The 129504-nt window shown below is 42.2% G+C and overlaps 5 protein-coding genes and 3 long non-coding RNA genes across 9 annotated transcripts; 5 read left to right on the top strand and 3 right to left on the bottom strand.

The window, feature by feature from the left end:
• Window positions 1–12961: 12961 nt before the first annotated feature.
• LOC136104378 (dual specificity protein phosphatase 13B-like) lies at window positions 12962–37478 on the bottom strand. The gene is made up of 4 exons (XM_065843300.2): window positions 37082–37478; window positions 22416–22607; window positions 21524–21744; window positions 12962–13464 (listed from the first exon to the last, which is right to left on the bottom strand). The coding sequence occupies exons 2-4, from the start codon at window positions 22604–22606 to the stop codon at window positions 13250–13252; spliced, it is 627 nt and encodes a 208-aa protein (XP_065699372.1). The 5' UTR covers window position 22607; window positions 37082–37478; the 3' UTR covers window positions 12962–13249.
• LOC139828550 (uncharacterized) lies at window positions 13225–22672 on the top strand. Its single transcript, XR_011740282.1, has 4 exons — window positions 13225–14771; window positions 15662–15756; window positions 16954–17028; window positions 18474–22672. It is a non-coding gene; the product is annotated as an uncharacterized lncRNA (long non-coding RNA).
• A 660-nt stretch (window positions 37479–38138) lies between the features above and the next one.
• On the top strand, window positions 38139–53277 carry LOC139828549 (uncharacterized). Its single transcript, XR_011740281.1, has 6 exons — window positions 38139–38292; window positions 40042–40302; window positions 44746–44865; window positions 47087–47148; window positions 47952–48030; window positions 52812–53277. It is a non-coding gene; the product is annotated as an uncharacterized lncRNA (long non-coding RNA).
• Window positions 40045–50568, bottom strand: DUSP13B (dual specificity phosphatase 13B). Its single transcript, XM_065843303.2, has 4 exons — window positions 50010–50568; window positions 42741–42948; window positions 41418–41638; window positions 40045–40278 (listed from the first exon to the last, which is right to left on the bottom strand). Exons 2-4 carry the CDS (start codon window positions 42917–42919, stop codon window positions 40052–40054), a joined length of 627 nt encoding a protein of 208 aa, XP_065699375.2. The 5' UTR covers window positions 42920–42948; window positions 50010–50568; the 3' UTR covers window positions 40045–40051.
• Window positions 53278–54917: 1640 nt separating the features above from the next.
• On the top strand, window positions 54918–62175 carry LOC139828548 (uncharacterized). The gene is made up of 3 exons (XR_011740280.1): window positions 54918–55137; window positions 59277–59405; window positions 61905–62175. It is a non-coding gene; the product is annotated as an uncharacterized lncRNA (long non-coding RNA).
• Window positions 62176–65996: 3821 nt separating this feature from the next.
• On the bottom strand, window positions 65997–68177 carry DUSP13A (dual specificity phosphatase 13A). Its single transcript, XM_065843493.2, has 3 exons — window positions 67951–68177; window positions 67443–67660; window positions 65997–66330 (listed from the first exon to the last, which is right to left on the bottom strand). The coding sequence occupies exons 1-3, from the start codon at window positions 68109–68111 to the stop codon at window positions 66131–66133; spliced, it is 579 nt and encodes a 192-aa protein (XP_065699565.1). The 5' UTR covers window positions 68112–68177; the 3' UTR covers window positions 65997–66130.
• A 7604-nt stretch (window positions 68178–75781) lies between these two features.
• Window positions 75782–93462, top strand: SAMD8 (sterile alpha motif domain containing 8). The gene is made up of 6 exons (XM_065843524.2): window positions 75782–75914; window positions 82689–83295; window positions 85087–85182; window positions 85901–86018; window positions 86796–86946; window positions 87908–93462. Exons 2-6 carry the CDS (start codon window positions 82718–82720, stop codon window positions 88210–88212), a joined length of 1248 nt encoding a protein of 415 aa, XP_065699596.1. The 5' UTR covers window positions 75782–75914; window positions 82689–82717; the 3' UTR covers window positions 88213–93462.
• A 14083-nt stretch (window positions 93463–107545) lies between these two features.
• On the top strand, window positions 107546–121189 carry VDAC2 (voltage dependent anion channel 2). 2 transcript variants are annotated; one of them, XM_065844061.2, is made up of 9 exons: window positions 107546–107819; window positions 111719–111790; window positions 112805–112854; window positions 115140–115292; window positions 115378–115430; window positions 115881–116108; window positions 117317–117467; window positions 118452–118509; window positions 119286–121189. In XM_065844061.2, exons 1-9 carry the CDS (start codon window positions 107561–107563, stop codon window positions 119375–119377), a joined length of 1116 nt encoding a protein of 371 aa, XP_065700133.1. In that variant the 5' UTR covers window positions 107546–107560; the 3' UTR covers window positions 119378–121189. The 2 variants fall into 2 exon arrangements, with proteins under 2 accessions (XP_065700133.1, XP_065700132.1); XM_065844060.2 differs by having other exon boundaries at window positions 107686–107824; window positions 119286–120364.
• The last annotated feature ends 8315 nt before the right edge of the window (window positions 121190–129504 follow it).

Genomic DNA, 129504 nt, shown 5'->3' with positions numbered 1-129504 from the left:
TGCAATGAAAACAGCATTGCCAAAATGCAGGGTGTGTTTGTCCCTAACATACCACAATATCACACACAGAATTGCACTTAAACTCTCTTGATGACAAGTTGGGAAACTGCCACAGTCTATTTCTACTCTAATTATTGTTCGTTGGGTTAAGAATGTTTTTTTTTCTTTTCCTTCTCTATATCCTTAATAACATGTTGCTGCAGAGATTCCAGAAATGTGTGGTCCAAGCTATTTCCTAAGCATAACATGTTTTTAAAAATAAACAAAAATAACAAGATACTTGGTATGTAACTCTGATCAGAAAGTTTTGTCCAGACATGCTGAGAACAGGTTTCAGGTCAGAGAAATCTCATGGTATACTGAGTGCCAAATCAAGGCTTAAATATAGCTGAGAGCCAGGGATTGGATTGATGTTTGCTGTCTTCTTGGTACAGGTTTCTGGCTCGCTAGCAGTGCAGATGGAGAAACACTGGAGCTGCTGTGCTGGTTTCATTAGTCCAGTGTCTGTACCACTGAGCATGGTCAGCAACAAACACCTTACAGGAAAGTACATGAAATCTGTGCTCCCCACTTACTGAACAGAGTTTCTGCCCCACAGAAAACCTGTCTAATCTCCCCACTCCACATCCTTACATAAAGCTTGGCTGGAAGCCTGAAGCATGAAGTTTTACAGCTTTTTCGAAACAATTTCTTTTCTTACAGTGTAAATTGTCTCTCGTGGTGGTTTTTCTTATTTCTGTGACTCTCTGATATTCTCTTTAACTCTTCTGTGTTCTCTTCCTCCAAGTGTTCTGATAATGAGTTCAACAGACTAAATAAAGATAATAACTATAACTTATAACATTAACTGGTTTGAAATATATCCCCCTTTCATTTTTCCTGAGCCAGCTTGGGGAAAGTTTGTCTGACCACTTTTCAGGTGCAGCTGTACTGCTGTACTCAGAACATCTGGTCCTGTGGTACCATTTGGCTACAACTGACCTTCCATCCTCCTAGAAGTAATCAAGTATACTTCATGTCATAAAACCCCACAACAGCAAAACAATGCTTTGTAATCCACTAGGAATGCTCCACACCACCTCAGGGCAAGTGCCTTTTAATGGCTTTTTGCTCTGAGTTTGATCAGGTTCCAGACTCTTTTAAGCTGTTGGAAACAAGGTACTCCATTTTAGGCAAAACGCAAAAGCCAGACTGAGTAGTTCTGTGAAGCAGAAATAGTTATTATACTATGAGAGATAGCAAGACTGCCTGAATAGATGGCATTCCAGTGCAGTTGTTTATGGGTCTTAGCTGGTGTTGGCCCACAAAATGCATACTTAGAAAAGAAATCGGGGAAAGCTAACACATGCCTGGGGGCTTTGAAGTTGTTATTATCATCCACGTGCATAAGAACGGGAGATCCTCTCTAGTCCAGCAAGTACTGAGAAGTGAATGAGTTTGGCTGGCACGTACATCAAAGGTCTTCACTTGTAATTTGCTTAAGAGATTAAAAATTAAATATGAGGGAATTATTGAGGAAGAGCAAGCTGCTGGGTTTTTTTTTTTTCCCTCTTGCAGAAGGAAAGAACAATTGAGCATCTATTCTGGCTGAAAGTGATTACTGAAAAGCTTTCTGACAACCTTGAGCAAAACAGCAGTTGCATCTTAGTTTCACTGACATGAAATAAGCATTTGATTTACCGGGACCCAGTTGGACCTGTCCAGTGCCAAGGAGTATCTTTGAGAAGAAAACAAACTTGATAAAGTTCTTTCTTTATAGAACCACAATCTCTAAAGCAACGCATTGCCAGACCATGAAATATGCTCTGCATTTTAGCTTAGAGAAATGGTTTGCCTCAGAAATGAACTAACAAAACCTGGTGACAAAGACTTGAAGCTTGCCACTGTTCCCTTTCCTTTCAAACATGATTTTTACTGAGGTTCTTTAAGAGACTGAATAATCACTAGGAAGGAGACAGTGTTGTCAGGTCATTAAGCCTTGGTTGGACTGGGAGATATGATGGCTTGATTAAAAACTGTGATCTCTGGGACAAAACTGACTGCAAATGCTTTTAAGATGGAAGGAGGAGAGAAGTGGGCTCCTGGAGCAGGTTCTAATAGGAACACAATGTGGAAACCCCTTATTTTAGGGTTTTGAGGAAAAATAGTGGTGAATTTTTGAAAAGGATCCAGAGATGTAGGCAGAGATCTAGATCATGTAAATCTCCCCATGCCATGTCCCTTGCTGTTGCCAAGCCAGAGATTTTGTGGAATGACTTCTGAATCAAGATCAGATACCTCAAAACAAAGCCTGGCCTTTTTTGGAGCTGACACAGGGAACTGGTGGATGTTAGTCAACAACCTGTATGATGCAAAATGGGACTGCAGATAATTTCCATGTCCACTTTGTAATATTTGCTGACTTAATATCCAGCATGTGCTTTGTCCCTTTTTCTCCTCGTCATCACACAACTCTTATTGAGAGTTCTTGATCCACATCATCTCATTTAAGTTGCAATTTTACCTCCCCTTTTTATGTTCCAGAGTGGGTAGTCCTAAAAAAATTTCTGGCTGTAACTTCATTGTACGTAGAGCAGATTATCACCAGTCCAGCTCCTTTATTGTTTCAGACATGCTGTGAACTGTGGGGTTGTCGTATCCAGGGACAGGAGTTGGACTGGATGATCCTTGTGGGTCCCTTCCAACTCAGGACATTCTATGATTCTATATCACTGAGGCACAAGACAGCAGAGTAACAAATGAGCATGTATTTCCCAGTCAGAATTAATCAACCACATTTATGAGCATTGCTACTCTTGGTTTTTATGCAGTGTTAGAATAGTTTCTTCTTGTGAAATCAGTCTGTCTCTCCCACCCTTATCAACTCATCCCTATAAACACTAGCACTGAGGTTTTTAAGGAAAACTTTAATGTTGACCCATTGCTTTTCCATTAAGACTCCAAAGCATCCACATTTCTCCAAGAATCCACATTTCTCCAAGAATCCATTCGAGACACTTCATTCCAGCTGTTACAGATGCTGATTTCAGTATGAATTATGGATTCAATCTCCTGCATTTTCCTAATTTACAGACAGCAAAGTGACAGCCAATTGTTTTAAAAGAGCATTCATGTAGAGGATTTCCATCTGAATGAAAATGAACTCAGAGCCACAGCAGACCTGAGAACACCACCCTGTGCCAGAGAAGAGCATGCAGAGAGGTGTCAGGAGATGCCCTGCTGCCAGCAAGGGATTGCCAGAGAACAGGACTGGCCGTCAGGAGCCCTGGCTAGAGGACTAAAACTGTGGGAAAGCTGGATGGGTGGTCAGTGAGAGGATTTTTAGAAATGTTTCCAGAAAAAGAGGACTCGGAGCTGAGATGGAGAAGTGGAGTTTTTGAAGAAATTGAGCTCTCAACAGGAGTTGCTGCCTATTGCAATTATAGCTCTTACTATCAGAAAAGTAAGATGTATAAACAGTGCATAAAATTACTGCTAAGCATATTTTTGAAATGTCTTTAATTTTTCAGTTTTATGAATAAGCCTGGTTTTAGAAAGAGAACTATGCTGCACGCCAGAGATAAGTACGGGTTTACCTGTTGACTTATCTCTTTAAAAAGGGAGGGAAAGAGTGGGGCCAGGGGGGTAACCTAAAGGAAAGAACACTTGAAAGTAGAATACATGAAATATTGTTTCCTTGGAAACAAAAAGGAAGATTACATCACAGGGTTCAAGCCTAAAAATAGAAACCTAGCAGTGCAGATGCAGAAGAAACTCCTAGAGGGAAAATTTAGAAATGACTATGACCTCTCTTTAGACACTGCTGTCACAGTGCAGTCAGCACAACCTGATCCTGAGGACCAGCAGTAAATTTAGCTGATAGTATATGACAGTCTTCTCTCAATTAGCTGTAGTATTCAGCTGAGGGAACTGGTTCAGTTGGTGAGAAGAGGTACAATTTTCAGGCTGCTATAAATACTGTCGGTGTCTCCAGAGCCCTGCTATGCAGCTGTGGCAGAAATTACTAAAAGCCTTCAGCCTGAACTCTAAATCCTTCAGGCAGCCATGACAGGACAGTGAAAAACTCAAGCCTGTGTTAATGTTTGTGAGAAACAACCTGTGCAAAATATCACCAAGCTGTAGTGGGTGTTCATGCCTTTGGACAAGATGAGCTTTGGCTCACAGGAGCAACTCAGGGTGCCTCTCCTCCCACAGTCCGCACTGTGTCCTGCCCCCTTCTCCTCTCCCAGTTTAGCCACCCTGCAGTCATACAGCAGTTGTGCTCAGGGCCAGAGCATCCCTGTACCACATGGAGGGTGAGCAGTAGCATCTGAGGAAGGTCTACAGGCGAGCATGGAGGGATAGAGGCTTGGCACACACCAGGCTGCTGCGAGGCCGTGGTCCCTGCTGTGTCGTGGGGCACATCTCTTGCATCCTGCTAATGTTAAATGTGGGTTGCAAGTGTTTTCCAAGTAACGTTTCTTAATGTTATAGAACATTTATACTATCAGTTATAAAACCAAGTAGTGATGTTTTCATTGTTACAAACAGGTTCCTTTGCGCTATGCAGTGGTTTGTCTTATAACCTCCATTTTTAGTGACATACAACTTTCTTCCTGCTTTTGCAGCTGAACTCTTATCTGAGCCTGTGCATACAACACTGCTAAAGGATAGCTTCAACATTGGGCAATTCACGCATCTTAGGGGCTAATGTAGCTAAACATTCCTTCGAAAGACTAAAGCCTTGTATAAATAGTATTATTATATGGTCCTTCCAGATGTTAAAAAAAAAAATTTAAACCCCCTGATTGGTTATGGCTTTGTCAGTAAATGATTCCTTTTAAATTGAGACACAGATTTGTTCCACCAGTTTGTATGTGGTAACATGGGGCCCAGTCAAATTTCCACTTTCTGGTGAGAATCATCTCAGTTTAAACAGTGATCTTAGTTTGATTGACAGCTTGCAAAGGCTGTTCCTTCCCAAAGCTGACAGAGCAGGGCTTGGAGCTGCTGGTAAGTGAAGAGATATGTTAAATATCCCAATGTTACAGATGTTGATGAAGCTGTAATATATATGTGTGTATACATCCTTCCCTGGCACTGCTTATTTTAAGGCATAGCCAAGTAAATGAAACAACATGTGCACCCAGCTGCTTTAGCCCTAGGACATGTCTGTGGTGTACCAGGTGGCAGCACTATAGCTCTCATAGCTTTTTCTGTGTCTCATAACATGGTACGCACTCCTAAATCCACCAGAGAATCTCAGCTTTCCTTGGCAGGGGAGAGGAGGAGGAATATAAGTTTATTGCCCTTGTCAAGAAAATAATGAAAACAATGAACCTTAAGACAAATAATAAAATCCCATGCTTTACAAAGACATTTTATAAAGTCATTCTCACAATGAGAAAGGGTGGGTGGGTGATACAGGAGTTCTGAACATCTGGGGCTGGCAGAAATACAGTTCCTGCTTAGGTAGATACAGGGGTGATTTGTACATGTGTCTGAGTCTAGCTGTGATTCTGGATCCAAGGTTGTTATTGCCATAATAAACTTTAAGATTCCAGGTCTGTAAGTGTCTACCGCTAAGAGAAATCTGGGTAAGATTTGAACCTTGTAGTTTGTGGCAGTTCTCAGTCTGGTCTTACTTTTTTTGTTTTTTTCAAATTAAAACGTAAGAGATTTGGCATACTACTTTTCATGGGAAAAGTGACTGGGGTGGGCAGGAGATCTTGATACGATGGTGCTTTCTTTGACTTACTTGCATTTGCTGCTGTAATCTCTCATCCCTGTGAGTCATTGTGCCTGTACAGTTTGCTTTTTTTTTTTCCCAACTGTCTGTTCCACATTGTGAACTGACATTCCACATTGCAATATTCTGCTAGTACAATCACAGCACTCCAGAAGTGCTCTTGCAGTTTATTGCATGAAATAACTACTAGAATATACAGATTTTTTAGCCAAAAGGATCTGGGATAGCAGAAATGTAGGTAAGTTGACATGTCTGTGGTGCAGAGCACGATGGGTTAGAAACTAGAGGACTTGCTGGAGGTTATAGTGATCATAAAATTATGACATAACCATAAACTGTTGTTTTGGGTTTTTTTCTTCCATGAAACATGACAGTAGGTGAACTGAAGAATTGTGTGAATTGATGGGAAATAACTTTAATTTTAAAGAAATCTAAATGCTCGTTTGTGTTATTGCCTTGTCCTGAGCACTCTGTACCTCCCTAAAAAGGAACAGACAGCTATTCTGCCTGATCAAATGAGCTGTTTAAATTAAAGCCACTCTGTAAGACTAACATGCATGCCAGGACTGTTTTCCTTGGTACAGTTTTCATTTATTGTTATATGATGTCTCCTTTCATTAATTCGAATGTGTAGGATACAAAAAAGATGGTCAGCCTGATGTTTAATCAGTTTCGTGTTCCAGTCAGACATCAGCTAATTGCATACAGACAATTAACAGTTGCATCTGAGAAATGTGTTGCTTAGCATTCAAATGGGCTGAGTGTGTAAGGCTGGGATTTCCCCAGGAGAGCCACCTCCCCTGGCCTGCAGCCCTAGTTAGTCCCACCAGCCAGGAGCTGCTGCACAACCTTTCCTGGCATCCAGGCACCTGGCAGGGGATGGCATTTCTTCATGGGTGGAGAGCTTTCTTCTGTGAAACTCTTGGCCAAACAACATCTTCTGGTTTTTGTTTCTTGAAATCAGCTTATCATTGGCCATTACAGACTGAACCCTTTAGACATGTTCCCTGCATGGATGACTTAGCCAAATCATGTGTACCTCCAGGCATGGTCATAGCTATGAAAATTGTGCAGCTGGTTGATAGTTTTACGTGCACACACCCAGGATTAGAAATGCAAGTCAATGAATAGAACAGAGAGTCAAAAGTAAATTAAATTTTCCAAATATCCTTAGTTTGAATAGTCTCTGATAAAATGTTGTTTTGCTTTTGTGAGAATGGCAAAGAAAAGTGTTGTTGAGTCCACGCCTGGGATCCTGCTGTGTCTCTCTTGTGAATGAGTAATGAAAAGTGGCCATTCATTGCTGAATGATTATTTTTCCCATTCAGTGGAGTGGGGAGGGGGTGTGGGGGGGGGAAATCCTCCGAAACCCAAGTCTTCTATGAGTCCAGCAGACTAAAAGCATCAGAAAACCTCTGGAGGGAAGTAAAAAGTTATGAATGGAGAATAAAATATTGGTGCAGAGCAAAAGGGCTGTTGTGTATAAAGAGCAGATGGGAAAATGTTGAGTTTGAAGTTTAAAAGACAAGGATCTGAATCTCATTCAGCTGAGCAGGGGAAGTGGTTTGGGTTTCCTTTCCTTGGAGGTTGGCTCCATTTGATGAATTGTCGAGATGTGCTATAAATGTTTAAGATTTATAGGAGGGGCTCCAACAAATACTAATGAGCAGCTAAAAATAGATATGATAGGAAAATATAAACTGACAAACGGATCATCCAGCATAACAATAATTTCATAATCACGCAACTGTTGCCAGCTGAAGATGGGAGACATGGCATGAAAATGAGTTTTTGTTTTTCACCTCCAAAAGTTAAAGCAGTCAGAGTGGAAACAGATGTTCTCCAAAATAATGTGTCAGAATAACTCTAGTAACAGCCAATTGTTACCAGAGCTGAGCAAATAATTCCTTGCTCATTCTTTTCTGTCTAATGGTTTTCCAATGATGGGTGGGGGTTTTGTAAATACCTGATTTACTTACTTTTTTATTGATCATAAGCAACCTAAATGTTTTTGGTGCAAATATTATCAGCGTCTCACTTCTTACAGTTCTGGCTTCTTGGGTTCCAGGATTTTTTGTTTAAGAACTATTGGTCCTCCAAAAGCAATCTTAAGGGCTTTGAATAATTTTGGTTGTAAATTTTTGTGAATATTTCATTGTTGATATTTAATATTAGATGAGTTGATTAATTATAATTATTGTTGAATTAGGAGGAACTGCATAATTAGATGCTTTGTTTTCATAAAAAGGAGCTTGTAGAGCAGCAACTACCTTTCAGAAGAGTTTTACACTGGGAAGCACCACAAAGGTAGATCTACAACAGCAGACGTGTTGAGCTTTCATTTTTAGGGTTCGTCTGCTGAACATTCAGGTCAATTGGTGATGCGTGGACAGACTGAAGGATCAAAGATCCTTTGTGCTGCTATGAATCTCCATCTGTGCTGGGTGCCTACTGAATGCACTGGAAAATCTTTGTGATCATGAGGATGACTGGCAACAAGCAGGATCAGACTGCAGCAACTAGAAGACCCTGTCCCTTGACATGTGGCATTTTATGTCGGAGAGGCACTGCCCACTGTGACGGTATTTTTATTTGCAATGGTATTTCCGTGGGGAGATGCTTTTTCTCCAAAGCAACTTACTTGAGAGTGGTTTCTAAAGTTAGTCTGTGGAGAGTACTGCATCTTGTTTTGCAGTCTTAAAATGCCTCTTTATCAAAAAGAAAAGATATTGTTCTTTTTCTGGTTCTCTTTTTGCCTCAACTTGGCACTTTCTTACTGTCTGAAAAGTGGGCAGAGCCATATAGGTATACTCAAGGATTTGATGAAGACAATGTGGGCTTCACTGTAATTAATTCAGTGATAAAGTGAGAAACACTAGATGGGACATGGCATGGCAACATCATGGAAGTTGCTCTGTGATAGGCTGGAGAATGGCTACTGGCAGAGCTGGAAGGAAAAGAACAATTTTTAGAGGGTGAGACAGGAATAAGGTTGCTTGGGCAGCCGAGGTTCTTGAGCATGAAGATCATGGAAAGATGTTATGGAGGCAGAAGCAGGAGGAGAGAGACAGAGCCAGATCCTCAGCTAACATCAGTGGTATTTTTAGGAGTGCTTCCTGAGAGTACTTTCTGTATATAAACAGACGAGGTTCCAGGAGGCAGCAGTGAAGGGGAGCGGTACAACTTGATGATACTAGTACCACAAATAGTACATTGCAAAGAGAAAATTGTTTGACTTTATTAAACTGCAGCCTCCTGCAAAGGATCAGGGGTCTAGTTTCTAAGGAAAATAATTGTAGCCTTAAGAAAACTTAACTGTTGAAAGCCTCTCAGGTCCTAAATTCCTGTTTGACTTGGCTTCAGGAGCTACATATACTCTTTGAACATTAGACTATGAAGTAAGTTTGTAAAGCACAAGCTATTTTGAAGCCCCTCTCCACAGTAACACAGTAACACTTAGCTCAGCCTTGTTATCAGGAAAATACAAGGTAAAAAAATAATGGGAAGAGAAAAATGTCTGGCAAGTGGACTTGGGACTGCTTTGCAATTCTGGAGGGGCTGGCAGGAGACATCAGGGTTACACAGAAGAAAATCACCTGGTCTTGGTGAGCAGTGCCAAAGTTAAAGCAGAAGTGGGAACCAGTGGCTAAAGCAGAACAGAGCAGTGTAGTGCAGAACCAGGGGATCTGCCTGTGAGGGTGCTTGCCTCCATCCTTGCCTACAGGTGCTGCACGTCACTTAGGGTGCTGCGTCCAAAGGGCAGTCATGTGTGTACTGAAGGCCATGAACAAAATAGTTACTCTGGAACATGGTCGACTTAGGCTTGTCCAGTGGCTTGGTACTCAACTCTGATGAGTTAGTCTTGTTCACACTTAGTTTTCCTGGTTTGTGGTCTATTCTGGTCACAGTTAAGATTTATCTATCTATTTATTTTTGGTAAGAAAAAGAGGCAAAAGAAGGTCCCATAGGAGGGCCATCCTTCCTGCAGCAACCTCAAAGCTACCTGTCCAAGGAGGAATGAATTAATGCACCTGCTGGCACTCTTAGCTGTTGCCCACTACACTTGTTGTGTACCTGGGCAATATCCTGGTTGGTATTTATTTCCATGAGAAACCTGTTCTTGGCATCATCTCCTTCCATGTAACTTGTTGAAGATTTCTGTCCTCTCCCCTTGACTTCTTGCAGAGCAGATTTATGGTCTCACTTTCCTTTTACAAAAAAGCCCTAAGTGCAAAACCAAAGGATAAATAACACAGTGCAGACATGCCCACAGCAATATTCTCTATATTTATCATTGCTGAAATCCTGGGAGGAAAAGCTGGTGAAGGCAAGAAACCTTATGTGAGAAAACTATTCTCATGCTTTTGTGCCAGTTCTGGAGGCTGGAGAGCAATCCTGTTGTGCTTTTCCCCAAACATCATACTGCAGGCAAACATCGTACTCAGGCAAACTCCAGGTGCCTTGTCTGGGAAAAGGGGCGAAGACGCCCGTCCTCCCTTGCAGGCTGTGTGGGAAGGGCACCCGCTCCACCGCAGTGCTGGAGGTTGCTCTTTCATAGGCAGGCAGAATGGATAGGTGTTCATAAACTAAACCTCAGTGTTCGCTCTGCACTGAGTAAGAAGTGGGCATGGAAAAGGTGGTAGCATCAATGTTGCTTTGTCCATTAATATGTCTGAATCTGCCATTCTGAACGCTTTTGCCCTGCCTGCAGTTGCTTTTGGCAGGTAATACTTAGCTAGGGCACTGGGCAAGTGTGATCACAGCTGATACTGCAAAAGCAATGCAAGTGAGCAAGTGGGGCTTCTGCCTGACCCACCAGCAGCACAATTAACAGCTGCACACCAGGACCAAACACCTTGCTGTTAGCAGGAATGGCTGTGGCAGAAAGAAGCTATTCCTTGTTTCTTGGGCTAAGCTGATGGTTTGCAAAGAGTCAGCAACTCTGGATCTCAAGGTTGTAGTACAAAATGCACTTGGAACTGCCCTCAATGTTGTTTTCATTTTCTATGTCTGGATTCCAGCCGTACTTTCTGTTTAACCAAGCATAGGGACAATAAGCCATCTCAGTGTGCAACACACGTGGGGCAGAGACTAGGACTGCTTAATTGTCATCAACAACTGAGCCTGCCCCTGCCAGGTCATTTCTGTTGTGCTGCAGCCCAAGCACAGAGGGAAAGCAATGGTGGGCTCAGGTGCTGATGTCTGCTGGAGGGTGGAGAAACTGCGAGGAGATGGGGGGACATGCCTTCTGCTGTCTGAACTTCATAGCAATGCTAAGCACTAGAACCAGCTCAGGCTTTTCTAGGAACGGAATGTTTTTTGTCCTGGGCTTTGATAGTTACTTTATTGTCTTTGGGTCAGTGATTTTTTGACCTCTTGTTCTTTATTATTTCATTAGGGTTTTTTTTCCAAGTTGAAGAGGAAGCTTCCACTATACACCTGTAACAGTGACACCCAGAGAGCAGTCCTGCTTTGCTAGGTCCCTGGCTTTCCTGGCAGGCTGCAGCTCCAGCCGGAGTTACTGCACCCTGCTGCAAGTCATGCATGGCTGGGAAACCTGTGGCTGTCCATGGTCAGATGAAATAGTCCCACAATGGCTGTCAGGCCTCGGCTGGGGTAAATTTAGGCTTAGTCACTCGGAGAAGTAGTTTGCTTTAAATTCTGCCCTGCAAGCACAGATGTTTTGAGATGTGCAGCTAGCTGGGAATTATGACCTGTCCTGACAGGCTTAATACATGGAGATTTTAGACCATTGTGTTTCATACGGTTCTTATGCTTTAATACAGTGCCATTTGGCTTCGCGTAGGCTGAGTTACAGAGACCTGAAGGGAGTGATTAGTCAGGCAACTGAAAAGGCTACTCACAAAACAGCTTCAGCGTGGTCTGAAATAAAGAAGGATCCCCAGACAGACTGAGGTGTAGGAGACCCAAGTGCCAGGAATGGTTCAGCCACCATGCTCACTGAAATCTAATCTCTGTGCTGCAGCAGCCAGTAAGAGGCCTGTGAAAACTATAACTTCACTGATTTTTCCATCATTAGCTGTGACCTCCCTTCTGGCTGCTTACTCCAGTCTCAAAGGATGGGACCCTTTTTGAAGGGAAGACACATCTCTCTGTTCCCTGAGAGGAAATTAGTCTGTAGCGTTGCTTGTGTTTTACTTACAATGTTTATGAAAGTGGAAACACCACCTGAACTTCTCTATAGGCTCTGCAGGGAAATCATGTTCCCATATTGCATTATGAGAAATTCAGTGGAAGTGTGCTATGCTCACTTAATTTTTTTTAATGTATGGAGGCAAAAGAAACTTCAGAACCAGTATATGCTTCTCTCTTTCTATTCAACATCCATAGTGTTATAAATACAAACTGCAGGGTACTTTCAGAACTGCAAGCCTTTAAGACCTCTCAAGGGAAAACATCACACCAAATTAATCTGCCATCAAGTGGAAATTCTATATTGTTTGCATTTGCCAATGTTCTGTATGTGGCTGTAATTGCACTGAAGCAAATATCTGCTTCAAGTTCTTCACAAGATTAAATGTGGCCAATTGGGCGTAAAAGAATAATCGAAATGCAGAGCTGCTGCTTTGAATTTGTTAGAAGCACTGCTCATTTTTGCTCTGACATGATGACACTAGGTTCTGGTTTTCTGTTAAAACAGGGAAATTTAGGGAATGTGGTTTGGAGTCCTGGGTTGCCAGCCAAGCGGAGGATGTTTCTGTCTGGCACTGCTGCCACCCCACAGTGCCCCAGTGGGCAGCGTGCCCTGAGTGTGCCCTTCGTCTTCCACGTGCAAGGGGACACCTTCCCGCTCTGACCAACAGCGAGGCGGTCAATAGCCATGCCCCAGGGTGCAGCGTCTGGCTGGGACCTCCAGTATTGGCTCCTGAGGATTTCATGGTCTTTTAAAGTTCTCAGTATTTGCTGTATATTTGAAGCTGAAAGGACTTGTGAAGGGTCCCAGTGAGAGCCTCCATGGCTTGTAACACAGAGAGCCCCAGGTCCAAGTTGGATCCTGACTGGTATCACCATGTCTGACTAAAGGAGCATGTCAGCTTACAAAACCTGAAGTCTAAACCTGTGCCAGCTGGATGTGTAATGTAAAAGATTTGCTTAAAAATCTCATGCTTTCTTGTTCTTTTTACTAGTTTAGCCATTTTCCCTCTTGCCGTATAAATGCAATTACAAGCAAGTAAAAAGTCTTTTTTTCAAGTGGACTGTGCTGCCTTTAATTCTGCATGAAAACCCAACTGCTCCCTATGCCCTGCCCAACAGGTAGTTAAATAAACAGGACCAGGTGGGCAAAACTGCAGGTTTGAATCCTTCTTTATTTCATTTTCTTTCCAATTAGTGGGCTTATCCAAAAAATACATACCAAAGTCCTGCCAACTTTCTCATTCTCAGCCGTTTCCCGAGGTGTTTCTCAGCACAGCTACACAGCAGTCCTGACAGCGTCCTTGCACTGTCCTCAGTGAGGACAGCGTCTCTCCGTCCAGTGCCAGGAAGCAGCACCCCTTGGTGCTAGCAGGTCTCTGCTCCTCTGCCTTTCCTTCTTCCTAACTGGATGTCCAGCTCCCGAAGCTGCTGGAGGAAGCCGGAGTTGGGGCAGACGCCTCTGTGTGAGCGCACAGTCTGAATTGCATCAGTGAGAGACATATCTTCACAGATCATTAAGAAAGCGAGGACAAGAGTTGCAGAGCGGCTGATTCCCATCGCACAGTGAACTAGTACTTTGCCTGGAAAAGGGAGAGAGAGAGATACAATTAAGCCAGGAGGCCAAATGGTGGGGTTTATCATGCTGGAGCAGAGATGGAAGTGGTGCTGATACTGGGGCTGAGCAAACAGATGTGTTCAGCCCTGCAGAGCAGACACGGTGCACTGATGGCTGAGGAACAGTGGTGTTTGTAATGTCTGGGCATGGAAAATTCATAATTTTATTCCAGGATCCATATGTGCTTGTTTGGGCTTAGCTGTCAACCTGCTGGCATGCCCTTGGCCCTCCTGCCCAGCCTGCCATCCATGGTGTCCCTGCTTGCTCACGTGTGGTTTTAGGGAAGCTGGCAAAGCTTCAGGTCTTCATACTTGAAGGCCATACGATGGGAAGCAGCCTTGACAGGTTACTACAAGAGGGCCTGGAAACTTGGGATTTCAAATGTGTGATGCTCAGGAGTCCTTGGTGCTATTACAGGAACACTCCTGATTTTCAACAAGCTCTTTTTTTCTTATTTGCTTAGGGCAGTAATGCTTTCTGAGGGTGCTGACTGCTGCTCAGACCTTGTTGGAAGTGTGTGGGGAAATGGGTGTTACCTGTAAGAACAGCTCCTGTTTGTATATGCCATTTGCACCTGCTTACTTATGGTTTTTTATTTCTATAGCCTACTGTATAAGCCGGCACAGGCAGGATGCAGGAACAACCACAAAACCTCAGATGAAATGTGAAGAGTAAATTTATTTTCGTTACAGCGCCAGCCAGGGTATTCCCAAAGCAGCACCTGGACAGACGCACACAAGTGGGGATGCAGGTATCGCGGAGCTCGGCCCATGCTAGAGGATCACTGAACCTGCTGGTTTTGCCTGTATTTCAGGGATTCGCGCAGGTGTAGTTTACTGCAACCTGCTTTGATCTTCTCACAGCAGGCCAAGTGTCTCAATCATGTTTGATAGGGTGCCTCTAAGTCTGTCACAGGTCTGTGGTATCAAAACACAAATGGCTAAATAACAATTAGTATGATATGTGTTTTTCTACACCTCAGTTGTAGGTCACTTAAGCGTGTTTATAATTCTCCTTGACAAACTTCCGTTATTTTCCCACACCTACCCTGTATATCTGTAGTCACTGTCCTTCCCTAACGCTTTTATTTTTCCTTCTACATTAGGTGATCACCAGAAAATCAATTTATGAAATGTTCTGAGTTTCCCCAGAGATTTCAGTGTGAGGTGTACATCTTTGTTGAGAGTAATATTGTGAGTCCTTCCACGTTGCTGTAAGTGAGCGTCAGGGAAGACTTCGAGGGATCCCTCCTGCCCTCTGCTCTGCTTTTGGGTTTGTTGCTGTGATCACTAATGGAAGTAGCCGGCGAAACTCAATTCTGTATCATGACCGCTTCCCAGGTTTCTGATGAGTGTCTTTGACCCGTGCTGGAAGGCGATAAGTATTTCTTTAAAATGGTCTTATGTGAAATTAGAGCAAATTTTGTCAAAAGGATTGCTTTCAGAGGGAAAAACTCAGATTTGTAGTATTTTCCTTCAGGATGTGAACAAAGAGCTCATTCTGGAACCTGAAAACCTACATCTTGTAAATGTTGTAAAATGCTTCAGCTTTCACAAAAATGGTGTGATCCAATGAAAAAATTTTAATTAGAAAAATGACCTGTTGTTCTATTCAGTTATAGCCATGCCTGAAAAATTTCAAACTCTTCTGTCCTTTGCTGCAGCCAGATCTAGTCTTTTCACAGAGACCAGGGCCCAACGATTGGACATTATTGAAGTAACTAATGATTAGAGTCAGATTTGAACTTCTGACCAGCTAGTGGACAGCTCTGTGTCCTGTTAAGGCAGCTGGAAAAAAAAGTAGTCTTTTTAGTATGAAAATTTCAGAACACTGCTTCATTGCAGATCTTCACAAGTTTGAGACAAAATCTTTTCTGTATTTTTTTAAATTTTAGGAGGTTTTTAGACTCTTATTTGAAGGCTCTTGTTTACTAATTGTATAGCTATATGAAGTGCAATTTAACAACAATACCATTTATATCCAGAAAAATATGAAAATCAGTAAAAACAATCCCATGTTGTTTTTTTACCTTTGGAGATGGAATACGGTGTCTCAGATGCTGTTTCTCTGTAGAAAGTAAGGAGGGGTAGAAAGAATGGACAGCATTTCAGGGCTGGTTCCCTTTGTTTGTGCCTACAGCATCTTAATTTCTCTATTACCAGGGAGCAAGACAAAAATATCCTCGTTGGATGATGAGCATAGATCCAGTCAAAATCCTCAGACTGATTGCCCCCGTCTCCCTGGGTGTTAATTCCAGGTACTTTGTGCACAGCTTTTCATCTTATATCCCTTTTTGTTCGTGACAGGGTATTTATTTAGCAACTGTTCCAGTTCTGACTAATGATGATGGCATAGCGACATGCCTGTGTTGTAAAGACCCGCTCTGGCCAGCAGGTTGAGAGAAGTGTTGAATGCTGCAATGTATGTGACACAGCCACCTTTCATTATCCTGGCATGAGAAATCTGAGCTCAGCCCTAAAGATAGACATGTCTTCAGCAGAAATAAAGGGACAAATATAGTCTCCAAGGAAGCAGCAAAACCAGCTCTGGTGACAGCAGACTGGGACTGGGCATCAAAACCTTTGGGGGAAGGAAGAGGTTTTCCCAACATAATGTTGGTTTTGCAGAATTAATAGATCAAATGATTTCTATTTATGTTTTCCGATTCAGATACAGCTTGACAGCATTAACTGAGATACTGATGCCATTATTCAAGTTAAATTACATCCGTCAATTCCATTAACTCCATGGGGATTCTTGGAAGTGAAGTCCTACTTTTTGCAGGAATATGGCAAAATGCTTTGCACCCCTGCTAAAAGATAATGGCAATTTGAATTTTTACTAGGCTTTTTTTTCAGTCTGCTGCACTATCATTAGCCTTCACACCAACCTGGTGGATATGTATGCTGTATTGTCTTGCCTGGAGAAGGCACTTCAGACCCAGATAAGCCAGGTCTGAGATTTTCAGAGGGACATAAAGGAGTCATGAGCACAATTTATCTTTAAGAAATACTGCAAATAGGGCTAAGTTCAAAACGTCTTAGGAAAATCCATGCTTCAGTAGTTCGCAGGGGGCCTAACTGCAACATAGTGTCAGGGACTGGGGAAATCCAGACTCTCACCCTGATGCACAGCCCAGATAACAGGAGCAAAGGAACGATCTGTTCTAAAAAAATTGTCTTGGAACTAGAACAGCCCCCCTCCCCTGAAAACTTCTAAGCTACTAACACTTGATAACTAAAATAAATTATATTTATGGTTTGAACTGCACCAGGAAGAGGGGAAAAAAGAAAAATAAAAAGAGATGACCTTGATGGTGAATTTGATTTTGAATCACTAAATAGTTTGGAATTCCATCTGAATTTGGCCAGAAATTGGATGGAGGACGGGAGACTTACTGGTCAGAACCTAATTAATTTTAAAAATTGTTCTTGGGTCCATTTTTTTTTTCCAGCCAGATGGAGCCTTCTGTTTTGGGAAATGCTCTGCCCCACCTGCAGCCTGGAAGTGAAGACAGAGCTAAGCACAGGTACGGATGCTGCCTTTAAATATTGCCTGATGTGTTTTTGTTGCGTGCACAGAAAGCAGAACAAATTCCAGATTCCTGCTTGTACAGGCTGGCTCTCTACTGTTTTGTATCTAATTCTGTGTCTGAGAGGAGGAGGTGGTAAGTAAGAACACACTGAATTTTCTTGTCTGCTTCTCTGGCTTATCCACACTTCAAAAGAATCCTTCTAGACTGACATCTAGATTTAGAAGGTGTCTCAGCAACAGCCTGGACAAGCCCCAGCTAATGACCCTGGTCCTAATGGGCAGGTCTCTCTTATACACTTGTTTCCATGAGGATGGGGGTATATTATTTCTTTTACATGTGTGAAGTCTGTTCCACATTGTTAGCTTTGTTTCATGAGGTACAGAGGTTATGATAAATGCTGGTACACTGACAATAAAATGACTGTTTGTTGCAGATAAATCAGTCATATTAAATGATTTAACTAACGTAAAATCGCTCTAATGAAAACATATTTGAATTTCCTATGTGATTATTTGTAGCAAACAAATTGAATGTTAAACCTGAGTCAGGAAACAAAAGCTGTGTTGCCGTTTGGTTCTGTGTACATCCTTGTCTTCTAGCACTTGCTCTATCTGAGTTAAGTGACACTCTGAACCCACCATGATATACTGCATTTTAGAAGTGCCTGAAGCAGATCTGTAGCATGTGGTGACTGCTTTGGCCTTGCTGACAGCAGGTTGCGTGAGGCTCTGGCGGGAGGCAGCAGAGATGCACTGTCCCAGCACCAAGGCTCAGATTCCCGGCTGGCTGCTGGACCACAGCCTGGGCGAGCAGTGTTCGCAGGGGTGGTTGTGGTGCATGCCTCTGTCATGGGGTGGGCAAGGAGGTTATAACCAGATCTTCTGTACCAGAGTCCACGCCACAAGCTGACATCCTGCAGATCTGCTTTCCTCGCCTCCGTTTGTTTTATCATACAGTGCAAAGAGAAGTCGGACTGATCCCACATTAGAGGGCCATATTGCAACCTTCTTTCTGAGCGTGTAACAGGATCCCTTAGGAATAATGGGATTAACTGAGGAGAAGTGGGGCCACTTAGCTTTTGGCATTATTAAATATTGCAATCCTTATTTGAAATGTTGCACCACACATCTCAAGCTACTTTTTGCAGAGGCAAACAATAACTGTCATCTGGCTGGGATTTGTGCAGAACAATGACACTTGGTTTTTAACAACGGATTATGGATATTATATCCAGCTCATGCCTGCTGTAACTCTACTGACATCAAAGGGTTTGTGCTAAGGATGAAGTTTGCACATTCAACTTTGTTGGCCAAAATCAAGTTGGGAAATTCAATGTTGTTGAACAAATTAGTCATTAAAACACATAATATCTTATTGTCCTTTTGCTACTCATCATTAACTGAGCTAAATGTCCTGAACCAGCCCTTGCTTTCTTGTAGGATGGATTCAGTTTTGCTAAGACCAGTCTGCAGACTGTCACCCGGAGTGAACGCCCCAGCTGCCCTTGCTCCATTGAATCCAGCAGAATTGTGCTGCTCACCAGGATGAGAGCTCAGCTGGGCCAGGAGGTCGCAGGGCCTCTTCCTACTCCACTGTGGTTTTCTCATCTCCTGTTACATTTTAGCCACCATCCTGTAGCCAGGTGCAGAATCAATCGTCTATTTATTGACCAATCAAGTGTCTATTTGTCACAGCTGAAAACAGCATGAAGCCTATGGAGAGCTTTAAATAGTGGCATGTCCTTTCCTTCCCACGCCTCCCGGAACAGGTAAAGGCTGTCATCTGCTGTAGGGTGGGAGATCAAACTGGTATATGGAATGCACCCACGGCAGAGTTAAGAAAGAGGACTCTTTTCTTGTAAGTTAATCTTGTTTCATAACCACCACCACCAAGAAGGCAGAAGAGGGATCCGAGCTTCTCATTTGCTCCAGTGAAGCGGAAGAAAGGAAATGTCTTTCAGAGGATTTGCCATTTCAGGAAGTTAATGGGTGATTTTAACCTGCCCGTTTTAAACATGTTTGGAGGTTAATAAAAGGAGGAGCTCTCTCCTTGGGAATCTTTCTCTCTACATACTGCTAGTTTAATAGTTTTCGTGGCATGCTTTCGTCTGTGCTCTCAAGTTCTCTTTCCTTCCTTCTCCTGCTAGACTTCACCAAACGCTGCTGATTTATGCTTAGGTTTAGCTGTACTCCAAAAAAATGCAAATTGCACAGATGGCCATGCAAGGGTCAAACTTGATATTCAAGGTGTTGCCCCTTGAGCACGAGTATGAGGGAGAAAGCCAGTACTTCCCTGACAGCATGTTTTTCCTTGCAGAGAAGGGGGCAGCTTGTGCATCTGCTTGCTCTTGGCTAAGCCTTCCCAAACAGCTCTGTTAAGTGGGCACAGTAACAGCAGGGGTCTGCTGAAAAAAAGGCAGCCAAGGAAACAGTGTTCATAAAATAGTGCTTATATGGCATGGCTGCAATAGTAGTGCCTGTATTTCTTAATGTGGACAACAAAGATGATGAAGGAAGTCATTCAGGGTGTTATGCAGCCATTGACCACTGTGACAGGAATAGCTCCCAATGAGGAGTATGTGAGTACACACTCCTCTGCTTCCTTTTGCTCATGCTCTGGCATCCGGGTTTGAAGACATTGCTTTAAAAAGAAAATCCTTACATCACCAAAGATGTAATCTGTTCAGCTAAGGTAGAAATCTGAAGTAAATCTCACCATGCTGTTTTCTGGACTTGTGGTGTAAAGCATCAGAATTTTTCTTCAAGCATGGTGGGAGTAACAGTTCTTACTTATTTCTAATTAGTATTTGATTCATAGTTTTAAATATGTTTGTGCCTCATATAGTCTTAACTTTGACTTATCCTCCCAGGTGAAAAAGATTATTTAATTCCATTAAAGAAAAGATGCTAAATTTGCTTGTAATAGTTAAGCAGCAGTCTTAAATGACTTCTCAGTCAAACAAAAGTACCTCATTACATCCTGAGTTTAATATGAACAGGCCTCTTGTCACCTGGTGTAATTTTTTTGTTCAGCATCACTGCTTATAATAAATGCCATTTTTTCTCTTCTTCTAAATGGTGTGAGTAAGAATCCCCTCCCTGTCTCATCCTTGCACAGGTCATGGGTATTCAGCTGTTAAATTTCTATACCTCAAGAAATTATGCTTCCAGAACATCTTGCTTATATATTTTCTAAACTGTTGCACTTTCCTTAAAATTATGAATGTCAGCAACAGCTGGACTATATATGATTGAATTTCACCTTGTCCCCATTCCCAGAACCTTACTTCCATATGGAGTTCAGTAAAGCAATGTCTAAAAGCATGGGAGTAGAGATAAATATACACTCTAGACATGAGTTCATTGTGTTTGCCTTGAGCCCTAACTTGTTCTGCATTCATAGCTTTCAGTATTTGGGCACACATCTTGCAAAGCACTGATTTTGTTTGCTTTTGTAGTCACCATGATTCATCTGTTGTTTTCTGTCTTTTGTCAATTGATTTGGAAACTTTTTTTTTTTTTTTTTACACACACGAAAAGATTTTTGGATCTTACCTTTCCCTGGAGCACCACAAATAATGAATTCAATTGCAAACAGTATACGCTGTAATAGAAATGTGTGCAGGTCCAGATTCCCCGAATGTGTTAGTGGTTTTGAAATCCAAATGCAGCCAAAGTCCAATTCTTTCTAACAGGATGGGTCAAGCCCTCCAAACAGCAGTAAATGCTGAGGAACCTAGCACAGAGGTGCACTGTTTTCAGTAACTGTGTTTCCCTTTCCTAGATTGCATGGTGTAAATTAGATCTACTAGCTGCACATGGTTAATCTGGGTAGTTAGTATTTTATGACCCGCGTTGATATTAAAGCTCACCATGATGCAAACAAAACAGTTTGCTGAGTGTGTAAGTGTTCTCTTAATAAATCACTTATTTTTGAGTGGGTATCTGTACAGTTTTGTGCCTCAGTGAAGACTTGCTTTTGTGAAGGCTAATCCTTAACAGTAATGATCCCCCACTAGCCCCAGGCCAGTATCTGGCATCTGGCCTGTATTTAGTGAGTCCAAGGATTTTGTGGGTTATCTGCCTATTTCAAGGTTATACTCCTTCTAGCAACAGCATGGCATTTTTACCCCATCCCAGCATTTATTCTAAATCCCAGTACTAATTTGAAAAAGTTGTGTATGTGCTGTCTCCCAGGTCAGTATGTCACTATAGGTAATAAGGGATACTTGCTATTTTATCTTTCATTAATGAATAGCACAAGGCATAGCAAAACAACTTTTGAAAGCCCATTCAGTGCATCCTCCCTGTTTCAGGGGAACTGCTGCTCACTGTGGGAGTTCAGAAGGCAGGCATCACGCTACTTGGTTTGGCTATCTCCGTTCTTACCCACATCTGCAGGTGGTTGGTTATGCCAGATACTATTTGATAACTTGCCCTACTTGGCTCTTATGCAGAAGGTATGCAGCATGCACAGATGGTCTAGTTACCTCTTGGGGAATTCAGTGCTGCTCTTATGTATCGAGCAACTGGGTAGAAGTAAATGCTGAGATCAAAGTTTGGGTTGTCCTCTGCTTCTACTCCATAGTAATCCACAGACAGATCTTTGTAGAACTTGGGTCCTGTGTCAATATGAAATCGCCCAGCAGCAGCATCCACAACGTGGGAGATGCCCATTCGGCTCAGCTGTGCTTTGTCACGAGCGACGTACCTGGAAGAAGGACGGGGGGTTATATTCACCTACCGCATCGCAATGCGGGGCAGAGCATGCTGCTGATGGTGTAGTTTGTTAAAACTCCATGAAGTTGTAGTGGCTATTTTTGACAGGTTGATCAGCTACAAAGTCTCCACCAAAATCTTTCAAGACAGAAGTGACTTACGTTTCCTGGATTTTTTTTCCCCCCAAACATCAGTTTAGGTGGTTCTTCTCAAATGACAAGAAATAAAAAGGTGATGGTGATGATATTTCTGCACAAGCCAAGAGTTTTCTGGTTTGCTTTCTCACCAGGTCACCTCTGCTGGGCACCCATCAGTTCAGGGGACTGATGCCACCTGGCAATGTGAGGAGAACACAAGGTTGATCCTGTTTAACTGGGCTCTGTCATGACTGCCTGTGGTACCAATGCCATGGCCCCACCAGGCTGTTGCAGGGTGGGACTTCTGTACTAATACAAGAGGAGAAGTCAGAGGGGGAGATATTCTTTTGGAGTACTAAGGATGCCTTTTTCTATGCGACAGCATCCTAAGCAGACTTCAGCCTTGCCTAACAGGCACTAAATTAGTATCTAGGTCTCTCTTTAAATGAAGAGTAGATTATTTCAGGGAGTATAGGGTGGGGGCCAAATGTTGCATGAACATCTTCAACCTTCCCCTCTCTCTTACAGGTCTCCCACGTAAAGGTTTGGCCAAACTTCGTCCACGTGCCCTGTGGGGTGTCTGTGTGTCCAGAGCAGACGCCGCAGCTCCTCCAGGGATGGTGTCTCGGTGCTGCATGGGCTGCCAGGCATCTGGCTCGAGGAGCTTCTTATCTTGGGGCGCAGTAAGTCCCTGCTGCACAGGGAGTCCCAGGCCATTCTGAAAGTGGAGGGCAGACATTCAGCACCAGCCAGAGACATTTCTGAGGTTGCCCTCCCCTCCCTTACCCCTTACCAAAGCTTGCCCACAGTTACAGTTGTAGCTCTTGGGGACAGAGATTGTCTTTTTCTCCTGTGTTTATATACTTAGCACAGTGGAGGCCAGGACTGGGCTCAGGAATGCTGTTGTGATCTAAACAATAACAGTCTAGTGGCTCCCATAGTCCCATGTTGTGGTTCAGACAATGATTTTGAAGCTTGTGCTTCTTAAATAAAGTTTCCTATTATTATGGCAAATTGGAAGCTAAAGGTTTCTCAAACTAGGCTTAAGGCCTCAGCAGGCTTATTTTGACCTGACTACTCAACCCTTCTTTCTAGATATGTCAAACGGTCAATTAAAAGTTCATGATTATATTTTTAAAGGTTTTTACATAGTAGTATGAACTTTCCCACTCTGTATTTGGAATTCCAGACACTATCACTACCGCGGTGAAGCAGACCGGTCCTTGATATGCCAGTATGAGAATTCTGCTTTCAAACAGAAAGAGGTAATGCTACAGAAAATGTATTGTGTAAATGTAGCTACACAGCAGGGATAGAAACAAGTTGCTAATTTGGTATGCTGAGTTTTTCCCTTAACCACATAACTAAGACTTGCCTATTTATCTGATTTGTCTTTTATAATTTGCTCAGCAAACTGAGCTGAGCTCAATAGAATTAATCACACAAAATCTTATTCAGTGGTTAACTCCTAATTGTCAGCTTCAACAGAGGAAACGCTATAAGGAGTATTTTGGTTCTTTGTGATGGTAGTTGCCAGCCATACTTGTTGTCTGAATGACAAATGTTTGTGGCAGAAGGAATCTGCATGAGTTAGTTACAGTGATTCCAGCTGCCATTCACATGAGCATTAATATATATTTTTTTTAATAGGTTGTTTCATTTGCATTCCTCTCCTCTCTGCCTTCTCCAAAACAGTCCCATTTCTAATCTTGAAGAACTTTAATTACAAGGAGAAACAGGTTTTTTTAGGCATCAATTTGTGTCTGCTATTACTCTGTTCCCATATGATACATTTCTTTTGAAATAGTGGTTCCTTATGTTAGCTACAGACTTGAACTGTTGGGAGGATGTTTGAAGAGGGGAATAGAGACTCTATTTTTACCAGAGCTATGCTTTAAAAAAATTATTAAAAATGTATGTGTTTTTCTATGTTCTACAAATCAGTCAAGTATCTGCATTACAGAGATACTGGGAACTCTGTCAACTCAGGCTCCTGTAGAACAGAAGCATCTGTCTAGGACATGGATGAAGGTATGGTCAATGAGTCAAAGCCTTGCTTTGCCACTGACTGCTGAATGTCTTTTGCATAAATGATTAGAGGGGTGGTTTGGGGTAGAACAGTCCAGCATAGAAAACCTAAAACTCTTTCTGTCTTTCTGCTGAACATCTCTGCTATTTGCAAATAGGCCATAGTCATGTTCAAGCACCTTCATTGACAATTTCTTTCCAAATATTAGTTGTGGTGAAAGGTTTTCCTGGTTTCCCATCAAGGTACTTTCACAAGCCCTAAGTTCATATTTTGGTATAATTTTGTTTAAAAGTATTTTTCTTTGCATGCACAAAGAGTCTGAAGACTAGACTGCTTTGGGAGCTCACTGCACCTTTATATTAATCCACTGTTTTGCTGAAGGAGAAATGGAATAACTAAGTCCCTGAAATGTCCGCAGAAATGGAGGAGGGAAGGATTAACTAGAAGCCACCCTTATGCCATGCACTTGGGTGATTTGCCTTGGCAGCTGCAAAAAAGGACCCTTTCTTCTGTCAGTACACCTTCTTCTGCCACCTTCACAGGCAGCCTTGTCCTCTTGAATACAGTAAGTTTTCACGAAATAATAATGTTCCCAGGATAGTCTTGTATTGTTTGTGTTACAAAGAGCTCTGCTGTGGAATGTGCCCCCCTCCCAAGTGTGCGTATCTCCGCCAGTGTCAGCTTTTACTGTGAAAACAAAAGCAGATGTTCTTGCCCATTTTGGATAGCTTTATGCAAGAGGAGGCATGGAGGAATTCCCATACTGGAACGGACATCCCCCATTGATTTTGACAGCTTCTTTGACACTGGCCCACCCCAGTGCCCACTGAGTCAGGTCTGCGTGGCTCCCACTGGTGATCTCAAACACCTGCATGACTTCTCTGATCCCAAGCAGGAGGTCTGCAGCAGAAATGGGATTTGCATTTCCTATGTCCTGACCACAGGGACATCTGCAAGCTCATTAAATACTTTCAATTATAACAGCCTCCTTCAATCCTTCACACCTCATAATATCTGCAGCAAATGTTCTTCTTTTTTGACATATCTTATTCCTGGCAATGTGGCTAATGACCACTCTAGGGCACTTCTCACTCCTTATAAAGTTGGTTTCAACAGTTTTGAGTTTTTTCTTTTCTTCCTTACTACTGTCTGTTATCCATTCCTCTTGCCCTCTCCACTGTATAGACACTTTGATTTTCATACTGCCTAGCCTCAGAAGATGGAAGGCTGCTGTCAGCCTTGCTTTCCTAAGCCTTACGTGAATGGAGAATTACAGGGCACTGTCCAAAAGTCCAGGTAACATTTCAGCATTCAGGCTGTCATTAAGATGGGGAGGGACAGGCAGCAACTCTCAACAGCTCTTCTGGGAGCTGTGCTTTCCAGGTCCACAACTGTCCCTCTAACAGCTGGGTGGACAACTCAGAAGTAGAGCACACCTTAGGAAAACTGCTCCTTCAGAGATTTTTTTTTTTTAAGTTGTCTTTCTGGAAGGGAACATAACTGCATAGGTTTGGCAAAAGAAGGTAGCATGTGCTACAGCGCTATTGAAGGTTGTGGAATAATTGTCTTTGCAAGATGGGTGTGCTTCTCCAGAATTACCCTGAGTTGACTTCCAGCTTGTACTCACATTGATCTTGTATTATAGCTAAGGAATTTACTTCTGTTGAAACACAGGCACGAACCACTGATGCTGTGTGCAAAACTTATTCCATCTGCATTCTAGTCACATTTGTTCAACTGGACAACAGCTTCAGTTCATGTAAACGCTATGTCCAATGAAAATTAAGGACTTGGGTTCAAATTTCAAATGTGAAATAATTGGAACTAACAGGCTGTGAATGATTCAAAAGCAGAGAAGTCTCTGTAGGACTATTCAAATAATATGTTGAATAATGAATATGCTGAAAAAAAATAGTAGCTTTCCATGGAAAATTTACAGACAGGAAAACAAGGCAATTTTTTCTGAATAAATGATTGCTCAGTTCTAGTGTCAGTCTAACATTTTAGCTCACTAAATTTTTACATGCAAGTGTCATTTACTGAAATGCACATATTTAAAGAAAACAATGCTATGATTAAAATTTTGTGTAATGTTTTATAAGGAGTGTGAATAGATTAAAACAAATGAGTGTGAAAGGAAAATTATTACATGTAATAATGTGGTGGTTCTTAATTTTAAAAATATGTTTTTAATGATTCTCAGCTCAGTTTCTCTTTATTCGCTTTTTGTAGTGAATCTGTTTCTGTGATGTGTGTCATGTGAATGAGCAATACAATTTTACAATGCTGGTTTCTGAATGATATTCACATGAAATGTTCCTGATCTTTGCCCTACTGGAGTTGTATTGCAGTAATTATTCAGTCACGTAAGAGAAATTTTACTGTTATATTGAGATTAATTTTGAATTGGTTTGTACTACAACCATAATTGTATCTGAACTGTGTAACAGAATTTCCTTAATTATTACTAGCAGAAGAATTGCAATCAAAGAGGCCTATTGCAGAGCAGAAGATAATTCTGATCATCTAGAGTGACACAGAGTATGACATGGCCCCACGTGTCACCATGCCATGCCTACACCTGTAGCCCCCTTCCTGGAAGCCAGTTAGTGGCTTTGCTGCAGTTGGGCTACAAGAGTGGCCAGGTCAGTGGTTCCTTATATATGGAATGTCCCAGGAAGAAAAGGAAGTGGTCCTGTGAGAGCTCACAGAGAGCATCTCCCTCGTGAATGTCATGGCTTCCTCTCTTCCCAGCAGTGAATGCCCCTGTGTGCTGTGTATACTGTAGATGCTTTGGTTGTTTTTCAGTTAGTTCAGTCACTACAGCTTTATCCGTAACATAATTAGTGCTGTCCGGTGCTGTGCTGAGGAGAAGGCCTTTAGAGACTGGTATCCCTTAAACAGGTGTCTCAGTCCATGGAAACATGTGCCACCTCTCCAACTTCTCCAACACCACAGTATTTAATTAAATAAGAACACACTCAAAAGTTAGTGTAATTTGACAATTTGGCATTACATTGGTACAAGATCAAGCTGAGAGGATGGTATGAAGGCTGAGATGAAGCACAACAAAACACTGCAGCATGATGCTTTGGAAAGTCAGAAGGGAAAAACAACTCGTGTTCAGGATATTCAGTAGAAAGCCTTTATATCCTCTGCTTTTCCTTGCATTTTCTAATGCCAAGATAAAGAAGGGATTTGAGTATAATATAAGGATGTCAATGCTCTCATTTCAGTGATGTAGTGAATATTTTAATAATCCCAGGCATTGTTTTGGCTTTTGTGTGTGGGTAGAAAGTCATCATTTTCCTCTGGCTTTAGTAAAAATATTTCTGAATTTTTAAATCTTCAGAACAAAGTGCACTACATCTTGTTTTTTCTCAATCTGATGTGTGCTGTAACCTTGTCATCTCAATGAAGATATCAGTCTGACTGCACTTCAGATAGACAGTTTGATTTGCAGTGGTAAAAGTCCAGGCTGAAGCTAGGGCTTGGCCAAAGTAGGTCATGTCAAGTTCATGCCTATCGTGTATTCAAAAGTCATAAATGTTTCTCAGAAAGCCTATCCCGTGGAAAGATTCCTCCAAGATAACATATGTTTGAGGGTTTTCTGTTGGTACGTCTCCATACAAATGACAAGTATTACTGTCATCATTCTTCCGTGGTGTTTAACCCGATAGTCTCACTGGAGCTGTAATTTATCAATTGCTAGGAGCACTAGAGGATATAGATGGGTTGAATCAAATACAGCAATGACTTAGGTGGGGCTGGCTGGACTTGAAAACTGAGATAGAGACGGTTTCCAGGGAGGCACAGGGTATTTGAGTGGCCAACTGTTTGTAAGAAAATCTCTTCAGCAGCTGGAGGATGTAATCTGAACAGCACTTCCAAATTTAGGAGAGGTTTCCAGACCCCCAACTTCAACCCAGATATATGTTTAGGTTAAGGCACCCACTTGGTGTGACCTGGCAAAATCCATTTAGATGGCCTTGCTCTCAACAGATCATGCAGAGCCTATGCTGAGGAGCAGGCTAGCTAAATTAATCTCTGTATTGGACAGCTTTGAGCAGCATAAGGAAGAGGGAAAACCTCTGACTGTTTTTTTTTTTTCCCCTCAGTACTGTGTTGGTACCAAATTTTCTGTCCTATCTGGAGAGGGTTTGTGACACTTCTCCATCTGAGTAGAACTTTCCTCCATGTGATATTCAGGGAAATCAGCAGCAACATTTCTGATGCAAAGCATTACTCAAATGTAAGGAAGAAATTAATCAGCCCATCCTGGTTCTCAAATATGCTGAATTTACCACAGCTTCTACTGATGTTATGGGTTGCCAGGCCTCAGAAGCCTCAAAAATGTCTAATTTTTTCGTAGCAAGTCTGTGGGCCAGCCAGCAGGGCTCAGACCTGATGGTCTTGGCAGTTTCAGGATGTACATCAGCATGCAGGCCTCAAGGCAGGGTGGCCTCATTTTTGTCTGTGACTGTAGTATAAAATATTCTCTTGTCATCAGCTGGTTAGTACACTTGTATTTATCAACCACGTGTGTGGTTCCTGACAGTGGCTAGACAGAAGCAGCCATCCTTTTATGTGCAGCAATGTTGTACCAAATGCTCAAAACCTGTCCACCTTCTGATTTTGCTGATTTTTCGGGGTCTTGCATGTGTATTTATTTTTTCTTTAGCCATGAAAAATCATCTCTGTAGAGATGTTGCCCACAGTGAAGCTTCAACTGGATGAAAGAAAAGTGAAAAACATGGGCAGCTAAATGGATTTTCCCAGACCCATCCCTTCCTCGTGGAATGCAAAAAACCAAGGGTTTTCTGGACACAGTTGTATTTTTCTAATATAAATTCAATCCTAGCCATGTTTCTGAGTCAGGACAGAGGCAGAGGCTGTACCAGGCAGGGGTGGGCACATAGATTATGCTTTATAGAAGCCATGGCTGATAGGTAGCACCACCAGAAGGATTGCAGAGATAAGAGGAGATAGTTCATCCATGCCAAGCTTTTCTGTGGCTTCTTCACCACTGAAGCTTGCATATATTTTGTTGCTGAATTGGACCTTTATTTACTAGTTACAAATTTTACATGTTATTTTAATAGTGTGCATTGTAACTATTTAAAGCTGTGTGTTAAACAACCCCAGACACTATTAACAATCTGCATGTTACGATATATTTTTTGGTAACTGCTTGTTATAGTATCAGCTATTAAGAATTTATTACTAGTGCATTTTAGGTGGTGCCTTACAGTCATTTAATTACGGCCATCTAGTAATCATTACATAAATATGCATCGAGAGCAAGAACCCCAATGTAAGGTGACCCAAAAGGCTTTTACCTGCCAAGACCCGAGTTCAGGCCCTCAGGTGGCAATGATGTCATCGGCATATGCAGGGAAACACAAATATTTAAAGCTGTGCAGGGAGCTGTGTTCCTCTCAACACTAGGTGTTCATGAAGTCATCAGCTGGACTGAGAGCGCTGTAGAGCTCTAAGGACCTGAACCTGGCTCTTGGCAAGCAGGCAAAGGAAGGTCGATTCCCCTCCAGCCCTGGCCCCAGCAAAGGTGTGGGGCTTTTGGCTGTGAGCACAGAAGTTCAGCTGCAAAATTGGGCCCTCTGAGCCCCTTGGTACTCCTGGGCTCTCAGCTGCCAAGTGCATCCTTACGCCTGTTAAGCAAACCTGACCTGGTAGAGAATCAGACACATTGCATATGGCCCAAAGACAGCAGCTGGTTCAAAATTCATCTACCACATCTCCATGCTATTTGTCACTGAAACAGCACACCTGTATTTGAGAGTGTCTCTAGCTCCCTGCCAGGCTACTGCTCCTAGATGGAACATAATTGCTAGTTTCTTCTGCAGTGGACTTCAGCCATCAGACTTGACCAGTGATCAGTTCTGACAGTCTGTAACTCCTTCCTCCATTCAGTACTGATATTTTTAACTCCCTCTTGAGAAAACAAAAATCCCAATTTACAATATTGTAGCACTAAACAGCTCTTGGACTTGCTACATTCAGGAGACAGTCTTGCTATCCCTATGCTCCCACTTGAAGATACACTTGCCTAAAATTTAGTTCTTCCTGTGTAAGACTGGCTCTTCTCCTGTGCACAAGGGTTGTTACATCGCTTACTCTCTGTTGCCTCCAGCAATGACTTGTCTGAGGTGAAAGCCAGTGTACTCTGAATAGGTAAATTCTGTTTTTTCTTCTGCAAGCACCCTCAGATTACTGAGAAACTCAAAGGATGAAACACTTCTGAAGACAAGCTGGCAAGTCGATGCAGGTTGCTGTAAATCAGGAGTAATGTGTGCCACTTTGATTTCCTCTTGGAACTGCCAGCAACCAGCTGAGTTGCCTGGCTGACACTGGTGTTTTGGTACAACCGTCCCAAAACCTTCACCCTCCCTGAAAAACACAAATTTTAGTTGCTTTTTCATGATTTCTGGTAATGGTCTTACTGATATTTGCAGCCTGAAGTTGCGGAGGGTGTGTGGTGCTCTCATTACCGGGTGATGTTAATACAGCATGACCCTGTGGAGAGGCGCAAGCTTGGGTTTGTTCACAGATCACCTGAAATGTGCTGAGTTTATTTCTCTGAAGAAGATCCAGTGGGCTGCAGGCTCCCATTTACAGTGATGCATTTCAACCTCAGCACTGTTGCTGTGTGGAGGCAGAGCCTGTCATTGCTGTACCCCACAGGGCACATTCTCTGCTCCCTCTCTGAGGCTGTTTGGGGTGAAACTGTGACTGCCAAGCAGCTCAACTGCTACGGTCTTTTGCATACTGTCTACTTTGCAAGGGACTTCGATCCAGACATCTCACTTCCAACTCAGCACAACACGAGAAAGCCACAAATGGGTTGCTGGGCACGCTACATCTAGCTTAATGAAAGAATGACAGAATGTGACTTGGGTGTTGTTTCCAGTCTCTCAGCCATGGTTCTACTCCTCAGGCTTACCATGTTGCATACTCTTAATCTAGCATGATCTAATTTTCCCAGGTCACGTCCAAAGTGATCTGAGGCATAAGCCATGTTCATTTCTTGCTTCAGCAATAACTACTCAGAGGCCAAGGATGTCCTGCACCGTGCTTTGCACAGAACTCTGGTTGTAATGTAGTCCCTTAGGTCTGTGTCGTGTGTCCCCACTAGAGTTTAGTGGGCCACATCTGAAGGTGAATGAGGCTGCTTTAACAATAACTAATATAGCAGTGTCCTCAAGCCCAGCGCTGGAAACATCAGGCTTCAGAATTCAAAGAATCTCATTACAAACGAATGGTTTTTGCCCCAAGGATAGAAATGAAAGGATGGCACAATGCAAAGCCCTTCTCCCCTGTGACTAGCTCTGGTATGTTCTTCTATCTTAAAAACAATATATTGCTCTTTTTTGGGTCTGCTCTGTTTGGGGACATTGACAGATTCACTGCTCTTTATTCTTGCCCAGTGATCTCTACAAGCATCATGAAGATGGCTCAGTGCTACCCAGCTTACAGGAGACAACAGACACGTATCCCTAGGCTGGCATAGCAGGAGGGGTGAGCAACCTGCTAGGAAGAAAGGTGGAAAACAGCAGGAGGTAGGCAGCCAGTTCCCTGGTGTTTCTTGAGCACTGGAATGCATTTTATAGTTCTTACCACAGTGAGCCTGTGAAGAAGAAACTGCTGTTCCTACCACACAGGTGGAGATGGTAAAGTTAAGTTCGATGATTTTTCTACATCTCTACACAAGACTGAGCTGGGAGGCAACCCAGGGGCAGAGTGCTGCCAAACACTTGTAGCAACAGCTGAACCAGGGTTAAGAGTCACCCTCTGATTTCATTTGTGTCAAAAGCTGTGCCTACCTCTAGTGAGTCAAAGATAGCTTACATTCTGAAGTGAAAATCATGGTCGAATTTGGACTTCTGTGCATAGGGATGAGATTTCCTAGAAATGCTTTGGCAGATTTTAGCTTTGTTCAAAACAGAATTCAGAACATGCAAAATCAAACCAAGGTCACAGAAACCCTATGTCACTATGCTGTTCTCCTGATACCCTTCTTATCATGTTTGCAAAGTCCTTATTTAGAGATACCCCAAAAAAAATTAGCATGATCCCTTATTAAATGTGGTGACATTATGGCTTAAGAACAACCACATTGTCTTTATAAGTGTTTATTAGTCTATCTTGCTCTCACCCCAACCTCTCTGATATGAGACTTTCTAGCAATGTGATAGCCATGGCAGGACTCAGAGAGGTTTGAAAGGCTAGTTCCAGGAGCCTGTCCTCACCAGCATTCCCTGGCAGAAAGATAAACCACAGAGCTAATAGCAAGCTCCCGTTGCCCAGGTTTCTGGCTACAGAACTGGGAAGGATAAACACCTCCTTAAGCACTGTAAGGTAGAAATGGAACAAGGGAAAGGAATGGAAATCCTCTCATAATGCAATGGCTAGAAGCACTCCAGATGTTTTGTTTTATTCCCACCATGAGAACTACAGTCAGTCCCAGTGCAAGCTTGGCCACCTGTCAAATCAGGTTTGTGAACTAAAGCTTATTGGAATTTGACACGCTGTTGTCTTGGAGCACACTGGAATGGATCAATACAGACTCCTCCTATAGCAGTGACACAACACGTATGCTAACCATACAGTCCCAGATGCCCCTCATAAATCATTAAAATACTGGCCAGTTCTAATCAGACCCATTGGGGTATAATGTAATATACTATTTGAGAACTAAAAACAATAAATCAAGTTACTACAGAGGTCAGACTGAGACTGAACAGAGCTGAGACTTGCTTGCTCATGTGTGTGCAGTCTAAGAGATGCAATGGAAGGAGATTAAATCCTAAGTAAGCTAAGCAAATTGCTTTCTTCTCATTGTAAAATATCACTACTAAGTCTGCTGAAGGTAAAAAAAAAAAAAAAGAATAGGAACTCATCATATTATGTAGTACAGCTGATTTGAGGTTTAGAATTTCCCAGAATTTGTATTAGCTCTTGAGATTACAGGTATTCCTAATTATTTGTCCTTTAGGTTAACTTTTACCATATTTCTAAAACTGGCAATTAGAAATATATGCCCCTAAATGTCATAGGTCACATGGTACAAACAGAACAGAACTCGTTTTCTTCTAGAGCTGAAAACAAATTAACCACTAGCAAAAAATAATTCAGATCCCATCAGAAGGCAGCTGCTCTGGTTGCACTCTTCAGTCTTGCCAGGGACACAACAGGCAGCTCTGTGAAGGGGAGGTTGCCTTGCAGTGCCCAAGTGCTGGGAACCAGTAACAGTCTTCATGCTGAGGTGCTGCTGCATAAACTCAAGTAATCAATGCCTTCTCTTTGATATGGAAATGGTTGAGTCCTATCCATGTTTTTCAAGTGTTGTCTGACTCTGAGAACAACATGGTATGGGGTATGGCCAGTATGTAGTTTGGTCACCATAAATGTTATCTGACAAAGAATGATACTAAAGGCTACCGCTGTCATTCGTGGTGTATCTGCATGTAATACCTTTAGTTTCTTACCTTGTATTCAGAAGAGAAAGAGCTAATAATTTTTTCTCATCTTACCTGAAGGCAAGGCCAGTCTGTGGCAGAAGATTCTGCTCTGCATGTACACTGCAGATGCTGAAGCTATAGAACTCGCAGTACTGCTGTTCAGTTCCTCTTGCTTTCCTTGCACTTCTTCCTCAAACCTTTCTCTGTTTGGTCTAAATTGGGCAGTGTTTTTAAAACTCATACAGCAGAGTAGCTTGGCACCTGAGTTTTGCCTGTGGAGCTGTATTTCTAGTAGTGGCCTGCAGGGAAGGCTGTCAGAGGCTCCAGTTGTGGCAGCCTCCCTTCAGTCATGAATATCGAAAAAGAGCTTTGGTCTAATTCTGTGAAAGCTGCTGTTATGCCAAGCGTGGGCTTTGCTGCGGGGAGGTATGAGCTGTGTGAACTCTTGGGGTTCATGCTGGTGGCTCTTGAGCTGAAAGTTCTGGAGATCAGTGCCAGGAACTAATTTCAGACCTTGTATTTGGTAATGCAAACCACTAATCCAGAAGTCACCATAAAACAGTGAACAAAGTCTCCGTGAGACACTGGCAGTAAATAAAACAGTTAGCGAAAACCAGAGTAGTAAATACCTGGTGGTGAACAGAGTGGAACCTGGCTTGTTTGAATGATGCACCAGCACCTCCAAACTAGGTGCATGTGTGGAGCAAGGTGGATTAATATTGTGTTTTATTTCTAATTAGACCTAAAGCAAGTCTGAGTTTGTTTTAAGCCTGGTGAAGCTATAGTTGAAACACAGATGGAGACACAATAATCAGTTGCATCGGAGATGCAGCACAGCTTGGTGCAGGAACTTAATGAAGATTTGTTGGTCAACAACAATCTCCCAACCTGCTTAACATGCTCTCCATTTAATTTGCTCTGCTATTGTAGTAAATTTGAAGCTCACAGGTCAGACTCAGGTTTTTTTGCTCGTATAGTCTCTGCAGTGTCAGCAGGAAGCACAAACCAAAGACTTAGAGCCTGGACTTGAGCAATGTGTATTTCTCCTAATGAAACCCAAAGCCAGGTGAAATTTTTGGGAGAGAGGAAACAGGATATGGAGTCCCTTTGGGGAATGGGGGGGGGGTTCATAACACTCAGAAACTTGGCCCACATTTCTGGTCTCCTCTCTTTCTACTCCACAAAGGGCTTGTAGCATTTTTAAACAAACTTGGATCTATCATATGTTGTGAAAGAACCTGCTGGGAAATTTGGTGATTCCTGCACTCCAGGGCAGAGGAAACCTGTGTTTCTGCTTTGTGTTTTTAGGAAAGTAGGGAGATGAAATTCAAAATAAAACACAGCAGATGGGAATCTCAGAGAGACAGATACTGGGAAATGTTTAGACAAGCTTTGTCCCCAGTCCTTGAGCTCAGGATTTAGCAACTAAACCGTAGAGACTTCAGAAAGACAATGAAATGCATTTGGCTTCAAATACAGTTCCTCCAGAATCCAGTGAGAGTTGTGCATGTGAATCTGAAGGCAGAATATAGCCAGCAGTATGGGGAATAGATGTAATGTGAGAAACTCTCATGCTATATTATTATAGTCTGAATTGTTTCCATCATTTTGGGTTAAGTAATTCCCCGCTATCCATCTCTAAAGTGCAAACAGTACAGCCTTGATGTGCCCCAGGGAAAGGAAGTAAACCAGCCTTTGAATCTTTACCCAACCTTACTGCTCATATTTTGCTTTCAGTGAAATGTTCAAATCCTTTAATATTTCATTCCCATAAAAATATATTTACCAGGGGTTTTTGTGGCAGCAGTGAGGCTGTGTTTATTATTTTAGGAACACCACACGACTGGCTTTAGAGAAAAGACAAGGCAGGAGCTCAGAGTGCTGCAAATCTATCTGAGAACAGCATGTTTTCCACCTGTTGAGGCAGCAACCACAAGAAAAGATGCACATAATAATTATCTGTACCTCAAACGCAGCACCAAGTCCTGCACCTCTGCTCACCACCTAGCAGACAGCTTGATAACAGAATTACAGAAGAGGAGCACCGAGAGTGTAGAGTAGGTAGTGCTTTGTGAAGAATGAAAGAGCAGCTCTTATTAAAGAGAAGCTGGAAGGTAGAAGATGAGAAGGAAAGATCTGAGGCACCCTGATGCTAAAAGAAGAGTGGACCTAAGGAACTCCAGGAGCCTGCCTTATTCTTGGAGTGGTGGTCAGGTTTTTGCCAATACCTTTTCCAAGGCTGCTTCCATTTGTTCGCTTAACATCAGAAATCATTTCCACTGACAAATAGGTGCCCTATACACCTGCTGGAGCCCACTCCTTGTCAGAGATAAATGCCCTGTAGGGTACAGGCCTGATCTCAGTGACACCATGAGTGAAAATGATTGCCAGGATCCTGTTCTTCCCCTCCCTGCCTCCTGACACTGGGAGCATGCTGGAGCTATGCTACCATATTTTTTGCAAGTGCCCCAGAGTATCTGGTGTAGGAGGAGGGCTGGGAACACCATGAAGAACAGGGATGCAGAGCAGATGAAACACCTTTGTTTTTTTCTGCTGAAGTGCTGAGGCTTGTAAGGATCTTTTTATCCCCTTCCTCTGACTACCAAGAGGAAAGAGGTGACATTTGGCTGGGTGAAGTCTCCCAGAGCCCAGATCATATGAGCTCTGGAGTGGTTTGTACCATGGTAGTCCCTCACTTGCAGAAAGGAACAGATCCTTCCTAGCAGGGATTTGCAGGGGAAGGGAATCATCCCAGCCTCGATTTAATCTTGACAGAAGCAGATGATGAGAAGACTGTGTGCTGAGTTGGAGTTTTGCTTTGAATTCCTGCGGTGTTGAAGGCAGTGCTATAAATAGACACAGTATCCTTTTTACCCTGGTACAATTCTGTCTCCAGCTCCTCATATAGACAGCAAGTCTGCTGGTAGGTATTTAGCAGGAATTAATTTAACCCAGTCTTCTCTTCCTGCACTCTTTTACTCCAAGCATCCTGACGGCTTCTACAGCCACACAAACATGTTTCCTCAATAAAAATGTTCTAAGGAAGGCTGTTGATTTTAAAAATCCCGTTTCTTTCTGAAAATCCTATCTTAGTTATAAATAATCCATAGAAGTCCCAAACTATAGAGGGTTAGTATTAAAAATTAAAGGAAAAAAAAAAAGGCAAAAAAATTATCCCCCCCCCCATCCATCGCTCAAACTTCTTTATATATATATTATTTTTTCCACCCCCAGGTTTTGGTTTTGAACCGCACAGCATTTCATTCATAGTCTGTTTCCCATTTTCTCCAGTGTAACTGGCTGCCCAGTTTCTCCCTTCCCAGGAAAGACTCTTGTGAATATTAGCTGAGAAGGAAACCCAGATACAGTGTTTCATGGCTATTATCTTAAAGACAGATCTGTAAGAAATTTAAATACAAGACAGATTGGTATTTAAAAAACCAAAACCCTTGAATTTAAGCATCTTTTTCAGTGAGAGATCCTCAGCCTGAGAATCCAGCTGGAAAGCAAACTAAAATTTCACAAATATTAGAGCTTCTGCGTACAGCAGCATAGATTATAATCTGGCCTAGCCCTGCAGTTGTGTTGCTGCTTGCGGAGCTGGCTGTGATTAAATTCATGCTGCTCAGTGCCTGTATTGAGTTCACTGGGAGTTGGTTTGTAAACAAGCTTAAAAGTACTTGCCTGGTAGTTGAAGGTCCTGCGCTGCAGTGTCTTGAATTACCTTTGAACAATACCACTTCCTTTCCTCCTAATGTGCCAGTCGCACAACAGACTTCTATCCTCTCAGTGTTCAGTTTATTCAAAATCTATTTTTAATTGTGTTAATTATAAACCATAATCCCCTACCCTCTTTGCACCTGCAGGAGCCCGGGCGGGCAGCCGCGCCAGGAGCTGCGCTGTGGACGGGGCTGATCATCATCAGGTGGTGCGAGCGGATGACCCGGCCAGCCGGGCTGCGCTGCGCTGGTTCACCCCGGCTGGGCCGGTGCTGGCGGCGACACTGGGGTGTGCAGTGGGAACGGGAATGTCGCGGGGTGGTTGGGGTGTATCCCAGATACCTGGGCTTTTGCCGTGTGTGCTTGTTGGCGGGGCAGTTGCGGTTTACGTCGAAGAAGAGCAGTCGGGGGGTGGCTGGGCACACCCGCGTTGGTGGGCAGCTGGGGGTCAACCTTGTAGCGGGTGCCGGGGTGCCTGGTGCTTGCCCCAGCTGCGTGCGTCATTGTGGGGTTGGGGTTACCCCTGGCACGCATGTGGGGAGCGTGGAGTTTTACCTTGCCCGTGTGCGTGGCTGGGGCTGCGGCATTCACGCCGGTCACGCGTGCCCGTGGGGCCGCCGGGGTCTGTCTCGGCGGGGCGGGTGTGAGTGTGCTGTGCCCGAGCCTCCCCGCACACGGCGTGCCAGGGCGGGGGCGCTCCCAAGCACGGCCCCCGCACCGGCTGCTGCGTTTCCCTCGGGGTTTGACCCCAACTCGGAACAAAAGGGCCAACCCGGGGGTCGCCGGCCCCCCGCGCGTGCTGCCAGCCGGGCCGACGGCGCCACCTGGCGGCGCCACCCGGTGCCGCGGCTGGCGGGGGAGCAGCGCCCGGGCTGGGGCGCGGGGGTGCGCCGGGTGTTTTGCGGGGAAAACCGAGTGCGTTGCATCGCAGGGTGAGAAAGTGCGTTCTGTGTGCTATTCTGCAGTGTTTACAGTAATGTATCATCAGAGTAAGACACAGGTTTTCCAGTCGCACCAAAAACACAGTAAGATTTTATCATATGAAATGGATATAATTTACAGGTATCTTGTACCTCCAGTGAGAACATCTTCAGCTGTGCCCTTTGGTCTGCAGATGGAAGTGGCTGACTGGCCTCAGTCCCACTGCTGTCAGGGGCCAGGAGAGTTTTCCTGTAGGTGAGAAACACAGGGGAATGTGGGTTTTCTGCTTGGGACTGGGGGAATCTCTGTAGCCAGACCTACTGTTGTTTGTTTTCCACTCGTTCTGTAAGTTGAAATCAATTTATTTGAGTTATTTGGTAACTGAGACATGCATATTAAATTTTTATTTGGGTCTGAAGCATACATTTGCACTGACCATTCCTACTTGCTGTGTTTTTGTTGACGTTGCAGAGCAGCCCTGGTGCTCATCAGCAGGTTTCCTTAGACAGGGAACTAAAGCAAAGAAACACTCCAGCACTGCTCGCCTGCTGCTTGGGGATGTTTAGTCCACAGGGTTAGTCCAAATCAAAACCCTCTGAGATGCCTCGGTGTGAGGGTCCAGTCCTCAGTGCCACATGCTCTGCTTTGTGTTCTTGCTTCTGTAGCTTGGTCCACATAGAAGATGTAGATATTGCCAAAGAGTATTATGGAAGGTGCTGAGTTGTCTGTCCTGAAGGCAGAAATCTGCCTTGTAGACAGTAGTGGGAATGGCAAGGAATGTTTTCCCTTGTTGCTGTGCTGTTCTTGAGCAGCCAGCTCACACGGTGGGGAGTATTCATGCTTCTGCATTCCTGAGTTTGGTACTAGGAATGCAAACAACTGCCATCCCCAAGCTGGCTTTGTGCTGTGAATGTTTGTCCGCTGGGAACTGAGAGCCAGATGTGCTTCACAAAGTTTCCAGGCAGCACTGATCCATCAGATGACAGTAGCTATTGAATGCTCTTATGGTGGCCCAGAGACACAAAGATGAAAGCCTGATGCCTGTCAGCACCTCCCTTGCCATTCCTGTGTCCCTTCAGTTTTCACTTGAGTCCCATCACAAAAGCAAATGCCACAGAACATGATGTTGCAATGTTAACGACCTTTATTTTTGAGAAAGAAAATCCCAAGTTTTATAATGTTGGACTGTCAGGCAAATTTGGGACCCCTTTAGCTTTGTCATCAAATGCTTTCCTGCACCCGCTCCCACTGCCCACGCAGATGTTTGGAGCCTCAACTGGGAACCCACCTTCCTCTTTAGAAGCGTTTTCCACAGCATCTCCTGGATGGATTTTACTAGGGAAGACGAACATTATTTGAATGCCTTCTCAAACAGAAGTATTTTATGGACTAAAGAAGAATACATCTGATGAATAGTTAAAGGGAAAATACTATAAGCAGACCTGGAATAATTTCTTAAAGAGTGGCTTGTGTTGTTTCCCAGCTGTTCTGTCTTTAAACGGCCTCTTACCCCCAACTCAGTGGCTCCACCAATTGTAAAAGCAAGAACTAACCAGTGCCAGATTCAAGTCTCAAAACACAAACCATTTCAGATGCAGGGAGCAAAGGGGTGTGGGGCTGATTCATAAGAAAACTTCTAAGCATTATTGTAGCATAAATAATACGGCATCTTTCACCTTAAATAGCCTAACACTTCATAAAGTGATACGGGCTTCACTAGTTGCTGAAACACAGCTATTTCTGAAGTGGAACCTGATATCTTTTTTTTTTTTTTTTAAACCAGCAGAGAGCAATGTTTTAAGGTGGAGAGTGAGAGATACAACATACAACCAATTGTAAATGTAATCTGGGAGGATTTTGCAAAATGAAAAGATCAAGTAAAATCTACTTTTAGTAGTAACATGGATTCTGGTGTATCATAAACTTGTGTCCTTAGTTTACAACTGCAATTCATTTAAAAGAGATACAGGAAACTCAAATAACGTTTTGTTCTCTCTCTTTCAGCAATATTCTCTTACAACTCTTTAGTAGCAGATTCTCTGGTTCCTTTCCTCTCTTCATTTAATTTAATGTCCAAGTCCCGGAGCTGGCTGAGGAACCCTGAATTTGGGCAGATGTCTCTGTGAGCACTCACTGTTTTCAGAGCATCCACAAGCGTCATGTTTTCATGGATCATTAAAAAAGCAAGCACTAATGATGCAGAGCGGCTTATCCCCATGGCACAATGAACGAACACCTTACCTGTAAAAGAAAAGGCACAGCAAGGTGAGTGGACTTAACCATTTCTAAAGCAAGAGGGACACAGAGAAGACAAAAACTACTAGAAATTAGTTGGGAAAACAGTGGTGATGATTAGTGAATACTCATGTTTTGACAGCATAAGATCGTGCCATTCTTCTCCAGTAAGGTCATATTTCATACTGACCACATGCATCTAACTTAGGCCTCAGATTAAAATCGTTGACATTTCCTATGGAAGGAGAAGCTTGCTCTGTCTAAACTTGATAGTATAGTTTTCAGTGGAAAAAAAATGTTTTGGCAGAAAATTTTGGCCCAGCCCTGACTGTGATCACTGACAAGTCCCATAAACTCTGTAGAAAAGTCTGCCTGTAAAAGTGGACTCATAATTTACTGTATCTCAGCAGCCCAGTGTGAGCTTTAACTGGGGATTTAATAAAGCACTCCAGTGAAAGCAGCAGATCTCGCAGCCAGTCAGAGTCGGAGCAAACTCTGGAACAAATGGAAATTATGATAACTAGGCCATAATCCAAAGTCTGCTGACAAAATTCAGCAGGCTGTGGGTCAGGCTTGTAGTTTTTGACTTAGTTCATTAACTTCTGCTGCTTCTCTAGCTTAATAGACGGTCTGAATAAAGCTCCAATTCTGTGAAGCACTTAAGCATGTGAAGACTTTAAGCCTGCGCTGAAGCGCGGCTGCTCCCAGCTGAGCACACAGGGAGCAGGCAGAGCGCTCTGCGGCCCAGGGCAGGGTCGCGGGGCTGAGCCCATGCTGGGGTGTGCAGTGCTTGTGGAGGCACACAGATCCTGCCAGTTCCCACAGGACAGACCCATGGGGGAGCACCCACTGTGCCATAACCTCTGCTTTTGCCTCTCCCTGCTCCTAGAGTGGGCTCTTTCCCCCAGCACATGGGGTTTGTGGCAACCAGCCCCCCCCCAGCTCCTGGGCATCTGGCAATGGCCACCTTCCCTGCAGCACATGGCATAGGCACCCTCCTCCCATCCTCTGCATGGTGGTTCTGCATGTGCCTCCTTGAACCCTATGCTGAATCTGAGCTTTGCTGGCTGCCTGTTACTGCAAGGAGAAGCCATTTGGCTCATGTTGAAACTTCTTCCCAAATATCCTCTTTGCCTCCCCCTTACCTCCTGAAGTGTTTAAGGCTTTGCCTATGAAATTGGCAGCATCGTAGAAAAAGATACTTATATCAAAGGAAGGATCATCAAATGCTTCTACTCCGTAGTACTCTATTTGCAGATCTTTGTAATATTTGGCTCCTGTATTGATGCTATAAGGCCCATCTGCTGCATTAAGGATATGAGTAATGTTGAGGCTTTGAAGAGTAGTTTTGCTCCTAGCAGCCCACCTGTTGAAAGACATGAAGGGCTCATTGGCAACACTCCTAACGTTCTCCTAAAATAGTATGGTTTAAAGTTAGTGCCTCCTCCCACTAGGGAAGGATGCAGGAACTGCAGCTTGCTTACAGAGTAGCAAATTTCAAGAAGCCCACATGAAAAATGTGATATGGTGTTGTGAAGAGCAGCAAGAGCACAGACTTGCTGGTGGGATACTCTTATTTAAGTAAATGCCTCTCAGCAGTTAATCCCTGGGAACATGGTTTACCATATAATATAGTCAAGATTTTCCTTTAAATAGTTGTTTATCAAGTTCTAGAGCTAATCTCTCATTCATAGTGTGCGTGGGTCACAAGGGCAAGAACCCACACAGATGCAGCAGCACCTCATCCCTGGTTTGGACTTGAAGTGGCTGCATCATGCTCACCAGCCAGGTTCTACCCTCTCCCCACCCTAAACTGGGACTGAAGTTATTCCACAAAACTGTGATCCTTAGCTGATGCATTCATGAAGAGAAACAGCTGGGAAAAGTGAGCTGATGATCTATGTAATCTGCAGTAATCCAAATACCGGAAAATGGCAATAAATAGAGGTTGTCACAAGAACAAGGTACTTGCTTGAAAATGCCTGTTCGATATTTTCAGTTTTACCATCTTTGAAACTAAGTTTGGATTTGGACTGGTAAAATTCCTGTTGTATAATTCATTTGGGTCCTCCTCCATCTGGCTCTAGATCATGCTACTCCTATTTGAATGTGAGGGCAACCGTGCTCTTGTCTCATGCCTTGGAGCAGTTTCCAGGGTGGATAACACATCTCAGAGTTGACACCAATTTGGGATGGGTTCTTTAAGGACTTTTGTCTAGAATACAAATAATTCTTACTCTGCCAAATCTGCTGTGGTTCACAGAACATAGAAGACCCAACTCAGACACATTATGAGTAAGTCACTCTTTTGTAAGTAATGTTTTTCATGACTCTTTGTTATCAGTTTTGGAAGCCCGTATCAGAAAAACATTCCTGCAGATCCAAAAGCTGGTTCCCAATGCACCACACCCCTTCCTCCTCCTCCCAGGGACTGAGAACGGCTTAATTAAAAGACCATATGTTCTTACGCATCTCCCAGGTAAATATTTGGCCAGACTTCGTCCACATGATTATCAGACCCTCCTCTGAAATACAAGAGCCTCTGGAGGTCTGATAGTGCTGGTGTTTCATAGGAAGCTCTGCTCCCTGTGCTGCTTGTTGGAGATGAAGAGTCTCTGGAGTGAGGCATCTTGCTCCTCTCTTGCATATACTCAGGCTATATCAGAGACAGCTTTCCTGAAATGAATTAAGAGGAAATTTTTGTACAGAAATAATATTCCCTAGGAAGTTGTCCTGTTCATTACCCTCCAAATAGCATTACATTATCATAACCGGTGTGTGCAGCAGGGCCTGCAGGTGTTGCTAAATGCATCCAGAGAGCCCGACTGACCCTGTGGTAGGACTCTGCAGGCATGTAATGAATCCCTTGAGAAAGCAGCAGCGTAAGACAATATGATTTTTTTTTTTTCTGTCAAGTAACACTTAAAAAAAGAACATCCTGTGCCACCCAAATGCAGCACTGGCTGAACTTCATAGGTGCAGGTATTATTTCTGTTACTATAATGCTGGTGAGTGTGTACAGGAAAGTTCCCATACTTGATGTTGGAGAGCTACCAAAGTATTTGTGTACACTTGATTCTGTTTAGTTAAAACTGGAAGTTTTTGAAAGAATGAATCATTGGTCTGACTTTTACTTACAAAGCTTCTAGGTGTGTGAGCCAACACAGGTAGGTCGCAGGAACAACCAGGGGGCACAGATGCAATGCAAAGAACAAATTTATTTTTGTTATCTCTCTAACCGGGGAATCTCTGCAACAGCACTTAAGCTCCCAGGCAGAGGTCACGAAAGCGGAGATGCAGGCACTGCAGAATTCAACCCTTGGTGAAGACCAACAAGCCTGCTCGTTTTGGCACGTATATAGGGACTCATGCAGGCGCAGTTTACCATACTGCTTTGATGTTTGCCTGCAGGAATCTCAAGGATATATGATAAGGTGCCTTTACAACTTTTTTTCACTGGTCTGTTATCTAAACACAGAGGTTCTACTTTCGATTTATGTATTTTATGTGATTTATGTAACTGCACCCCCGCTGCAGTTGCTTGAGCATATTTGCAATTCCCCTCCTCGCCATTCTTGCACTATTCCCACATATAGGGACAAAGTGGAAATCTTAGGATGTGTATATAATACATATTCATATAGTGTATGTGTATACGTATATAAAATGTATGTGTGTACAATTTCTTTGTGTTTATAGGGATGTATTTAAACACAGGTATGCTGATATGTATACATAAGAGAATTTTCACAAGCATACATATATCTATGTATGTATATAAATAGAAATGGAAAGAAATTGAACCATTTTTTTCTCTGTCTCAGGTGGATACCCCTGAACACTCAGCTATGCTGGTATACTTGCATCTGTCTGTCTCAGTCTCTCCTCTGGGAGCTGTTCCACTTTGGATAAATAATGTGATAGCTATTTACCTCCAGAGAGAGGCTGTTCCTCTTGCCTGGGAGGTAGGGCACTTACCTGGCACATGAGAAAAAAGAACATCTGAATTTTGGGAAATTCAGAGCTGAAAGGTCCGGCATTGTTGGCCTGTTGAGAATCCCATTTAGGGCTGTTTTTCTCCCTTACAGATCATGCGGTGGAATACAGGCATCCCTTTTGCAATGTTTTTTGCTGGTTTAGACCCAGGAAGCTCAGGCCAGCCAATCCAGCCTGAAGCAGTGCTCGGTTGAGAGCAAAAGTTCAAAGATATCCAAGCAGCCCCTCCTTTGAGACTTCAGGAGCATTTCTTCTGACAGGATCTCATTATCCTGAATTGCTGTTCTTGACCCTAGAGAATACTGATGTTCTTTGTTTAGTTGCTTGCTGGTATTAAAGCTATAATCAACATGGGAACCACAGTAGAACTCTTCCCAAAGTCGATGTCCTGTGTTTATTCTGCAAAAGTTTAAGTGACATCAGCTTTTTCTGTAATGCCTGAATACTTAAATCTAGAATTTTGGTTTATTTTCTTAGCAATTCTAGAAAACAAGTGCAGGTGGGACCTTTGGAAGTCATATAGTCTGCCCCCTGCCCCACAGCAGCATCAGCAAGATGGATGTCACTCCTAAACAACAGCTTTGTCCAAACATCCAGGTATGTTATTTTTAACAGTGTAGGCTGATGTGGGAAATAAGCAGAAAGCAAGAGAGAATATCTTGTTGCTTATAGATAAAGAAGTAGGGATGATGCAAGGCATTTTTTGAACAAACCAAATATATTTGTGACCTCAGCCTTAATTTTCTTCCCCTATTTCATTCTCCCTCCTCCTCCCCATGAATGTTGAGAGCAGTTACAGTTTTTTGTACATTCCAATAAAAAGGAAATCTCCCTGGGGTAACTACTTAATAAGCAAGATATGAAAAGCATAATAAAAATGATGGAAGAAATGGAAAAAAAGCTGACTGATTTTACTTTTAATGAAGAAGGAAAAGAACTGCAGGGAAGTAGAGAGGAGTATAGGGATAAAAGCCTACAAATTTTTCAGGGCACGTAACACCAAGAGCTTTGGTAAAGGAGTATGTTGTGCAGTCCCAGCACAGATTAGCGTGAAGAACAGCACAGAAGAAGATATTGTGCATTGCCCTACAAGTTTTACTACCTTGCAGAAGTCATGCGCTGTGCTCAAGAGCTACTACCAGCATTGTCATGATGACCTGTTTGTACTTTCACTGATACAGAATGTTAAGCTAAAGCAGTAAAAGGAAATAAAGAAAAAGATAATCCAGGTTCTACATCAGGAGATTCATAAGACCACAGGCTCATTTTCAAGGAGTGTGGCTGATGCTCAGTCTCTGCAGATGTTTAAAAGCTGAAGTTGTGGAGGTGAGCAGATGGATACTATCAGTTGTCTTAGCCCCCACTGCTTTAAACGCCTGTTGTAGCCTGTCAGCTAGTTAGAGTAATGGAGATGATTAGTAGAGGGGAAGAGATTGTTAGCAGAGAGAAATACATTGCAAGGCCTCTTGTTCAAGACCCAACTTTGAGGAGGTTCTCTTGGCCTCCAAGAACTGAGTCGTTTTGGTGCTGGTGAAACTTAGCAGGCGACTCCAGGCTTTGCAGCCAGGGAGGTGCTTTGCAACAGAGCTCCCTTTCATGCACCAGTCCTCTTCCCAAAAAGTGCGTCAGCATCATTTGCTTCGCATGACTAATGCCAGACAAGCGAGCTCCTCGTGTCAACGCAAAGCACAGCTCCTCCCAAGCACCCTCTCCGTGCTGTGCTGGCCTTGGAATTGAATTGCTCTGCGGGGCCTTCGGGGTGAGCTTGGAAATAGCTATAGCAGATGATTGGACTAATGAGGAAAGTAATATGAATTTTTTAATTGAAGGCCAGGGACTTTGCTGAGAATTCCCCCCTCCTTCTACTTTAGGATACTGCAAAGCTAGTGAAAGTGCTGCCACTGATTACATGTATCTAAGCTTGTCCCTCTGGCTGGCTCCCAGAAGCTGGTAGAGCTGGAAACAGCCTGTGAATGCAGGAGGGCAGGAGCCCCTGTAATTGGGGGAGGAAAAATTCTGTCTTGCAAAGTGACTAGTGTTTTCTGCAGAGATCTAGACCATGAAAGTTGGGTAGGATTGCTTTACTTTTAAACTGTAGCCTGGAAGTACCTAAAGACATTCTAATTAGATTCATTCTTTCTTTCTTCCTCTTTTTTTTTTTTTTTTTTTTTTGGTTAAAAACTAAACAGCAGCAACAAAAAACCTGAACCCTTCTATCTATAGAAGACATTCAAGATGGGATAGAGCTTTTAAGGGTTGTCTAGATGTATTAACCTCCTTCCTTCCCTGGGACAATACAAGGTAGCACGAGCTTTAAAATTGGCTTGTCATTATGCATCAGTTCCCAAACAGCCAGACCACTGGGGTACATCCCAAATGGCTGGGACCTGCTTGTCTCCACCTTTGAGCTGTGCAGCCCCAGCCACCTCTCTAGACGCCACAGAGGAGGCTTGGATTTCCCCGGGGGGCAGGAGAGCTGCAGGTAGCTGTGGGGCCAGCAGTGCTGAGCTGCAGGGAGCACCTGGGGGGCTGCAGGGAACCCCACGCCCTGTCTGCCTGCAGCTGGATGCAGCTCCTCAGGGACCTGGTCATCCAGGACCTCCTCTGCAACAACCGAGTTGAGATCTCCCTCATATTATCTGGCCACTTGAGTACTGCAGGCTGCAAGGCGCTTTTTTTTTTTTTTTCCCTCTACACTGGAAACAATTATCGTTTTCTACTGAAGATTTTTCTGGCAAAGAAAAGAGAAAAAAAAACACACAACCCCCACTGACTTGAATTGGCTAAAGCATTTAACAGATTTGTGTTGCATTTGCAGATTCCAGTGAAAGAAAACTCAGCAAAGTTCTGAAGAAACAAGCAAACGTTCCAATACTGTAGGTTTGGGATAGTTCATTTTATTATCTCCAAAAAAATGACCAATTCCATTTTTCTATTCAAAGTTACTTTTGTTTTGCAATTTTACTTTAGCATTGCATAATACTTTTTAAAATATTAAAACAAGATGAAGTGGCTTGTTCCTGATTAAGAAAAACATGTTCTGTTTACCTAAAAATGAACACTAACTGAGCATCCACTTGCTTACCTAGCCCTAATTTTCATTTCTGTAAGGGGGAAAGCCCATTGCCCTTTTGTTATAGTGGTTACCTTGTCTCGTAAAGACGAAACTAAGCTGTAGAGGGATTAAATGACTGAAGCCCAAAGAGAAGTCTGTGGCAGGGCATTATTTGTGCCCCAAGTCATCTTTCCTGTATCCCTTTCACTAGCACCTTCCTAGCTGGCACAGCTCTGCTTGTGCTTATGATTGTAGCTCGGATCGGGACAGGTGTCTTTCGATAACAAGGTCTTACATGATATAATTGGTAGCCTCAGACACAGCAGGGCGCTGATTTTGGCTGGGCCTGCGGTTACTACAATAACAAACACTAGATAACAATAACATGATACAGAAAGAGCCTGGAGCCAAAAATCTTGAATTTCTTGAATCAAAATCCAACAAATGAAATGGTCCAAATTACTAAAGTATGAGATCAGAATATAATTCACATGAAAAATAAAATTTAAAAGAGCCTCTTGATGCATTTAAGGTTGCTGTCTACTCTGTTTTTTTTTTCCTTCTCTTTTCTCTCAGCAAGTATTTCTGCACTCATCTTTCACACTCCTTGCTCTTTTCTCTCAGGTAGTGCTTAACACTATGGCTCTTTGTCCTCCTGATGGAAAAATCCAGATGGAAAGAAGTGTGGTTCACAGGGAAATGATCATGTAAGTGGAATTAATCTTTCGGATACTGTAATGTGAAATCTGATCTTCCTTTTTGTTAAGAAGACCCAATCTGTGTCTCTACATTTTGGCCAGAATCCGATGCTAAGAGAACCCAGGAGTCTCTTGAGGTAGAGCTGAAAGCCTCATGTGCAGAAACAGGCACATTTAAAAGCAATAGCAAAGTTAAAACAGCCAGATGGGAACCTAGCAGGCAACCAAGAGGGGAACTCTCTGTTTTCCTTGCAAGCCTACAGGGGCTTGTTTGCAGGAATTAGAATCTCTCACCAGCAGTTCACTGCAGCTCTAATACCAAGTGGTATTGAAAATGAGAAGCAGGTTATGGCTGATGGTTTAAATGAGGCACCTATGGGAATTTAGAAATGAGATCCTGGACTCGTCTCGGTGTAGACCGTGCACATGGTAGAGCAATATTGCTTTCTTGGCTGACTGCATCATATATTAGGGCCTTTTATTTTGCCTACACTCAAACAGCAGGGAACAGTAGAACTTCATTGCTCCTGCTCGCTGTTTAAATCCTGATCTGCCTCAGCAGAGGCAGTGCCCCATAATAATGGAAAGCAGAATCGGTCTCTCGGCCTCAGTGCAGGTACGTGTTCAATGCAGCACTGTATTAATGCAATTGCCATTATTCTGGAGTGAAGAGAAAAGCAGAATGTACAATTAAAGCTCTGTTTGGTTCAGTTTTTAAGAGAATTTACTACCCGGGAAAGATGCCAGACCGAGGGTTCTGGAAAACACAACCCTCTGTTTAACCGCAGCGCCGGGAAGGAGCAGGAGCAGCCCTGCAAGCCTCCTCCATGGCTACGCCCGCAGCTCCGCTCGCACATGCCCCTCGCCCTGTGCCGGCAGCCGTGTTTTACTGGGTGGGAGAAAATCTGAGTCTTCACACCTCTTCACTGCCTGTTCTCCCTCCTGACACCTCCATTCTCGTCCAGCCTTGTACATTTATGATGGGGCCCTCTGACTCCTCCAAACTGAGCTGGAAGGTAGCAACTTCTGCATGTGAGGAGCCTGAGCTGGGCTGGAAAGTAAAAGTCTCCTTCGTACAAGAGCCCTCCTGTCCCTGTACAGTGCTGCCCGTGGGGCCAGAGGGGCTGGCACAGGGCAGACAGCCTGCTGCTGCCCCGCCGGAGCTGCCTGCACCTGGGATGGCCAGGACGTGTGAGGCTGCTCCTGAGGTGGGAGCAGTCAGAGGGCAGGGCAGGTGAGGGTAACCAGCCTCAGCCAGCAGTTTGGGCAGCCAGGAGATCCTGTGGTGGGAAGGCAGGTCCCAGGTGAAATGGGAAATCAAGGGGGTGCGTGGCCAGGCAGGGGCAGAGCTGTGGGGTGGCACAGGTGGAGATGAAGCCCGAGTGTCTCAGCTCATGTGGGCCTCCTGAGTGAGGGGGGGAGCCCCAGCGAGGTGTCCCACTGCTCACTCTCACACAGCTCCTTCCAGCAGCCCCATGCAAGGTCACACAGCCACTGTTGCCCTTGGACAATCCGGCAGGCAAGCCCTGAGGAGGGGCAGAGCTTGCTAAACTCAATTTACAGCCCTGTTGGCAGGATTAGGGCTCATGGGGGGAGCTTCACCTCTGACCTGCTGGTTTTTGGGGAGAGGGTGTTATTGCTAGCTCATTGAAGTGCTCCTGAAGAGCATTTCCTTTCTTTTGCAATGTAATGAATCTGCACATATTATTCCAAAACTATATAATTCCAAAGGGGGAGAACTTCCATGCTGCCACCAGCCCCCCAGCCCCATCTTGTCACCTCCAACCCTCCCACTTAAGAGCCATGCAGCCAAGGAAGAAGCACCTGTCCATGCACAGGGCTAGTGCTGTGGGAAAGGATGCCTGAAAAATGGGGGAGGCAGCTGGAAAAATGTGATGCCCTGCTGCAGTGACGAGCCATGGCTGTGGCAGGACGACAGCTTTTACATTTGCAGCTTTCAGATTCAAAGGAGATAAAAGAAGTATTACCTTAGCAGATGGCATCGCTGGGCTAGTCAACGCACCATCCCCAGCAAGGCAGTGCTGCCCTCCACAGGCTCCTGCCATAATTTCCGACTCGGCTGTGGATATCTGTCAAGCTTAGGGTGATGCTTTCCCCTTTAATTCTCTTCTGGGGTGCTCCTGTCCAGGATACCACAGCTAGGAATTAAAACCCCCCCAAACTACTGCTTTCCGTGATACATCTCGACTACACTCATTCTTCTCCGTGAATTAAAATAGCGGTAGTTTTCAGTCCTGCTGCCAGCAGCCATAGCTGTGCTAGATGCTATAATCAGGAGAGCACAATCTCACCATGCAGCTGACTGCTTCTAATAGTGGAAACTTCACTCTAATCTTACATAACACCAGTAATGGAGCAGCGAGGCTGTGACTTCTGAGGAGCTTAGGCAGAAAGCTTCCCTGGGCAGCCCCAGGGCAGAGGAGCTCCAGTGAGAGCAAGAAAAACAAAGTGACCTTGATATTGCTAACAGTTCAGTGAGTGCTGTCACAGCCAGAGCTGCGCCGAGATTGCATCGTTGTCACAGGCTGTCGATAGGTGTGAGTTATGGGCAGCTCTGACCCAAATGATGTTGAAGAATCCAAAGTCGGGGGGGTGTGTGGATGGGAAATGCCATGCAAGCTCCAGGAAAGACAAACAAGGATATTAATATATTGCTATTCAAAGGGACTCTAAAGCACTTGCCCTTCTGCAGGCAGTATGGATTTGTGTGACTGTGGATTAAAGGGGCTTTTTTTCCTTCTCTTTGATTTACTCCTCAAATTATTTTTCTCTGACTGCTGCTGTCAATACAAAATTGACAATGCTGTCAAGCTTGCAAGATTTCAGAGTATTTGAAGGCATGAGTAAAGGCATTTTGATATTCCTCAGTCGTTTGGCAGTGGTATCTTTGAGCTGTCTGTCTCGCCCTGCACTTTTAACGTAGGCAGTGAAGTGCACTCCTTGCCTTCCCTTGCTTGAAAAGGTACATATGAGAAAGGCACCTTTTTCTAAGGTTGACAAAGCTGTACAAACTCTTTGCAGTGGAATCAAGAGAAAAGAGACTTCAAAACTCTACAGTGAGAGATCTATTTTGGCACTGAAGTGTTTTCAGGCAGAGCTTTCAAAGGACACACTTCAGCTTTGTTGGGGCAGAGCAGGATATTTTACTTAATATTTTTTAATTGCTGACTTTAAAATAATGTTTTGTTTGTGTGGTGTTTTTTTGTTTGGTTTGGATTTTTTTGTTGTTGTTTTTCATTATGTCATCTTTTAATTACTGTGACATTTTTTATCAAAGGAATTGACCACTGAGGAGGTGCATGAGAACAGCTAAGAGGAAATAGTAAGACCTAGATCTGGAGTTTACTTTCTCTTGCAAACTTTTGATTATGTGTCTGATGAATATTTGCTCCTAATTTCTTATTTTGGATTTGAAGAAATAAAACTGGGGGTAGTTTTCCTATTGCTCCTCCCTGGTATGGGGGTACCAGGTAGAGCAAAGCACAAGCAACCAGGGAGCTGCCCAGTCGGGGTGTGGGTGAGGCGGCGTGTGCAGCCACCTCTCCGGGCTCTGCTGGATGAGGGGACAAGGGCGGTGGGGGGGGCGCCTTGCTGCTCTGTGTCATGTCCAGTCTCAGGGTCACTGGGAGAGCTCGTCCTGCCATTTGCTGGCTGGTGGGAAGGAGTTTGTTTCCCTGCCAGGCCCTGCCTCTGCAAGGAGCTGGCAGTGTGGTGCTGCTCCCTCCCCAGGTACCATGTTGATGGCACCTGAGTTGTACAGTTGGTCAAGCAGGGCAAGAGCCAGGGTTGTTAAGTGCCAGCAAGTTTTTGAAGGGTTTTTTTCACCTTTATGTTGTCAGGTTTTATGCTGCTCTTTTTCTGATAATGTTTCTTTCTGAGGCTTGGTGTGGACAGTAGATGGATGGCAAAGCTGGTAGGATGGTGGAGGGAGGAAGGGCCTTCAGCAAAGCTGCAGCCCCATGGCTCCCAGGGGGGAGAGTCAAGCACGAGTTACAGGGAGGGCTGCAGCCTTGCTGGAGGTTGTGCCTGCTGGAGGCAGTTTATAATAGACAGTTTGGGAACAGGCTACAAATGTAACTGTCCGTTTTCCTCAAGCTAACCCCAGTTTCTCCAGCATAGCCCTGGGAAGGCTGTCCTCTGCTTCAGAAAGTTGCTGTGAGAAGGAATACACTAAAGACTCTGAGCTTCTCAGGTGCAATGGTAATGGGAGCCATCCATGAGCTATAAATAGCAGTAACATCCTTTCTTCTCAATGCCTGGCATCCCAAGCACTCATTTTTGCTGGTGCTAGTGAAAATGAACACAGCTTTGAACAGCTTTTATTTGTGTTCTGTTTGCAGGCTGGAATTTTGCAAGCAGTTTTTCTCACTGGCTCTGAATTTCGAGTTTATTTTAAGGGAAAATATTGGCATTTTCTCCTTTTGGATTTTTTTTCTTTTAATTATCGTGTATAATTTTCATATTTTTAGCACAACTATGTGGGAAAGCTATTATGACAGGAGAGTGAGAACCACAAGTAGTCATTTACAAAGAACCTCTGTGTGACTGGAGGAAAAGGTAAAAAACCCAGGAGTCAAAATTTAGTCTTATTTAAATCTTATATAAGTTTTTTTAAAAATATTGCAAATGTTTTAGAATTAAGCAAATAATGCGAGGTATTTTGGCATGATTTGTGGTGTTTACATTAAGACATCAGAAAGAAATAGTTGCTGCAGCAGAAGAAAAAGCTTTACATGCCTATTGGACAAGATCTTCCTCTGATTTCATAGGAAACAAATATGTCTTTTGTCAAGGAGCTATGAAGATTGAGAGCAAAACTGGAAGAAATTATTATTTTCAAAATATTTATGGTACACTCAATGAAGTCATGTTACAAAGTGATAAAGCCTCACATGTTATGCATGCAACTCCTTTGCTGTTAAAGACACGACACAGACACGAGGTCTACGAAAGAGACATTTTGTCCTGGGATAACCACTGAGCCATTGCTACTAGGTCAACTGGTAGAGCTGGAAGAATTAGGCAAGTTTTCAAAGAAGCAAGAAGGACCGTATTTTTTTCTAATTATGCCAAATGATGTGATTATCCACTACCTTTACTGACAACCCTTCACTTTGATCAGGACAGTAACAATGCAGTTACTGAAGCTCTGTCATTTTTCATATTGCCAGAAGATGGCAGAATAAAGCAATCTTGAATGATTTAAAAATATACAGTATATTCATTACTGGCTTTTAAAGGGAGCTGTTACTGATTCACAAGAAACGGCACCAGTTGGATGAATGAAAAATGTGAAATGTGTACTGAATGAATTAAATTGGTATTGACTTGGGTGTATACATCAAATGATCTATACCGTATCCTTTCCCATGCAGGTTTTCTGTATTAGAAAAGCCTGTAACTGTGCTCATTTTTTATATGCACAGTGCGATTTGGCCTGGCCTGGCAAAGCCTGCTGTACAAACCAGGCTACACCAGAGTCCAGGATATAATGCAATCACCAAAAAGAAAAAGAGGGTGATTCTTTTAGTCTTCTGCTTCTCTTCCCTTTCCCAGTTCCTCCAGTCATAGCAGGAAAAGAGCCAACATGGTGCAAATATTCCCCTCCTCCAGCTTTCAGGAAGAGGGAGGCGCGTGGGGCAGTTGCTGGTGGCACTGACAACCTCTGCACTGAGCTGCTGGACTAGGCGGCGGGCTGCTGATGGGGGGCACCTCAGACAGCATCTCCCCTGCCTGTTCTCCACAGGAAAACTGACCCTTCGGTCACAAGGGTCTCATAGTGGGGCCTTTTCCACGGCCAGGACTAAGCCTCTCTCAGGAGCTGGAAGGGGTTTGAAGAGGGCTTGGATGGAGGAGTTCATGCTGCTCGTTCTCTCTCCCCAGCCACTTTCATGTCAAACACTTTTCCTATAGGAAGTAAACCCTATATAAGGATGGAAATTGGTTTGGAAAGTGCAGTCAGACTGGCTGGGGGCCTTGAGTTAACCAGAGGTGTTACTTCTCCTCCCCAGCCAGACTGATGCTTCCCTTGTAGGAGGAAACTTGCAAAAATTATTGGGCACCAGTGAAAACGATCAGGCTCTTACTAACCAGTAGCAGTGATTTCTGAAGGGCAGCACCGAGCGGGCCTGGGCATTCCCACAAAGATGTTCCTGGCAGGCGTTCCTGGTGGCAGCCCCAGCTGTGCTACTGCTCCCCACCATGTGTCCCCTCACCCCCACAGCCGGGGCGAAGTGCGAGGCAGAGCACACTGCCCAGTTGCTGGTAGCTGATGTCAGAAGGAGGCGGCGAGGACATCTAGCGCGTTTATGCGCAGCCTTGCATTCGTCCATGGAGGGAGAAAGTCTGATGGCCACTGTAGTCATGCTGGGAACCAGCCCCCGGCCCTCCTCCAGCCCCAGCCCCATTACCCCCCACTTACCTCTTGTTCTTCCCCCCGTCCGGAGCTGACCTGCCAGGAGCTGATGGAGGCAGGTGCTTGTTGGGGGCGGAGGGGGAGCAATTAGGGAGTTTTGTGCTTGGACCAGAACTTCTGTCTGGTCTGCAGTAATTAAAAGCATAGTGAAGGTTTAGGAAGCAGCCAAGCTATTAAAGGTCAAAAGCTAGAAGATACACAGGGGAAGAATCACTCTCAGGTTGTTCTGTTTCTTACACTGTCTTCCCCTAGACTCTGCTCTGGGCTGATGGAAAATGCTTGACTAGCTAGACCTTCAGATCTAACCCGCTTTGGCATCTTTTCCGTGTCTCCTATGAATGGGGTGTCCACCATATCCATTGCTAAACATCACATTATCTAACATGGGCATCAAACATCTAATGTCTGCTTCCCAGGTTGGCAATATAGTTTTACTATCAACCAAGATTTATCTCACAGTGGCAGCAAGGAGGAGGATGGCAAGGGATCAAGAGTGAAGAAGCAAAAGAAAAATGTTTAAAGCAACTTTCAACTGTTGTGATGATAAGGAAAAGCAACTGATGCTATGGACAGCCATTAGCTGGGCAGGAACGCCCTTGCCCCATGAGATGATGTCAACACAGACCCTAGTGCCCTTACACCTTCCACTTCAGGATTCTGATCCTCCTTGACTTTTTAAGGTATTGTTCATTATATTTTTCCTTTTGGTAAAACAACTTTGTTCCCAGCTTGGTTGTGTGGTTAGCAGTGGACTCAGCTTCATCCTTTGAGTAAAGCAAGTGATGGTAGCTCTGTGGCTGCTGGCAACACCACAAGAGGACTGCTGCCATCCAGCAGCTTTCTTTTGCCCCTTTACTGCCCTCCTTTTAGCTAAAGGCTCCCACCTGCTATTCAGAAGTATATTAATCCTCCCTGAAAATGAATAGTTTTAAGAGAGCACAAAATGACTTTGAGTCTGCCTCATCCAGGACATCCTACAACCTGAGTCCTTTTGCCAGGGTTCCAACAACTGATCATCTAGGTCAAAGCACCTCCAGTGCTGCACTGAACTCTGCTCTTTTCCTGTCACTTACTCTTGACCATTGCCGCAGTAAGGGCTGAGGCTGGGTGGATCAGTCCTAACCCAAAAGGTCAAATCTGGTCTGAAATGCAGGAGCCCAGAGCGAGATCAGCTCAGCTAGGCCCTTTTCTCCTTTTCTGGCGTCGTCAGACCCAGGAAGGTGGTCACTGGCTTGCTGACTGTTGGAACAGAAAAGCATACCACAGGTCCTTTATTAGCATGTCCTGCTTTCTTCATCCAAGGTGACAGCAGACTGTACTAGGTTCTGCTGATCACACCTTTCCTGTTTTCTTGCCTTCCTGAGGGCATAAACAATTGTGATTACCAAATATCTCCATCTCGCCCCTCCGTTATCTTAAGTGTCCTGTTGATGAATCACAAACTGGGTGATGACAGGCAAGACCTCTACAGTTAAAAATTCAAACTCCCTCTTCCAGCAGAGGTGCTGGTGCGGTGGCGAGGCTCTCTTTGCCCACACGCAGCCTGCCCTCTGGCTGGCTACAGCTCCTCCATGCAGGATGCTGCATCTTGACTTTATAGCTCCTCTGCGTGGCTGCACATGCTTTCACGGCAGGATCTATTAGGACCAACCAGTTCCCCTTGCAGAGATATGAAAGCATGACACCTTTTGGCACAGGAATGCAGCTTGGTACCTCCAGAGGAAACAAAGACAAAATCCTGGCCAAAGGAGGGAATAATGAGAACAGACCTAAGGTTATGACTTCCTAAATTATTAATCTTCAGTCTATATTTGATGTCTGCATAATAAGTTGACCAGTCTCTTACAGAAACCTAAGGCAGGTTAAACAACACAGAGGCAAACAGTGGGTTTCCTGAGCTGCAGGACAGAGGATGTGCAGGACCTCACCATTCTCCATTTGCAGCCTCTGTAGCTGAGAATTTCATGCAGTGTCTCTTCCTAAGCCCTTCAAATCTGAGCTTTAAGTACAGTCAATCCAGCTCAAAAGAATGGCTTTCCCTTTGTACAGTTTGCATTTTGTCATGCTGCTTTGGTTCACTCACCGTTTTCCCGACTTCAGTAAAGAAGCTGTCTGTGAAAACAAGAATGAAAGAAAAGAAAATTATCAAAGACTCTATGTATATATGGGGGAGAGATTTTTCAAAGGTAGAAAGGGGAATCTATCAGGTTATGCACCAAAGTACTATTTATGTCCTTGAAAATCTTTCGCTTACAGTGCTTAATTGGTCTGTGCAAATCAACTGCCAGAAGAGGTAATTGACCATTTTTATAGAAGGATTAGTAACAAAAACACTCCAGGCTATTGTTTTAGAAATTAAAAAAAAATTAGGAATTATGGAAAGAATATGTTTCAGGGCATCATCCAGACTCTCCTGAAACTATGCAAATTCACTTGGTGAAAACAACAGCAGACACAATGAAATGAGTTGTATATGAAGAACTGAGATCTCAAATGTGATATTATGCAGAAGGTAAAGAGTCTGTACTAGATAAGTAACAGCTCCATGTGTTATCAAGGGTGCACTTTCATTTTGATGAATGTTAAAAGAACCTTTAGCCTTGAAAATAAAGAGGATAATTTCTCTCTAGGCAATGGCTGCTCATGAAAGTAATAAAATAAGAGCACTGGAGCCCTAATTTTATAGTGCTTTTTAAATGATTTTCAAATGGTCCAGCTGCTTTGTGCCACAATAACACAAGGCAGAGATATTTACGCCAGCGATAACAAGCATGCAGCAGCCTGCCCGAGCTGCTCTCTGCAGGCAGCCTGCGTGAGGCCAAACACACACGGAAAGCTGATACTTGCCAATGGGGGTTGATCACAATTACACCGTGGCTACAGCAATCCTGGGGAGCTGCTTTTTTCACCAGACAACTTGATTGTTTTTCTTGTCTGTGTCTCGCCTGCGAAGCACGGGATGTACGTGGCCAGTGATGCTGGTTCTATTTTGACACTTGAGAGCCTGCCAGCTCTGTGTGCCTCTTAGGCCATACTGTCCTTGGCTGACTTCTCTTTTCGGAAATAGGAGGGCAAACTCAGCCCTGGGTTGCACCACTGGTTTTTAGTGGGACTTTCCCCAAAGGATTAATTTGGCCTCAGGGTTGGTGCCCGATGCTGTGCTGCGTTATCTTGTACAGAACTGCATACGTGCAGCAAATGAGCTCTGGGCAAATGCTACATAGTTCTGCTGAGATGCTGGAACTGCCACCAGCAACTTTCCCCAGATTTTCCAGAACCTGCTCTGAGAACTACCATATGTTGGTCTGGCTTAGCTTGCCAATTTGGGTAGTCATTTTGAAAGTCTGATGAGTATTTTATCTTTGCAGTTCCCTTTCCTTTGCAAGACATTGACAGAAGACAGGGTACTGGGAGAAACCTGACTTCTGAGCAAGATGAGTAGGGTTGAAAGACCAATTTCTTTATTAAATAATCCTGTAGAAGAACTTGGCTCTTCCCGTGTTTACCGGTGCTAGAGACACAGCAATGATTGTGTAAAAAGAAGTTTGGTGAGAATGGGGAATCCTGAGCATGAAAAGAAGGCTAATTTATGGCTGACATTTTATTTCATTTGCTGTAAATCTCAGGTCCATAAAGCTAAGACGGAGGTGCGCAGAAGGCATGGTGGGAGGAAGGTACCTCTGGAAAGTCCCCAGCCATTGACCATTTATTTTCACCAGGACTTGAAAATTCTGTCTTACATCTGGGTGACTTCTTGTATGTGTTGGACTACATCATTTTTTCCCCCTTTTCATTTGCTGATCCGAACAGAGCAAAACAGGGTAGCATCTTTTTATGTCCAGGTATATCCTTAAGAGCTTTAACTTTAAACAGGGGCCTATTTTCTCTTGGAGTTGAGTTTTATGAGTTTGAACAAGCAGAATGGACAAGAAACTGGGAATGTATGCTACAGGCGTATCTAGCGCATTTGTTGCCTCCATTTAACCAAATGACTGTGGAGTGACTGGAGCATACAAAATTCAGAAACCTTCTACCTCCTAAACAGAGAGGCAAGATAGGTTTGTTGCCAAAGCTTTAAGTCACGTTCCTTTCAACTTTATCTCAGATCCAGGTTGTCTGTCTGACCTTTCTCCCTTTGATCTTTTTTTATTTCATAAGAGTTTAGAGTTTACATAGGTGTATACTGCATCTCAGTTCGATATGTAAATCCTGCAGCTTGATGAAATTGCTTGCTACTGGATAACTCTTGGGATAGCATTGCTAGAGGAAAGTGACAGAAGATCGTAAGGTGACCAGCACAAGGGAAACAGATCTGATTTTTCCAGGAATACAGAGAACTAAGATTTTTCCCTTCAAAATAGAAATGAATACATGCAGTGCTGTTCCAGGCTGCACCGAATAGCACCATGGTCACAGATGGCTTGAGTTCGTGCTTCTACCTCACTCACCTCTCATCTCTGAGAGATCTAATTTACAGCAGCTGAGATAAAGTAGCCTCCAGGGTATTACATTAATCCCTTTCATAAATCAAGAACCACTTTTTGTTTCTAGAGATCTGAGTCCATAAAGATAGGAAAACACATGGCACTAGGCTTTGTAAATGGCCAATTGGCATGTCTCTATGATAGTTCTTTGTGGCTTTCCACTGTTTCTGAAACCAGAAAGCAATAATTTTTGTGGTGTGTATTGATGAATCAAAACAGAAAAAAATTTTTAAAATCAGTGGTTTCTGACTGAGAAGTCAAAACTTTCTCCTCACTCCCTAAAACAGAGCATCATTCTCTTTTAAAATTGATTTTTTTTCTCTCTCCTGATACAGAAGATACACTCTGATGATTACCAGTAGGCCATGTGTGATCATTGCCGCTGATTTGGATGCAATTTTGTTGGTTACGCCTAATCTTTCAGGATCCTGCTGTCCTCCCACCTGCCAATGGAGACAATATCTGTAAGTAGATAATTAGGCTCACCCAAGTGGTTGAGTGAGGTTTAATCAATGCTGCTAAACTAATTTGTGATCCCTTAATGAAAGTGCTGCGTAAGTGCCGTATAAGAGCAGTAGATTACCACCGGGAGAGGGACTCGCCATTTGGCCTTGTGAATATATTCATAGGTGGTACAGAAATGTGCACCAAGGTGAAAGTAGACCAAATCTTCTGCACTTATTATATAATAATGCATTTCCTGGCCACGGACAGTTTGGTCTTCTTTCCTTCCCCAGGCAAAATGTGCAGCATTGAGTGCACAGGTGACACCAAGCCTGCCCAGAGAGGTTGTGGAGTCTCCTTCTCTGGAGACATTCAAGACCCACCTGGACACATTCCTGTGTGACCTGCTCTGGGTGAACCTGCTTTAGCAGGTGTGTTGGACTAGATGATCTCTAGAGATCCCTTCCAAAGCCAACCATTCTGTGATTCTGTGATTTTGTGATTCCTTGTTGTGGGCTACAGAGATGTTGAGAGTCAGGGACAAAAGCTCATGAGGAAAAGCAACTCAACATATCCTGTTGCCTTGTAATGTATTCCTGTCTGCAGAGCCCAGTGCCCACCACACTTGCAGACTTGTTGTAGTAAAAGAAGGTAAAAGGTTGTGATTTTTGAATATACTCAAAATAGATGTAGAAAATGCAGAATTCCAGGTCATGTCACTTCTGCAAAGACAGTTTTCCTGCCTACAACTTCCTGTAAATTTAACAGGTGTTACAGGTTCTATTTGATGACAAAGGCATGGAGAATTACTGGCCCAAACACCCTACAAAAATTCACTTAATGAGGTAGCTCAGGTCCTCCTGTAACAGGATTTGAAATATGTATGTTGAAATAACACACTAAGAGGATAGCCTGTAAACATCTTATCCAGTTGCTGGAGTGATATTAGTCTCGCTAATATCACTAAACTCCAGTTGATAAACCTGCCTGCTTAAAATCTGCATGAAGGTTGATTTTTGCAGGATATTTTACATCTTGTGCCCTCAGCTGCTTATTATGTAGGACTTTAAAACATATTTTACCTTTTGATCCAAAGGGTCAGAGTCTTGGCCTTGGCCTTGCATATCAGCAATGGCTGATAGCCATGCAAATATTTAATAATCAGTTTGCTGACCACTTCAAAGTCCTCCAGGATGAGAAACATTGTGTAAAGTCAACCATCCCTACTTTGTTTTACTAGAGATATTTAACTCATTTAAATAGGCTGACCATCACATTTCTGAAAAAGTCACAAGGATAAATATTTCTTACAAATACAGCTTTAATTCTAGATTGATCTTTCATTTCCAAATAGTTCTTCAGGAACTGCACATAACTGGTTCCACAGGAACAAGCAGTGACAATTTATGGTACTGCTTCAGGTTATTTTATGTCTGGCACAAGCCCTGGTGCTGGCACAGGTTTGCTCAGTAACAGAAACAGCCTTTGTTTATTGACTTCACTGAGTATTAGGTTGGGCCCTGAATGCAAATCCTCTGTGTCCCATTTCCACCTCAGGAAGATCCCATGAAACCTTATTCTCAGGTGTTGTTCATTCTTGTCTTATTGATGTTGGCAGAATAAAGAAAATTCCATCTATAGCACTTGAAAAACTTCCAGGTTCACTGATAGCAGTCTGTAACTCTTTGTATTTAACAACAATATTAGTGATTGGCTGTTGCATTAGCAAATAAACCTGTTTACATTTTTAGTCTTGTTAACTGAATGTTCTCAAAGTTAATATTTTCCATGCTACATGTACACACTGCTGTTATCTATACATTTTCCCCCACCATTCATTTTTTCCCCCTAAGAGACAGATTGTGATTGAAAATAAACATGCAAGAATAATTTGGAGCATATATACCCACAGACATTAAAAGGAGGCCTTAAAACTGCAGTTAGAAGAAAGTCTAAAATTAAATGATGGTGCTAAGACAATACAATTTCAGTGATTTTTATAGAGTCTTAAATCTTTGCATTTACTACCTGTTGGGCTCCATTCTTCAAATCCTTATTTTTCCAGCTGGTTCTAATAAAATAAGAGAAGTTAATTTCCAAATAGAGTTATGAGGTTTAACTGGAAAGGCAAAGGTTGGATTCCTGCTCTTGTCACCAAGGCAGAAATTCAGTGAAGTTCTGCGTGTTGTGCTGGCTTCTGCCTTTCCCCACCCAGGGCCAGACCTGCACAATCATGTTCTGGGTGCCCACCAGTGCCTACCAGTGCACAGGGCTCATCTGCAGGGTGTCACACTCCTGACTGGAAATGTGGCCAGATTAGGAAGCAGGCTACAATTTGTAATCTGCCTTTGGAAAACCTGGTTTTACTTCCCCAAAGTCATCTAGCTCATTTTTAGGCTATTCTTTTTCATAGCTAAAAGAATGCTCACTTTTAGCTGTAATCAATGGGCAATTAGCTGAAGGTTCATCAGTTACTCCTGCTTCTCTCATTCAGGAATTATTGTAATTATACTTTCCAGATATTTCAACAAGTTTGCAACCCGCGCGTGGAGCAAAGAACTTGTTTTAGCATAATATTGGGCACTAGGCACATTGAGTACAGATGACTGTGCTTTCTACATGTTCCAGAGTGAAATGGACATCTGCACAGGTATGAGAAATCAACACTGAAGTCTGCTGTTATTCAGAACATCCATATTTTTTTTGTCAGAAATTTCAACTGCAAATAAGGTGGTCATACAAACATCATATATTTTAATACCTTTTTTTTGGTTTTGTGGGGGTTTGTGTTTTGCTTTGGTTTGTTTGTTTTAATATGAAAATTTCCCTTCTACTTAAAAATAAACTGAAAAAGATCAAAACCAATAACAGTTCAATTTTAAGGCTATCATGAGTCTGTCTTGTGCTTTATTTGGTAAGTGTTTGCAGCATTTATAAAATCTATTTGTTGAATAATTATGAAATAATGCAAAGCAATATAGTCTTATTCTCTTTTTAATTAATTTTGTTCTGGTTTGTATGTTCTTTCTTCAATGGACAGCCTTTTGCTTTCTTCTGTGCTAATCTTAAGTCTATTTTAAGGCAATGAAGTTTAACAACGCTAACTAAATAAAGTAGTTGGACAGGGTGTGTTAACAAGTACCATATTCCCCAGCCCTTCAGAACAACTCAGCCTCAAATAACACTTACATATTGCCTATGCAGAGACTAGGCCACCCTTCACCCACGTGATTTAATTCCACCTTGCAGCTGTCCAAAATATCTGGCGGTTCCTGGGCAGAGGATTGCCAGGCTCAGAGCATTCCTGGGCTGACGGGGTCTGATCATCTTCAGGTGCTGACCCCCTGCGTGGCCGTGGGCAGATTTAGGCAGGGGACAGCAGGCTGGGTGCCGCTGCAGCAGCACCCACAGGGGAGGGTTTTTGCTGAAGTGTGCTCTTTGCTGCCGCGTGATGTTCCCAAGCAGGTGGCTGTCTCTAAATTCAGCACACGCCTTGACGCCTCCCCGCACTAGCTCAGTGCTACAGCCCTGAGGGAGCAGGGAAAAACCATGAAAATGAAAAGTCTCCATTAAGCAAATCTTATGCAAAAAGACACTACTCCCCTCCCCACGTAAGCTATATTGCTGTGCCCACCAGCAGAGACCTTTCCTTGTGAAAGAAATGTCAGTCAACACAACCGAGGCATAGTCCCAAGTGCCTCATGTGACCCAGTTCTAATAATAAACTGCCAGGAAAGGACAGCTCATATTAGGGGTGAGTTCAAAATAAAGACTAAGAGAGCAGCTGTTCTGGGCCTCACCAGAGGTCCATTGAGCCCACTATCCTGCACCTAACTGTGGGTATAAGTGCATACCTACAGAAAATAAGAACATACAAGCATGAATTATACTGCTTTCTAACACTCTCCCAGCTTCCAGATCTGGATGGAATTTCTAAATACTTCTAACCCTGAGTGGAAATTTTCCAGCTACGCCTTGAACGTTCATGGGCTTTTACCCTCTGCAGTATCCTGTGGCAAGGTGTTACGCAGCTCAGCTAAACCCCTTCCTCTTGTTTCAGACCTGGCTTGTACTGACTTCATCTGATGCCCTCAGTTCTTGTACTGGAAAATAAAATCAAGGCAAGTTTCCACAGGAATTTTACATGGCTCCCTTCGGGTGACACTGTGGTTTTGTGTGAGCCTGGGTGCTCTGGCAGCTCAGCAAGTACCCAAGTTACCTTTAAATACTTAAATATCTGTCAAAATGGGACCCTCCCTCAGCGAGGAGTTAACATTCGGTGTCTTTAATCTCCTGGATTGTGTAGACCCTGTTGACAGATGTGCATTTTCTGAACAAAGTGCCACTGGTGAGGCAGTATTTTTCTTTTGTTTTGGTTCGTTAGTCAAACTTCCCAAACCAATATTTGAAATAAGTTTTCCTGCTGATTGTGGAAAATAATGAAACACTAATGTCATGTCACATCATAACCTGAACTATGGGTAGTGTAAGTGACAGATGAGGTCTCTTTTCCTCCTCGCACATCACAGCAGACAGTGTTTTCTGTTTTATGAAGTTACAGGCCTAATTCTACCTCTTCTGCTTATGTTGACTGGAATCCTTCCTGAGCAGACCTGGACCCAAAATTAAAACTGTATGTAAAGGAAAGAGCAATACAGGCAGGCAGGAAATACAGGCAACACACTCCACAGATTAGAAATACTTCTGTGATTTGCCAGTGCCCTTGAAAAGATTTTCTAACTAATTTATTCCCTCTACTGGGGTAAGTCAGTCTTGCTGTATGTGATCACTATCATGTCATTGGTGGCATGGATGCCATATTGGCTCAGCTTCGCTCTGTGCTCTTCTCTGCCCTGGTGAAACAACACTCTCGCAGGACAAGCAGTATCTCTGAGAGCAGGTACTAATTTACAACAGGAGCAGCTTTCACAGCTGTGGCTTTGTGGGACAGATGTTCAGGGGCATGCAAAGCATTATCCTGATGGGAGGTTCCATTAATCTTGCTCACATGTGTCTAATTTTGCCCAGCCTAAAGCCATTAGGATGCATGATTTCACTCACATGAATTTCAGATTTTTCAATGCCATGTCTTCAAAAGGTTTCCAGGCTAAAACCTACTGTAATGTGAATGAAGTATAAATTATAATGAAACATTAGCTCATATAAATCCCTATTAACTCTAATGGAGAACTTCAAAGGAAACCCAGCTCTTCCACCACTCTGTTGCTTTGTGAGGTATAAAGATTGTCCTAGCATTGTTGGGTTTTAAATGTGATTTTTTTATTTGATCTTTTTTCACTACAATGTCTTATTTCTCTTGTCAGCAGAGCTCTTTGGCAAGATTCAGGAAAATCTAAACAGACAGTCAAATAGACCTCTGAAAGGATCTTAAATATGCTTCCTTTGCAAAGCATTTGTGTACACTGAAATTGGGAGGGATTTCTACATTCCTGTAGGTGCTAAGCAGAATCAGCATTCATGTCATAACCTCTCCAAGAATTAAGGAGGATAGGGGGTCTATGAAGGAATAGGTTCAACTCACAAGTCACCACTATTTAAGTCTTCTAATAACCTTGCAAGTCTCTTCCAGCAGAGAGGAAAATTATCAGAACTGATGCTTCAAATGCAAATAAACAAACAGAAATGTATTTACTTCATCTGGCAGGGAAGGCTTATAAGGTTAGCTAATCAATAAATCAAGCCAGTAGCAAAGGGCAAAAATAGATTTGATTATCACTTCACGGTTCACCACAAGGTAACAAGCTAATTTTCAGGCAGAGTGGTAGCATGAATTTAAAATGCTGTTGCTGTATTAAAAATCACATTGCTTTAAGTACCAATTAACTGGCGATAGGAAAAGTGACATCCTCAAAACAGCTTAAAACTAATTTGTATCAATTAAGCCTAGCCATTGATGTAAGCTAAGTTCCTACGTGATGTTAAACCAGGAGGGATTCAAAGCCACTTACATAGAACTGATTTGGTGTAATTCGGAGGGAGAATGAGCTGATGAGTTCAAGCTTACAAAATGCTTTGAAGATCTGACATTTTTATTTAGTGTCTTCAGTATACTACATAGTAAACACTATCTTGCTGAAAACATATTTACACAAGAAAAGGTTTGTGGGTTTGCTGACCCGGGGACTGCAGGGAGAGCTGCACAGAAGTTTATTCTGCCGGTGTGGGTGGCCAGGCTGTCACAGCTTTCTGTAGCACTGCAATAATTAGCAGTCCAGTGGAAGAGGAATGTTTCTGTAGCAGTGACTGGGCTCTTAAGAAACTGCCCTCACCACATCACCAGGCCTGAAACACAAAAAACTTTTGTTACGAGAACATGCACATGAGAACTGTAACCAAACCAAGGAAGGTGGTTATGTTACACTCCTGAGTAAAGGGGACTCAAACATGCCATACAGCTAGGTGCAATTATTGGACTTGCTTCTGGCATTACACAAAATAGGAACAAACTTGGTTCATCTTGACCAGTCCAGTGGGGTCACCTGGTAGCCCCAGGCCAGACATAGCAGCTCTGCAGCACACAGTGCTTACGATGCTGATGTTGGCTGTGCTGGTCTTGGATCAATTGAGCTATCAGAATTAATCAATTTATGGTTCTGTTGACTTTTTTCTTTGATGAGCAATTTTAGTAATTTTTTTCAACATGCATTGATCATAGGAAACTCTATACACGCAATGGCTATGAAGGCTGAAACTCAGAAAAGTGAATGTAAATGGGTTTGCCCCTTCAGCAGTCTTTCTTTTGCCGTAGCTGAACATCCAAATTTCGCAGGTGTTTCAGAAAGCCACGATTGGGTGAGATCCATCGATGCTCCTTCACTGTTTTGATGGCTTCAACCAATGGGAGGTGGTGATTTATCATGAGATATGCTAGGACTAGGGAAGCTGACCTGCTCACTCCAACTGCACAATGTACCAAAATTTTAGCTGGTTTAAAAAAAAAAAAAAATTATAAGCATAGAAGAAAAGGAGTACAGTGGATGAAGTTTACTTTAAAGGGAAGACAAAGCCCATCTGCTTTCTCCAGCTTAATTAGAGTAACACTGCAAACATGGTGTATTTCTTACTCTCCTGACAGATCACATGAACTGCTAACAGTTCATTTTAATTTGCAGTTGTTACACTCATTTGTAAGAGAGTGTCATGAGATCCCAACCTGATCTCAGAAACACTGGTAGATCAAAGAAAACCCTTTTGAAGTAATGAAGTTGTGAGCAAGAAGAAAATCAGACTCGTTGGTTTCAGAGGGTCTTACTTAGGTGAAGAAGAATGCTAAAATCTGGCCTGAAAGGATGGCACTAACACATTAGCCACCAAGAAAAATGACTGGCCTAGTACCATTGCATAATAAGGCAATTTGCTGTGACTGTAATTCTCTTTTGAAGGCAGAACTTGTAATACAGACTGCAACATCTCCATTAATGCCAGTTTACTCATGCTAAGAAATGATCTTTTATGCCATACAGGTTAATTAGTATTTTATTGCACCAGTGTCAAGCAGCTCAGTCTCTCCTGCAACACACTATGAATCTCCTTGGGTAAAGGTAAATCTTCTCCCTGGGGGCACAGAGCTGCAGGCCCTGCTCATACAAGAAGCTCATCTGCAATATATGAGCCTCGTCATGTGGTTGGTGGCTGTAGAAATCAGGACTTTTGCCTCTTTATTCATTTGTTCTTACAAATGCAGTTGCAGTAAGAGTGTCTCAAAAGAGGATGTCCGATTTAAATGCATGGCTTTGCTTCTCCTTTTTTGAACCAGCCTTTCCTTCCAGATACTTTTCTCTCAACTCTGCCTCCTATCCTCTCTGCCCCAGTCTCTCTCCTGCATTGTTCATCCCTTTTCTCATGTCACCTTTTTGGAACCTAGTTAGAGCTACATCTGTGTACCCAGCACTCTCTCCTCTTGCGACCTACCACGCAGGTGACCAGAAGCTGACAGGACACCACGTATTGACTTGTCCACTACTGAGCTTGTGGTGCTGACCTGCTAGGAGAGGCTGCCAACCCACATAAAAATGCAACCAATTACTATTTCTTACCTCCTGGCGTGTTCAAGGCGTTGTGGATAAATTGCGCCGCAGAGAAAAAGAACTGGCTTATATCAAAGCTTGGGAGGTCATGGGCTGGTACACCATAATACTCAATGGTCGTTCCATAAAAGTCGTGGCCCCCGTGGCTGTACACTGTGCCATGGGCAGCATTTAAAACGTGGGTCACACCCATCTTCCACAAAACAAATCTGTTGTGAGCTGTTACACTAAGGCAAAGACAAACACAAGTAAATCAAGATGGGTGTGAAAGTATTCACAGAGCAGGAGAAGCACTGCAATTGCATCTCCCAAGCCATTTGCTGGAGCTGATCCATTGTTTCCAACGGCTAACTGAGAAACAAGTACCAGCTTAGTCTTAATTTTATCTCGGAAACTATGCTGTCTGCAGCATAAATGACAGCAATTAGCAAAACTATGAGCTGTCTAAAGCTGCACCCATGAGGCATACTAACAGACAGAGCATATGGTGGAGGTGTGTCCACAAAGCTGTACTCACAGGTCTCCTAAGAAGAGATTAGGCCACACTTCATCAACGTGGTTGCAAGAGGGCCGCCCGGTGTTCAGGAGCTGCTCGATTTCTTTAAGGGAGGGAATGTCCCCTGTGCGTGACCCAGTGCCTTCAGGTCCCTGGGGGCCCAGCGCCTCCCCCCCAGACATGCTGAGAGCCAGGGACAGACCCCAGTCCCACCAGCCAGAGGCACGGCACTGCTGCTGGGGTGCTGCCAGCCGCCACGCCGGTCACGGGGAAGCCGAGAGATGGGCTGGGGCAGGTGCCGGGCAGCAGCTCCCGCTGCCCAGCCATGCTGTCTCCACGCCGCAGCATTCTCCGAACCCCTCCCTAGGGCTGGCCGCTCGCCTGTACGTTGCCCTGTCAGGACAGCCAGTTGAAACAGCTACATGTACCAAACTGGGCTTCACTGCGTACTCACTGGTTCCAGCCAACTCCTCAGGGCTCATCCCCAGAGCTGCACCACTCTCCTGCACAGCCATGCTGTGGCAGCCCCCCCCACCCACAGGGCACCCTTCAAGCCACGGCTGTGCCTGCCGTTGGTGCTGCCTTCAACACAGCAGCGGTAGTCAGAGAGACCTGGGTGTTCATCATAAGTGATTAAAGGCCAAACAAAGGAAAATGGAATCCTGTCCAGTGCAAGAAGCGTGGCAACTATCTCCCAATAACAACTGTCTCCCAGTTACTTTGAGGTGCTTAAAACCATAGCTGCAAAAGGGTCAGAAATGCACCAGCAGGTCCTACCAACATGGTCACCAGCAGGTCAAACACCAAGCGGATGATGATGTCTCTGCCTATCACCAATAATTTAGAGAAATGTATTTCTTGAAGCTACTGTTTTTTCACTAAGTAAAATTATCCAAGCTTCACTGTACATTATATGTCTAATCTTTCTGCAGTCACTGCTTTCACCAATATGTTAATACAATACAGTTGCCACATGTTGCACGATATCTCCCTTGGTGGGAGAACAAGAAACATGAGTATAATGGTTAACAGGTGAAACTTGTAAGCTGCTGAGTTAGTTCATATAGGAAGGTCTGGTGAGCCACTAGAGACTGATCATGTCAAACTGCAGTGTTAGTGGGTCTTGTCAAGTAGAGCAGTGCCTGTGCTTCTGGTTTTCAGACCACGGGACTCCTGGAAGGGGCTGCCAAGCTGTCAGTGATGGAGCTGCAGGCTGAAATACATGAGATGCTGATGCTCTTTGTAAGCCCAGCAGCTAATGTGCAGAGCTTAGTTTCTCTACCAAAGGAATCCAGAAGAGAAAGTGACCCAAGAGGAGAAGCTTGTGGAAAAAGGGTGATGAATGTAAAGAACCCTTGGTCAGGTCTGAAACACCTTTATTCTACATGCATTGACTTACTATGATGGAGAGAGCATTTGCTTAACTAGATTTTATCAGGAGATGTATCATGAAGAGCCATTTGAAACCAGGTATTAAAGTCTGGACTAAAGAACTATGCTTAGGAGTATTGAGGGTGAGAGATCACTTTAATGCAAGGCAATAGTTCCCAGCATCAGAGGTCAAAAGTTATATGGAGGTGAGGGAAAGACTTTGTTTAGAGCCTCTTATGAAGCAGAAATTGTTAAAATTCTGTGGATTTAGAGAAAAAACTGCTTAAGAGCCTCCTGTATACAAAGAGACTGTTATTTGCCATTGCCATATACGTTCTGGCCTAAAACGTCAAATAAGAGCAAATGCCAGCAACAGTGCTTCTACCTTTATTTTGAGGGGGCAGTGGGACATGCAGCCAGGCTCTGCAGTGGGTGAGGCAACCAGCTGGCCAGATGCAGCAGAGAACTGCAAAAATGGTTAAACTTCAAATGCTATGCATATATCTTTAATATGTTACCACGTTTCTCTGTTTTGTTCTTTTTTTTTTTTTTTTTCCTCTGGTAAACTAGTGCTTTTTAAGCTGATTGATTTGTGCTCATGAATGAGGAAAACTAACTTACTGAGCAGGTGAAGTTGTTTAATTTAGTTTACTTTTCTCAGGTTTCTGGGTGGAGGGTTAAGCTGAGGCTTTATGAGCAGGGTTTTTTAAAATGTAAGCCCAGCCCTTTTGTTGCCAATCAAGTTCTGTCAGAAATGTGGCACTCATATTTAATTCTGGCTCTTTTCAGCTGTAAAAGTTTTATTGGACTCTACCTCTACTGCACTGACTAAAAATTCAGAGTTCATCTGTGGCATGAAAGCTTTTGAGTAGAAAACCATGAATTACAGATGAATGATATTTAAGCCCCGTGTGCCTCCAACATTCGTATGGCATACATCCATTTGCTTCAAAACATTTGCTTCCACACCTAGCATCTTCTAAACATTTAACAGTCTGTAATCACGACTGTTAAAGCTGTGTTACTGACTCTTGTTATCAGGAGCCATCTTTGAAACATATAAGATGCAGAAATCTGGCTTTCAGACCAGCTCTGTTACGCATTGACCTACAGGATGTAACCTCACTAGAGAGAACAAGATCATCTCTTCCCACTCCATGTTCTCCCTTGCCTGCTCTTCTGCCCACAGCATGGGGCTTGGGTGTCTCAGAATATACCTCTCCTTCCATGTATTTACAGAGGATTTAACTATCAGGACAGTTGGGCTCTCCTCTACTGAGATGAGCCTTGATGTGAAACTCCCAGGAAGCTGGAGATCCCTCTCAGCAGAAGTGCTAACTCCCCTACATGAATCTGAAGGCTTCATTCCACCATCTCCTTGCTCCTGCAGTGCTTTATTTTGTCCTCATGTTAACGTTCAGGGAAATGCTGTGATTCTCTGACTTTGTGAAGAATTGCTGTATTTTAGTTGGTATAAAAGTAGCCTGAATTCAAATGCTAAAAAACTATGGAAAGCATGAACTTAGCTTTGTCCTCAAATTTGGCAGGCTATTCCTTCCACATGTAACCTTTTGTCCATGTGTTTAGCTCTCTTGACAGCTTTGCTTCTTTGCTGTCCCTTTTAAAACTACTAAGGATGGATGTAAAAAAAACAACAAATTGATATATGGAGACACTGAATAGAGGCAAAATCAGCTTTCTGTGCAGTAGGGACTTTTTGAGATTCCAAGAATTTGGACATTGTCCTGAGCATTGGGATGGTGGGCAGCTCTAAGCCAAACATCCATGTGCAATTATATATGATTTTAAAATAGCTGCTGTTTCAGTTGAAATTAATGAATGATTAATTTTGGAACACCCAACAGAAGGCATCTTTTCCATGAGTGGACTATGCCTTTGTGATTACTTTGTAGGCAGTACTTGGTGCAATAATCTAAATCAAACATTCCCTGGCTCATAATGCATTAGGTGGCAACAGTGTCAGCTGCCATGAGAGCCCCAGCAGCATGACATTACCTGGACAACAAGCAGCAGTTGAGAGAACAGGACATTTGTGGAGGCTCTTCTGTTGAACATCAGTACTGACTGATGCTATGTCTGTGACACTCTTCCAGCTTGCTAGTGGAAACTGGGCCAAAAGCAAACTCCTTTCACATATCCTGAAAGAAGAACATTTTTAGAGTGGAAAATGTTACAGCACGGAAGTTCAGCCAGCTATGATGCTATAGATACAGTCATCTTCAACTGCAAAATAGGTACTCAGCTCACTCATCAGCCTCCTTTCAGGATATGATTTTGGGGATTGTTCGCTATTGAAGAAGAAACAAACTAATTGAATTCTGGCACATTTAGATCAATACTAAGTGAGACAGAATTTTCTAGTGTTCTACAACATCAACGTGTTTTTAATGTATAGAACAATTTTTGTCTGATTAGCACGTGGAGTTTACTTTTTTAGCCCCTCCCCTCTAAGAAGCTTGTTTTCTGCCTTGAAAAATAATTGTTTAACTGATTTGATTAGTTCTCAGGCGTTCAGTCCCTTTTTCTTCCATAATGGGAGCACAAAATTTGAAAATAAAATAGATGCTTGAAAGTCCACATGACTAATCTAAGTATGTTTCAACTCAAGTACAGAGATTACAAATAAATTCGAAGGAGGATCTGATCTGTACAAAGATGAGATTATCAAAAAAAAAAAAAAAAAAAAAAAACCACAACCAAAACCTGGAAAAAGAAAACATGATTTAGATCAATTACCACTTCTAGTGAAAGATCTCCCTATCTCCCTTTGCCATGTTTTCTTATTTGCTGGAAGAGAATTTTCATAAGCAATTCATTCCCTATTCAGTTGGGTCCTTTCTTTCCCATGTGCCATCCTGAGATTTATTTGAGATAATTTCAAATTACTAAATGCTAACAGTATGATTTGATGAGAGTGTTTTTTAAAAAAACCCACATTGCATTAACATATCGCATTTTCCTTTACTATATAATATATTGTAACTGGAACTAGTTGGGGAATTTTAATATAAATTTTCTTTTTTTTAAATTGTCAGTCTGAACAGTGAATCAATATAAGTGTATTGAATAAATTGTTTTCGATCTAAAGATGCACCCAGTGTGATTATACATTTTGAAGACATTTTATTGGAAATCTGCAGTATTTTTTAAAACATCTTTAGCATATAATTTGTCATAAATTCCCAGACTGACATGTCAGCATTGCCACTGCCTGTCAAACTTATATCAATGTCTTCACGTCACATGGCGTGAAATGACATAACTCAAAGTGACGGAATGAGGTTTATTGGAAATTTCTGTTAAATAAAGCACAAACTATTTAGATAATTCACCCTTTCAAAGAACATCAAATGTCAGCAAGGAGAACCAGTTTTCAGCTTTGAAGTGCAGTGGCTAAGCAGGTATTTCATGTCTACTTTCATTTAGGAGTTACAAGTTTTAAATTGTGCTCTTCATCACTTTTTTGTGCACGACAATTTGGTCATTTTCAAAATATTTGTTAGGTGATGCAACTAGACAGAGCAGAAAAACAGCGTTAGCAGGGACAACTTCAAATAGAAACCGATCGTCAAGACTTTCTCCAATGCCAATGTTGCCAAACCACTGCTGCAAAACAGCCCAGCAGACCCACAGCTGGGCACAGGGCTCTCTGTCTCCAGTGGGCATGACCAGGCTGTGCACGCATGTACACACGTACGTACGTCTGTCCTCCAGTTCTGCTGCAGATGTGACTCTCAGCCAGGGGCTCACTGCATGGAAATCTATTGGTGATATAACATACCTTGGGGCCCTAAACTTCAGATAGTCCTGGACTCTCATGTATATATAATCATGACTCATTTCCCAACCTGGATTTCTGAAGTCTGGAGACTGAATTTGGGAAATCATTTGTAGGTGGATTGCTGATCTTGCTATAAACAGTGTATGGGAAAAGGATAAGGAAACTCCTGCTTTCATTTTCGCTTTCTTCCTGCAATCTGGGGAGCTGGTGGACTCTAGTGTGTGTTTATGTTAAAAAACAAAACCAAAACCACCCACACAACAAAGTCACAGCACTCTGAACAAAACAGCACTTTCCTGGCACGTCCCAAAAAAAGGCTAAGAATGAGATCACGAAAGTGAGTTAGCTGTGCGACTACGCTTAAGACACTGACACAGTGACCTGTTCTGTGATGAGACAGCTCTGTAGCCTGCTACAGTTATTTTTGCAGCAATTTTTATTTTCTGTTTTTACTTATTTTTACATTTTTAGCTTAAACCAGTTTTTCAGATACAAGCAAATGAGGCAATGTGTTATAAATCGTACCAACTTGGCACCTGGGAATGCGCAAAAAGTTGTGATTGACAGGCAGCTGGTGAAGAAAAATGCATGGCAGAAAAAGTGAATAATGTGCATAGCAGAACTAAACTGCCTTGCTCTCCTATTTGTTTCTTTTGTCAGATAACTGCTACTTAATTTTAATATGGATATGTGGACCTGGAGTAAGCAAAATTCCCTCAACATTCAACTTTATCACAGGTCCATTATTAACAGCAAGACAAGGTCCTTTTAAATTTTTTTTTTCTTTCAGATTTGTATGTCTGTGTTCTATGGTTTGGCACCGATGAATTAAAACTTGTTGGTTTTTCATCTAGTGTGTGTAAAGAGAAAGCAGGGAAACATTGCAAGGACTGAAATTGCACTTAATTCCTATACTGTTTGCAGAGGCTACTAAACTGGCAAAGAAAGGGGAACATTCCCTGCAAATTCAGCAACTTATTTGGGAAACTACACTTCATTTGGTGTAAAAAATAAAGGCAGGATGGAACAGACTACTTAGAGATCAGCATCTTTGAACCAGTATCAGGGCATGTGGTAATGCACAGAAATTCTTACAGCTTGTTTCTGTTCCAAATATTTGATCTACTTAAAATATATATAGTCCATTACAATTGAGATTGTACAATCGTGGACACTTGCATTAGACTGCTTGATGACTTGACAACTTGAAGTAGCTGTGAAGCATTTTGAAATGTAAAATTTCCTTGTTTCACTATAGGGGCACATGGGTAGGAATTGCAAAAGAGCCTTTTTTCCTCTGTGAAGAAAGAATAAAAGGCCCAATACTTTGAAAGGGCTAGTGTCATTAACTTTATGGAGTGACATTAGCATCTTTACTTCAACTGAAGTGACAACTTAGGTCACTTGTCTTGATCCTCATAGTAATTAAATCATAAACAAAGCTAAATCTGAATGTTCTTCTGACTGCATTATGCTGCTGCAAAGGGCTGACTGCTACCACAGTCAGTTGATATACAGAATAAATTTATTTCTGGAGTAATTTGTTTCTAACTCATCTGTCTCCTATCCCCTCCATTTGTATTATTTATAGGTTATGGAGCTCCTGATGTTACGGTGCCTTGCTGGAGCTTTCATAAATCATCTGTGCTGTTCACATCGGTGCTGTGGATCACCTTGGAGGAATGACTGAGTACTGTCTGCCAGCTGCCAGTTTTCAGATTTATTTTTTCTACAGACATCAGAAAAGAACAACAGTGCAAAAAATGGTGCATCTAAGGAGAAATAGCCTATAATGATTGCTTGATATGAAAATTGACAGTATAAGGGTCCTGCAATATTTCTCCGCTATTTTCTCTTGACATACGCCTTTAAATGAAGGATGAGGATATTTTCATGACAACACTAGTGGATTTTTAAATGATGCCAGGATCATTTTATGTGTTTACTCATTTCTCATACAAAAGCAACGAAAATTCTATTCAGTGTGATCAGAAACTTCCACCTCTTTCTCTCATCCACCACTGTACTAAGGTACATCCCAATGACAGATCACTCTGGAAAAAAATACACTATGGTACCTTACCAGGGTAGAGTTTAATACCTTTGCCCTGTTTTGAGCATGTTCTGTTCTTCAGACAGAATAGCACGATATAGTTAGAAAAGCAAGACAACCTCACTTCTCCCTTCTGCTGATCTCTGTTGAGATTATGGAAGAGTTAATAATTTATGACCTCTAAACAATGGGCAACTGGATTGCGAGTTTCTTGGACAGCTCAAAGGAGCGGTGACTACCCTTTCACGTACTTAGAACTTTCTTTCTCACGGCAGTTCGACAGGACACTGTACCTGTATTGTACCCTATACTGTAACCTCGCCGTGGGGCGGTTAACGGAGGGGCAGCAGGGTGGGAAGCCGCCCGCAGGCTCACAAATCCGAGGCGCGCACGCAGCACCCGCTCCAGCCTTTTCGCCCCTGCCAGCAAGGCCGCGCCCGTAGCTGCCGGTGCCCACGCCATCATTACTGGGCCTCGCTGCGACACCGCAGGGCAGAGGCGGCGGGCACGGCTGGAACCCCATACCGCTCCGCACCACGGCGGGGAGACACCGCCATCCCGGAACCTCCCCCTGCGCCGCCCCGCCCCTTCCGCCGCCCGCGGGGCGCTGCCGGCCGCCACTTCCGGCAGGGTGATGGGGTGGTGGCGGTGGCTGCCGCCGCCGGAGAGAGGGAGGGCGCGCAGGAGCCGTCGCCGCTGCCGCCGCCCTGGGACCGGGCGCTGCGGCACCGCCACTTAGCGCCGCTGCCGCGGCGGCAGGTGAGGCGGGACGGGGTACGGTGCGGGGGCGCTCCCCACAGGGGTCGCGCGTCGCCCCACAGCGAAACGCGGGTCCCGGGCCCGCAGGGCGGCGTGTGTACGGCCCGGCGGCGGGCGGGCTCCGCGGGCCTCGGCACGGACAGGGGCGGCTGCGGCCGCACTGGAGAGCGGCCTCAGCGGGGAAGGAGCCCCTTGAATCTTCTGCTGACGCTGAAACCCGCTCCGCCGTCGTTAACGTGTGTCTGTCACGGCCTCGGCTCTCCTGAGGTCTGACCCGCCTTGGCTGGTGGGTTCCGAGCGCTTGGGGAAACCAGTTTGCTGAGAAACTGGGAATTGCGTGTTTCTTGCTTAAGTCGTTTCGTTTGCTGGAGAGAGGATGAACAGGTTTAGTCTTTGTGTCCGGTTGTGTCGATTTCGTTCTGCACTCTGTAAATTTTGTACCTAAGCTGTCATCAGGGAGGAGAAAATCCTCGTGAGGAGCCTGGGTGTGACCGTGTGAACCGGGGCGGTGGTGGGTCCGCGGGGCTGGGCGAGGACGGGGACGTGCGGTTACTCTGCTTTTTCGGTTGTAGCAGGTCTGGGGAGAGAGGAATCGTTTCTGATTCCCGTGTCAGCCTGCCCAGGAAACATCGTTTCTGGAAATGATGCTGTGTGTCAGTCCTACAGTTCGATAACGAAGCAGTCATACAGGGTCAAAATAGACACTTATCTGCCTTACTGTTTTCTCTGCTAACTGTGTAAAGTCGTGGGTTTTCCGAGGGCACATTATTCAGTTTTGAGTAAAAAAGTTTTTGAGCATGTAGGGTTTGATAATTGACAAGGAAAGGTGGCGTTACTGGTTGGCATGTTCCACACTGTTCGAGTCTCGGGATTAAGGGAGGAATCTGCCTGCGTGGGACAGATTTTGTGTGAGTTTAAAGCCTGAATGTGTGCAGAAAGTTGAAACTCTGCAAGGCACTGCTGTCCACTCTGTCTCTCAAATCTATGTTGCTGATGCATCAGGTGGCCTCTTGGACTAATCACTTAATGCTGTTTTTTAAAAATAATACTTCAAAGGTTTTTTCAGCTCTATAAGTTAATGGAAGAAGAGGCAAATGAGAGGCAGTTTTAATGTTCACATACTTCTTGGTTTGTAACTGGAATTGAAGTAGTCTCGTGGCTTTGTATTTGATGCTTCAGTTTGCAAAATCCAATTTATACAAACTCAACACACAGTCTGCATTGTAAGATGACTTGATGGGAGATTCCGCTTGTGCTGAGAACATTCTGTCTCCACAGAGCTCCCTCGGACAGCTGGGCACGGGGTCTGTGCCACCTCCATGGGGTGGCCAATCCTGATGTGCTCTTTCTGCAGCAGCCAGAGCTCGGCAAGTCATATCCTGGCATTTAAATGCCCCTCATGTTTGGTAGGAGTTGCCACTTGCTGGATATCAGAGATAAGGAAATTCTTGTGGTCTTGTTCTTCCTTTTGGTATCTGTGGTACAGAAAAAAAGCTGGAATTAACTCACAGGTTTAGAGTGAAATGATTTTTATACCCAGTGGAAGGAAATTCTTTGGAAAGTTTCATAAGTTTTTGTTGCGGAAGTGTTACTTGGATATGAAGGAAACATTCTGTAGATTTGTAAAGGGCAAGAATTTGAAATTATCTTGTTTGCTATGCTATGTGAATTTTTTCCTGGCTGGTTGGTTTGTTGTTTTTTGTTGTTTGTTTGTTTGTTTGTTTTGTAGTATACAATTAAAAACCCAGCTTGGCCTAGGAGCTGTGGTCTTTCAGGCTCCATGCTATCACTTTTCTTTGAACAGAGCTCAGTTTTGCAGCCCACTAAGCTGGTTGAGATCCATAAACTGTATTACACTATAAATTATTATTTAATAATCCCATAACTTGAAAAAGTTTTTTATTTCTTTTTTATCTTAATGCATCTAAGATGAAGCAGGCTCCTAGATTTTTGATAGACCAAAAAAGATCAGGTTGTAAATGATTGTGGAGAATAAGAACAAACACAGCTTCACTTCAGATACTGTTCTGGTATTAATTTGGATGGAGAGTTCGTTCATGTTTTTCCCAATTTCCATCTTAAGATGGGGGTGTAGAAGAAAATAATTAAATAAAAGGGGAAAAGCAAACATGAATTGTTTTACTTATAAGCTGTATGAGGATAAAGAGCAGCAAACATTCAATTAGGAGATGCATATACTATTTCTTGAAGTTGGAGGAAAAAATATTTGACGGTTGACGTTTAGCATGTGAAATTTTCAAGATCTTGTACAAATATTAGTGAAATACTGTGAATTACATCCGAAGATAAGTGGTGGAGTACTTGATCAGTTATTTAAAAATCAGTTGTGTGTGTCTTGAATTACGGTGATAGGATTAAAAATGTTTCGTTAGCTGGGCAGTTGAGTAGGAGTTGAGCCTCTCATAGTATTCACTTGAGTATGGTACAACCCATTTGGTTTAATGAGATGTAAAAGTCAGGTAAGAGTATGTACTTTGTTCAGCTTGCTGCAATGTGTAACTGCACTTAGTGGTTCTTAAGACAAATATGTTTAGCTGTCGGTTTGGCACGGAGGCAGTTCCAACAGACACACTCTCGTAAGCGTGTTGAGCTAATCTTCGATTTTACAGTATCAGTTCTATGTTTTCCGCAATGCAGCACTTCAATAAATAATCATTGAAAAACACATCTTCCTTCATGTTTTAAAACCTAAGACATACAGTAAACTAAACAAGTGTTACTTTATGAGTTTTCAGATCTTACTTTCATAAATAGCACTGAGAACTTTGAGTACAATGAAGATACTGCTGATAATCTCACTTAATATAAATATTCATGAAACAACCCTGATAGCAAAGTTTCTTAAGTAAAACTGAATGAAAGTTTTACAGGATTATTTCTGCATTTGAAGTTATTCATATTTGCTTCAGGAAAAAAACAATTTTTTGGTCTCATGGTGGGCATTCTGCTGTGTTTGATCAGTTTTTTATATAGCATGGTAGCTATTGTATTAAAAACCCTTTAAAGTCATCTTTTTTTTTTTTTGTAAGTGTTCTTTTTCTCCTTTTGTTTTCAAGATACTGTATTATATATGTTGGCATTTAGAAGGTAAGGCTTAAGTCACTGTATACTATGTAGCAATGAAACCTTTAGTGTCATTTGCTGTAAATAAGCACTGAAAATTTAGAGTTCTTGGGAAGGACAAGTGACAGGCTTCTGATGCAGGTCAGCAGAGTATTCAAGACTTCTGATGAGTAACAAAGGCAGTGCTGTATTTTCCTTTTCCAGCACAGCGTTACTGGGTTGGTATGTGACAGTGGCCCCATTATTGCAAGTTGGCTCAGTGTACATTGTTGTGTATGGCTTTTCTGTGCTGGGGAGCTAAGGCCTCAAACCTCCGTCTTGTCCCCATTGCGATCCAGCAGCCTTTGTACAGGAGAACTTTTCACCCAAGGTGTGAGATGTCTGAAGTGTGAGATGTCGTGCTTCCAGGCCAGCGGACCCGGCGAGGAGGGGTTGAGTTGGAGTTGCCTATATTCAAACTTCAGCTTGAAATCTTCCACAAAGAAATGTAGGTTAAATCACTTGAGATCGGTGAGGTTCAGTGTCCTTCCCAAAATTCCTCTGAAGCATTTTGAGAATTGCACCTAGCTGGGACAAAATCTGCAGGCATGTCAGGAAGGAGAGCCACAGGCTCTCCGAGGCACGCAAGGGCAGGTGGTGAAGCTCTAACGGTGCTGGTAGAGTTTCGCATGTGTCTGGAATGAACAAATCCGGTCAGCATTCTGCTAACTGTTGTGGGCATTGCTAGCATGTTATTTAACCCTTCAGCTATGACTCTGGTGGAATCGAGTTTTGTTTCTGTAACCAAATTGCAGCCTAATATTAGTGTGATACTAATGCTACTTTTCCTTGGCTAAAGCAGTGATAATCATATTCAACTTTCTACACTTTCACCTCAAAATACTGGCTCCATGTCAGTATGCTATGAAAGTTAGTGACTAAATGGTTGACTGGCAGTAGTTTAGTAGAGGAAAACATGATAATCATTTTGAGAGAGATTAATTTTCCATATTTAAGTAGACATCTAGGAAAAATACTGTGCTAACAGCCAGGGTATACTCAGCCTCTCAGAGGCATCTCATTTTTAAAAATGCCCTAACCAAACTGTAGATTGTTCATGGCTCATAAAGTAATGTTTTTCTTTAAAAAAAAGAACAAAACAACTTATGTGCATGAAGTTCATCTTTGGTTGTATTCATGCTGTTGATTGAAAGGCTGAGGAAGGAAAAAAGGGAAACAGGACACATGATATGTACTGCTGGTGAGCTGACTAAATATGAAGTCCCAGTAGCAGGGAGGTAATCAACTAGCTCGCTACAGACATTGCTGATGTCAGGCAAAAAGTATATTTTGCCCTCTGACGCTGAAGTGTCTGCTTGCTCTGTGTTACTCATGCATTTAAAATAACATTATGCATTTTATTGCGTGTTTGCTAAGACTTGATTTTTATTCCTGCGATGCCAGATGAAGAAACACTAGGCTGGCCTTGGGCTACTTGACTTGCAGAAGATGAACAGATTTCTCATGGGTTAGGGAGAGTTTTCTGCCTTTGCCATCAGAACTTTTTTCGGTTAGAAGATAAATCAGTAAATTGAGTGTATTTTTGGTGAGTCTAAATTCACTGCTTTTAGAAAACTTGTGATGATCACAGTGTTGTAAGAAAAACAGAGTAATTAAAATTTTTTGTCTGTATTTCTGTGCAAACAAAGCTGGAAGTCCAGATAAGCAACTCAAATTTATTTGTTTGCTTTACTGGAGCAAGATAAAAATATGTAATACAAAAAAGGTCACTTAACTGATCATTAATTACAAATTAGATGTCATTATTTCTTTTGTTAATAGCTGTACAAGCAAAGTAGTTGCTATAGTTGTTTTGAGCAAGACTTTCAGAAATAGTAAGATAACAGAAATGAGCAAATAGCCTTTTATAGGCAGACATTCTAGTAGTGGTTTATGGATGTTTTTGCAACTAGTTAAATCAAGGTATTAAAGCCTATATACATATTGACTGTATATGGAGTTTTGAGAAATTAAACAATGCATTAAGTACATGTTCTTAATACACAGTCAACTCCAGAGAGAATATCTTCAGAAGTACTGCTCCCTTAATTCATTTAGAAGGGCAGCTTTGATTTGTGCATTCATTTTTCTTCTAAATTATTTCTTATGCACTGTTAGTAAGTCTCATAAATCTTGTTGGACAAACTGAATCTTCTCTGATATAGAATAAAATAGTGTGTGGTCCTATTAGATATAAGTTGGAAGAAAAAGTTAAATCCAGTAATTATGAGAAGAGCTACTTGTGGCAATAGGTACAATACCTTTTCAAAAAGAGAAGTGAGAAGGAAAGAGCTTCTGTTTGTGGAAGAACTGTGCCCCTAAAAATGATGTAGAACTTTTTGTTGAATATTCATGATGGGCTTGATTACCTTTTTACTGTATAGAGAAGCTAAATAATAGATTAAATAGACTGTTTCCTTGCTTTCTTTCTGAGAAAACTTGAGTGATGCATATGGCACTAGTGTATTTTACTCCTGTATTTTCTGAAATTTGTTGTCATGATTAAAACATTCTAGTTAAGTAGACTGTTTTTTTGAGTACACAACAGTTGTGAAATTGTAGCTCTTTCTTAGGTGGTAACTGTACATAGGTCACCAAATATAAATTATGCACAAATCCATTCTGTACTGCTGTGGGTCTTGAATATTGGATAAGCTTTTTATTACTTTCACATCACTGGTAGCTTTTCAAAGTTTTTTCATGTATTCTATTTAACATTCTGGGGTTAATTTTTTTCTGGTTGTTGTTCTGCTGACTTGTCACCTCCACGTGACTCAAATGTTGCTGAGATGTCTTACTTTCCTTCAAACAATATTCTAGGGTCAAGAAAACAATTATTGAGAAATCTGTGTGAAGAGAATACATATTTTCTGGTTCTGGTGTGTTATTATGTTATCTATTACCACATCACTTTTGAAGGTGCTTTGGAATTAAAGCTAATGCTGAATTTCTAGTAAAGTTATTTTGAAAGCTGAATATTTTTAAGGATTCATAATATAATAAGCATCTATCTTAATTACTGAGATCAAACAAAGATAAAATACGATGGCTGCACCATCACCGTACAATTAAGATGCCTCAGGTCAGTATTATTGTAGATATCTAGTCTTAGGTTTACTTGGGAGGTGTGGGGGGAAATGCCATGCCACTAAAGCTTCAGTATATTTTTTAAAACAGTAGAATGTATTGAACCTGTAATGTATTATTTTAGTTTTAATTCACTTTCACGTGGTTGCTGGCTATACTTTCTTACTTAGCTTATGAAGTGCAAGCAGTGGAAAAGACTACTGGTTAAGCTAGCATTTAAACAGAGAAATCTTTGTTTTTCATCACCTAGTGTAATTAACAAACTTTTAAAAATTTATTTAAGAAAATAATGAAAGTAGACTGGGTACATCTAGGAAATGCTCTGCTTCTTTGCAGCTTTAAATGTGTATTTAGGAACACATGAGATAATCTTAGTTTTACTTTGATAAAAAATGTTTTTAAAGTAGTTTTATATTACCTAATAAATTATATATCTGTTTTTTAGCTGGCTCATATGTAAAAAGCCTTCGGCTAATTAGGCATCTAAAATAAACAAAATACAGTGGCATTTCAGTGATCTGCATTAAATGTTTGGGTCTTGTCACTTTCTCCAACATGTCGCAGGTCGGTTTATTGGTGGATAGAGAAGGAGGATGGCAGGCAACAACCAGCTTTGCATTCGACGTTGGACTACGAAGAATGTGGCCAAGTGGCTGAAGGAAGAAGGTTTCTGTGAATATGTGGATGTTTTGTGCAATAGACACAGGCTAGATGGAATTACACTGCTGACACTTACTGAGTATGACTTACGATCCCCTCCTTTGGAAATCAAAGTCCTGGGGGATATCAAAAGGCTAATGCTGTCCATACGCAAACTGCAGAAGCAACATATTGATGTCCTAGAAGAGCTGGGTTACAACAGCGACAGTCACATTGGCACAATGTGCCCCAGTGTTGGTTCACTGCAGGGTTCAGACTGGTTTTGTAATGGTGAAGTACCTCGGGACTACGATGGACCAAGTACGGACTCGAACGGTGACCAGTATCAATATGCCAATGGCAAAAACAAGCACTCAGCCCGAAGACTGGATCCAGAGTATTGGAAGACAGTTTTAAGTTGTGTGTATGTCTTCATAGTGTTTGGCTTTACATCATTTGTTATGGTTATAGTACATGAGCGAGTACCTGACATGCAAACATATCCACCTCTACCAGACATATTTCTAGACAGGTAAGAAATTTTTTCTAAAACAAAATAGTAACTTGATGGTTAAAGTATAGGCTGTCTTCATTCTTGAAGTCTCTTGTGCTCTTGAAGATGCCTCTGCAAAATAGTAATTAGAGTGTAGTTAAACCCTTCTGCTAAGATCGAAATGCACGTCAGTTAGATTAAGAGATTTAGTCTTCTCAGGGGAAAATAAATTGAGCTGTTGTTCTACCCAGTTTATATTTAATTCTACATCTTCAGCTAATCGCAACACAGGAATTAAATTGTCCATCCTCTTATTTTACTAAAAAGGCTGATGGTCAGCTGTCATAGATAAGCAGCCATATGCTTTTTCTGAAACCCAGATGTTGCTATGAAGCTTAACATGTCTTGATAAAAAAGCCTTTTATGAGGGAATATTTTGACCTGCTAGTGAGCAGGGAGATTGAAAGGGAATAGCACTGATACTGTATTATTGCTGTCTCCCCACTGTTAACTTGTCGAAGGTGGTTTAGGGAAACTCTGAAGTAGACTGAGTAGACCAGCATCTTTTTTAACCGTAAAGTATCTGTGTACTAAAGCACTGTTGCAACTTACATAGTACCTGCTTATTTTTTAAGGAAAGTATTCAACTTCAGGCAGGAAAGGGGCACAATAGCAAAGGTGAAATTCTAGTCTATGTATAGTCAACTACAGATTTAATGGGGGATAAATGCTCCTTTGAGGAAGTGCCTGTGCACTGTAGAGAACCGATGGCCTAGAGAGCTTTAAAAGACAAGATAAACCGTTTAAGTGTTTTGTCCTTGTAGTCTCCTTATTCTTGCCAGTAATTTCCGTTTTCATTAATGATTTTCCTGAAGTCTGTAGGAGTCTAATCTTTTAAGTGTGCAGAATCCCCCGTAAATTCAGTTATAACTCAGCAAGGATGGACCACGTCCAGCGGAGTGTGTGAGAGCGGAGAGAGAACAAGTGCTGTGACATTGCTGGGCTATGTTCCCCAGGCACTGCCATGGTGTTCTGTGGGCAGGAGGATGGGGGAGGTCAGAAAGCAGCAGCTCACAAAACAATGTGAGGGGATTACTATAAAGCTGGCACGTGAGCAGCTTTGCTACCCCTTTGTTTCAGAGGGAACACCAAGCTACGAGGAGCAGCCTCTCTTGAAATCTGTTGGTCTGTATTTTAGTGAAATTGGAGAGTGGAAATTGTTATTGGTGCTATACATGTGCAAGAAAGTCTTAAATATTTTGACAAACAAGGCTGAAAAGTTTGCATATAGTGATTATCACTGAAATCTAACTTTGAAAACAATTTTTGTTTTTCCTGGCGCTTTCCTGTGCAGTTCTGCTTCATTGCAAGTATTTAGGATTTTAGGCTTTGCAGCATTTCTTTAATTGTGTTGGCATGGGTTTCTTATAAGTATAAGCAGCATAATTGACATGATGCAAGTTTGTGTCAGAAAGAAAAAGGCTGTTGGGAAACAATGGCGGAGGAACACATCCTGTTAGGAAATCATACATATAAATTAAGAGAGCATACTAGAGATTTTCTTTGGCTTAGTGAATTCTGCGTAAGTGGCTACTGAAAATATGTTATTAGAAGGGAGATGATGTGATTAAAAACTAATTCAAATTCTATTTCATTTAGTCTAACAAAATAATTTTGATTGTAGTTTAAACTATTGTCAGATTAATGCAAGTCAGATTCGTAGTTAGAACTTTATATGTCTTCATTCTCAATACTGAGACTAGGTAGAAAAATTAAGTCTTTGTATTGCAAGTTAACTTCTTTGCTTCATCCTTTCTTTATTTTTTTTAGTGTCCCTAGGATACCATGGGCTTTTGCTATGACTGAAGTATGCGGCGTAATTCTTTGCTATATTTGGCTGTTGGTTCTTCTGCTTCACAAACACAGGTACAGTATATAAAATTCAAATTAACCAATACTTTGATTCAGAGAAAGGACTGTAGCAAGAATTTATGATGATTGTTTAAGACTTTCAATTCAGTGAGCACCTTGTAAGCTTCTAATAGGTCCCTGTTAAAATTGATTAGGGAGGATTTATTCGAGAATGGTGATGTGTTAATCTTACAAAGGAGTAATCTGAATTTACTTTTCTACTGGATTTATATGTAATTTCCTTCAGAACATATGTATTTCTGAGCGTTCTTGGTATATACTCATACTGTAACAATTTTGTATAAGAAAATCCTATGAGAATGGAATTCCACAGGATGACTAAGCCAGCTTAGCAGGTTGGTGTCACTGAAGAGTAGAAAATGCTTGTGTATGTATTTGAAGTTCAATTTGTACCAGTTAGTTGATTTTTATCAGTTTGCCAATAGAAGGTGTGAGTGCCAGAGCTATTACAAGTGCAGCTGCAGAGGAGTGGAGCTGTACCTTTTGGTGACAGTAAACTTGCTACGGTGTCTCACCCTGTCATGTGGAACCATACCTTTACAATACTACTTAAAAAAACCCCATACTGTGAAAATTGCAGCAGTGATGAAGGGACAAATGGGATTAAGTTGGGGTGCAGGGAATTGTTTTTATGATAGCATTTCTGATTTAAGAATATGATATATTAGAATTCTTGCAATTAGTGCAATTAGTTCCTATGTACTTTTCCCAGATCTATACTCCTGCGAAGGCTGTGCAGCCTCATGGGGACAGTATTCTTATTACGTTGCATTACAATGTTTGTTACCTCACTCTCTGTGCCAGGCCAGCACTTGCAGTGTACTGGAAAGGTAAAAACTTAATGCTTTCAATTATTTATGCCATTTCCTTTTTTTTTTTTTTTTTAATTTAAAATTATTAAGATGGTTGTGACCATAATGTTAGACGTATGTTTGTAAGAACAGCGTTGTTTCTCTCCTGTTCCTCTCCATGCCTCTTCATTAATTGCCATTATGGAGGCAAGCATCCTTAGGGGTATTAGAAGCATTTCCCACTTTGGAGAGGATATAGTTACTTGGGGAAGGGTGTTTAGAATATTTCACAATGTAAACCAGAGAGAATACATCAGAGAAGTGTGCACTTCAGATACTGACTTCATGAAGAAAGGCTGGAAGTGGAGTAATCGCTTCATTGTCCTTTTGGATGCATGGTTTGAAAAAAAACCCGCAACCTATTATTATTTCACCCCTTCTAATAAGGGATATTCCATAGAACATGGAATTTTATGGTTTTATCTTAACTTCTAGTTGAGCTGAATATATTGGAAGCTTGACAATGACACACTGAGAGGTTGAATACATTCAAAAAAAGGTGGCAGACTCTGTATGTAAATCACTTGCAACAAAATACTTGCTCTAAATTCTAGTATTTGTCAGAGGTATGATGAATACGATTTGTAATTCTAGTTACTAACGTGACTCAGTGCCACAAGAAAATTAAAAAATGTGCTAACCTGCATTTTAATAAAAGACCCAACATGATAAATGGTATTAAACGTACATAGTGCTAGACAACTAACGTTAAGGACGTACTGTTCGGGCAACGTGGTTAATGTCATTTTCTTTCAGTTGTACGGCAATGTTTGGGCAAAACTCCAGCGGGCATTTGCAATATGGAGTGGCTTTGGGATGACTCTGACTGGAGTACATACATGTGGAGATTACATGTTCAGTGGTCACACTGTTGTCCTGACCATGCTCAACTTCTTTGTCACAGAATGTAAGTACCAAGTGTCAATACTTAAATGTCCTTAAGTGTTAAGAATATGTACTGCTTGCTGTTAGCCAAGAGCATGGGAGTGTAAATACTTAAATGTCCTTAAGTTTTAAGAATATCTGTTGCTTGACCTCCTCAAAAAGTTCAGTGTTACATTGAAGCAAACAAATGTAAATTCAGATTGCTGTGCTCTTTCTCACATTTGTGACAGTTCACTTGCGGCCAGGAGAGGAGCAGCACCACCTAGATCAATGGAAGGATGAATAGGGCACATGTGAAACAACATGTGAGCCAAGAAAATTAGAAAGACTTTCTAGCTTGTTACTGGGAGAATACGGGGGGAGATATTTATGATTCCTACACGCTTCCCTAGGTATCTGCCACTGACCCCTGTCAGGCAAAATAGCCAGCTAGGTGGCTGGATGGTTAGTATAATGCATAAAGCCAAAATACCAAACCTCATAATGAGTGAGAAGATGTGAAAGGATACTGTTGTTCTGTAAATACAAAGTGGGATTTGATACATTATATAGCAAGCTAAGATAATTATTTTGAGTTCACTTATGATGGAATGACTGCAATAAGAGAGTAATGTACGCTTTATGACATTTTTCCCCTTATTACATGGAAAAAGCATGGTGTTCATTAAAAGAAGTTGGTTCAACAAAGAATTCTGCTTTACATGGTCCTAAACCATTTTAGGATTCTCCTTTAATCCAGAAATGCATAGTAGCTGTGTTTGTAAATGAAGTCATGAAGTGATAGATATTTGTAACTTGTGTGGTTATTTTCATTGGATTTATTGGACCTGTAGATGTAAACAATATTTCCAGGTGATGACAGTAACTTCATCACATTTTTGGATGAAAACTCTGTATAAGAACTTGTGATGTCCAGGCCAGGATTTTGTAATGACCCAGATTTTTGAGACATTCAAGGTTAGTCACTTTCTGTTTTCTCTTAGATACACCAAGGAGCTGGAACTTCTTGCACACCTTGTCCTGGGTCCTGAATCTCTTTGGAATCTTCTTCATTTTGGCTGCACATGAACATTATTCTATAGATGTCTTCATTGCCTTCTACATCACTACAAGACTCTTTTTGTATTACCATACGTTGGCTAATACTAGAGCATATCAACAGAGTAGGAGAGCAAGGATCTGGTTTCCGATGTTTTCTTTTTTTGAATGCAATGTTAATGGTACCGTTCCCAATGAGTATTGCTGGCCCTTTTCAAAACCTACTATACTGAAGAGATTGATTGGATGAAGACTGTGTGGATCAATTCAGATTTTTCTGAAGTGTTATGACTAAGATCCTACAAGGCTAGCTGGGGTGGGGGGAAATGTAATATTTTTCACTCCTCCTCCCTGCCTTGTTTCTTAGATTCTTAGCCATAAAATGGGGTTCCCATATTTCACAACTATGTGTTTTGTTTTCTTGTTGCTAAAGTAGAAAACAATGCAGGAACCAGTAAAGGCTATCAGTGCATCATGCATATGAACCAGAATATTGTTACCCTTAGTAAGGTTCTACGTGATTGTTTAAGTAACTCTAACCTCAAGTATTTGCTTGTACTGAATATAAGATACCCTTTGTAGGTCCAAATAATCTCCGTTACCTGACATGCCAGCCTTTACTTATACTGACTAAAAAAATCAGAACTTCATGAAGACTTTATTTTAAAACAGTCATAAATGTAGTTTTCAGAACAAACTGTGTGTATACTTAAAAATTGAGGAGTACTGTGTCATAATGAGGAAAGCAGTATAGTTCCTTGCTAAAAGGGTCTCTTAACAAGTGTTAAAGTATAATTGACAGTATAAATGGTCTGCATACAGGTTGCCAAAACCAAAAGTTTGCCTTGTGGCTATGCAGCGATTATGTTTGTTTTTTTTTTTTTTTTTCAATGACAGCTCACTTAGTCTAGTCTATCAGTTTTGTATATGGTTGTTCTGGCACTTGGAAGTTTTCCCTTTTGTGTTTGAATAAATGAGTTAAAGTAAATGCTACATCCACTGAAAGTAAAGTCAACTTAGCTTTAGTGAGTTTAAAGCCACAAAGTAACTTTTGTGTGGTTTTAATTGCTTTGTACCCAAACCTTTGCATGCTTTTTAGGAGCAGCTCTTTAACATTGGAAGGCCAGAACGGTTCTCTTCATGTATCTTACTGTCCCATAAATGGATGGGGAAAATGCATGTGGTAACTCTTTCAGGAAAAATAATAATAGTGAGTATTGGAAATAGTGCTCATATTGGTGTATGTTGTAGCACTCTGGTATCAACAATGGTGAATATCTCTGGGTATATATGCACAGTATATTTGTTTTTATATATATATATATATAAACACACAGAGTATATGTTCATCTAACAAGTATGAAAAAAGACTAATTCTTAAATTAAGTTGCTCATTTACTACACTGAAAGATAAAAGTACCATAAGCAGTTGAGTTTCAGTTGTTAAAAAAAAATCCTCCACAACAAACCACCCCCCAAAACCCCAAACCAACACTCCGAGTCCAAGGGTCACCCCGTTGATGATCTCTTATGTGGTGGTTTGTAAGGGGACAATACTAACATACTGGCTGTAGAGACTTGAAATTAGATTAATGCTAAATTAAAACTGATAGGTAAAAGGTGCAAATCGTAAAAAGGTATAGGCATTTTTATTTAGTTATTGCAATTTCCAAGTAGGTGGTATATGCAAAAGGTAGCGTAAGTCAGCCTTGGAAAGTTGCACGAAGCTTTTCCAGCTTGGTACAAGCTGACTTAGTGTCCACTGTATACTTATGTTTGCGTGGAAAAGAATCCCTCTGGAATTTTGCAAGACAGTTTTCTGTTTGGAGGTTTGTAACCTCCTGTGGGCTACTCCTCACTGTATGGTGTTCCTGTTATAAACCTGGATTGTACTAACTTCACTATCTTCCTCTCTTTGTAGTATATTACTTTTGTAACTTAATTTAGCTCCTGTTCCACAGAAGAATTGTGCATCTTAGAGTATCTCTCCCAGCTGTATTGAGCACATATACAGACTGCAGACTTTTACATTTGTAACATTCCAATTTTTTGGCAAAATTGCAGGTATAATACTGTGATGTTCAATCAGCCATAGCCTAACGGCTTTTTCTATCCATACTGGGGGTGTATGCATACACTTAAGAAAAAAAGGAGAAAATATTCTGAAATATTTAAAGACTTTTAATTTGCTGTTCTTACCTTTCTGATTTCAGAAGGGCAATTTGAACATTCCTCTTGAGACTTAATAATCAAAGAGCTCTATGTGCTAATTTATATTTGCCTTTGCAATGCACACACAACTATTAATGCTATTTTTTAAACTCTAGGAAACTGTTCTCAGGATATGCAGGATTGTATTCTGAGTTAAAACATTTGGAGAGATAAGCAATTGAACTGCAAAGCTGTCGATTCTAAGTGCTAACTGGCATAGCTGTGTCTAAACAGAAAAATTATTCTGCAACTTAGACATGCAGGAGAATTTTCAAATACAGCCTAGTGTAACAATGTTTACATAAAGTAAAGCTATCATTTCAATACTATTTTTTTAAAATTAATTTCATATACTTTGAAGCATAAGGCTTCTCTCTTTGTTCTAATTTAATTTTTCAAATTCTGTTAAGTAAATCCATGTTTTACATCAGCCTGTCACTGTTTTTTAAAGGAAACATGTTCTTTTGTGCTCTTTCCCTTGATGCTAAATATCCGAGTCCAAGATAAGTAATTTACAGAGGTTGGTTTTGTGAGCATTGAAGTGGGTTAAAACATTGTTGGGATAATTGTCCTCTTCTATTTTGTAAGTTCATTTTGCTGATAAACATGCAAGAGGAAGCCTTGAAATCAATGGAAGACAGAACAGTCTTATCTTGCATGCAAAAGAGCACAGGTCAGTCTGTAAAATTGCTAATGTAAGCTTTATTGTTAGTTAGATGTAAACAAGTTGCAAGTAACTGACAGGCTTAAAATTCTGTACCTCTTTTTTAAAGAGTCAGCGTTTTAAATGCATTTTGCTGCTTCTCTGCTGCTGACAGGCACTTTAAGTAATGGCAGCAGAGCATCGTTGGGCCTTGGATTTAATGCCAAGTACGTTCAGGGTTGTCCTTCTATCTTATGTTCATGCACAAGTCTTTCTTACTGTCCTTTAACTTGCTGCACCTAATTTGTACAAAGTCATCTTCTGTGGGAGTGCGCAAACCAATCAAGTAGAAAAGTCTTAATAAGTCTGGATATACAAAAGAAGGAGTAGCTGAGCAAATCTAGTAATAGATTTGAGACTTGACAATAGTCTTGAGCTCTCCCTTGTTATCATCATCGGTTTTAGGATATGTATGCAGAGACCTGCAAGTGATAGACATGTAGGCACTCCCCTCCATTTTTTTTTCATTGTACCTTATGACAGAGGTTCTTGTAATAGCTTTCTTAACCTTTTTGCCTTTAGTTTTTCCTTTCTGGAAGATCTATTAAACTGGTGGCTTTATGACCTTACACCTGCATACAGAAATCAGACTTTCATAGGTGTGGCTTTTAGCAAATTCTGATTACACTGACAAAAACTTATGAAAGGGTCTTTAAACAAGGTTGCTTTAGCTGTTCTTGAAAAATTATATAGAAATCTTCCATACATGCTGATTATCTTCATGTCCTTTGGCAAACAAGATAACATTTATACAAAGCGTTGGTACAGAAATGTAGATAGGCCTGAAGTATTTAAGTGTTCAAGACTAGCAAGTATACTGCTTGTGATGATGCAAATGATGTGCTTAACTTTAGGCAAAAACTGCTCTTGACTTCAGTGAGGGTTACCATTTAAGTTTAAACATTGTCTTGGATAAGGCCAAGTACATGCTGTACATGGTTGGCTGCTACAGTAATGAGAAGAGGTAATGTGACTTTCTTTTCGGTTTTCCCCGATTTCTGCCCACGCCCATCTATTACAGAAGAAAACATTCCAGGAGAATTTCAACCAAGTTAAGTAGTAATTTTTTTCTGAGAGAATAAATCTGAAAAAAAAAAAAGCATTGAAATAAAACCTTGACAGTTAGCTGCTTTAAGATGCAAGAATCAGTTAAATGATCTGGAAAAAAAAAAGTTATTTTTTGATGCAAGCATGTTATATGAGGTTATTTAGAAATATTGAAACCCTTCAATGTGGATAAAAGCACAGGTTCCTATAATCTTCTTTTCTGTACAACTGTGTCTCATGTAATGCCAAAGAGTACTGAAGAGAAAGAAGGAAGCGTTGAACTCGGACATCAATACAAGTCTTCTGCAACAGTTAGTATCTCCTTGAGTTTTTTAAGCAGTGTTTGCATACTTAGTGTTACACTTGTTCGTTACTATTTAGCTAGTTTTTTGATGTATGAAAGTCCACTAGGTTTTCACGCACCAAAACTATTGTGAAGCTGAGTCTTAATCATTAAATATGCATTTGAAGAAATAGCAGATGTCTTAGGAAAAAAAAAAAAGTAGGTTTTGTGGACCTGGACTATAATGAAAGTAACCTGTAACAACTATGTTAGTTTTTCATCCTGTCCATATAGTTTCTACTGAAGAGTTGGGGAGAATTTGCAGTAATTGACAGTATTGATTTTTCTGTTTTTTTTGTTTTTTGTTTTTTTTTAATAATCTAGGATACTTTTGTAGAAACATGACCTGTAACTACAAAACCCATCACAGACTTATCAAGATGGATATATATTGGGCAGAAGTCCTAGCAGCAAGCCAGCTTACCCTCTGAATTGTTTTGCGCATGTAGACTTTATCAATGAAGGGTTAATTGATAGACCACTGATGATTGATATAGATTACTATTTCTGATGCATCTTTGACATTGTCCTTATTCTAATTCAAACAGTATTTCTGGGGGAAAAAAATCCTCTGGAGCGAACCTACTGATGTTGTCTTCATTACATGAAGAAAAACACCGAAAACCCCTCACAATCCCTCAAACACTATAGTATTGTGAACACTGAGCTTTCCGTATAGCAGTATCCTGCACACTTACTGTTAGTAACTTAAGAAATTTGCAGAGAGTATTATGTACATAGTTTAATGACATGTACATTTTTAAAGCCAGTTTGTAATAGGTGTGTAAGATCTTAAGGTGATAAACGTTGAGCACAATAACATGACCTGTTAGCCCAGTGACTGCATAGTTAGGAAGACTAACTGTAACTTAGTTTTGCTTTTTCAATTCCGTTTTGTCAAATATGAGAAATTTGTCAAATGTGAGAAACCACAAACTGCATTGTATGTGGTACTTAACATAATAGGCATGTAGAAATACGGCTTTTCACACTGACAGTTACTTCAGTTTTATTCCAACAGAGAAAATAGTATTACCTAATGGCTAGGAGTGCCAGTGAAGTTTAAAGTGAGTACTGTAAATAAGTAAATATTGTTTTGATTCTAAACTCAGATTGAATTAATATATTGTTTTCTATCTTTGTTGTATTAAAACATATTTAAAAGTACTAAAATAAAATATTTGAAAGATGACAAATGTTTGATTTATTTTATATGTAAAATGATGGTCTCTGATAGTGCTGTGACTGTAAAAGTATACCTCAGTAATCTAGGGTTTAGAGCTGTTTTTCCTCAAAGCTCTGTTTTATGGGTGTGAAAATGCATCTTGCATAATGCATGTATCAGTGTGTCTGATATTTTTGCCAGTTGTAAATTGTTTCAGCAAATGAGTTAAATATTTCTGTTATCAAAAAATTAAAAGATGTATTCTGTTTTGTAAGACTTCAGTAAAGTATGGCAAGAGGGCTTTCAGAGACTCTTCAGGTGAAGTAACTTTAATGTCTCCAGGTACTGGTGGTCAATAGTGTTACAGTAAATCAGTAGTCTATAAGAACTGTTGGGAGAAACTGTGAAAGAGTGAAGTTAACTTCTGAATACTTGGATACTCTTCGAATGGGTTTGTATGTTAGGCTTGTTACTCTCAGTCAGGGATTTCAGTCATCTGGCATGTGAAAGGATGTACACTCATTCCTAGGGAGAAACTTTAACAGTATGCCAGGTGTGCTGTGTGCCCTGTAGTTGCATGTTCATATTTGTAAAGGGCAATTCTAAAATATATTTTGTAACCTTAATCTAGCTAAAACATTCTCTAATTAGCATGAGCCAGCTAAACTTAACATACTGAACAGCTACAAAGTTTTTTGTTTACCTCCCTCTGAATTATAAAATGTTGATCAATCTGATAATTTAGAGAAAGAATCCCGAATATGAAGCCCTTCCTCAGTGTGATTTGACTTGTGCACAATATTGACAGCCAATTCAGTAACAGAGGTTTTTTTTCTAGCAGTGTTGTTAGTTTCTCAAAAGCTTATTTTCAAGCTCTGTTCTCTAGCATACCACAGCAAGCAAGATCCATTTGGAAGGAGATGGAGAATGCTTGTTTTCCAAGAAGTATCATTCAATTTTAATATAAAAAGCAATTAACTTTTTTTCCCCTCACTCTGCCAGATGAAGACCTCAAAACTGAATCTGTGTCTGTTGATCACTGGTAGATTCTCAAATGCTATAATTGGAGCAATCATCCTAAAAAGAAAGGGGCAGAGAGGAAGAGAAGACAGCAGCAGGCAACAAGTTTGCTATTCTTACTGTAGCACTGAAGAAGGGTCTTTAGGAAATGTTGGGAAAAGCAATTCATTTCACAAATACTGTGAAAGAGAGTGGAGCATGAAGCTCGGGGGAGCTTACCAAAAAATATTCGAGATGACTGTGCCCACTAAGGAATCTCTCTGGTGTACAAATGGACGCACAGAAAGGGACTGATAAAACTATAACCCGCAATTTTGCTGGCTTCTGTAACTTCATTACAAGTCTCATCACAAAGGTCCTCTCCGCGTCTTCAGTGTTTTGGATTCAAATTATTTCATGATGTTAGGGTTTTGTGGGGTTTTTTGGCAAAGCTAATAAATTGAGACTTCTGTGTCGTAATGGCACTCTTTAAAATATTCCTTGATGCTTGGGGTTTTTTTTAATATAGGGGGAAGCTTGTAAAATGGAATACGTACAGAACAATAGGCTGATATGGCTATTTTTTACACATATATAAAAACACATCACAGAGACTATTTGGTGCACGCTTCTGCCAGAAATAAGGTGTGTTCTCTGTTCTCCTGTGCTCTGAGGTGAGCTCCATGGTAGGAAGCCAAGGAGAGAGGGTCCTGCTCGAGGAGCAGGGTTATGGCGGCCCAGTGCTCCAGGAGGCTTTCAGAGACATGCTTTAATTGTTTGCACAAAGTGACAGTTTGACCTAGAAACAAGAGCCAAAGTTATGGAGAGGGAAGGCAATAAAAGTATAAAGCAGTAGCTCCAGCTTCTGTAAAACCACAAATGTTATTTTGCACCAGATCAGGCTCCGGCCAAACTAAATGATAGTCAATGCCCAAATTAGACCTAGACTGTTGCAGCCCTTATTTTGTGTCTCGGGAGGTTTCAGTGTATCTTAGCAAGCTCTAACTTCTCTTGCAAGATACTAACGTGACCCTAGGGATGTCAGTTAGCAGTGCCCTAATGTGTGACTCTGCAAGGTGTCCTCTCCCCACCCCAGGATGAAACAGTGCTTCACCATGTTACAGGGGAACTGGTTGCTGACACCCGTGTTTCTGAAGAGGAAAGCAGAAACAGTTTCTTAGCCAAATGCTTTAATGAGGGTGCCAAAAAGTGAATCAATCTGTGAGTAACAGAGGGTTGTGGTGCACTTGGCCTAAGGCTCTACCTCTGTTTCTGTCTTGCCTACTAAAAATAGCCACCCTGGCTAATGCCAAGGGGCATAACAGCCCCTCGTGACAATCACAAACCATCAATCATGAGACTGGAAATACCTAGAAAAGCATTTGCTCTCCTGCAGGCTGCATTAAATAAGCAAGAGGAGAGAGCAGAGGAAGAGGGAGAGTAGTTTGCAATGGGCTCTGCTGAATGTAGACTTTGCTGAAGGCCTCTGGCAGCTCCTGAGATGACTCCTTCACAGAGGCAGTCTTCCCCAGAGGTGCTCTTCTGTTTGGCTGTTCTGGTTTTCTTTTAACATGGTCATTTCTCCAAACTGTCCGTTTTGGTAATTGAAAAGCAGAGCTTTGGCAGAAGGCTGGTGTCTGCTTCTGTCCAGCTGGCAACATGAAAGACCACTCGGGTGCCACCTCTGTCCCAGCACTGCAGAAATGCTCCCTGGATGCTTCAGCCTGGGATTGTAGGAGCAAGGACGGGCTAGTGTGATGGCACAGCTGAGTTACGGCAGCACTGCCGCACTGATGTGGTGTGCACGCTGACTGGGAAGACACTGGGGTTTAAATGCTAGAATTAACTTATTCTATTCCAGCAGTATTTGCTCACCAGACAGTTATCCCGTTAGCCAAACCCATAGACAGGCTCCTGCTTGGGCATTATCTCTACTACATCCAAATGCATCTGAGTTAAATTAAAACCTGCATTAGCTGGTGTGGTTGATGAATAGTTCACAACTTGTGTTGTTTTGTCTTTGGCTTTTCCGTGGGGATGTACACTGTATCATCTGATAGCTATTGATTTGCCCTTGGTTTTCTACATACTACACAAATACTTTCTACAAATTCCTCCTCTGCTTTTCCTGTAGCATGGCAGAACCAGCAAGGAACGACAGAATAGCCCAGATCACTGGAGCCCAAAAAAACGTCACAGGATCTTCCCTGCCAGTATATGGTGGGGCGAGCGGATTAGCCGTGAGAAGACAGTAGCCTGAGATTACCTTTGGCTACCTGGTGTACTTAGATCCCATCTAGCTCTTAAAAGTCCACTGCCAACTAATCAATGTTACCACATCAGATACAGGAAGAGTTTACACCTAGAGCTGCACAGAGACTATGGAACCCTAAGGAAACTGGCTCAGCTCTTTGACTTCCTCTGAAGAAATCTCCCACATAAGGTTAAATGTATATATTGTTTCAGCTCTCAAGGGGAGGCACCAATTCCCAGCCTCCAGGTGTGTAAAATGTGGGAATTTAAACCCAGTTGGATCCTGGGGCAGCAGGTGGTTTGGATGCAGATCCCTGGTATCTCAAACTCCAATCTAACAGCTGAAGAACTGTGAGAATTCATCCTCAAACAGGTAAGATAGATGCTGGCTTAGGAAGGAGGATCTTTTACCTCGCTGGGTAAGAAATGAGGGAGCTTAATGAGAATGTGCTGACAAACTCATCAGTATTTCTGAGGGCGTTTGTCAGAAAGCAGAATAAAGGTAGCTTGGGTTCCTTAATTGAGTGCGCTTTCTTCAACATTTAATGTTCAGTGAATGTGTAGTGTTCTTTAAAATTCTTCTCCCTTTTAGGTCCCTTAGAGGAATTTAGTTTTGTCTAAGTATCTCTGCACATTACTGTTCCCAAACGCAGGAAAGAAAGGAATGAAGTTGACTTGAATTCATATCCATATTTTCTTGATTCCTTTTCCTCCTTTTTTTACCCTCAACCATGTAAGTCTTAAAAAGCTCGTGCTGCATTATCTGTCTTCCAAACATCATCCCTGTGATATTGTCTTGCCAGATCTCTGCTGGACATGAACTAACTTGTCAGCCACAAACATGGGCAGGGTAACTGAGGACTAGCGCCCTATTTAGATACAGAAACCTGAGGTGTGGTGGGGCTGACAAGATTGTTGAGTCCTCCAAGATGGACTTGTGGGGAATCCCATGGCAAAAAACTCAGAATCATGCTCTCCGTTCAGCTGAAGATCCCTTCTGGCACAAGTGTTATATGCTGCAACGTCCTTTCTGCTGCTTGAGTATAAGCCAAAGCTAAAAGATCTTTGGAAGGCCTTTTCTTCTGCCAGAAGTGATTAATGGAAAGCAGCCGGCCAGCAGATCAGAATAACAGCTGGAGTGCCAGGATCCTGCCAAAAGAAGTATGCTTGTGCATTAAGATTACTGAGCGATGGCTTTTGACACATGAACATCTGTATTGTGCTTTGAGGATTTCAAAGGACATTTTAAATTCATCCTCCTGGAAAATGAAAGCACAGAAGTAGTCCCAGGCATGCCAAAGATTGCAATGGGCTTAATCAGACAAACTTACTATACTGCATCTGGCTTCTCTGATAGCTTAGAACAGTGAGAGTATCTTCAAATCAGTCTCCTATATATAAATTCCCTGAGCAGTAAGAAATCAGGACTACAGTCAAAGGAAATAAACATGCTGCTAGTAAAACTGCCTGTCCATGCCTTCAATGAACACCTGAGTAAAACTAAAAAACAACACACACACAATTGTTGTTGTTCTTGGTCACACGCGTCTAGCAGTCCACATAAGCCAGCTCACTTTAGGAGCTGCTGGCAGTGCCAGTCACAGGAGCATGGAGAAGGCAAGGCTGTGTGTTGACTGGTATGATACACTGCAGAGGAAAGGTAGGGAGGCAAACGCACCAGAGAGCATCCACAGCAGCACTTCACACGACTTCAGCTGCAGCCTGTGCCAGAAGAAAGCTGCTGAGTGTACTGAAAATTGTGCTGGAAGCATGAAAACCTGGACACAGAATGTATCCCCCATGGGAACAATCACAGCTCTGTCAAGATCCCCCAGGGCAGGGTGAAGTTGTACACAATACGACCCATGCTGCATTTGGTACTTAAAACAGTTAATCTTATGCTGCAGTACTGAACAACAGTTAACAGCCATATAATGGCACGAAGTTCGGAAGTTCATAGTATCACTGAATCAGTCGTCCTGGACTGTGTTGGTGGATATACAGCCTGAAACTGCAGTTTATTCATGCAAAGGTTGTCTTTATTTTAGGATTTTCATTTTGGTTTTCGTTACTGCTTTTCCCAAATCCGAGATGCTGTCAAAAAGCTTGAATTTCACAGGGTTTGACCTTCAAAGGGTAGATTATTCTGCCCTTCCCAGCTTAAAAAAGTTTGGAAAAAAACCATGAACTTCTTGTCTGATGGATTCACATTTCCAAAATGTAGATGGTTTCGTTTACTGCTGCTGGGTGAATTTTCAGTGGTAGCATAACCCATAACCCTGGCTGATGGTGTTATTAAGCTGAGGCGTGTTGGGCTGCTGCTTGATGGAGCTAAGAGGAAGCAAAAGGGAGCAAAAGCTCACTTCTCTCTCTGAAAGGACTCCTTCCTTGTGATCACTCCTTATGATCAATGAACCACATGTGATTTTCTCTACATATACTCTAGCTAGTCTCTTAATGTTTGTGACTTCCTTCAGCTGTTGCTGCGTTAACTGAGCTGTTGGCCCATGTGTTGCTGTGAACACCCATCAAGTGACAGAGGTCTATTTGGTTGCCACTCCTCAGTGACGTTATTTTTCAGAAACATGCATTTTGTGGGTCATTACTTGCAGGTCTTTGTTCTGAAGCTCCATCTTTGGTTCCAGCCATAACTGACACTGATGGAGCAAGTGACACTGGATTCTTCCACAACCTGCACCTATAAGCCCACCTGCAAACACCCTCTATTTTCCCCAACGCAGGCTTTTCAGGTCTCTGCATGACACCATACTTGAAAGCCCATCATTTTTAGCAATAACTTCTCCTACTTAGTTTTGTCACATTTGATTTATCTGGCTAGTGCAAGATAACTTTTTGAAACAAATGAATGCCCCTTTGCCTTCCAGGCCACATAGATAATAACATTGTGGTCATTAGAATAGTTCTTGATATTTTTCCTAGGTCGATGAATAGTATCTATCTAGGCTAGTTTTGAAAACAGTTTTCTATACAGATACCCATGTAAAAAGTATTTCTTGCTGGTGCTCCATCAAAATATAAATTCGCAAAATTTGCCCCATTTTAATCTTTCAATGTACTAAACTTCATGCTCTTTGATCATAGCTACTTCTATGATAAAACTGCTTTTTTTCTGGGTGCTTAGGCAAAGCCTATGTGAATTACAGGCTGAGTAAATTTCAAGTTTCACTTTATGCTTGTGAACATTTAACCCAAAGTAGTCATGTGCATATTTAAACCAAAGCATCAGGTATAAAAGATGGTAAAAATCTTTAAGATGTTACTTATTTATTGCTTTGCTATAATGGAATCTGCAGTGAACATGAGGGGGGACAGTGACAGGATACAAGGATCAGTCTTCATGTGGCATCTGCTTATGGATGTCCAGATCACCCATGTTATCTGACCACCACAGCACACCACAGTTTCTCCCTACTCCCAGCTCAAAGAGAAGGAGCTCTTTGTGGCTCTAATAAAGCAGCAGGTCTGTATGTCCATCCTCTGCTATGGTTGAACACTTGGATGATCTCAAATTTATCTTAACACTTCATTATTCTAGAAATTGATCAGCATTTGTGTTATAAACACTGGGAATACATTTGAAAACAAATATGCAGCAGTGCCAGACAAAAGTCTCTCTGAACCATAGTGTGTGAGAAATTCTTTTAAATGCCTGAATTCTAAGAATATGGTGAACATGTTCTCAGGGTATGAAATAGGTATGCTGAGACACATCTTCCTTCCAAACAGAAAGAAAAGGGGATAGCTAAGAAGCTGTTTAGTTTTATTTAGAATGGTGTATGATTTTTCCCGGTTGCTTGGTTGTATACAAATAATATTGCCGCTTTAGACTGTGACAGGCCATAGTTACTGTACCTATCTCATCACCTTTGAATGTGGAGGATTTTTGTTTGTGCAGATTTTTAACCAATATCTTATCCATCTTCCTATTACATGCTCTGTTAGTTTTACACCTGGCTGTGCAAGTTTTTCAACACGACATTAAGGAAAAAAAAAAGTTGTAGTTATGTAATATGTAACAGTTGGAAAGCAGGACAATTTCTTTTTCAGCGTTCACTTTGTGCTGGGCTCGACAAAAGAGGTCAATATCATTACTCCCTTTTTGCAGAACGGCAAAGACTCTTACACAGAAGTGAACTTAATTGCTGCAAGTAGGTCTGCAGTAAGTCCCCACTTTCTTCGTTCTTGTCAACAGACACTTTTGCCCTTGTTCCTGTCATAGTTCATTATCCCCTTGTGTTAGTACTTGTGCTTCTGTCTTTCTCCTCTTTTGTTTTGGTACCGCTTTCTGTTCTCTGCTCCTCAGCATGAGAGACATTTGGGGTTCTTATGCTCCTGAAGGTTACCTCTAGGGATTTCCATTCTGCTCAGAATAATAGTCAGGTTTACAATACAGAGTTCAAATTGTATTAAAAATCTCATCCCACTTTTTCAGCACAATTGCTCCTGAGAGATGGCTTAGATCAATTACACTAAGTGCAGAGATTATGTATGCTCCATCAATACACCCTTTAGAGAAATCAGTTGCCAAATCATGCCATGGGAGATCCTTCTGAAGTTTATAGATTGAATGAGTGAGTTTTACTAGACAGCAAAAGGGCAGTCTTTCCATGTGATGTCTGGAATATCTGTTTCAACATGAAAAGCACAGAGCTTTCTCAATTAAGCATGATAAGAACTATTTCAGCTGGGTAAACAGCATATTTCACTTATAAAAGACTGAATATTTTAATCAAAACTTTGGAAAAAAACATTCATGCTGACACAAATTTCTGGACTAGAATCTCCACTTTGAGTAAATAAAAAGGAGTCAATAAAATAGTGTATTACTAAAATATGACATTTTACTGGGGATTGTTAGGCAAACCTAATTATAAGAATCACTGTCATCAGCTCTGCTGCACTGAGATCTGCACTGAGTATCTGGCAACTAACTAGAACACGACTGTAAATACACATAGCTAAATTTCTGCAAAAGAGGAAAAATCTGCCATAGAGAGAGTAGATTACCCGCAGGTCTTTTTTGTGTGTGTGTGTGTGTGTGTGTTCTAATATGTTATATTCAGATGAAAATGCAAACCCTTGAAGAACTGGAGAGTTCACGTATGTTGACAAAGGTCACTCAGTTTGCACGTGACCATGCCACGTGAGGGTCTGGTCCGCACAGTTTTCTAAGGAAATCACGCTGCTTTTATATTTGTTAGCATGAGAGCTGTCAAAATAGATATGCAGATAAATCCCTTCTTGCAGGTTTTATAACAGGTTTGTCCTATCAAGATAAGCCCCTCCTCCCAGGTAACCACCTGTGTCAAATTGCTACAGTGAAACTCTAGCTGTTCACAGATCAATCAGTTTTAAGTCAACTCCATCTACATCGTCCGTTTCCCCATGAGATGTGCTGTCAGATGGTGCGGGAGCTACCGAAGAGCACTCGGTGTAATACAGGACATCAGTTTGCTTTTACAAAGGTGGTGGAAAGAAACCCAACTCCCCGCTCTTTCCCTTTCTTCTCTTTTTAAAGTCTGGATTTTATCTCAGCGTTTACAGTTCGGTTTCCCTCCTACCGCCGGGCCTGGCTGTGCTCAGCAGCCGGGAAAGCCTGCCCTCCGCTGCCAGCGCTCCTGAAAGGCAGCAGCCATGGAATTCATTGTTCAGCAAAGTGTCTTTACTGCTGGGGCTGAATAACAGAGCAGACGTGTACAGCAGCCACTTTATTCCTATAGGCCTACAGGATAAAACTGAGGCCGCCCCACGCTCTTCAAGGGTGGGCAATGGCTGGTCCCCAGCTCGCTCAGGGATCGCTGGCATCGCATCCACCCACTGCAGCCAAAAGATGCACCCGGAACCAAAAAGTGACCGCTGCAGCATGGTGTGTGGCCCCGCTGAGCCGCTTGGGCTCATCCTGTCACTCAGCACCACCAACCTGCCCCTAACACATCTGCTTCCAGAAATCTGCTGTTTTCCATTTGTTTCAAGACTCATGTCCCACAGTGTGGCCCTACCCCAAGTCAGTCTGTCTTATCTACCCAGGGGGATGGTGGTGTTTGGCCTCAGAGCCAAGGCATGCACCAGGGTCAGATCTCAGCCAGCCTGTCCCCACCTGCAGCTTCCTCGAAGTCTGTGGCTATTTGGGGCAGCAGCTCAGGTTACAGCAGCCCGAAGCTCCTGCAGCTTGACTACTGCAAATGGCCTCCTATCTATTTGCTATGTTAGTACAGCCTGCTACAGGTAGGCAGGCACCCTAGAAAGAGGGGTGACCTTAAGAAATGAACACCTTCAGGGAGAAATTGCTTGAAGTGCAGGTTGAAATGACATCAAATATTAGGATTTTTGCATCGTTTATTTGTTGAAAAAGAAAACTTAGTCCCTTATAAATCAAATGGCGAACCACATGTGCTAGTACTGTAGAGATGCTTTCAGGTTTGAAGCTGTGCATCCAGGGCAGTCTACAGTAAAGACCATCATCAGGATACTCTGAACATAATAAGGACATCCTATAAATAATGTAAAAGGTTGTGATGGCAGTGAAGGACTTTTTTTTTTTTCAGAGATGGATTTTCTTGTGGGTAAACTGTTGTCCATCCGCCCTCCCCAAGCTCCTTGGTAGCACTTCTGAACGCAGTACGTAACTTGCAATGGCTCGAGCACAGCCCTCCAGGTGTTCATTCTCCCGCATGGCTCAGCTTTTCTTATCCCTATCTTCATGGTGTTATTGACAGAATTTAGGTTCAACCCTGGAATGGCTTCAGTGAGAGGCAACTCCATAAAAACATTGTTCAGCATCTTGTGCACCTGTATTCCTCACCAGGTCAAGCTTTACAATGAGATAAGCACTCGGTTTCATGGAGGCAACCAAATTGTTTTCAGCTAGGTGATTAAAGTCTTGGAGGCCTGTTGCTCTGCAATGTTATTTCTTTGGTATGAAAAGCACTAAATGCACATAATCCTTCTTCAACTTCTTATGAAAAATTTGAGATAACCAAAAAATGTGTAACCTCTAAAACTAAGTGCCACACATCAGTCTGACACGTTAACTGCTACAGTCTGCACCAGGAGCAGAAATGTCAACAATACAGCAGAAATGTGATGTTTTCATATTTACTTCAGGTGAGAATCCTTGCACCAATCACTCAAACCTGTTGCTCTATGTAAGTGATTGAAGAATGCTTTCTGAGTTACTCAGTGAGTTTTGTGTGAATGGTTGTTTTGCTTACAAATCAGCATTTGTTTACTTGATTGGCCCTCCCTTTCCAGAAGGTATCTCCTCCAAGGAATGAAGCCTATTAATTTACATATTTCAGGGTGTCAGGGAACCTGATGGTTTGTAGATCTCTCAGGTAGTAGTTAGCTTTGTTAAAAACTTACTTATTCCTTGAGCTACTGAGGATTAAAAAAAATCCTAAGTCAATGAAAGCTGCAACAGAAAGAAAAATGAAGAAAAAGAACTTACGATCAACTAAAGATAAATCCAGAAGAAGGAATAAGTCCAGGCTCTTCTGCATGGGTTGGTTTTAATTTCAGTTTCTCCTTGTTCTTTAACAGAATGTTTTCCACACCTTACTGTTCATTTGGGAATACGGTGCTTTAGCATTGAACACGTACTAGAAGAGCATGCAGTGTCTCCACTAGCCATAGCAAGGATTGGATTTTTAGTTTGCTTTGGCTGCCAAGCTATGGGCAATTGACTTTTGTTAGCTATGTAGGTGCAAGTTGCTCTGTGTCTCCATTAGCCTTAGTAGTTGGCTTTTTCAAATTTGCTTTCTGTTTGCCTTCTCAGCCCTAAAATTGCAGGCTAATATTCATTGGTGTTCCTCTGAGCTAAGGGATTATCCGTATCCGTACCAGATGCTCTGTGTGGACCTGTTAAGAGTATCTTAAAATCTGGTTTAAGTTGAACTTTCTCCTAGATGTTTAAGCTAAACTGAAAGAAGGCTACTTAAAACTGCCTGGGAAAAATTTTAAAGGTATTAAGTCTGTCAGTCTAAAGGATCCTGGCAGTATGGGCCTCTCCTGGTTGCCCTCTTGGGGCTTTTTAGATGCCTGGTTTGCATAAGGGCAGTTTGAGATGATGCATTAAGCAATTATTTAGGTAACGTGTGCCTAAAAAAAAAGCGTGTAAGAACAGGATAAGCTTAAATGACACCTCCATTTGCAACTCAGGGATTTTCTGATTCCAGAAGCCATACAGCCACATGTAATGATTGAATGAATTAGTAATTAGTAATCCTCACTTGATTTCTCATCCACAAACCTGTACAGTTTCCTCTGGAGCCCATATAAACATTTAGTTGCTTCTGGCAGGTAGTTCCACTGAATGGCACTCCTTTGGTGGAAAAAACCTCTCTTTCCTTGTTCTGAGCTTGTTTCCTGCTAGTTTAAACTATTTTCCACCCTTTCCCAGCTGGTTATACTTTCATAATCTCTGCTTTATCCCTTAGGACAACTTGTTTCAGAATGGGGAGTTCTAATTAACTTAGCTGTTCCTTGCTAGACTTTTGCTAAGGTTTCTTCTCCACTGAATCTTCAACTCGAAGGTCTGCATCTGCAGGGAGAGCAGACAATGACTTCAGGCTTGTGTTAGAAGTGAACATAAATTTGTTTAAAATGCTTGGACACTGATACGCACTGTAGCCACTTACTCCCTTTTTTGATCACATACATTACTTAAATAATTGTGCTTATAATATATGGAGAGATAAGCAGAGCTTGTGTTCAAATGGCAGTAAACTTTTGTAGTGATGTGGGGTTTGTTTTTTTATTTTTTTAATTTTGTTTTTTATCCAAGTGGCACCACTAAAACATTTGACTCTGTGTTGTCAGTTACACATAAGCATGGCTGTATTCATATGAAGTGGTAATAGATAAACTGCAAGTGGCACAAAAAAACCAGCCCACTGAGAGTGAGCACACCTGCATGGGAGGTGTGTGCACTGAATGGTATGAGGAGAGCAATGAGAAGGAAGGTCCAGAATAATTTTATTGGCTGAAGGTGAGCCTTTCTTGGCTCTCTAAGCTTTAACAGACATGTCGTGAGAAATAAGGCAAGGTTGTGCAAGTGAGGAACAGGGAGAGTGAGAGTGACAAACGCTGGCAGGCAGAGGCTGTTGCTACAGAAGCCTGCAGCATTAATGCAGAGGAGTGTGTGTGTTTGCCTCAGGTTATTGTCTCATAAAGCAAGTGATTCATTGCCTTTTTTTCCCCCCTCCCTTCCTTAGGGTGGGGCAGTAATTACTTTCCTGGATTGCTAAAAATAGAGCTGAACCATGACTAAAATATTAATCTTTTAAAAAGAAAAAAAGGGCAAAAAAGCTGATGCCTCATGTAAGTAGTGGAATTTTAGTCAGAATGGATTTATACTTTGGGTATGAATAATAAATGTGTTTCTTTAAATAATGAACAACTTATTGCATGATTATTTTTACTTAATTGGACCTCTATTTATTCCTAATATATGTTCCAGTGCTCAATAAGATACACTAGTTTTCTTCTTCTGCTGCTCTTTATTCTCTCAGCATGTGGTTTTCCTTCTTGATTCATTAATACATACACCTCTATGGAATGCCAAGCTGTTTTACTTATCAAAATGAAACATACTAACCTGTTGGGTTTTCTGATGTGAAAGTACTGGACTCTCACAAAAAAGAAGTTGCTTATCTTTTGATATAACTAGGAGGTGCTGACTGACATTGTGTTGGGCCTTGCTGCTAATCTGCTCTCTTTTTAATAACCTGGAAAAGTACTGTTCTACTATGTGTTCTGGTAAGTTGGTAGTGTTGGATGGTAATATATATTTTTCATACTATGCAAATGTAATTTGTATCTGTAAACAGTTTTCACTTGTTTGAAGAACTTTGATCTTGTCAGAATCTAACTACGCAGGGGAGAACTATGTGCCTGTCCTGCAGTTCCTTGGCCTAGCAATGGTCTGCATGGGTGACTCTGATTACTGCTAGAGTTGTGCAGTGACAGCTGCAGAACAGTCATTTTGACTGTTTTCTCCAAGCGTTCTCATTTATGATCAGGACAGCATTATCTAAGAAAGCTTTCTGAGGATTACTGCTTCTCTTGACTTGTGTCTTCTGGTGGGAAGTGACTGGAAGGTAAACATGGAGCTTACTCAATTGGAGAGATTGTGGCACTTGTCTGGAAGGAATAGCAAACCTTGTTAGATATCAGATCAGCCCTAGGACAGCTGTGCTGCTGGATGTTGCTCTGTGTCTGTGTGTTTTGGGGCAGCAACAGGAGACCATGTCAGCTGTAAGGTGTTCAAAGAGTTGTGGGCAGTGGGAGAGTGAAGGCGAGCACCCCCAGTGCTCTGCAAGGGCTGGGTGGCGTGGGGCGGGGTCCCGGCAGCTGTGAGAACCAAGGCTGCCTCCAAGCTCTAGGGCAGGCGCCACCGTGTCGGGCTGCAGAGCTGCTCCCCGTGGCTGTTCCCGCGCCGAGGGCCCCACGGGTCCGAGTGCCCAGGCAGACGGGCCCTGAACGGAGCAGTAGTTTCTGGGGCCGGGGAGTGGCCCAGAGTATGGAACCTCCTGCAAGTACTGCCGGGAGCCGCCCTGCAGCTCCGCATCCCAGGGAATGTCCATGCGTTAGAGCCTCCCCAGCAGAATCGCTGCCTGGGTGTGGCCGCCACAGGCCCTCTGAGGAGCCGGTACCTGCGGCGCCCTCAGCCTCGTCCTACCCCCGTGCGGCTGTTGCTCCCCAGCACCGCCCCCCTGCAGACCGGGCTGCCGCAGCCCCACCCCGCGCTGCCTTGTGAGCCGTTATCGCCCCGCCCGCAAGGACCCCTCTCTGCTGCCGGGGCTGCCCCTCCGAACGCCTGCAGGCCCGCGCCCCCACGCCCGGCTCCCCGCTGGGGCATGCGGCGTATCCCGCCCTCTCGTCCGGTTCTGGGCCACCAACGGCGACACCTCTCGCCGGCCGGGCGGCGGTGCGGTGTGGCGGGCGGGGCAGGCGGCGGAAGGGGCGGCCGCGGCTCGTTGGGGTCCTGCGCGTCGGCGGCGGGCGGGCGGATCGGTGTCTCCTTCAGTTCGCCCTCCAGTGCTAGCGGCTGCAGCAGCGCGGCCTCCTCACGGCGAGACCCGCCCGCGCCCCCGGCCCCGCTACCTTCCCACGCTAGCCAGGTGCCCGCCCGGGCCGCGACCGGCCTCGTGGGAGCGCGGGAGGCGGGTGGGGCTCGCCCGTGTGCGACCGGGCGGCGGGGCGGCGAACGGGGCTGCGGGCCGCGTGGAGTCGGGTGCGGCGGGGTCGGGAACGCGTTGCCCAGCGCCCCGGCTAACGGCCGGATGGCGGCGGCTGGGGCGGCGGGGGGTGGTTTGAGGAGGTGTGGGGTGATTATCCGCACGGGTTGCTTGTCTTTGCCTCCCCCCATGGCCTTCGCAGGCGCCGCGCCCTCCGCGGCGTGCGGGCCCGGCCCGGGCCTGGCCGCGGTTACATAAAGGGCGGCGGGGAGGGCGCGGCGGGAGGGGGTCAGGCCGGGATGCCCAAGATGGCCGCGTGGAGGAGTTCACCTTGCGGCAGCGGGCGCCGCTGGGCCTGGCGGCGGCGGCGGGCCTGGGCGCGGGGGAAGGACCTGGCGCTGGGCGCCGCCGGCCGGGCCCGGCCCTGAAAGGCTGCGCCGCCTGCCCCTGCGCCCCGGCCTGGCCGCTCTCAGCCACGCTTCCCCTTCCCGTGTCCTTCTCTCCTGGGAGTCTCTGCTTTATGCTTCCTTTCGGTTTCTGAACACGTAGCTCATTTTCAGATGTTTAATTTTCTTTCCCTTCTCCGTAGAGTCTCTAAACTGGTCTAGCTATGGCTGCTAGACCAGTGTGCCCACCTCTAGGATATAAGTAGGGAGATAGGTGAAGCAAGGGTAATGAGCTGGTTTTTACACATATATATATATATATATATATTTTTTTTTTTCCCCCTGAGCTTTAGCAACAGTACAAGTCTAAAGGCCAGTGGTGTGTCCTGAGTATTTTAACAAAATATTTTAAAATAATATCAATTTCTCTGTTGCTATTTACACTACTGGATTACAGTCTTAGTGTAGTTCTTACCATTTTTTTTATAAAATTTCATTAATACTTTTTTTTTTTTTATTATAGCCTGATCTAGCTTCCAGCCTGTTCCTCAATATACTGAGATCTTAATATTGTTAGAAATATTTATGTAAGTCGTTGGCATTCCTTTAATTATAGGGTGTGAGATAGTTTTGAAATATTACCTCGAAAGAAAACTGACATAATAATTCTGATAACATTAATACGGGGTGTTTAAAAAAGATGGACCAAATTTGAAATCACTGTATCTTTGAAACTGGATCCATCTTTTTGAAACACTGTACATGGGATGATTTAATTTTTACAGAAGAAGAAGGCATATTTGTGAGTCTTGAGTAACAGATTCATTTAACTTTTTTTTTTTTTTAGGGTGGCATGAAACAAGATCAGGGTGGAGCTACCACTTGATTCAAGTAGATTTTGTGTTTTTGAAGTGAGAAATAAGATTATCTGGTAGTTGCTTTCACCACAAACCTCTCGTTGTTAAATGGTACTTACATTTTAGTCACTTCTAACGAGTAGTTTTTAAGTGAAAGACACTTCAAAATAGGGTTGAAGAAAATTACTTCTGATTGTAAGAATTTGCAGATCAAGCTAACTTGCCAACATTGGAGGACCCAGGAATTTTTTTTTTTGGCCCCTGTTTTCATTTAGTGAGCATTCTGATGATGGCACTGTCTTATCAGATGTTTAGTGTACCCCAAATTAACTCTTGGTTTCCCTTTTTGTCCTCATCCATCTCTGTTAGTATAGGATTAGAACAACAGTGTGACGGCTGTACTCGGTTTTAAGTTTTTATCACAAAACTTGCATCTGTAGGCTGGAATGTCTGACAGATACAGGTTGGTTTCCTTGCAGTAAAAAGGGTGCTTAACCAGGCCAGATAAAACGGCAGTATCTTTTTACTGCAGTAGTACTTTGACTTTAGATACAGATACCAGTTTGTTAACTTCTCAGGACATCACTGCTTTGCATAAACCTTGTCTGCGATAGTTTTCTAGTCAGACTAGAAACATTTAAACAAAGCAAAAAGCTCGTCTATTTACACTATAAAAGTACGTCTGCTAAAGGCTAGTATAAAACTTTAAAACTAGACGTAAATATTCTGAAGATGCCACTTAGAAGTGAGATCTATCTATTAGAGGAAAAATGCTTAGCTAAATATTTTCTAAATTATTTTAAAGTGTTAATGAATTGTACAGTTGCTGTACAGCAGAAATTTAGGGGGGAAAGAGCAGTGTTCCCACAGTTTCTCATAATTTGGTGTAACACCTTTTTATTGAATAAATAGTAAGAACCATTTAATCTCGTCACTGGGATTAGTATGTGTTCTGCTATAGAACTTTCTTTTCTCAAGACTTATTTACTATGGACTTGAACTTGGGTTAAGCCTTTTTAAGCTTCAAATGCTCTAAGTCGTTTTCATGGTGGTTTTTGTTTTGCTAAGAGACAGTTTAACTCTATGAAAAAGCAGATGTTTTATATTCTTGAGCAAGTGATGGATGTCTTGCTGTAGTGAAGTGATTACAGGGTTTAGAACTCCTTACTAAAGAAGTTTTCCCTACATGTAGATAAGGATATGGAAACATTGAAATAAACTTCTTTGGACAGAGAGGGAAAAAAGCTCCTCTTGGTAATGTGTTATTGAGTATACTTACGATCTTGCACAGATCTGCAGAAGATAAACAATTCTGTAGCCAGGTGTTGAAAATTTAAATACTGGTTAAAAGTACTGTATGAAAATAAAAATTATTTTTCTGCTTTCAGTTGAAAGTTAACATGTGAAGGTACTGCCTTTGTTATTTTTGAGGTTTTGAAGATATTTTTTTTCATTTTCTTTAACAAAAAAACCTTACAGGAAAGCAAGATAAACAGTCAATTATATTAATCTGACTTTCTTTGCAAAACAAATGTGACAAATCAGTTTGAAAAGATAAGAGAAGATTTTTGTCTGTGTGTGTTTAGTCTTTTTATGGCACTTACCTAGTTACTTTTGTTGTTTTCCTCCCCCCCACCCCGCCTTTTATCAGCATGGGGGGGAATTAACTGTTACTTCGAATATGCTGTTTTCTGTAATTTTAAAATACAGTGCCTCTGTAACAATGACCTTTTGCTATTCGAAGGAAAGTACAGGTAGGTGTATCTTCACAGGGAGGGGAACCATAAGGCCTTGTGAGACCTTAGGCCAGTAGCTATCCATGGGGTGGGGAGGCTGAGTCATGGCTAGGCTGGAATGACAAGTTCTTTAACTGTGAGATTGCCAGAGGCTCCCTAGTTGATAAGGGGACTTTTAAAAAGAGCTTTTCTCAGTGGCCCAGCACTCCTGCTACTTCTTTGTTCTGAACTAAGAAGACCAGCTGACAAACTTAAACTCTTGTGTGTTACAGGGGGAAAAACTTTATCAGATTGATTGCTAGTTAATGGTGTAAGATGTTAATTTTAAAATTGTATGTCTCCCATTTAAAATGTCAGGCAAGTGATGTTGCAAAACAGATATGCACTCTTTGCATTTTGAAAGTAAAACCCCATAGGTCCTTCTAGGTAATTTTCGTAAGCATCTGTCAAATTTGATGATGTGGAACTTTAGGGAATCACTGTCTGCATTAAGTTTTTCACATTTCCAGTTTCCTGGGTTTTGGTGGTAACTGCCAGATGGTGGTAATGTGATCTAACGGTTGGCCAAAGGTGTATGGACAAATCTGCTTGAAACATTGGGAACTGGTGGTCTTGTAATGCTTCTTCTCTACAAGCAGATTACCTAAGCCAAGGAAACATTCATTGTTCATGTTGGACATCACTGTAAATCTGTAGGTGTTTCACAGAATACTGTATTAGTGTGAGCCATCTGTCTCTTTAACTGCCTTCGTACATGAATCTGCCTTAAAGAGTGTCTTAAACAGTTGTGGTAGCCATTTGTGTGCGTGTGCATGCAGTGGTAAAAGATTCACTGTTAATTACCGTGTTACCTTTCAGCTTCAATGGCGATTCCTCCATCATATGCGGACCTTGGCAAGTCTGCCAGAGATATCTTCAATAAAGGATATGGTAAGAATAGTACTTATTATAAAACACAGTGCTTGTGATGTGGCCATGAATTGCCTTTTTAAGCCTGTATGTAAAATTGAATGCTCAAATGCCTGTGTTTTTGGGACAGGGAGAAGGTGTGATGTTTTTACATTATTACCGTAAACTAACGGATCTTTGGAGGCTTTTTGAGGGCTGTTTTGCTGTGAAATCTGTTAAAACTTAATGCCTTAGCCACATAAATGTCAGAGGTGTAATTTAACTTAGTACACTTCATTTACCAATCTGTCTCTGCCACAACATTTGTTGTTATTGAAAGGCATATGTGCTACTGTAACATTGTAGCCTTTTTCTTTTTAATAGAAAGAGGAATAGCTATTGGGATAAAGAATCCTTCAACTTTTAAAATGCTTTAATACGAGGCAGTTGCCTAGTTAAATTCTGTTTTGTTATAGTGCTGTTTCTTTCTGGTATTTGGGAATGCATGTGGGGGCTTTTTCAACAAGGCTGTTGCTCAGCTCTAGGAGTAACAATGTGGATTGACATTCCCATAAAACCTGCCTATATTACAGTTCCAAAGGCTGTGTATTACCCAGTGACTTCAATCTTACAGTTCTTTTACTTGGAGATATTTCTTCTTGGTGCTGAGAGACAAACTGTATGCGTTAGGATGGCTCTTCAAATGGCACCAATGAAAAAGCTCATGCCATCCTGGGAACAGAGTGCATTTTGTCTGTCGCTACATTTACTTTTGGAAGTAATTGCCCAGTAGTTCAATGTACAGTGTACACCAAATGTACGCTCACTTTCTATGTGGTGATGATAGAACAGAGCTCCTGGCTTGTTCTAGAGTGACCTCGTCAACCTACTGTGGCATCTAAAATGTGGGTGTTACTGAAGGCAGTTTATGGTTGGTTTTGTGTGAATGTATATATGTGGCACACTGATGAGACTGCTTGTAAAACCAGACTCTTGGAAAATGTGCCTGGATTTAGTTAAAACCTACTGGTTTAACTTTGGCTTTTGTTTGTTAAGGTTTTGGATTGGTGAAACTGGATGTGAAAACAAAATCTACAAGTGGAGTGGTGAGTTTAACCTTTTTTTTTTTTTTTTTCTGGATATGTTCTGATATTTAATTAGAAAGGACACCTTCCAGATGCTGTTAAGTAGTTTATAGCTTATATGAACGTTATGCTTTTGGTGTCAAATAATTTCAGAAGCCCCTAAAGATCTGACTTCATTCTGAATGTAGCAGGGGTATTGCAATGTTTAGTAATCTGTGTAAAAATAAAGAGCTTTATTAGTTGTCCCTCATCCTGTGTCTGAAGGTGAACCAATTACGTTTTTGAAGTGTTTTGATTTATCATAGTACACAGAATTTATTTCTGAAGTACTTTGTGATCCTATCAGCGTTTGGTGGAAATTTCTGGTATCTTAGTGCCTGTGTTAAGTAGTTGACAGTGACAGGATGTTGAACCTTTGGCTCCTCTTTAAATGTATTAAAAGTGTTGCAGTAATGTTCAATGCAAGATGACTTGGTCATGCAAGCAGTGCCTCCTGTAACTTATATCTATTTCTAGAGCAGATTTTGCAAGATATAAAGGTAGATTTTTGTTTTGTTTTAATAACAGGAAGCTCTAACAGTGTAACTCACTACAAAACAAGGTGTGTGGGATATATGCTGTGTTTTTGCTAGAAGTGTGTGTCCTAACTGAAGCCCAGTTTGCAAGAGCCCTGTTGTAGATGTAGTTTTTATTTTAGCTTGTTTCTTTCAAGGACTACCAGTAATGCTGGTAAAACTCTCTGAAAAATCTAAGGCCTCATGTGAATTCCATAGTGGTTATAAGCCTTCCTTCCCAGGAGGAGGAAGTACTGATGTGTACGTACTGCAGATGTTTTAAAGAAGAGATAATGGAATAATCTGCCACTTCTGAAGCTATTACCACAGTGGTTGCAGTCACATATACCCTGTGCACTAGAAATAGCACAAAGCAAGAAGTTAAAGCTGAAGGTATTTGGACCTGAAGTTGTATAGTCCCTGTCACTTGTTAAGAAACAGACCTTACTAAAATTAAGCAACTGTGTGGATGGTTTAGTTGTTCACTAACATGGTTCAAGCACATATCTTGGCCATGGTGAAATTTGATCAACCACCATTATAGAACAGTCTCATGCATGCTTATGATAGGCAGCAGGTCTTGTGATGTGAGAATACAAATGCTTAAGGACTTCTAAGGATTTATGATTTCAAATGAGGTCTTTACAGTAAAATTTGTGTTTCCTTCTGGAGGAGGTGAGTGTGCGGGTTCAATTTGAAAATAATACTGTGTGTGGATGAAGTCACGAGATAAAAATTTTAATCTCTGTTTAAAAAAAAAATGAAATAATTTTTTTAAATCTTAAGGACAATAATATTTCAGTGGAAACAGATCCTTTACCAACCAGAAGTGGAAGCCTGATTTGTTTTGTCTTTAATTTCTGAATAGTAGTACACAGAAATTATTCTCTCTGTTCTTTGTGAAAATCCAAATACTGAGAGATGTTAGTGACAACTTAGAAATATTGTTCACATCACCTTATTAAACTAACTTTTAAACACTTCCAAGAATTCCAAATAAGACTGTACCAGAAGCATAAAATCAGACTTTGCCTTTTCGCACAATTCAAGCATAAATGTTTTTCTAGCGTCATTAAACCAGAGTGTGAATAGGAATTTTATAGCTGTCAGTAAAAACATATGCGTGTATATGGCTTGTGTGAAAGGCTGACTTATTGGTTAGGCTGAGAGCTCTCTTAAAAAGCAACAAAGAACCCAAAACAAATAAAAAAACAAACTACCACCCACCCCTGATTTGAAAAATGGTGTCATTCTATGACATTTTACAGTTGTACATAATTTATTTTTCAAGGTTGGCTTGAGTAATGGAAATATGTATGTGTTCCTTAAAGAATTTTACTGGAGTTATGTGCCCTGTAGTGTTCTTGGCTCTTGGTTTGATTTTTAATTTTCTCATCAGGAATATCAGACTTAACTTTATGTTTCAAGAACTGTTTCCTGCTTTTAAGGAGACTACATACAGTAACTACTGTCTTGCTTCCGAGTTGTGTTGCAAACCTGCATGTTTTATAATAGTGGCAGAAACACTGCAGTTGAGATGGGGAGCGGGGGGAGGCCTCCATATGAGCATGAATCATCTAGTTCTTGTCTGTGTCGTACCCCCTTCTTGCCCCACAAGTTGTCTAATGTTGTTAAACTTGTGCAGAATAGCAAGATCTTGGTGTTTGCTGAAGAAAAATGTTTTCTCTTTTGGCACTCTAATGCTTTCAGGATCACATGTGTCTTCTGTATAACATGGACACTTCTTTTTAGGAATTCACAACATCTGGTTCATCGAATACAGACACTGGAAAAGTGAATGGGAGCTTGGAGACCAAATACAAGTGGGCTGAGTATGGGCTGACTTTCACAGAAAAATGGAACACAGATAACACTCTGGGAACAGAAATTGCAATTGAAGATCAGGTAATAGATTAGGAGAGTATTTGTATTTGTTTTACCTAACTGGCAGAACCGAACTTAAAGCTTTATCTTTTTCCCCTTGAATTAGATTGCCAAAGGCTTGAAGTTGACATTTGACACAACTTTCTCACCAAATACAGGGTAAGAATGGCTAACCTTGTTACCTTGTTTAGGGCGACAGCAACACCAATCGTCAGGAAATATTAATCTGATTTGGTATATTAACAGGTGCTTGTATGGTTTGCTATCAATCCAAATTAACAAATTACATTGCTAAAGGCTTCTGCTCTTTAGGATGACATTCTACAGGGCTAGTACTGGACTTCTCACAACAGCCCGCTTTGGTTATTTTCTGGGATAGAAACACGTGGAAGATTGCAGGAGGCATGAAAATGCCTCTATGTTCATCACAAAATGCCTGTCTGGTACCCTTGTGCTTTCTTGGTGGGATATCTGTCCTTTGGCCCAGTCTAGAGGATGCATGTGCATGGCATTTAGATTTGTTGTGTAGGGTCATATGGCTCAAATTTGACAGTTAGTTCATTGAGGAAGGTCAAGCATTGTCTTAACGTAACTCTTTCTCTGTTTCAGAAAGAAAAGTGGTAAAATTAAGTCAGCCTACAAACGTGAATGTGTAAACCTAGGTTGTGATGTTGACTTTGATTTTGCTGGACCTGCAATCCATGGTTCAGCTGTCTTTGGTTATGAAGGCTGGCTTGCTGGTTATCAGATGACTTTTGATAGTGCCAAATCAAAATTGACAAGAAATAACTTCTCTGTGGGTTACAAGACTGGAGACTTCCAACTGCACACTAATGTGTAAGTAATAAAAATTGTGTCCAGATTTACATAAGTAGGCCTTCTCTACTGTCCTTCTAGTCAGAATACAAATGCTTGAAATACCTTGCAAGGTGCTTGCAAGGCCATTAGGTGGGGTGCATTTTTCAATAGAAAATGACAAATAAATGATAAATGTTACTTTGTATCTCTCTCTTTCAAAACAGTTCTGTGATTCTGTGATACTCATGGCTTGTTAATACTGAAGAGCACAATATATACTACAGCATACCAAAGTGCAACCAAATCGGAAGTGCAATAGTTGAGTTATGCAGAGCTGATCATGATTTTTTTCCAGATTTCCCATTACATAGAATTTTATCTGACTATAATTTAAGGGCAGTAGATTTATTAGAGGTAGTAATTAGTGTTGCACTGTTTAGGTAGGCCAGTAGTTGTTCCTGGAGCAATACTAGAGCTTTGCTGTTGGACTTCTTGAGTAGGTTCATCTTCTTGCCTGTCTGGGATGAGAAGTGCATGAAATGCTTAGAATGTAACTGAACAAGTGTAAGACATCTTACTTATGTACTTTCTTCAGACTTGTGCCTTTAGATCTTAAATGTCCTTCAGAGCAAGCTAATCAAAACCTATGGAAGAGCATGCTGTTTTCACTCTTAAGTCAATAAAAATTGCTGGTGTTCTAGTATGTTTAGTTAGGAAATAACTTCATTTTTGAGGTAGAAGTTGGTCCTATTGGAGGCTGAGGATGTGGATTTTGTCTGTCTGGGTTTATGGAAGTATAGGGGCATGGGAGTAAGCTACAAACCACTTCATAGTCTGGGCTGTAAGAATTCCATTTCAGTTTACTAATGTCAGACCATGTGACATTTTTTTAAAAAGTCATCTAATTCTTTAGGAATATCATGCGTGTTCAATAATCATAGAATTCAGAATACCTATTTCCTAACTATTAGCATCTCTGTTTGTTTTGGAAGGGTATGATCTGGAATTTCATTCAAGTACTTAGTTCAACGCTGGTGTAACAACTAGCTGTAGCACTCTAGCTTATTTTCCATCAATTATTGCAGTTTAATTTTGCCGTGAAGCCTGCCTTCATCTTCCCTTCTCCTATCAAAGTGTGTAACAACTTAAACTTTTGACATTCTAATTGGAATAAAAATTTGAAGTAGTTAAAAAAATGCTTGGATTATCTAGGTATGGGAAACTAACTTTTTTCTTAATTTGTGCAGCAATGATGGTTCAGAATTTGGTGGGTCAATTTACCAGAAAGTGAGCGACAGTCTTGAAACTGCTGTAAACCTGGCTTGGACAGCAGGTAGCAACAGCACTCGATTTGGCATTGCAGCTAAATACAAGTTGGATTCCACTTCTTCTATCTCTGTAAGTATGGCTCTAACCAAAAGGGTTATGCTAAGCACAGTGTATTTTCAGTTTCTGAAAATCTGTGTATTAGTACAAAAGAAGGTTTTGCAACTCAGAAAGTCTTGTAGCAATTACTCTTACAATCCAGGCAGTCATAATTCAACCAGCAGTGTTTAAATTCTGCGATGCTGCATATGACCAAGTCTTCTAGAATCTGACTGTCAAATGTTTTTCTACTCTAGGAGACTTATAATATTTAGTAAAAAAAAAAAAAAAAAAACCCCACAAAAAACAAAACAACCAAAAAACCCCACCTTCATGTCCAATTCTGGAAGCTTACATATTATTATTTTTTTTTTTTTTAAACCAAACCAGCAGTCTTTGGGGAGCTCTGTCACATTCTGATGTGAAGAACTCTGGTGATACTGCTTAAAAAGGTGATACACAGAACAGTTATCTGTTTATAATAAAATTAGAATTGAACCTGAATTATTGGAAGCCATCCTGTAGAGGAAGTAATGCAAGTGAGATAAATAATTTTGCACATATTGTTTATGATGATATTATGAAATGTTTGCTGCTTGACTTATTGGACCTGCAAGATACTAATTCTTTTGTAATAATCTGTATGTGGAGGATTCTTCTGAAGTGGCTTGTTTTGAGAGAACGTGGTGGTCAATTGCTAAGCCCTTCTGAAAAGTAGGGGCGGAGTGTGGAACTTCACCTTCCAGACTACATTCCAGCAACAGTTCTCCGGACCCTTGCGTTCTCTCTGCTCTTAAATATGTTACTTCTGTAGCTGGGGCAAAGGTATAGCTGGGAAGAGAGAATCCAGAAAGCACAGAGATATTGAATGAACAAGTGAAAATTGTTTAAGTTGATAATGGTGGTATTGCCATAGTTATTCTGGCTTCTGAATGATAACAAAGAACTAATCAGTTACAACTCTTCTATTGCTTTTGTCTTGATTGTTTTTTTTTTTTTTTCCCCCCTTCCTCCCAGGCAAAAGTGAACAATTCTAGTTTAGTTGGAGTGGGTTACACCCAGGCCCTGAGGCCAGGTAAGGGTTATCACATGTATTACATCACATATGTATCTTTTATGCGTCACAGAGAAAATCTTTGAGATCTGTGCATTTATATGCAATTGTTTCTCCAGAATAATTTTGTCTTGAAGGCAAAGTAGATGTTTATAGGGGCTTATGTTGCACATCAAACCTTTATCTGAACAGAACAAATTCCATTGTATCTAATGATATTTCTGCATCATATTCCTCACTGATTTCTGTAGGAGTCAACTGTATTGTGTTTGGTAGCTTAGCTTTAGGCTGTGTAAGCAGTCTCTCTTTCTGTTACTTTCTCCATTCATATTGTATTAAATTATAGCAGGTCTTGACATAATGATTGATTGGCAAAAGAACACATTTCCTGCTCTTCATGTTTAGTAAAAAAAAAAAAAAAAAAACAAACCTGCAGAACTTGAATAATTCTGCTTAAATATGAAAAACAGCTGCTAATGTGATATTACCATTGGTTTGTTCCTTTTTTGAAAACCAATAAAAATAATAGTTTACTTCCATCCACCTCACTACCTGAAAGGAGGTTGTAGTGAGGTGTGTGTGGGTCTCTTTTTGCCAGAAAATGAGTGAGAGATATTGACAAAAAGCATCTAGCTTGATTCACATGACCAGCTTTCAATACATTTCATGAGTAAATGGATTCTTCTGTAGAAACCTTTAGAGGAAAGTAATAATATAGGAGAAGAGCTGGGAGTTGTTAATGACAGAGATTGAGTTCCAATAGTATGTTGTAAACATGCTTTTTAAAAATCTTACAGGTGTGAAGCTTACAATGTCTGCCCTGATAGATGGAAAGAACATCAATGCTGGTGGCCATAAACTTGGTCTTGGCCTGGATTTGGAGGCTTAAAAGGGCGAAGAAACTGCTGCAGAGAAGGGATATCAGAAGAATTTGGCCTTAAAATGCATTTCCAATGTGACCAGCAGGCTTTTTTTTCCAGGAAGAATGACCTAGAACAAGAGCTGTATTTGAAGTATTTAGACAGTTACTTGTTAGCTGGTTTCTAGTTAAATTGGTTACCCATCTAGTTAAAATTCCGCATTAGTGCAGTCACTTAAACATTATTTAAATGTATTTAACTGTTTAATGCGCTACCCACAAATAATGAAATAGACATTTATGAAAACTGTACAATTGTGTGCATGTTTGTTTTTATGTTCCTTTTAACATTCGATATTGCCATTGAATGAAAAATGGATCAGTGGATGTTTTGAAATGAGGTTAATGGTTTTGTTAGATCACCTGAAGTAGAAATACATTTGGTATCCCAAGACAAATTATGAATAAAACAAGTACACACACATATCTGTGCCTCAGATATTTTAAGAGTCAAGATGTGAGGGTAGTGCTCAGTTAAGTTTTAACTTCAATCCAAGAAGTAGTGCTCTGCACCTTTGTGCAATTAAGGACCTCCATCCCACCCCACCCATGACAACACTGAATTTAGGTGTTTTTCACTGAACAGTTGGATTCCTCAAGCAAGTTGAATGTGCTTTTCTGTCAGGTAAGATTTGTCGTAACACAATAGTTTAATTACCTCTGTCTTCCACGGTAAGATTTCCTGCATTACTAGTTGGCCTCCTGATGCAAAAAGCGCAGAATGATGTACCTGGCACACTGAGACATTTAAAAACTGCTCCTTTATGCTTTTGGCTAAGGGGTGACAAACCTCACCACAAACACACCTTTCGCTTATATTTGTGTGAAGTAAGACGTATCTCTGCAACTGAATGTAACTGTAATGGTGTAACAGCCTGCTTATCCCACCTGCTGTGAGAGGTTTCTGCTTAAAATGACTGAAATAAAGGCTTAATTTTAAATGGAGACAGAGGAAAATGCATCCGATTTTGCTTTCCCTTTGACTAATAAATCTTGGCAGATATCCATTTTAAGTCCAGGAACATGCAGAATAATGGAAGAACTCATTTTTTAATTCTATCCTGTAAAAACATAATATGAGGAATATTTGCTCTGTGATCATAACATCCCTTAATGTCAGACATAACTAGCTGTGCATGCTTGTAATGTGGAATATATTAAATACATGTAGCTACAATGCTTAGATTTAAGACCAAATTTAATGAGTTTGGGGAGTGCCTGCAGCCCACTTCTTACAGTCTCACGTGGCTGAGAAGGATATCTTGGTGCTTGGTCTTGCAGTATGAAGTTCACAGCAGCTTTTCTCATAGGGCAGGTGGCTGGTGCATGGTCAGGAAGCTTTACCTCTGGTTTGCAAGTTGTATTTGGTTCATGCTGGATTAGACTTAAGCCCTACAGAAGTACTAGTGGTTTGTTCAAGGTCTTGTTCCATCCTGCGTTGTTGCTCTCATACTCAAATGCTTGAGTTAACTATTGTGTTGTAAACTGCCTGTGTTTAGACTTCAGCTGTAGAATAGCTGTCACCTTTGAAGAAAACAGAGCAGAGCTTAAGCTCCCAGCTGAGGCTCTTGAGCAGGCTTGCTCATCTATTTGACTGTGTTTGTTACACGTCAAAGAGAAAGTTTGGCAGCATTTGTGCTTTGGTGTATCTTTGCAGCTGTTGTAATGAAATGCCCTTTTCTGAGAAGCGCTTCCAACACTTAGTGATGGAAGAAGCATGTAAGGTGCGATTTGTTGCTCTCTTACTGCATGTTAATGTTGTTAAACTATTTTTAGTTGGAAGTGTTTTTATGTGCTAGATCACTCAAAGCTAGAGATTGTGTGGTCAAACGAACTGTAGTACAGGTTCTTTTTAGTATGGGTTCTCCTTTTAGTATGATCCTGTTAGGTGCCTCACAAAGTACGTCTAGACTTCTGGAAAATAACAAAACAAAATGCTGTGTGCCTGCATGGATCACCCAGCTGTAGCACCTGGGCAGATGAAGACTTCTGCATTTTGTTTATAAATGAAGCCTTGTTTGCATCCTTAAACCAACAAGGCTGCAACACCGTTATTTCTCTCAGTTTCTGGAAGCTCTTGATAGGGCTGTAATGGTCTGACACTTTTTTGTCTTTGGGGTTGTGTTGTTTTGAAACAACTACTGTACCTCTCTTCATCACTATCTGCTCACCTCTAGCTATTTTTCCTGAGGTCACAAAATTTTCACGTGAAATAAAAGCAGATATTGCGAAGTTTCTCTTCAATTTTTCATACAAATTAGTAATGGAAAGCTTGAACATATTGGTTTTACTCTGTTTTCATGTGCATTGCTTTATTAGTTCTCAGCCTTTAAACCTTAAGTAGTTTCATTTATTCAAATGCTGATGGGTAACTGGAGAAATAAAAGGGCTCTGCAGTAGTTAAGACAACTGTGAAAATCTGAATTTTTCTAAAATATTATTTCATAAATCACTACTTTGAGCAGGGAAAGGAAGTTTGGTGTATATCTCTTGGCATTTCTCAAGTGAGGTTAATAAAAATAGCTTTCAGACTTCCTTTTCAAGTGCATTACAGAAGCTGGTGGTGTAATTGGAGTTTTGTAGTAAGGCATGTCAGTAGTTTAAATGGCTCAATTTTGTTAGAACACGTGAAAAGCCTTAATCATACCTTTCAGTGGTAGCCAGCTTTTCCTCAGGTGTCAATTCTGAATAAAATAAGACCACTTGAGCTAAGCGATGGCCCGAGCATGGCTGTGCATCTTGTTTGTTTGGGCTGTAGCATTGCATTCCTGCCTGGTGCAGCTGGAGTAGGTGTTCTCTGTGTGTGTGTTGCAAGGAGACTTAATCACACTTTCATAAATAAAAATCCTTTCAGATAAGATAACGATGCCCTGGATTTTGCAAGTTACTGTCAAAGTGACTTGAATGTTTACATTCTCGCTGTGCTGTAGAAATTCTCCAGGCTATTTCATTTAACGTTGCACTCTTAATGTGGTTCAGCTTGATATGGTGTATTCTTAAATCTGCGTCTTGCACACTGCAGTCCTTCAAAACCAGGACATTTTTTTGGAACTATTCTGGAGTTTGGAATAGCCATGGAAACCTTTCACCCCAGTCATTGGGGCACAGGTGTTTACCTTTCCCTTGGCTATTGCTGGGGTGAAGCCAGGCAGTGACAGAGTGTGCTCACTGCCCTCCCATGTCCTGTTGCAGTGCCTGGCTTGTTCCTGCAATAATCTGTCTGCTGTGCTCAAACGTGCTGCAGGTGAATCTGTGGTGATTGCACTTCTGTGGGATGTAGAACTGAGCAAACAGAAGACAGCTGGTCACGGGTCATCCAGCCTTGCTTGTATCAAAGGTCCTGGTTTCCTTAAAGCCGTTAGCAAAGTCAGAAGCAATTCCGTGCAAGGTAAGCCACTAATGATGACAAATACTGGGTTACACTTGTGGCGGCAGTGTCCTAATGGCAAGTACAAATGCTTCCTGTGAACCTTGGGAGGGTAAACACAAAGGAAAAGCTGGTTGGGTTGTTACGTGGCATGAAAGGGAGATGTTTGTTGCAAGTGGTTTTTAATCATGTTCGTCCGCCTCCCTTTGCTGTGGAAGATTTCCTGATCTGACATGTAATAAAACCATGGATTATATAAATTATTGTAGTGTGCATTCCTTGTATTTTAGTGATGTTTTGCTTCTCATGATTGTTCTTGGGCCTGCCTTTTATAATAGTTGCCTGTTGTATCTGTCTTTACACATGCTGCTGGGTCAAACAGAAAGAAATGCACAACTCAGTTCATTTTTGTGAGCCAAACTTAGAGCATCTTGTGCTTTAACTGCGAGTTTGGCATTGATGCTCATGTAAAAAAACGGGCTTTTTTTTTTTTTTTTAGAGCAATTTCTGAAAAATAATATGCAATTAAAACTAGGCAAAATGTATATGCACTGTGAGATTTGGTGCATATCTGCACTTGTATTTGTGTGCTGGTGTTGGGAAAAGGGCTGACAGGCCTTTATAGATGGCAAGTAGTCAAACTGTTTGGGCTCCAAACATTTGGCATTTATTACAAATGTGTTTTTTTTTTTTTTTTTAATGAGAATTTGCTGCTGAAACTAATGCCACAGCAATAGTCACAATAACAGTAGTGCATGCATCAGAACCCTTTCAAGGGTTTGTGTGTGTTTCCATGGGATTGTTCCTTGTCCTGGATCAGCGGGAGAAGACCCCAAGGCTACAGTCATGAGTGTATTTAATGCTTTTGTGTTGTTAGCAGCCCAATACCTTTTTTGTTTGTTTGTTTGTTTACTTTGTTCCTATGAGCATTAAAATATTGAGTGGCTATTACAAAAATCTCACTGATCTTACTTGGTTGCTCTATGGAGTCAGTGTGAGCCTGTTAGCATGAGTCAGGGTCACAGGTGCTCTGTCTGAAGCCTGGCACCAGTGGGCAGCTGAGGAGGTGGCTGCCGTAGAACCAATGAGCTTTGTCCTTGGACATTTGGTTGAGCCATGGCAGCATCATCGAACCGCCTCAGCTTAGTCTTTATGTGGCACACCCAGCTCCTTCGCTTACGGGATCAGGGGTTCGCAGCGCTGTGTTCAGGGCTTGGCTGTCGCGCGGCTGTTCGCGGCGGCAGCTCCCAGCGCTGCCCGGGCCCCGCGCGCTGCGGCTGCGCGCGCCGTCTCGCGCCTCCCGCCCGCGATCCAGCGGCGCCATCTGGTGGCGGCCGCTGTCCTCTGCGCCTCCGGGGCCTGCCCGTGGTGACCCCGGGAGCCGCTGCTTGCGGCGTTCTGCAGGTGCCTCTGCGCGGCTCACCGGCAAACAGAAAAGCGGTGACTGCAGCGAGCCTGAGCCACGTTCTGGGCTAAAGAGACAGAATTAGAGAAGGAAAACACTTGTGTGTGCTGGCACTCGGTGTCCTCCAGCCCTGCGTCCAACAGACCCAGGCAGCACACGTCCTCCCCTCAACATCCCTTCTGAAGGAGCAGCTGGTCCTGTTCTCCACACTGGACTACAGCGGCTGTTTCCTGGGTGCACCCTGCTCCTACCTAAGCAAAATTAATTAAGGAAGCAGGTTATCTTCCCAACTGCTGCTCTGCTCCTGACTTGGCAATACTTTTCTAGAAACCTCCAAATGGCTCAAGATCCCTTGACTTCCAAAGAGATGGATGTTCTGGCTACCGTCGGCTTTGAGAAGCGCTTGCTGACAGGAACTCAGGTCACACCAGTTGCTAAAAACCAGAAGGCAAAGGGAAGGATTTGAAATGTTGTCTGACTAACGATCTTCCCCTGTCTGGTGGCACCAGGTACCATGGTGGGGCTGGACTGACCATGCAGCGTACCAGCAGCACGGGTAGACTGCTGCAGCCCAGGGACCTTATGCTGCCACAATCTAGGTAGCTTACAAACTCTTCCCTTATCTTTGCAATTAATTTAAGTCTCAATCAAGCATATGGACCATAGGGACAGGGAGGAGAGCCCAGCAAGTCTGCTCAGGGGCTGTCCTATGGGGACACTGTAGTAAAGCACGTGTACTCTTTTGCTTGCTTGAGCTGCTGCTGCTGTGGGGCAGCAACCTCCAAGCAGAAGCAGTTACAGGGTGGCCAGCACTGCTCTGAGGAGTGACTGCACCATCCATTTCACACAGAGTGGCTGTTAAAGAGCTGTTGTGCACGGTATTTCAGTTGAGGGTGGGGAGTGGAGACAACTTTTGTCTGGGCTATTTTGTTCATGAATATACAAAAATTTTTTCCTGGACAAAGCTAGAAGACCAGTGTGTCCATCCACGGTGTCGGGCAGTGAGCCACGCAGCTGGCACTGCTGGCCCAGAGCTCCCCACCACCTGCTCCTGGAGGGTACCTCACCTGGTCCTGCTTCCCTGTTTGAGGACACGTGTTGGTCTTTGGGGCCTTGTTTCCCTGCCCAAACAGAGCATGCAAACACCTCTCTGCCAGGTGTGTTGAACCCCTCAGCTGCTGGGGGGTGGAAGGAGTGGGTGTTCTGTCAGCTGCCCTGGTGCAGGGGGCTGGACCTGGGCCCAGGCTAAATTTAGTTATAGTGTGTGTGTTTGGGTGGTTTTTTTTCTTTTTCCCTCGCTACCTCATTGGGTGGGTTATGATTGATCACGAGAGTCACTTGGTATCTTTCACTTCTCTAATTGGCAGCATGTGCTTCAGTGAGCAGGGCAGGGAGTGTTTCTGCCTTCCCTTAGTGGTCTTGGTGCTTGACATGTGTCCTTTAGCCTGGACAAAAGCCTGTCTGTAGCAGAGGAGGGTATAGTGGTGTATGTTGTAGTAGTGTTTGGATGCAGGCTGCTTGCTGTCATACCTGGGAGGTTCACTGGGTGGCCTGAATGGGACCAGCTCTGTCATCCCCATGCATGTGGCAAGTGGAGGTGGTGGCCCTCCCTGCTGCCACGGAAGTGTTGAATGTGCATCTCTGGTGTTTCAGGAATCAATGTTTTTATGAAATATTTTTAAGGAAACTGCAATTCATGGATACTTATTCAGGGTACTGTAGTTTAGAGTGGCTGTAGGCTTTTAGTGCAGCTTCTATAACAGAAGGCTGATCTGACCTCACCATGTTTGAGGAAATATTTTAGTTTTGTTATACTTCTTTGAAGTTCCTTGGGAAATCTGGTGGTGTCCTGGTGCAAGACTGGTGGGCGTCCAGGTGAGACCGAACACTTTGTAGCAAAGGTCCTCTCTGCATTTAGAGTATGTCAGCACAGTATTGAATTGTTTACAGCCCACTCACATAGTCTGAAGTTCACCTGGTTTAACTTTATCGTGCCTATCATAAGGTGGGTGCATCAGCTTGCATAAATGGAGCCTTGGTAGGTCTCCCTGCCAAATGAGTATAACGCAACTAACCCACACCCTCTGCTTCAAAATTGCTCCCTCTCGTGGGCTTTCTGAACAGTCTGGCTCAAAGTCCCATTTCCTTTCCTTCGCTGTGAAGCTGTGCCAGAGATCTGTACCGTGCAGCTCCACTGCAGTCACTTGCAGCAGCCTCCCCCAGAGCCACAGCTCCTCCTGACTCGAAGCACACCCCATCCTGAGCTGAGTGCCAGGGAGTTAGGTGGTTGCTCTTGGTTCCCCCTGTGTTTGGCAAAGCTCCCTTCACTGCTGAGCAGAGAGTGGTGCTCTGCAGGAAGCACGAGCATGCTGCCTTGCAAGGTGTTTGTGGTAGGCTAATCCAGTGTTTTCTTTCCGAAATGAGATTGCTCTCATGTTTCTGTCCGGGATTTATTGAATGTAAGATATGGTGTGTCACTGTAAGACCTGTTTAGTTTGGTGGGGCTGGGGTACACCTGGCTGCTCTGCAGGGTGCGGCTGCATTGGCGTTCAGTGCAGGCGGGTACGTGCCTGCCTGAGCTGCCTGCGCAGCTGCACTGGGGACCTGAGGGACACGGTTTCAGGCACAAACACCTCAGCCTGGTTAGCAGCAAGGGCGAAAAGGAAAGAGAAGCGGAGAAACATTCAAAACATAAAGTTTCCAGGAAAAAAAGGGCTTTAATTTTCATACTTTTCTTCGCAGTGTAACTTTCCTATTGCACAGAAAAACCTGTTCTTATCTCTTCCCTCTTTTTTCTTCCCTTCTACTTGGTAGCCTTTGATCCTTCAGAGGGAAAGTACAGGGAGTTAGCTGAAATGATTTGGTGTTGCTATAGCTGTTACAGTCCAATTTTCTTTTATGGAAATTAAAAAAGATAAACACAAAGCAGAAAGAAAATATAATTGAACACAGGAAAGGCAGTTATAACTTCTGGTGCTGATTCCCTAATTTCCTCCACCTCTTCTGCTGGAGAAACATGATCACAGCACAAGGTTGCTTGGCCCTTCTGAGACCTAGGAAACCGCTACTGGCACAGGCTGCCTAAAACCAACTATTTTCCTGTTTATAGGTTCTCAGTTTATTAGCCTGAAGGCAAAAGAAGTAAAATGAGACCTAATAAGGTCAGGAAGGAGCACATAAGAGGGATAATGCAGAAATGCTTGACCATAAAATTAAAATCTATATTATAATGTCTAGATGTAATAGGGATAGTCAAAATTAAGCTTGCTTGTGGAAATCTAATTAGTCTTCTGTAACGTAAGTGCTTAGCTTTGCAACCTTAATCATGTGCCTTTAATGCAGTTCGTGGAGGTGACCATAAATGGTTCATAAGGTCAACAGGCAGACCCTAGCTGCAGGTCTGAAGTTTTTGTTAGGAGTTTGCCATCATCTGTGTCTGGAAGTTTAAGTATACACTTGAAGTTACGCTTGAGCTAAAGGGCATCACTCAATATCTGGTACATGAGTGAGTATGTGGCAAATCAAGAAAGTAAAACTTGGTAGCACCCATCAAACTAACCAAAGCTGTGTGAGGGGGATGTGTGACTGGCTCAGTGGCACCTGGGACCCATTCTGTAATTCCAGAATGAATTTTGAGGCCCCACATCCCTGGGTGTTGATTAAATGTGTTGGTGCTTTTGTCTCTTTCAAGTTGTCTTCAGTGATAATGTGGATCAGTCTTAGATTGTTAGGACAGGTCTGATCTCACGCAGCAGTCCTTGATGGCCATGGGAGTTCAGCTTTGGTAGTGTAGCCCCGGCTTTCAGCAGGACACCTTACTGGCTCCATCTTGATGGTCCTCCCAGCCAGAGGTGAGGGACTGCTATCTGTTGGTGGGAATAATTCCCAGGAAATTACCGTGTCTAAATTTCACAACAGCCGCAGGAAGACCCAGTGGTGATGTAGAATCTGGCTCTACATATATGTGGAGAAACTGCAGCTTTTTGTATAGAAATAATTTTATCAGGAGTTTGACCTAGTGAATATCCTTTTGACACTGCCCTTTGATATTGAATTAATGCTCCTCTGCATTGGGTATATCTTTGAGGCTCACTGGAATATAATCTAGCTCTGATGTTCAAAGGAAACCAAGGAAGGCCCTGCAATTTCTTTCAGGTTGTATTAATCTCTTTGATATAATACATGATGGCACAGTAGTTGCACAATTAACTGTGGCTTTCTGCTTTGCAATGACCCCACTAATTACTTTGCATTGAAAAGATGGATTAAGTGTCTTGGGAGAGTGTTTTATAGCAGCTGACATTTAGATGGCTAGAGGACATTAAAGGTGACACTGAGGAAATGTCACACCAATACCCTGCTGACATGCCTGGGAGGCTGAGGAGTCATGGGCAGCTGGATGGAAGCTGTGGGTGAAGGCAGCCAAAGGACCCTTTCTCGCCTCTGTCCATGGAGCTGGACCTTGCCAGAGGCAGAGGTGAGTCCCTCTGCACAGACCAGCCTGGATGTCTCACTGGCCCCCAGTCCCTGTGTGGCCCTTGCAGCTCTGCCTGGATTCAGGGGTGTCCATCACCATCTGACAAGACCGTCTGCTTCTAGTTGTAGCTGTTTTCTAGTTGTAGCTGCTACTGCTCCTCCTGCCCTCCAGTTTCTGACCTGTAGCAGACATCAGCAATGTTGACTCTGGTAGCCACGTGCAAAAAATATGTACCTGAGAAACACATGATGTAAGCATTAAGTGTTGTGAGCCACAGCCTGTGTGATTTTAGCTATTATGGGGAAAAGGATAGAAAGATAGGGCTTGCAGGGTAAACAATAATGCTTAGAAGTCAGCATTTTGGATCTTTATATATATTCGCCTAGGTTTTGTAAGTGTGGTGTTTTTTTTCTTTCGCTTGTCCAAGCAGTTACATGTTTTGCTTACCTTTAAATGTAAACTCCTAGTGATTGCTTCTTAACAAAAAGCAAGTTAAAAGATAAAAGTGACATCATGCATAAGCATGAGGTTCCTTACAAATAAGCCTAAATTTTATCTTCAACTGTTACTCTTTTTTATTTCCATTTAGATTTGCAAGCACCCATTTCCGTTATACACATTTCTTTGCACCTGTTTTAAAAAGGCATTTGTCTCTCTCTCTTTTTTTTTTTTTTTTTGTGGTTGGTTTGTTTTTATTCTCATGCTAGTAGAAACCTCCTCTCTGTTGCTGGGGGTTGTTACAGGCCAGTAACATCTGGGCCATAGCCCTGTGGCCTCTGGTGGCCATGCCACACGACATGACACCATGGAGCCCAGGTGTCCTGTGAACCTGTGAACACAGGTGTCCT

This window comes from Patagioenas fasciata, chromosome 8, assembly GCF_037038585.1.
Source record: "Patagioenas fasciata isolate bPatFas1 chromosome 8, bPatFas1.hap1, whole genome shotgun sequence".
Classification (NCBI taxonomy): domain Eukaryota; kingdom Metazoa; phylum Chordata; class Aves; order Columbiformes; family Columbidae; genus Patagioenas; species Patagioenas fasciata.
The sequence above is the reverse complement of the archived record's forward strand: the minus strand, read 5'-3'. Positions and strand labels throughout refer to the sequence as shown.

Excerpts from the sequence above, each read along its gene's own strand:
- LOC136104378 (XM_065843300.2), bottom strand. The coding sequence starts at position 22,606 with ATGGCCTGGGACTCCCTGTGCAGCAGGGACTTACTGCGCCCCAAGATA. Across the intron at positions 21,745-22,415 it reads AACCTTTACGTGGGAGACCT|GTACGTCGCTCGTGACAAAG; the intron begins GTAAGAGAGAGG and ends TCCTTCTTCCAG. Across the intron at positions 13,465-21,523 it reads AGCACTGAATTCCCCAAGAG|GCAAAGTACTAGTTCACTGT; the intron begins GTAACTAGACCA and ends TCCCTTTTCCAG.
- DUSP13B (XM_065843303.2), bottom strand. The coding sequence starts at position 42,919 with ATGCAAGAGAGGAGCAAGATGCCTCACTCCAGAGACTCTTCATCTCCA. Across the intron at positions 41,639-42,740 it reads AATATTTACCTGGGAGATGC|GTGGGCTGCTAGGAGCAAAA; the intron begins GTAAGAACATAT and ends GTCTTTCAACAG. Across the intron at positions 40,279-41,417 it reads AGCCTTAAACACTTCAGGAG|GTAAGGTGTTCGTTCATTGT; the intron begins GTAAGGGGGAGG and ends TTTCTTTTACAG.
- DUSP13A (XM_065843493.2), bottom strand. The coding sequence starts at position 68,111 with ATGTCTGGGGGGGAGGCGCTGGGCCCCCAGGGACCTGAAGGCACTGGG. Across the intron at positions 67,661-67,950 it reads AATCTCTTCTTAGGAGACCT|TGTAACAGCTCACAACAGAT; the intron begins GTGAGTACAGCT and ends TCTTTGCCTTAG. Across the intron at positions 66,331-67,442 it reads CGCCTTGAACACGCCAGGAG|CTAAAATTTTGGTACATTGT; the intron begins GTAAGAAATAGT and ends TTTTTAAACCAG.
- SAMD8 (XM_065843524.2), top strand. The coding sequence starts at position 82,718 with ATGGCAGGCAACAACCAGCTTTGCATTCGACGTTGGACTACGAAGAAT. Across the intron at positions 83,296-85,086 it reads CCAGACATATTTCTAGACAG|TGTCCCTAGGATACCATGGG; the intron begins GTAAGAAATTTT and ends TATTTTTTTTAG. Across the intron at positions 86,947-87,907 it reads CAACTTCTTTGTCACAGAAT|ATACACCAAGGAGCTGGAAC; the intron begins GTAAGTACCAAG and ends GTTTTCTCTTAG.
- VDAC2 (XM_065844061.2), top strand. The coding sequence starts at position 107,561 with ATGCGGCGTATCCCGCCCTCTCGTCCGGTTCTGGGCCACCAACGGCGA. Across the intron at positions 115,293-115,377 it reads AAATTGCAATTGAAGATCAG|ATTGCCAAAGGCTTGAAGTT; the intron begins GTAATAGATTAG and ends CCCTTGAATTAG. Across the intron at positions 117,468-118,451 it reads ATTCCACTTCTTCTATCTCT|GCAAAAGTGAACAATTCTAG; the intron begins GTAAGTATGGCT and ends CCTTCCTCCCAG.